Here is a 113,122-nt window from a genome sequence, read left to right on the forward strand (position 1 = left end):
GATGCTCATATCAAAATAGTTATACAGCCAAACAAGTAAAAAGTTGAAGAGCATTGAGGATCCCAAATTCCAAAAACTTAATCAAAATACGGCTAAGGTAATCTATGCCTGGTATAAGAAATCCTTAGTGTTTCGAAAAATTTTAAGTTTTGTAAACAAGAAATTTAGAAAAATAACCACATTATTGATATTCTTGTCAACACAGGAGTGTCCAAACACTATTCTTCTTTCAAAATATTATGATCTTTTTCAAGTGACAACATATTTTTATTTTACAGTTACTATTCGACACAATAAAGATTAAGTTTCAAATATACCATTATACATTTGAATGCTTTCATTATAGATGCAAGATTTTAGATAATCAAATATTTTGTCCACGAACATCACCAAGGAGACATTGTCAAAATGTGAATCTGGTGCATTAAAATTGATACTGTTTATGCATTTTATTATAGTGGTTTTAAGATGATTGACAACACATTTTATGTCTATGATTTACTTTTATACAAGTTGGTTGGCTGACAGGTTTACCAAACACGTTTTGGAATCCAGATACCACATAAAAGATTGTGGACAAGTTAAATTCAATTTAACCTTGTAGTTTCATAGCAAAAACTTTTGTTTGTTAAACCTGGGAACAGTATATATATTTATAAGTTAATATATATGTTCCTGGTTAAACTTAGACAACAACCAAGGATACCAAGTGATAAAAAAAGCTTACTTTGCACTTGGATTTTTTATGCAATTGTTGTATCCTTTAAATGAAGTCTTGGACAACAGACTATTGTCAGACTAAAATTTAAACTATAAGGTCTTGGTTAACAAGGTAGCAATACATGAACAAATTTAAGCATCCCAGCACTTGGTTGAGGCTTGTCAAACATTTTGTTTTGGCTTAGCAAATAAAGGCAACAGTAGTATACCGCTGTTTGCAATTCATAAATCGATAGAGAAAAAACAAATCTGAGTTACAAACTAAAACTGAGGGAAAAGCATCAAATATAAGAGAACTACAACACAACAGAAACACAACACAAAACACTTCTTAAACTTATAAGAGAAACTTGTATGGAAATAATTATAGAAGAAACACTTCCATAGATTTTTATGTTTTATTTGATTTTATATCACATTAATCAGTTGACTGATTCAGTCATAACATTATTAGCAGAAAAATATCAACAAAAAACAATCCAACAAAGTATTAAATCATCTGTTAAGAGTCTAAGGTCTTGTGGGTCTATTTTATCAGTACAATACCCAAAGGTTTTTTATTAATGATATTTTAGAAGTATGCAAATTAAAAAAAAAGACCCATAATCAAACAGATTTTAAAATAGAAATTAAATATATACAAAAATGTCACATTTTTAACAATATGCTTACAATTTACAATGTGCACTAATTAAAAGATGAGAAGCAAAATTAAATATATCTTATGCTTTGTTATGGAAATATGTCTAAAATAAAATTTACTTGAATAAATCCATTTACACAATTTCACTTTTGGTCGCTTGTTATATATTTTTCAATATCAGAATTCATTAATTAGCAACTTTACAAAGTATATAAAAATTACTTATGTGTCAATTCATATCACTGCTTCATTGATTAGCAATTAGCTGCATCTTGAATTAGTAAAATGACATTATCAATACAATATCCTTATTTTATTTTAAGATGAAGTGCTTAGGTAAAAACAAGCAGAGGAAAGACAGATGTAATGTAATATCTATTCCTGTATGCAAAGTTAATACATCAAGTATTGCACCACGATCAAAATTCTTAAACAAAAAAGTAAACAGATTATAGAATACAAGAGATCTATTTCAATGGAGGTACTCAAAATAACTTGAGTAAATCAACCAAAGTCTACTTACAGATTACCCTGATATAACAGAATAAAAAACATAAAAATCAACAATATAACACGTATCCACTCTCCTATGCTATTCAGAATTCTTTAAACATGTCATACAAGTGACCACCTCTTATTGATTTGAATTTAATGATGAACTTAAACAACCATTTATTTTTCAACTACTTTCATACTTGACATTGCTTCTCTCACTGCCAAGATATCAGCGACTAGTTTTTTTAGTTCATTCAAATTTTTGTGAATTTTGACAAATTATAAAGATCAAGCACAAAATAATAATGTTAATAAAAGCAACTGTTTTTCTGCTGCAAAAATGGGTGTAAATTACAGATAGAAATATTCAAATACATTTTTTATAATCTCAATATTTTTCAAACTGTGAAAAAAAGATAAATGAGACTGTAATCTTAACATGTTGTTTCATTGCATTTTCTGTTAAAATATCCTTATACAATATGAGAGTCCAGGCATGAAACCAGAGAAAAAAATACAAAATTCTCATTATTTAATCTACTTATCACAATCATATTTCAGTGTATGAAATTTGAATGGAAAAAAATAGAAAAATACAACAGAATAAAACTGATTAATTCATTCAATGTGTGCATATAAAATAGAAGATGTTGTATGATTGCCAATGAGACAACTCTTTTTGTTTTTTGTTTTTTTGTTGATGCATCATATATAAACATTCCATTAATACCTGTTACCAAACAAAGCTATCATGTTTCTAGCAAGTAGGTAAAAACACCCAACATAATTTTACAAATAATGCTAAAACATTAATGTTGTGTTTGTGTTTGAAGACGGCTCTGTTTAAAAAGTTATATTAATAGCAAGTTAATTCTAAAATAATGCAAGTCTTCTAAATTCTTAAGTTAGCTCCTCAAAGGAGAGGGCTGTTTTTGCACATGTGGGCTGATAATCCGTTTCAACAAACACTTCATAGAAGGCTTATGTCAGCCCATAATATCTGCTTGTTTGATACTGTGGATTTATTTATTTTCATGGGTATCAATTTTTTCGTGTTTTGTTGAAAACTTGCATATTTGTGGATGTTCGATTTCATGGTTTTGCCAATATCTGTATACAAAGCCTATTAAATATATTATTCATTGAACATTTTAATTTGTGGTTCACTTGTTCCCACAAAAATTGGTATCCAACTAATAATAACAAATCCACAGTAATCCTATTCTGTTTTGGGCATATCAGCAATACAAATAAAAGGGTATCACAGAAAATATGTGATAAGAATAATCATCTATTGTAGACTATGGTATTATTTCTACTAATGATAGGCCAGTTCAATATGAAAAAATATATAAACACATGAATGATAATAAATTATTAAACTGGTGTAGCACAGTGAAGTTCTATTTAGCCATACAGGAAGCTGTAAGGTCATTAATTGGCACAACAGATATGTAATTTCAGTCATAATTGATACTTCATCTTAATAAAAAAAACATAAAGATGAGATTCTTTCAAAAAAGATTATCACAGGAATGGAACATACTTTATATCCTAAAAATACAGACATAAATGCAAACTCATAATCTGTCTAAATGCCAAATCCATCTTTTACAAGAGTGATCAAAACTATGTGATAGCCATTGTTGTTTTAGTAGGTTATATCTCTCTTGGCTCAGGAACAAAGGCTTTCCTCTCCTACAAAATCAAATATATATTAGTATTAAACTGTTGACACAGAAATATGTCTTGCCTGCATGAAGCGTTGAAAGTATATTGCAAATATTGAAATTAAGGAGTCAAACCTTATATTAAATTATATTGCTTAATAAATCTAAACTTTGCATATCATTTAAAGTCAATGAATCAAGGATAAAAATACTGTAATATGTGCATTCAAATTTCCTATCAGTTTTGTCTGAGGAAATGTTTCCATGGCTAAGGTACTTACTTTAATTCTCTGTCCTCCTCACCATGATCATCTAGGTAGATAGATCCCCAGTGTGGCCCTTGGACCTCTGATTACTTACTTTAATTCTCTGTCCTCCTCGCCATGATCATCTAGGTAGATAGATCCCCATAGTGTGGCCCTTGGACCTCTGATTACTTACTTTAATTCTCTGTCCTCCTCGCCATGATCATCTAGGTAGATAGATCCCCATAGTGTGGCCCTTGGACCTCTGATTACTTACTTTAATTCTCTGTCCTCCTCGCCATGATCATCTAGGTAGATAGATCCCCATAGGGTGGCCCTTGGACCTCTGATTACTTACTTTAATTCTCTGTCCTCCTCGCCATGATCATCTAGGTAGATAGATCCCCATAGTGTGGCCCTTGGACCTCTGATTACTTACTTTAATTCTCTGTCCTCCTCACCATGATCATCTAGGTAGATAGATCCCCATAGTGTGGCGCTTGGACCTCTGATTACTTACTTTAATTCTCTGTCCTCCTCGCCATGATCATCTAGGTAGATAGACCCCCACAGTGTGGCCCTTGGACCTCTGATAACTACCACTGTACTGGAGTTGATCAGTAGAAACATACCAGTACCAGCTCCACACTGTACAGAATGCTACAAATAGTAATGGGGTAAAACTTAAGTTTTATTGATACAATGTTTGGTATTAAACAACAAAATTCAGGCACCTTTTATTTTTAAACAGTAATTTAGCTCAGCTCAGTAAATTTCATAGGGGTATTATGAAATCACGTCTTCTATTAATGGTGACATACGGGGTAATCTGTTAATGTTAATATATTTCTTGTTCTTTTTTATACATAACTTGGCAGGAAAATACCTATGTGGGATAAATTAATTGATTGATCGATTTTTTGTGTTTTAAAGCCACATTTAAGCACTGCATTTATGCTATTTCCTAGAGGCTAGTTTTTATTGGTGGAGGAAGCCAGAGTGCCTTGAGAAAACCACGGACCTTTGATAGGAAAACTGCCTTGAATAAATTCATTAAAGGGTTCACTGACCCCCTACAAATCCATAAATGGTTAGTAAAATCCATGGCGGATTTACCTTTAGGCCTTCCCTCATTAAATTTTACTAACCAATACGTTTCTATAGGTGGTCAGAAAGAACCTTATAACTTATAAATTGGTATTGCATCTCCTAATTTTGTATTTGCTTGATTTATATTGTTGAGTTATTATTACTCATGGGGTGCATATTATCTTGGATTTCTTTAAATGATATACAAATTTCTCACCAGCTACAGTTGAATTTGTATACAAAACCACTGTGAAATGCAATTTTAACTTCATCTATGAAATTAAATGAATTTACAGTATGTAACTTAACTTGATCTAAGAAAAGATCCTTCTTATCAAATGTCCCTTGTTTACCTTTTTACACAAATTGAATACTACAAATATGTACTTCACTTACATGTACACACTCATAACTACTTTGTTGTTGACAACAAGACTGCCTAAAACAGAGGTACTGTCCACATACAAGACAGAGAGCTGGATCCTTGGGTACACTGCTACACATACCACACTGTCTACTGTTATAACTCTGGAATATCCTATAGTAGTGATGAGGTAATACAATCAACTGTGGGGGATGCCATGTAGGTGTGTACATCAATAAACTCTGAAATAAACAAACATGTTTTTAACTCTTTATTCGGGTTGTTGACACATACCCCATTTCCATTCTCAATTTCAATAATTAAAGGAGACATGTATTGTGTGTAAATTAATTGTGTTAAATCTAGACTAAGAAATGTCATGTTAAAAGTGTACATCAATAGACCACTTACGAGTTCATCCGTCACCGGCAAAAACTCGTCAATTATATACGCCTTTATGATGTCATTTACCAGATAGAGGGGGTCGCCTGTATTCCTGCACTATATACGTTCATCAAGCGTCTTAGTGATCGTCATTGTGCAGGTTAAACTAGAAATAATGGTTGCTCTGTAGGTACTTACTGACAATTCCCTAATGACAGCAGTGTTGATTATCATTTTTGAGAATTCAATTTGCCGAATAATTCGTACAATACAGAACTAAGGTATTCCAACCACTCGCTCAGCGTTGGAACGGAAGTGAAGACGCCCCTAAACACACAAATGATGGTGATAAAGGCACGTATAATTGACGAGTTTTTTCCGGTGACGGATGAACTCAAAAGTGGTCTATTAACACTTTGCTAGACACTAAGTTACACTGCATGCTACTGTAGGATGCCATGTTTAGATCTAAATTAAACATCTTTAGGTTACAGCAGGCCTGATACCTTTTCTGTGAAAAGAAATACTCCTAAACGCAAAACTTTCACACTCACACTATATGATTTTATGAAGAAAGCTGACATATTGATTACTATTTGTTACACATTCTATATCCAGATTCAATGTTGGTTTATAAAGCTGATGAGTTCTAACCTCCAGTTATAATAAATGATATCCTTATCCCATCATGAACTTACTTTAGAATCTGTTGGATGTTTGTTGATAAAGCTGATGAGTTCTAACCGGTAGTGGTACAATGTGTTGAACTAACCTTAGAATCTGTTGGCTGTTCATTGATAAAGTTGACAAGTTCAGAGTACCACAAACGTGTCAATGTCATGGGTTCCTCTATAATGATGGTAGTGTTTACCTTATACTTATACTATGTGATGGACTTACTTGTTTAGGGGCCAGCTGAAGGACGCCTCTGGGTGCAGGAATTTCTCGCTACATTGAAGACCTGTTGGTGACCTTCTACTGTTGTTTTTTTATTTGGTCGGGTTGTTGTCTCTTTGACACATTCCTCACTTCCATTCTCAATTTTATTTTACTTTAGAATCTGTTGGCTGTCCGTTGATAAAGTTAACAAAGTCAGAGCACCACAAACATGTCTTTGTCATGGGTTCCTCTATAGACATGGTAGTATTAACCTTATAGTATGTGTTTAACTTACTTTAGAATCTGTTGGCTGTTCATTAATAAAGTTGACAAGTTCAGAGCACCACAGTCGAGTCAATGTCATGGGTTCCTCTATTAACCAATTCAAACATGTAGCAGAACTACTGTCAAAACCAGTAAATAATCCAAGGTAACTGATAAGAATCTGGAACTCTGTGGCATCCTCCTATAAAAAGACAAAACTTTACTGCAACTTAACGGATTTAAAAAAAGGTTATAGCTATAAATCTTAAATGTGTAATACTGTAAAAAAAAAAATTAATACTGTAAATTCATAAATTTTAGTGTGTTCTATTTAGATTGTTGACATAAACATGAGATTATCTAGGAAATGAAAGAAGAAGTGGTACATAGTATTATATTTAATAAATTTTAAAAAACATTTGTGACATCAATAATATCACAACTTTTGAAATAATAATTTTTTTTACAGCTCATTAATACTATAAAACAAAATGGCTATCTGATAATGCAAACAATAAGTTTAATAAATATAAACTGAAGAAATAAGGAAAAGACAAACCTTAGGTGGTGGGAATTCTTCCTCAAACAAATGGAATCTGATGAGTGATGCTGTCTTCAGGAATGGTAAACAATAGTCCTGTACAGCATAGTCTACACTCTGTGGTGACCATACGCTCTGACAAATCTGTAAAATAACATGTAAAATACAGCATAGTCTACACTCTGTGGTGACCATACGCTCTGACAAATCTGTAAAATAACATGTAAAATACAGCATAGTCTACACTCTGTGGTGACCATACGCTCTGACAAATCTGTAAAATAATATGTAAAATACAGCATAGTCTACACTCTGTGGTGACCATACGCTCTGACAAATCTGTAAAATAATATGTAAAATACAGCATAGTCTTCACTCTGTGGTGATCATACACTTTTACAAATCTATAAAATTTCAAATACAGCATAGTGTACACTTAAGGATGTAGGAACACTGTCTGAGAGTAAAAAATATGTACAGTACATATTATTTATATTATGCTGTCCTGTTAAATTGTGATAAAATTACTAAGTAACATGAAATATACTTACAGCTGGTATATCTTTGTCAATCATATCTATATCATCATATAACCGACTGACCTCTAACCTTGTGATCACATGACTCAACATCCCTTCTAATGTCTGAAAGGGAACCTACAAGGACATAGAAATTTAAAATACATGTATACAAAAAATAAGTTCTTAAAGATATAAAGCATCAAATAATCAGTATGACTTTGAAGAATTTTTAAAAAGACCTCAATTTTCATAACATTTTAAAACAAAAAAAATGAACCACTTACAGGCCTGCCTTTCTTTCTCCATGCCTCTCTTTCCTCAGCTGTGAATTTACAACTTGTAGACACCAGGGCCTGGATAAATATCACATTGTATAACATCTTCACTATCAACTGATAATGTTCTGAAATAAAAATAATAGTAGTTGATAGTTTTCCATAAAAAATATTATACTTTTCTCCTTTTTTTTTTAATCTGGGGAAGGGGTTGCAGATAAGAAAAAAAAAGTATCATTGTGTTTGAAAATTAAAGATGGTGGATAGTAATCCTATATAAACCCCAACAATATAAATTTACTAAAATACTACATTCTTTTTGAAAATATCTCACAAAAATAAAACAACTCACCAATTACTTATTTGAAGAACCCAAGTTTAATAATTTCTGGCACTGTCTTTAACTACACATACCTTTTTCTATAGTAGATGGCAGTGTTAATATCAGCTGAATCAGAATAGCTGTTGGATCTCTTAGCAACAGAGGAACATCTTTCAGATATACAGACACACTGATAAAGAAAACAGTTGAGAGAACACATTAACATTTAAGTATAATTTTGTCTCAGGTACCAATCTTATAAAGTTGGTCTATTTCAAGAGCTAATTGACAGTGCATCATCAATAAAGTGGCTTTCATTTTAGATTATAACAAAAATGTGTCCAAAGTACACCGATGCCCCACTCGCACTATCATTTTCTATGTTCAGTGGACTGTGAAATTGGGGTCAAAACTCTAATTTGGCATTGAAATTAGAAAGATCATATCATAGGGAACATGTGTACTAAGTTCCAAGTTGATTGGATTTCAACTTCATCAGAACTAACTTGACCAACACCTTAACCTGAAGTAGGACAGACGGACGGACGAAGGAACAGACCAACGAATGGGTGGACGAACGAAAATACTCACAGACAAGAAAACATAATGCCCCTCCACTATCGTAGGTTTGGCATAAAAATGAGGGGGCATAAGGTGGGGATATAATTTGGACGAGGTAGAACCATGACTGTCCTACAAATGTATGTACTGTAACAGTTAAGATAATTTAAGTAAAAACACATAACGGTACATATGATGTATAAAATCCTAAATAAGTCACTTTCATTAAACTTGTAAAGTCAATGGAAACAGGTGTAAACAATTCAAATTTATCAACTTTTCCTTGTTTACCTTCCCTAACAAAGAGTTCCATTTCTTGTGTACCTTCCCTAAACGCACATCAATAGCTGCAACTTTACTATTATTAGGGCGTATTCCTATAGAGGGAGAAATTCATAAGAAAATTCTGAAAACATTTGGAAACATAATTAGAAATGATAAGTCTGTTGAAAGAGAAATTGCTTTTAGACAATTGGCTATGAAAGATGAAAAATCTGGAAGTTGGTTTACAAAACTACACAATTTAACTGTAATTTATGGATTGCCATCGCCTTATGATATCATTGAGAATCCACCATCAAAAATAAGCTGGAATAGACTTGTGAATAACTGTATAAATAATCATTTTTTACAAAATTTAAAGAAGGAAGCTAAAGAAAAGTCATCCTTGAAATATATTAATTTTAATGATTCCAACATAGGAACTGTGCATAATATTTGGAAAAGCAGTGGGACTGACCCGTACTCTGTTAATATGGCTGCAATTAAAGTTAAAATTGCCACCGGAATAATGATTCTTCAGTACCAGAGGTCTAGATTTTCAAAAAACTGTATCTCAGCAATCTGTCCATTATGTAACATTGAACCAGAAGATATGACTCACTTTATACTTAAATGTGAAAAACTGTCAAGCATAAGAAATCGCTTTATGCAAGAGTTGAAATCTCTTCTCGTAGATTGTAATAAGCCACCTTTGCTAATTCAAGAACTATTTGATGACAAGGAGAATCTTTTACATCTAATTATAGACTGTACATCATATCATTTTCTTACCTACAAGGAACAGGTCCGTATAGAGACATTAACCAGAGGTCTGTGTTACAAACTATATCACAAACGTTTACTTTTAATGTCTGAGTAAATTTGATTCGCATTTACTGGATTGTGTCAGGATTTATTCTGCAATATTGAGAGATGGATAGTGTTTGAACTGAAAACTCGTATCCAAGGCTTGTAAAATATCAAGTGGTTTTAGATTTTAAATATTTTATTAGCGTGTTTTATATGGAATAATTGCTTACCAAATGAACAGTGAAACGTTTTTTAGATTTTAAAGATACCAAGGACAGTGTTTTGAACAGTAAATGCTATTGCGAGGGCAGGAGTGTTTTAATTATAGTCTATAACACTATGTTATATGGAGATATAATAGTGATCCGGCTATGAACGATTGGACTGTGTAATATATATAGTAAACTACGTTTACATGGTGATGGATTAGTCCGCATGCTGTATATATGTTACTGTTATATAAATCATTATAATAACTACCTACGTATATTGATTTTATGAGTGCCCCGTGTGTAAGGGTTAGGGTGCAAATAAGGGTGCAAATTGGAATTACGCTATAGAAGCGAAGCTCCTGCTAGAGGAGGAAGATAAAGACTAGGTAACAGGTAACAGGTAACAGGTAACAGGTTCCATTTCTTGTTTACCTTCCCTATCAAAGAGTTCCATTTCTTTGGTTAAATTTCAACTGGGTTTCCGTCTGGAGGATACTTAAAAACTTTAAGGATAATAAAAGCTACAAATATAAGTATTCAGGGAGATTTCTGTTTTAAACATCTTGGATATCTATTATTGTAATGAAAAAAGGGGAAAAAAGGATCTTTTGTTTTAAGGCTACATTTCTGAAGTGAGAAAAAGTAGATTATTTTAGTCATTAATTTCGACAAAATGCACATTAATTTTGAAGAAAAAAACTGACTTAAGACATGAAAAGAAAAGAAAAGTTTCAAAGTGGTGACATGTTGTTTATACCTGTTTGTTTGTTCTGTTAGACCTATACCAGTGATATGTGACCAGACAAGTTGTTTTTGTTATATACCTGTTTGATTGTTCTGTTAGACCTATACCAGTGATATGTGACCAGACATGTTGTTTTTGTTATATACCTGTTTGATTGTTCTGTAAGACCTATACCAGTGATATGTGACCAGACATGTTGTTATATACCTGTTTGATTGTTCTGTTAGACCTATACCAGTGATATGTGACCAGACATATTGTTTATACCTGTTTGATTGTTCTGTTAGACCTATACCAGTGATATGTGACCAGACATGTTGTTTATACCTGTTTGACTGTTCTGTTAGACCTATACCAGTGATATGTGACCAGACAAGTTGTTTTTGTTATATACCTGTTTGATTGTTCTGTTAGACCTATACCAGTGATATGTGACCAGACATGTTGTTTTTGTTATATACCTGTTTGACTGTTCTGTTAGACCTATACCAGTGATATGTGACCAGACATCTGTATATGGTTTGGTTGTCAGGATCTTACTGTGCATACTTAACACATGCATCAATGGTACTGAAAAATATCATTTTAATTCTTTCATATAACAAATACAGACGAAACATGTAGACTATAGCAAATAAAATGGCAGACCATTTGAAGTGTTGTTGTCAATTTGGAGTATTATTTAAATAATTAACAAATACAACAGAAATATTTCTTCAATTTAATAAAGTAAAACCAATCTTATAAAATTTTAAAATATTTCATTCAAAGTCAAAAGTGTTATAAATTAAGAGTGTAAAAACAGTGTGACCACAATATATATGATTAAATGATTTTACTTCAAAATTAAAAATTTTCAATTGATATAATTTAAATTTTAATTTTGTTCCCAGCTGAATACTCACAAAATGAGTGTTTCCTTAGAGCTGAGGTGTGTTTACTTAAGTTTCCACATCGCTGTAAGCACTCTACTTCAAGATTTGTCCTGAAATTAAACAAAACTTTAAAAAGTTGCAGCTAATCCATAACTGCCCAGGTCAATATGTGAAAACCCAATTTTGGTTCAAGTTCAAATTGGAACATAGAATGAAACTTAACCATCAAAACCTTTCTGCAACTAAACACATGGTAAATGATGATTGTATGCGTGTTAAACACCCAGTGGAAAATCAAATGTATATTTAGGACAAGAACAATTCAATGCTATATGAATATGAACTCGGCTTTGAACTTTACCAACATGCAGAGCCTGAATTTCAATAGGCTTGTCTACAAGGTACCAGTCCCCAGGTCATCAATTCAAAATTCAGTTTATTAATGAAGTAGTTTTTGCTTACTTTATCTTATCTTTACAAAAAGGTGGCAAAATAAATGTTACACAAAGTAGGTATAGCACAACAAAATAAACTGTGATGTCGTGTATCTAGAGGCTACGAAAAATGTTTTTTGTTGAAAAAAATGCAACAGAAATGAGTAAGATGAAGAGGTAAACCAGTATACCTCTTTTTTTGGATTAGGGTTATTAAATTATAAGTGACTGTTCTTGAAGAAATGAGATATGATAATGGTAAGATCAATGACTAATGTTGACTGTCACAAATATAATAATGAATTCACAGTACAAATAGTGGTTCCCCAAAATGATCTTGTCATAAACTTTAACAAATTGTTGATGCAACAACTCTACTACTGGGAACAAGTTAAGCTTCCCTGATTTTGATAACAGGCAAGACAAAATTAGTATGTTGCTTACCTGGCTACAGAGCACACAAAGAGTAATACACTCTCTGATGTGTGGGAGTTTGTGTAAGTTTTAAACACACTGTATGTTGTGTTGGTTAGATCTTCCATTACACTACCCATCGTCTTGGTTACTGCTGAAGATCTCTGGAAAACAAGTAGGAAGTCTTAGGTAAAAGAAATGCAACATATTAGGAGGATGGTGAATTTTAAAAGAAAAATGGGCATGCTTGAAAAAAGATTATTTACTGCAGGTTTATTTGTTTTTGAAGTACATGTAATAATTGAGGGGATTCAAAGTCTGCATACAAGCCTATAGAAAATTATAGAAAAAATGAATGAACCTCAAAGACAAAGAGTTTATCATTCGAATATAAAATGTCATCAAAAACTGTCTTTTGCATATTGCATTGATATAGATAAGATGTATGTAGTTATCACAAGCTTCAAACATAGTATATAAAGTATATGATGTGTATACTTACAGGTGTTATAGGCCGAGTAACCATCATCTCAGCTATATCCTTCACCATCTGTACTTTATCCTTAGTAACAGGTTTAACTAGCGTGAACCGACTCTCTTCAGGAATTATGGGAATGACAGAGTTAGCTAACTGCCGACACAATGGACACCAATATTCACCTTTGTTTACTGCTAAGTTCTGTGTTAATTGTTGTGTCTAAAATGTTAATTGATAGAATAGAGAGATTCTGGAAAATTATATCTATTTACAGACACTTTTTAATACTCATTAAACTTATTTTCAAATTGTGTGTTCATGCTAACTACCGGTACTTGTAAACTACCAAAGGGCTTTTCACTATAAATGAGATAAAGAGCTCAACATAATTTGTTTTCTTAATACTTTTAAAAAACCATACCAATATGAAGTTAACAAGAGTCTGCATTGGTAAATATCAGATTTATGAATTGCCACATGTTGTAATTGCTTCATGTTTGTTACAGTTCTCATATAAACCTTCCACATACAAAATCTGAATTTAGATACTGTAAATTCAGAAATTAATGCGAGGTTTTTATTATTGCGAAAAATGCGACTGAGTTGTAAACGCAATAATTTAAACTCGCATTTTGAAATATTTTATATGAATTTAACAGGATTTTTCTCAAAATCGTAAAAATTAAAATCGCATTCAAGTCTAAAATGACAAAATCGCAAAAATAAATGCACGCAATAATTTCTGAATTTACAGTACAAGAAGTGGCCACTTGCCACTGACTGTACTCACCCTCCAAGATGCCACATTAGAACTGTGACATTCTATATGGATGTTTTGACTGCATGTACTCCCCTCAGTGATGCCACATAACAACTGTGGCAGTATAGATGTAAAAAGTGGCCACATGAACTCAGCCTCAGTGATGCCACATAACAACTGTGGCAGTATAGATGTAAAAAGTGGCCAGATGAACTCAGCCTCAGTGATGCCACATAACAACTGTGGCAGTATAGATGTAAAAAGTGGTCACATGAACTCAGCCTCAGTGATGTTACATAACAACTGTGGCAGTATAGATGTAAAAAGTGGTCACATGAACTCAGCCTCAGTGATGCCACATAACAACTGTGGCAGTATAGATGTAAAAAGTGGCCACATGAACTCAGCCTCAGTGATGCCACATAACAACTGTGGCAGTATAGATGTAAAAAGTGGCCACATGAACTCAGCCTCAGTGATGTTACATAATAACTTAGGCAGTATAGATTTAAGTAGTCACTTGAACACATAGTCACTAACAGTACTTACTCTATGAGCTGATGCCACATAATAACTATGGAAGTTTAGATATAAGTAGTGGCAACATCCCATTAACTGTAATAACACAGTAATGCAATAGAAGAAGTGATCACATCCCACTAACATTACTTACCCAGTAATGCCACATAAGAACTGTGGCAGTCTAGATGTACGTAGTGGCCACATCCCATTAACAGTACTCACCCTCAGGGATGCCACATAAGAACTGTGGCAGTCCAAATGTAAGTAGTGGCCACATGTCTGTACTAACACTCCTCCCTCCCAGCCAATGTTGATGGACATCTGACAGGAAGTCTGAAAACAAAAATGTGGCTAAATTCAAATTTGTTATCTTAGAAAAGTTATGCTTAATACCTTTTATTGTCTATTGTTGGCAATCATGCCTCATCACCTTATTCTTTGGTTCAGTTAGGGTTTGTTCCAGGTGAGGATACTGTTTAAGGGTTAGACCAGGATAAGAACGAGGGTTAGGGTCAGGGTTAAGTTGGTTTAGCACAACTTTAAATGGGTTCGCATCACTAAGTAAAATAATGTTAGAGAAATTATACATATTGATGTCAGAAATAAATCTTCAAAGACTCCTTCCATGAAATAAAAGGTGATTTATTTATTATACAAACCTCATCAAAATGTTCAAACAATGTCTTCAATCTTTTTCTATGCATTGAAGCACATGTGACGGGATGGAACTTAAACTTCCCTCCATCCACTGGAAGTTCTATAGGTGTGTCTGTCTGTAATCTGTGACCCAGTACTGTAATAAATATTATTGCATTAGATTTATTTTGTAAAACTAAGGCCACACCAATTTAATTTCTTGTTCTACAGATTTTTGGACTCCAAAATTTGGGGCGAGCAAGCGATTTGAAAATTTAAATAAAAAAATATTTATTTTGCAAATTCTTGAGGCTAAGCTTGAAAAGTAAAGGCGAGTGATTATAATTTTTTTTTGTAAACATAAAACAGTAGGTTTCGACAATACTAAAACTTGATTTATCACTTGTACTTTGTTATTTCTTTAATTTCTGAAGTATTTTTTCCCTGTTCACCAAGAAATAATTAAATCTGGTCTATTTATGTGTGACTGAAAATAAGACAATTCTCCATCTAAGTCATATTCAGTTTGGGGGAAACCCCTTAATGTTATAAATATCCCTTTTTTCATGTTTTATGAGTGATCAATATAAGTTATAATATATTTGTTTGTACAAAAGGGCTCATAATTTCTCAAAGAACTATACATCTATCTCGTATTAAATGGTCAAAACAGGTCCAAGAATTTTGTAATATTCCTGGACTTTAACCATGTTAACACATTTACTTTAACAGTTTAATATTATTCAAAATAAGTGAGCCCCTCTTTTAGAAAAAGTTGTTTAAAATATGATGTAACTCTCCTCTTTTTGAGTACAAAATTCTAAGTTTTCAAAGGTTTTGAATAGAAGAACTATACAAATCCTTGGTATTTCTATTTTCTTTTCTACATCAGTAAAATGACCACTTGTCTGAGGGAGGGTTGTTCTTAACCTGATAATAACAAACACTGTTAAAAGTACAACCTTTTACATGGGGCTTTGATACAGACCAAACAACAAGCTATACAGGGCCCCAAAATTATTCGTACACAATTCAAACAGGAAAACCAACGATCTAATTTATATATCCAAACGAGAAAATACCAATGAACAACATCAATAAACGATAACTGCTGAAAGACAGGCCCCTGAATCAATCAGGACAGGTGCATAAACATGCAGCGGCTATGGATAGTTTTGTTTTGCCAGCATACAATATAATTGCTGTTGAAGTCAAATCCTTCAGAAGTTCTTTGTACTTTATTCTAACAACGAACATATTTTGATAGGGAATATAAGTAAGGGGAAAAGAAACCAATGTTTTGTTCTTTACCGGTATATATTTCCACTTTTATAAATTTATATCGGAGCACTCCTTCTTTGGATAAATAGGTTTCATGCTGAAACAAATATTCTCACAGATATTTAAGAAGTGTGGTGGTGTGCTTTTATGTTTAAAATCGTTATATACAGGTTAGACTGTGATTTTAAAAACAAATGTTGATATATTTTATTATATTAACAAAAAAAAACAGTGCGGGAAATGAACATGATTACATTTCAGGATGTGGGAAGCGGGAATATAAAAAAATAAAAAAATATGTTTTGAGAAAAATAGGTGTGGGCGTGTCCGTCGAACAAGGAATCAAGTTGGTGTGGCCTAAAGAAGCAGATAAATTCTAATCTTGTTGCTATAAACATAAGTCATGGCTATCGTAAATTTCTAGTCTAATGAACTAATATTTATGCATTTATATGTAGGATAAACTTAACATAGTCATTTAGTTGTGAAATTATGTTTTCAAAATCATTTCTTAAATAATCATGATGATTTACAATTTGCTTGTAAACTAGCTATTCAAATATTTTTTTTTATACTAAACAAATCTTCAGAAGTTTGAACATCCATGTTCTAAACACTGTCATTTATTTCCAGTTTCTTAATTGAATAATAGAAGACCTTTATTTTAAGGTTATTTACAAAAAGTCAGAAAATAAATTCTCTTATTTACATGAATGATGTTGTTTTCAATTTCAGTTTATTCCAATCATTCCATTCTAAGGTAGCAATACACAGTTAGAAGTTTAGTTTTGCATTATGGCCCCTGTGAATTTTTTAAATATGAAAGTTTTTGTACAATAAAATTGATTTTTAGATAATTGAAGAATAATATAGCCTTCTTAGTGGGTTTATATGACCATTTAGATTGATTTTAACATGTTTTATAGGCCATCTCTATGATTGACAGTCCGTATTTTCCTATCCGTACCGTTCATAGGTCCATAATTTATTGTAGTGTTTATCAACAAAGATTTTGCTTTTCAATTCAATTTTATGGAAAAACGAGCAGGAAAGCATATGATTTTTTTTGGACCACTTGATAGATCTAAACCTATGGATTCAGGAAAGGTATCACTGTAGTTCATTGAAATTTTCCTTTAGACCAAATTTTGGAGACTTTTGTGACATGTTCACCCCCCTTTTTTGCTATATTTTGTATCTAAGAATTGCAGTTTGTTGCCATGGTTACACCCAAAAGGGATTATATTTCACCCTTATGACCATTAAAAATCAAATCTATGGAAGATTTCTTTCTACAAGTATATACATGCATAACACACATATAAAGCCTTCTTTGTTAGACAGGAGGGGAAAGAGGGTGTTTAAAAATTATGAGTGTCAATTTTAATTTTTTTTCCTAACTGTGTATTGCTACCTTATGGCATTTGACAAAGCAAATAATTGCTTTTTTTTTAGACAAAAATACCACAAAACTATTGATATTTATGTTATAGGTACAATTCTAAGGGAGAACTGTGTATTGCTACCTAAACAAATAAATACCTCTCTTTTTTCTATGTTTATACAATAATTTTGGAATGGGTAGACTTAATATGAATAAATAATGATACCCACCACTTGTGGCTTGCATCAACACTACCAAACCAATGGTTTTGTCTTCTGTTGATGGACTACTGTGACCACATATAACACACTCATACTCCTTTTCTTCACCAGGAATATATGAAGCATTCTGAGATTCTGACGACAAACTAGGTTTAGGGTCATCATCTGAAATAGAAAACAGTGTAAAAATGCCTGGGTTCCTAGGCATAGCTTATACAATTTATATCATTTGATTATAAAAACAAATATATTTGAAAATGATTGTTTAAAGGTAAAAAAATATCCTTTTTGTACACATCATTTGCTTTTAAGATATGAGCTATGTTGGATAGAGATAAACCTTATGTTTTTTTTTTTTTCAACCCTATGTTAATGAATATAGGTATACATGCACTTTCAAAAGGTTGATTTCTATCTGTAGTAGCTAATATCTTTTCTAGGACACACAACATCTATCATGTTTGTTGTCAACATGATATAAAATCTCTTTTTCCAATCTCTTTATTATGACTGAGATTAGACATGAAACACCACTTACCAGATGTATCAGCTTCTTTATTCTGTTCCATGAAGGCTTTCTGTTTGTTGGCAAACTGTTCCATAAGTTTCTTCTGTCTTTCTTTGGCCTTCCTCCTCCTGAAACATAACCGATTATTGGTCTAATCCAACGTTATACATTAAATGGGAAACAAAGAAATCATTACTTTAATGAAAAGATATGCTTTTATTTTATGCAAAATGCTCTGAAAGTCATTAAAATTCAAATGGCAGCAAGGTAAGAAAAGTAATTCAGTTAAAAAGTGATATTCCATATAAAAGGATCCAGATTTCAAGATATATTTACAAAACGATCAGTTATGCTTCAAAGTGACAAAATCAAGAAAGGCCACCATAGTATTAGATCAGAGAAGAAAAAACAAAACATATTTCTTACTTACAAACTATGACTTTATTCATACCTAGACATGTTTGTAACATACCTTTCTTCATCTCTTTCTGAGTGTTTCAGGTTGTCTTTCTTAGGACTCGTCACACTGTACAGCTCCTCAATGTTCCTGGCACAAGTGGTACTTTGTTGAGATAACTTATCTAGAACTCGACCAATAAAATAAGGTCCATCCCCAATAGGAGCATCCCCGATAGATCGATTAGACCTTGACAAGGGAATATATTGTTCTTCTTTCCCAGATAACTTAGCATGAAGTTTAAACAGTAAAGATATTATGCTTTCATTAATTGGCACATTTATATATTGAGCTTTATCAGTTTCTACACCCTTATTTTCATACTGTGAAGAGGCATGTTTGGCACTTGTAGGAGAGGGTAACTTATGAATGGGAACCAGTGGGAATGGGTCGTTGTCAAACTCTATTTCTGTAGGAACAGGCACAGGATTAACTGCAGGTATCTGTCCTGAATGTGCTGCAGTGATAGGTCCTCCAGATACTGAAAAAATAATAATAATAATGTTTAATCATCTCTGTTTTAACAGGGCTATTAAAGACTTAAATGACATACTACGATTAAACTTAACAATAATGACATTCATAAAGGTATAAAGTATTTAAGCTGCAGTAGCATATACTTGTATGTTTAGAAAACGAAGATAAAAAACCTTTGTTTAGCCACAGATTAAATAATTGTAACATTCTTTGTTTATTCTCTAATACTACCTTTACATACTTAGACAGAGTTCATATTTCATCTTATTTGAAACAATATAATTTTACAAGAAGAGATAATTTCTGTGGTATGTTTACCAGAAACACAAAATCCAGTTGGTAATGTCAATGTGTTCACTTACTTGATAAAGAACTAGGAGCTAAGTGAAACATTTCTTCCAGACTAGAGAGAAGTGAGAATTGCTTATCTTCAATAGGAATGGGCACCATTACTTCTCGGACAATCTCCTTAGCATTCTGTAGAATATTACTACCAGAAAACCAGTCATTGTATTGTTTATCATGGACTAATCCATTGAAACTTCTAATCTGAAATAAAGTAAGGTTGCAAAATTTCTCATTAAAATATATGAATTTCCTTAAATTCAAAATCTCTTTCAAAAATCAGTCTTAAATTATACATTTTGCTTCAGTAGAATAACATATTTTTATAAAGGGTATTTTTTAAGAGTGAGTCAAGGACTCAGATCCCTAAAATATTTTCTTTTGCCTCACATAATAAATATATTTTTTTTAATATTCAACTAAGACTTTCCACACATGATATGAACCTAGCAAACACAACAGGGGGTTTAAAATATTTACTGCATATATAACAGAACCTTTGTGGATAGAATACTGTATAACTTAATATAGCCTATATCTATATACATTAATGGCATAGTAAATAGATATTTACCTTCCTACTAGTATCTGGCGGTGGTAAACACAACGATAAATCCATCAGGTGAATGGCATGGTATAAAATACTGTCTGGCATACTTGTCGACATTAAAGCCTATCAAACAAAATTAATACATATTAATATTGTTTCTAAGAAAATCATTTCTTTTATTCATCAATAATCCTTTTGTTTTTTAATAACTAATTTTTTAGGAATCGATGATAGAACAAAAATTTTCTTGTGTCAAAATAGTTTCCATGAAGATATTACCTTATAAAATCTTACCTTATGCATAACAGTGAACAAGAAGGAGTGCATAGTTCTGCAGTGCAATATCTTATAAAGATCTTTGTACTCAGGATTTATTTCCCTTGGACATCTGAATGGTGGCCATGGTGACGCTTTCCCTTTGAATTTTCCAGTCTGTTTTACACTGTAAAATAATAATATTGACCATAATTACAACTAGAAAAATTATTCAATAACAAAGGGTCCTTTTAACGTATTGATATAAGCATAAGTTACTGTACAATTGATACTAAGGAATAATGATAGATACAGTAAGTTTTACAAATCAAATAATCAAAGGTTTTATCTTATTCATAATTTTCTCTCAAGTATAATAAATTTTAAATCTTCAACATGAGAAACTATTTAATTGGCAGCAAGATGTTGGACATAGAGAGATAGACACTACTGCATTTGATAAGCAGAAAATCCTTGTTATCACTTTATTTAGAAAAGATAATTTGAGGTTTGTTTATTTTCTATGATTGAAGATGTAATTTTGATGTGGATATGATTGAAGATGGAATTTTGATGTCATATAAACCAAGAAAAGCTTACTATTCTGTATATCTGTCCATAGATGACTGTAAGTCTTTCTTGTATAAAGCTCTCATTGACACATGGACTGGGTCAAAATCTTTCTCCCAAATTTCACCTGACAAATACAATATACATGTATTAGCATTAACATATTATATATTTACTACTGAATATGGTGTCTCATTAAGAAGCAGTCAGTCAGTTTTTCAGTTATATAGACACTGCATCCTGTATATATGTGCTTGTCCCAAGTAAGGAGTCTGTAATTCAGTGGTTGTCGTTTGTTGATGTGTTACATATTTGGTTTTCATTCATTTTTTTGTACATAAATCAGGCCATTAGTTTTCTCATTTTAAACGTTTTACATTTGTAATATCAGGGCCTTTTATAGCTAACTATGCAGTCATTTGGCCTCTTGTGGAGAGTTGTCTCATTGGCAATTATACCACATCTTATCTTTTAAAATCACATACTGTGAACTAAGTAAACTTGTCTAACATTGTAAGGTATTTAACATTTGTAATTTTTTCGTTTATACTTTAAAAAGTTATTATTTGGTAGTAGTATCTCATTACCTGCTTCCTAACAACACTATCATACAGAAGTCTAACCTTTAGGCTTATATGTCCCTTGCTGTAATCCACCACTGGCTTCTAGATTAGGAGCTTTATAATCTGCAACCTGTAAATTACATTTCAATATTGTATTCACGCAGATCAAATGATAATAGAGTTGAAACTCAAATAATCATTTTTACCAGCACATTTTTGCACTTGGAAAATTGTGAAAGGAACTAATAAACTCAAGTGCTAATACCAAAAATAAATTAATGTAATGCTCAAAACTTGAGGTTAAAAGAAATGTACAAAAAAATACTATTGAAGATTATATTAATGTTACCCTTAGAAAGTCTTAAATGACATTACTGTATATTTTATAGTTTTAAGGTATGGTGAGGCATTACATTTTTTCTTATGCCATCCGGACTATGGAAAAGAGCCATCAACTTCATTTTTTTTATATGATTAAACATTGTTCAAAATTTTGCTATTACACATGTGTACAAAAATTTAGGAATAAAATTCGCTTATACTGCATATTTCATTTGAAAGTAATAAAAAATCAAGCAAATAAATTAAGATCTTGCTCAAAACATATGCCAGAAAGAAAGTAAATTTAAAACAAGATCAATTTTGGTAGTTTTCACCTGTAGCTAGATTTGTCTGTGACAAACAGAATTCAAATATATTTCATAAAACATTTTTGTGTGGCACAATTGCCTATATAGGGTTAAATTCTAAAAAAAAATACAACGCATATTCTCATAAACATCATTTAGAACTACATTACCTCTTTTAGAGTAGGTTCAAACAATTCCTTGCCATGACCAGTCATACCAGATTTTTCTGGCATTAAATCCATCAGTTGGCTGTGCTGTCTGTCTGCCATACATAATAATGTAGACATTTCTAGTCTTGTTAAGTTAACTTCTGTAATTCCTACAATAAGTATTGTAAACCATTATTCAAAGCTTGTTTTGAAATGAAATGTGTACACACTGTTACATGTGGCCTTCTACACCATCCATAACTGAACAACTCTGAGTGAAATGTGTACACACTGTTACATGTGGCCTTCTACACCATCCATAACTGAACAACTCTGAGTGAAATATGTACACACTGTTACATGTCCCCTTCTACACCATCCATAACTGAACAACTCTGAGTGAAATGTGTACACACTGTTACATGTCGCCTTCTACACCATCCATAACTGAACAACTCTGAGTGAAATATGTACTAATGTTATATGTCGCCTTCTACACCATCCATAACTGAACAACTCTGAGTGAGATATGTACACACTGTTACATGTCCCCTTCTACACCATCCATAACTGAACAACTCTGAGTGAAATATGTACACACTGTTACATGTCGCCTTCTACACCATCCATAACTGAACAACTCTGAGTGAAATGTGTACACACTGTTACATGTCCCCTTCTACACCATCCATAACTGAACAACTCTGAGTGAAATGTGTACACACTGTTACATGTCCCCTTCTACACCATCCATAACTGAACAACTCTGAGTGAAATGTGTACACACTGTTACATGTCGCCTTCTACACCATCCATAACTGAACAACTCTGAGTGAAATGTGTACACACTGTTACATGTCCCCTTCTACACCATCCATAACTGAACAACTCTGAGTGAAATATGTACCAATGTTACATGTCGCCTTCTACACCATCCATAACTGAACAACTCTGAGTGAAATATATACCAATGTTACATGTCCCCTTCTACACCATCCATAACTGAACAACTCTGAGTGAAATATGTACACACTGTTACATGTTCCCTTCTACACCATCCATAACTGAACAACTCTGAGTGAAATGTGTACACACTGTAACATGTCACCTTCTACACCATCCATAACTGAACAACTCTGAGTGAAATGTGTACACACTGTTACATGTCGCCTTCTACACCATCCATAACTTAACAACTCTGAGTAACAATACTACTATAGTACATAAGTCTATTTAAACAAAACAAGTACAAGGCTTTATGATTTGAAATGCTACTTTTAGTAGTTTGATAGATTTGTCACAAAATAAAAATTGCTAACTCAATGGAGCATGCCAAAGTTGAGTCTGATAGTGACTCCATAGATCAACAGGTTTTTTACAACAGGATAGTTTCTTCTAGTGTAAAAAATTTAAAGCCTCTCTGTTTAGAATACAATTAATTGACTTCATATCCACTCAACTGAAGTAGATATACTACCTAGATATGTCCTGATTCCTAACAATGTACTGAAGTAGGTCAATACAGCATCTACCATAGCTGATTCCTGGTCTCCTTCGAGCTTCACATTCATAGGAGGTGGTGCAGTGGAGTAGGATAACCAATTGTCTATGTGGAACCTGGAACACAAATAACTTATAAACACATGTACATGAATGTTCTACTTAAATATAGTCCAAAAAATAACACAACTACTGGTGTCATTTACTATCTGTTCAAGATAATAGACAACATTCAATAAATAGTTCTTTCCTACAATCAGCTTTCCACTATAAATAAAAGACTCTAATCTTATAAATTATTTTTAACAGGTAGTATATTGGGAAAATTACATTTATACATTAAAGCAATAAAGTGCCAAGTACAATTTATTCAAGTCATTTATCAATAATATATAATGCATTTATTGTACTATTTTAACAGGCAAAATAATGGTTCTTATTGTCTCTTCTCCCTTTAAAATAACTGTCACTAGAAAAAGTTATGTTCTTCCAAGTGTCTCTTAACGTTTCTGATTTTAGTATGAATTTACTCTTTAAAATATATTTAATATGTATATGCAACTGACAAAGTAATATTTTTTAATGACAATATAACAAAGAGTCGTACCGATTATCAGGTTATCCGCATGTTGATATTGTAAAATATCAGCTGCGAGACATAATATGAAGCTTTTTGTCGAGTGAGCGTAGCGAACAAGATCAAAAAGCCTTCATATTATGCCAAGCAGCTGATATTTTACAATATCAATATGCAGATAATCTGATAATCGATTTATCAGGCTATATTTGCGTGTTTCAGAAGTGTTTTCTTTGTTTCAACAGCACACAAAAGATGACTTGATAAGTTCAAACATTATGACGTTGCTGATATGGCCGGGTCAAAGTTATTAAGGCCGGGTCAACGTATTTGACGTCACAAAGACATGATACGGAATAATATTTAGAGCTAAACAGAGTGATATAGACAGTGGAACGACCGATAAAAAGACTTACAGTCCAGTGTAGACAGAAAGTTTATCTAGAGTTATCTAACCTTTCTAAAACTGTTCTAACAAAGTAATCTGGATCAAGTTTATCTAGAGTTATCTCACCTTTCTAAAACTATTCTAACAAAGTAATCTGGATCAAGTTTATCTAGAGTTATCTCACCTTTCTAAAACTGTTCTTACAAAGTAATCTGGATCAAGTTTACAGGCACAAATCTGGAATAGTAAATATTATTTGTATTTACCTTGTAAGATACTGGACCAAGGAAAACAACTTTAAAATAGGCAGCTAAATTATCACATGACTGATTTGAACTGTTAACCAATGACAAAGTATAATTCCTCTATGATTGTAGTTTGGGTAATGTAAATGCTGCTTTTTGTCCTATATTAATTGTATACAATGTATACAAATTTCTCAAATTTGCCGAATTAAATTTAGGATCTGCTTTAATGATGCAATTTGGTCAACGCTTTTACACCCCAATAAAGTTACAAAAAGAAGCATTCAATACTTAAATAAAACATTGTTAACAGTTTTAATCTTGTTGTAATGTGCCATAATCACTGAAGATCTTCCAACAAACTTTCTAGATATAGAACAACAAGAAAAGTGCTATCTTCTTTCTTAGTATATCATGTGTATATAATGCATGTTTATTCCTTATCAATGTATTTAGACAATTGATCAAACTAAAAAACATTTCCAATTACCTGCATTAAATATAGGTCTGCATCTACCATTGAGTAACAGAAATGACATTGTATATAGGTCATAGCTTGACCTTTGATCTGTAATCCATTTCTAACCCACATTTGGCTGTAGATTTCAGCAATCCCAACCTGTATCTGTAGTGGATGTATCAGTAAGGTCTTTAACATCTTCTCTGTTAGAGTTATATCTTTGAGATGGAGTCCCTGAATCTGTATACCTTGCACCATAAAGCAGGCTAGATATCTATGTAAAGGCAGATGGAATGTCAACTGGAATGGATTTGGCTGAAAGTAGAGATTAGATTTTAATACATATTCAATGCTGAAATTAGAGATTTGATTTTAATACATATTCAATCTGCTGGTAAAAATTCTCATATTTCTGTTATAGGTTTAACCTTCATAAGGAAATATTTTCTGTGTTTATTCATCCTTTCACTTCATTATTACACAGTTTTTGTGCTGATTTTTGTTTCGTTTATTTCCCTTATGTTTACACTAGGTACCATCGCAACAATCCTGTGATGGGTTCATGCATTAATTCATGATGTTTTGTTAACTCATTGTATTTACAAAATCTAACAGTTGATAAAATTGAGAATGGAAATGGGGAATGTATCAAAGAGACAACAACCAACCCATAGAAAAAACCACAGCAGAAGGTCACCAACAGGAAATTCCTGCACCCGGAGGCGTCCTTCAGCTGGACTCTTAACAAATATATTCTAGTTCAGTGATAATGAACGCCATACTAATTTCTAAATTGTACACAAAATACTAAAATTAAAATAATACAAGACTATCAAAGGCCAGCGGCATTTTATGACTTTTGTGGATCATTAGGGCATGTCTTTAGAACAGTCTTTGTTAACTATATATCTTTATTTAGGTTTTCCATTGATGCATTGTTGCACTATCATGACTATACATGTAGTGTGTTCTGGCAAGTTTTTATTGCACTTTTTGTTTACTAACCTTTATAGAATCTTTACAGTTAATAGCATCATACCAGTCTTGTAGTGCATTTAGACATGTCTTTATCATAGATTTTGTCAGCTCTGGAGAATCCTTTAATTTACAGTGCGAGATCAGTGACCACATTGGTGAGGACGCCATTTCTAACTCTGCAGAGAATGCTGCATAATATGTTTCTGATTCAAATTCCACGTGCTGACTGAGTTCTCTATTGTTCAGGTTCATCCCCTGAAGGTAGCTCAGTAGATCTAACCACATGGTAACCAGTCTAGTATCTGATAAGAACTTAATTGTAATTGCCTTATGAGAAAACAGATTAATCAGATCACTAACGATTGGCCAGTAGCAATGCTCTTTCATGGCTATGTTTGCACAATCAACAACCATGTGAAAATTGGATTGGGTATCTGAAAGGGAAAAAAAAACAATGAAATGTTACACAATGCAATATTTTCAACATATACCAGTATTTGTTATGCCTTTCAAAAGTTTCCCATGAATTTATTTTTAAAAATAATGCCATAATATCTGTTTTTGTTGGGGCAAATATTCTATACTGTAGATCTGTAATATTTATTCAGTAGAAACGATATTATAGCATATTTCTTCAATATGGGACTCATAATATTTTAAATGATCTTCTTTTTCATGACAGCTTCACCAGAAAAATTGAATTGCCATACCTATTCATAATTGCTTCATACTCTACTTAAAATTCTAAGACTGTAAATTTTAAATCTGGCTAGAAAACAGTGTATTTTTTTTACAAAAAGTCAAAATAGCAGGTAAAATTATTTTGACTTTCCAATGTAAAATATATTTCAAAGGCTTAACAAATTGATATTTCCTGTCTCCTGAACCTGTAAATAACCATAAATATAAGCAGAAATCTAGTGATGTAAACCAAGTAACTAACATCTACACTTCACCATACTAACCTTGTAGAGAACTCTCTGTCAAAATACTCTCCAACATGTTAGTCAAACTAACAATCAGAATGTAGAGTAAGTTATATTCCTCCACCATCTTCACCGCCAGCACCTCGTTGCTGAATAACTGGACACTAATGTGGACTACTCTATTAGATATAGCAGGTCTGTTTAGACCATTAATTAGAACCAAGGTCATTCTACTATAATGTCGGATAAATGCTCTGGTAAATGCTTCCTGAAATAAAGTTGTGAAAATTGTAGTTTTAACATGAATATCAATGTGTGACTTAATTGACTTAAACTGATGAAATTGTACCAATAGTTAGCAGTATTATTGGTATAGAAGTACTAACTAACCGTAACAGAAGCAATCACCAGATACATGTAACTGCTGTAACCTTGACCTTTAACCTATCAACTCAAAGATGACTATGGGTCTTGCCTACCTAATTTGCACCATCAAATGATTGGTAGAAGTTGATCATACAGCTCAAAATATCTTGAAACCAAAATTTTAGCACTATCTTTAGCTGCTGTAATCTTGGTCTTTGACCTATTTACCCCATTTTGTGAAGTTTTAAAATATATGTTATTAAATGTATATAAGAATTTATAATATGAAATAAATATCCATTTTTGATTACAGAATAAATATCAGAGAATTATTCTTACTTTATAATTGTCATCAGGCAGCAGACTCAGAAGTAATGTGACCATTTTCTGTGGGAATTCATACTTCACCATCCAGAATGTAAGTTCATCAAGTAATGTCTTATGTACCATTTCCTGAGAAAGACCTGGCATTGCTACAAAAATAATAAATTGGTATAAGATCAAGATGCATAGAAGACATGTTAGCCTAAATAAAAAATGCTTTTTACTTTTTAAATTGGTAAATGTGTTTCTTTATGTATTCTTTTTGTATTCTTCTCACTGGTTTAACACATATGTAATCATATGGACTCTGGTGCATGGGAATCAAAATAAAATCAAAGAGCTGAATAGCTCTGAGGGGAAAGACGGCCCTTGTTTCTATTTAATTATGTTTTTGGAAAGGGGGGTATCTTTTGATAGTTTTCATATGAAGAATGAAAAAGAGAACAGCTAGAACATGTAGAAAGGTTGACAATATTGAAATCAATTGTTGTTTATGTAATTTCATTTCCTTAGTTTAGGATTCAATTTGGACCAATGGAAGAGATCTGGATCTTCTAAATCTAAACATTTGATTAAAGTTGATAGCTAATTATCTAAAACTCAACTGAATTCTGTCATTTCACAACAACTACAATATTTTTTGAAATCTTGATTGTGTACCACTGAACTGCAGGCTAGGGCCATTTTCCATTTTTTTGTGACAGTACTCTTGGATTTTTAATTTTTTTTTATAGAAAGTGTGGACTGAAAAATCTATTCAGTTTAAATTTCCATTGTTAAAGTTCCGAGTTACAACTCTCATCACAGGGAAACAGGTACTAATAAAAAAACAATATGAGTGATGTAAACTGTGTGAAGCTTGTTTCCAAATCTTAATTTTGAAATATTTGTAAATAATAAATATGTTTAAACTACAAAATGCAAATTTTTATTATTTGTTTTTTTACCATTACAATGATTATGTAGGTACACAAAAATTTAGTTTTAATAGAAGACTACTAATCCAATGAAATGTCACATTTGAAGTGTTTAAATACATTAACTTTTATTATAGTGGATAATTACTCATCAATTGATGTGCTCCTGAATTGGAGGAAGATTCTCAGAATTTTTACAGAAAAAAGTGGTCTCACTAATTAGAGACAAGAAGAATTTTAGCGACAAGAAGCGACAAGAAGAATTATTTTTTCTTGTCGCTAAATTGTCTTCTTGACGCTTCTTGTCGCTTCTTGTCTCTAATTGGTGAGACCCGAAAAAAGTAATAAAATCGTTTCTTTCCCCTGTCTCATGTAACCCCACGATCTTTGTTTATTTTGAAAGTTGTTGACCTACAAATTAAAGTATTGCATGTTGATGTTTAAATCATCTACAGTAAACAATATTATGTTTAGATTTAACAAATACAAATTTGTAATTCGTGCACGATCTCTATAGTCCGTTTGATTTCTATAAATCTTCAGAAATTAATTCTTAAAAATTCATTTTTACTAATAAATAATTTTTTTCTTCATGTGTGTTAATGTATGATATATACGAACTCTGACTATGAAAGTCATAATTTTGAACCTATGATAAAAAAAGTTTCTCATTAGGTCTCTATGTTATTTCTATTTAAATTAATATTAAATACTCAATGGAGTAAGTATGAGTAGTGTAACAGCCTTCCATTCAAAACAAAAACATTAGACATGTGCTTTAAACCTGCTTTTTGTACCATGTGACTTTACTCATTTAAATAACTCTGGTCATGGGATTACTGAGCTTTCTGTATGCAATGAGAAATACACAAGCCAAACAGAAAACTCAGTAATCACATGACCAGAGTTATTTAAATGAGTAAAGTCACATGGTACATTGAAACAGGTTTTAAGCACATGTCTAATGTTTTTGTTTTGATTGGAAGGCTGTTACACTACTAATACTGACTCCATTGATTATTTAATATTAAATTAAAAAGAAATAACATAGAGACCTAATGAGAAACTTTTTTGATTATTGGTTCAAAATTGTGATTTTCATAGTCAGAGTTCGTATATATCATACATTAACACACATGAAGAAAAAAAATATTTATTAGTAAAAATGAATTTTTAAGAATTAATTTTTGAAGATTTATAGAAATCAAACGGACTATAAGAATGATTTAAATAACCAGTGAACTGAGGATATCCCTGCTTCTTCCAAGAATGACGTCACTATAAAATACAATGTAGGTTGGATATATTTAGAATATCTCGTCATACTGATTTTTCCGGATTGTAAAATAAACGTAAATAGTGTAAAGGAGAGTTCAAGATACGATAATTTCGTGTGAAACAGAATGGAAATGTGTAAAAAAGTGTTTAAAGTCAAACTATTCATTTCTGGGTCTCCTTCTCTTCAATCTAAGTAAGATTTGTTGGGGGGTTTTCCACACTATAACATGTATAAAAACAAAATGAATGATGTGAGGGAGTGTCACTCTGGTCAACCCCATAGGGGATTGACGGCTTGAAGCCGTCTTTCCCAAAAAATCTGAAATTTTAATAGTAGTTTCAAGGGAACAGTTACTTTATGGTCCCCCTTATTTAACAATCTATAACTATCATAAAGCTTTATCTAATATTCCTTTGATGTTCTGAAGACACCTATGAGTCAGACAACAGTATCATTTTTTTGATTTTGTAGAACTTTTATTCATTTCTGGGTTTTTAATACTTCTTGCATTTGGGAAAAAGAAGAAAAACCGACCAACACAGACTTGTTTTGAGATATTGTCAATTATACCTTCTAATTTATTTATCAATAAAATCTAAATAATTAAAGAATTTAACTTTGCTTCAAAAGTTATAATACAACCTGACATGGATAGAAAAAAAATCTTGGTAAAACAAGCAAAAACGACAATCAGTGTTGTATGTGTCAAAATGGGGTGTACTTCAGATTATGCATTCATAAACTTAACACATAAAACTACATTAGGAATTCAGGAATTTGTATGCTAAGGAATGGTGTTCACTCTAGCAGAACATGTTTTCTTTTTTTTTTTTATTTATAACTTTAATGTATTAGAGCTAGCATTTTTATGAAAGTCTCAAAATGTTGAAGATACTTGGTAATGGCAGCATATCAATAGTGAAATAACAATATGTTTAAATGGAGGGTAACATATCAATAGTGATATAACAATAATGGTATGTTATAATAAAGGGGAGCAAACTCATGCAAATATTTACCACCAAATCGAAAAGCTGGAAAGTTGAAATCATTTAGATAATGATATTAATCAAATTTAATCTTACTATGAACCTTTGTCATATGTGTGAAATTCAATTTAAGAGTAAGCAGCTTTTTTTCAACAACTTGAGACAGGAGCAACAATGAATAATTTGATTGAATATGCTAGGACAAATCTCTATTAAATCTATAGTTCCAGAATCTCTTTCACTTGGCATGGGTGAGGTTGAGTTTAAATATATTTATGTATAGCGGATTCGGAAAAAAGTTTTGCAACTTATAATAATTCTTTTCCACTTTGCAGGTGCGAGTGCTACCTTGTGGTGGAATGAGCCTGCTCTTTTACGAAATCTACAAGGATGTCTTTAACATGCAAGAGATATGGCTCTCTCTTAACATGGGTCAGACATTTATCTCCCCTTCCAACGGACTATCATCGTTGTTTCTTCAATCAGCTTCCAAATGCTTCAGCTGTTTTTTTACTTTTATTTTTAGTAAGAACCAATACTGTATTTTAGCAAGAGGTGCATTGGATGTTTCATTACTAAATGTCCTTTATAATTCTATTTTAAACCCCTTTACCTCAGCTTTATACTTACTTTCATATTCATCAAACCCTTTTGGTGTAGTCATGTTATCTAATGCAGCATTATATCTTTTCTGGCTGTCAACAAAATAACTATTTGACCCATCTGGTAATAAGGTTACTGAAATATGATAAAAATATAGAAACAAAAGAGTTAAGATGCTATTTTTCTCATTGGCTTAAGTAAGAATGACTGAATATGTTCAAAAATTGTACAGGTAACCATAACTTCTTTTTTCAAAGTTTTCAAAATATTTTTGCATTTTTTTTCAAATTTTCAACAAAAAAAAAGAAAAAAAACGTGATTACTGTGGTATGGTCTTCGATGAACATTAAGTTATATGGAAATATATAACAACCCCAAAAAAATAAGGGTATGGTGATATCTAATCAAAATCATAATAATATGTGTGCAGCCTACATGTATATAGATTTGCAAACATTTTGTGAAGATTCCTAGTTTTTGATTGAAAATCCTCAGGAGGCATTTGTTACACAACATTGATATTGTACTTTGAAAGCTTTGCTGATCATGATGTGATTATGTTCTAAGGTAAGGAAAAAAAGAAAATAGAATTGAAATATATTTGAAATTATGTAAATTTTGGAAATACGGTTTCATGAACAATAAATTACAGCCCTCTAAAGTTCTTTTAAGATGTAATGAAATAATATGTGTCAATTGTTTATTTAATGTATAACTCTGATATATACAAACCTTTTGTTAACTCCTTGTACAAGGCATTGGAGTTTAGTGCCTGCCCAGTGACCCTTCTCATGGCTGACTTTACAGAGTTATCTCCCTGTAGTGTTAGATACCACCTTAATGTATAACTCTGATATATACAAACCTTCTGTTAACTCCTTGTACAAGGCATTAGAGTTTAGTGCCTGCCCAATGACCTTTCTCATGGCTGACTTTACAGAGTTATCTCCCTGTAGTGTTAGATACCACCTTAATGTATAACTCTGATATATACAAACCTTTTGTTAACTTCTTGTAGTTGTACAAGGCATTAGAGTTTAGTGCCTGTCCAATGACCTTTCTCATGGCTGACTTTACAGAGTTATCTCCCTGTAGTGTTAGATACCACCTTTATGTATAACTCTGATATATACAAACCTTCTGTTAACTCCTTGTACAAGGCATTAGAGTTTAGTGCCTGCCCAATGACCTTTCTCATGGCTGACTTTACAGAGTTATCTCCCTGTAGTGTTAGATACCACCTTAATGTATAACTCTGATATATACAAACCTTCTGTTAACTTCTTGTAGTTGTACAAGGCATTAGAGTTTAGTGCCTGTCCAATGACCTTTCTCATGGCTGACTTTACAGAGTTATCTCCCTGTAGTGTTAGATACAACCTTTATGTATAACTCTGATATATACAAACCTTCTGTTAACTCCTTGTACAAGGCATTAGAGTTTAGTGCCTGCCCAATGACCTTTCTCATGGCTGCCCCCATATCACTGAGTGTGTGTAGAAATGTTAAGAACTGGTCAGCATCCGGCATGTCTAACTGATATGTATCCTTCATCTCTGTAAATATACTCATCTAATGTATCCACTGATTAATTGATTAGTGTACAGTTAATGAAGGGTTTCTGGTCTTTTTTAATTTATTTGAACAAAAGAGGTCTCGTAATTTGATGGTTATTAGAAGTTACATGTTGGTTTTTTTCATCTGTTCATGCATTGTAACTTTTAAAACTCTCTTTGGATAATAAATGGACATCTTCTTGAATATTTAGTACAGAAAGTTTTAAGTATTTGTGATGTTATAGTAGCCCACATTTTTAAATGGATGTTTTCCTAATTTTCAATCAATAAGAAATACATCCTAATCAGCATATTTGTATTGAATTGATATTTTTAAGAAACAGAAATCTCATATTTGATTCTCAAAAGAAATATTCAATATATGTAAATACTCCAATGTGTTTGATGTTGTAAAGACCTTTGAACAACACCATACACATTTAGTTATTTTCAAGAATGCATTGTGTATTGTTGTCATTATGTCCTGTCAGGGGCCCTTAATAGGAAAATAAAGAACTTTGAACTTGAATATTTCTTCAAGAATCAAATATGAGATTTTTGTAAACAGGAAGCAGATAAGCCAGGAATCTGATCATATTTCATATAGAAAAGCAAGTTCACAATCAATGTAAAGAATAAGAAGATGTGGTATGATTGCCAATGAGACAATTCCATGAAAAGAGACCAAATAACAAAGAAAAATAACAACTATTCCATTGAGAATGACAACAAAAGGTAAGGAAATTCTTATTTGTAGTTCCCTAGAAAAATGTGACAAATATTTCAAACATGACCATTATGTTTTAATGAATAATATAAGTAGTAGGTGAACAGGAAGTAAATAAGTTATAAACCTAAAAATACATCATCAAGTAAAAGAAGTTCACATTCATAATTGTTACCAACTTCTGGAAGATCTTATTTGTAGTTTCCTAGAAAAATGCTACAAAACATTTATACATGGCCATTATATATATGTAAACCTGATATTGTGATTGATTAGCAGAAAATATGACAATGAATGTAAAACTTCAATACAGGATATAGCATATACATATGATGACTAATAACAGATTCCAGGAAGATAAATCTTATTTGTAGTTCCCTTTAGCCATGATAGCAAGAACTAGAGGGTCTAGAGAGATTGTGTCTCTTAACTAGGTCCATACATATCTCCAACAATGGACACTCTCTAACATTGTGGACTAGAATTAAACATGACAAAAACAAAACATACTTCTTTCCAAGTATGGACACAACATTCAAGCTGAATCCAGCTCTAAATTTGGATTGTGAATAAATAGTTGACACAGCATAGGTTTCTGACACAGAATGAATGTGTTCTAATGAACTTAAAATTTTTGTTTTCTCTTAGAGCAATTCACTATGCTGTTGAATATTAATCCTCTCAAAAAAATGTTTGAAGAAATTTTCTTTTTATTTATGAAATTTCAAATGAGAAAAAATGAACCCAATTTTTTTTTCACATCCCCCTTTCCCTTATTCCAAAACTGATCTCAATTAAAATTTCTAATGGAGTTTGCAACAATAAATACTCATTTTTAAATACATCATAAAATATTAAGATGTAAAAAAACTGCTTGTTATCACTGAATGGTAAAGATTGTTTTAATTTATCAGTTGGTAGTAAAAAGTGAATATACATGGTATATTGTATATAACAAAGATTTAAGTTGATTCTGGACAAAGAAAGATAACTCCAATTAAAAAAAATCTTGCTATTTAGATATTTCTTGCTTACTATTCTGGACAAAGAAAGATAACTCTAATTAAAACAAAATTTGCTATTTCACAATATTGTGCAATTAGATATTTCTTGCTATTGCGCAATACTGTGCAATTGAAAAGACTTGGTATTGCACAATACTGTGCAATTGAAGATTTCTTGCTATTGCGCAATACTGTGCAATGGAAAATTTCTTGCTATTACATATTACTTAATATAATAATTTTAGATCCTGATTTGGACAAACTTGAAAACTTGGCCTATAATCAAAAATCTAAGTACATGTTTGGATTCAGCATATCAAAGAACCCCAAGAATTCAATTTTTGTTAAAATTTTGGACCTTTTTGACTTTAATGTAGACCAATTTGAAAACAGGACCAACCAGATGCTCCGCAGGGCGTAGCTTTATACGACCGCAGAGGTTGAACCCTGAACGGTTGGGGCAAGTATGGACACAACATTCAAGCTGGATTCCGCTCTAAATTTGGATTGTGATTAAATAGTTGACACAGCATAGGTTTCTGACACAGAATGAATGTATTCAAATGAACTTAAAATTTTTGTTTTCTCTTAGAGCAATTCACTATGCTGTTGAATATTAATCCTCTCAAAAAAATGTTTGAAGAAATTTTCTTTTTATTTATGAAATTTTAAATGAGAAAAATTGAACCCAATTTTTTATTCACATCCCCCTTTCCCTTATTCCAAAACTAATTTCAATTAAAATATTCTAATGGAGTTTGCAACAATTACTACTCATTTAAATACATCATAAAATATTAAGATGTAAAAAAACTGCTTGTTATCACTGAATGGTAAAGATTATTTAAATTTATCAGTTGGTAGTAAAAAGTGAATATACATTGTATATTGTATATAACAAAGATTTAAGTTGATTCTGGACAAAGAAAGATAACTCCAATTGAAAAAAATTCTTGCAGATATTTCTTGCTTACTATACTGGACAAAGAAAGATAACTCTTAATTAAAAAAAAAATTGCTATTTCACAATATTGTGAAATTAGATATTTCTTGCCATTGCACAATACTGTGCAATTGAAAAGACTTGCTATTGCACAATACTTAATATAATAATTTTAGATCCTGATTTGGACCAACTTGAAAACTGGGCCCATAATCAAAAATCTAAGTACATGTTTAGATTCAGCATATCAAAGAGGCCCAAGAATTTAATTTTTGTTAAAATCAAACTTAGTTTAATATTGGACCCTTTGCACTTTAATTTAGACCAATTTTAAAACTGGGCCAAAAATTAAGAATCTACATACACAGTTAGATTTGGCATATCAAAGAACCCCAATTATTCAATTTTTGATGAAATCAAACAATGTTTAATTTTGGACCTCGATTTGGGCCAACTTGAAAACTGGGCCAATAATCAAAAATCTAAGTACATTTTTAGATTCAGCATATCAAAGAACCCCAAGGTTTCAATTTTTGTTAAAATCAAACTAAGTTTAATTTTGGACCCTTTGGACCTTAATGTAGACCAATTTGAAAACGGGACCAAATATTAAGAATCTACATACACAGTTAGATTCGGCATATTAAAGAACCCCAATTATTCAATTTTGATGAAATCAAACAAAGTTTAATTTTGGACCCTTTGGGCCCCTTTTTCCTTAACTGTTGGGACCAAAACTCACAAAATCAATACCAACCTTCCTTTTATAGTTATAAACCTAATGTTTAAATTTCATAGATTTCTATTTACTTATACTAACGCTATGGTGCGAAAACCAAGAAAAATGCTTATTTGAGTCCCTTTTTGGCCCCTAATTCCTAAACTGTTGGGACAGAAACTCCCAAAATCAATACCAACCTTCCTTTTGTGGTCATAAACATTGTGTTTAAATTTCATTGATTTCTATTAACTTTAACTAAAGTTATTGTGCGAAAACCAAGAATAATGCTTATTTGGGCCCTTTTTTGGCCCCTAATTCCTAAACTGTTGAAACCAAAACTCCCAAAATCAATCCCAACCTTTCTTTTGTTGTCATAAACCTTGTGTCAAAATTTCATAGATTTCTATTAACTTAAACTAAAGTTATAGTGCGAAAACCAAGAAAATGCTTATTTGGGCCCTTTTTGGCCCCTAATTCCTAAAATGTTGGGACCAAAACTCCCAAAATCAATACCAGCCTTCCTTTTATGGTCATTAACCTTGTGTTAAAATTTCATAGATTTCTATTCACTTTTACTAAAGTTAGAGTGCGAAAACTAAAAGTATTCGGACGACGACGACGACGACGACGACAACGACGACGACGACGACGACGACGCCAACGTGATAGCAATATACGACGAAAATTTTTTCAAAATTTGCGGTCGTATAAAAATTAAGAATCTACATACACAGTTAGATTTGGCATATTAAAGAACCCCATTTATTCAATTTTTTATGAAATCAAACAAAGTTTGATTTTGGACCCCGATTTGGACCAACTTGAAAGCTGGGCCAATAATCAAAAATCTAAGTTCATTTTTAGATTCAGCATATCAAAGAACCCCAAGGATTCAATTTTTTGGCAAAATCAAACTAGTTCAATTTTGGACCCTTTGCACCTTAATGTAGACCAATTTGAAAACGGGACCAAAAATTAAGAATCTACATACACAGTTAGATTCGGCATATCAAAGGACCCCAATTATTCAATTTTTGATGAAATCAAACAAAGTTTAATTTTGGACCCTTTGGACCTTAATGTAGACCAATTTGAAAACGGGACCAAAAATCAAGAATCTAAATACACAGTTAGATTCGGCATATCAAAGAACCCCAATTATTCAATTTTTGAGGAAATCAAACAAAGCTTAATTTTGGACCCTTTGGGCCCCTTATTCCTAAACTGTTAGGACCAAAAATCAATACCAACCTTCCTTTTATGGTCATAAACCTTGTGTTTAAATTTCATAGATTTCTATTTACTTATACTAAAGTTATGGTGCGAAAAGCAAGAAAAATGCTTATTTAGACCCCTTTTTTGCCCCTAATTCCTAAACTGTTAGGACCAAAACTCCCAAAATCAATACCAACCTTCCTTATGTGGTCGTAAACCTTGTGTTTAATTTCATAGATTTCTTTTTACTTATACTAAGGTTATGGTGCGAAAAACAAGAAAAATGCTTATTTGGACTCCTTTTTGGCCCCTTATTCCTAAAATGTTGTGATCAAAACTCCCAAAACAATCCCAACCTTCCTTTTGTGGTCATAAACCTTGTGTTAAAATTTCATAGATTTCTATTCACTTTTACTTAAGTTAGAGTGGGAAAACTAAAAGTATTCGGACAACAACGACGACGCAGACGACGACGACGCCAACGTGATAGCAATATATGACGAACATTTTTCAAATTTTGAGGTCGTATAAAAATGATTATGATACATGTATGTAGTATTGTCATTTTGTTTATTTTCCTTGGTAACATCTTCTGACATCACTCAGACTTCTCTTGAACTGAATTTTAATGTGTATATTGTTATGCATTCACTTTTCTACATTGGCTAGAGGTATAGGGGGAAGGTTGAGATCTCACAAACATATTTAACCCTGACGCATTTCAGCGCCTATCCCAAGTCAGGAGCCTCTGGCCTATGTTAGTCTTGTATTATTTTAATTTTAGTTTCTTGTATACTGAACTAGTATATATTTGATTAGGGGCCAGCTGAAGGATGCCTCCGGGTGCAGGAATTTCTTGCTACATTGAAGACCTGTTGGTGACCTTCTGCTGTTGTTTCTTCTATGGTCGGGTTGTTGTCTCTTTGACACATACCCCATTTCCATTCTCAATTTTATGTAGTATTATAAATATAAGATAATACTTTTGACTTTAACAGGATGGAAGATACCAACCTTCACTAGAATTGTCCCTCAAATGATGAAGTAATCTTAGAATTATCCTGGGCATCATTATCTCTGCTACAACCAACAAATCCTGTGGCGGAGTAAAATTCTGTGTCTGTCTGTCAGGACCATGCCGAGTACAAAACCTAAAACAAAAGGGTATACATAACAAACTAGATCATGTTCCTATCATATTAAAAGCTGGAATAATGACATTGTAAAATAAAAAGCTTAACTTAACTAGACCTCCATTGCTGCATGAAAAGGACTGAGGTAACATGTATACTGAATAGAACTAATCCTTTCCATAGAAACAAAGAAAAGTTTGAAAATATTTTCCTTGTACAATGAGTGTTTTAAAGTTTCAAACAATCTGAAAACAGAAAATAGCTGCATTGCTTACACACCACAAAGTTCTCACTATAATCAAATTCTAGACTAAATACGAAATCATTTCCTTCCATAAAGAAGCCATGAAAATTTGATGAATTTTTACTTCCAAGTCTTTACGACACACAGAAGAAGGGACAGAGAGCAGAGATTACTATATCTGTTTTTGCTGTTGACGATGCAGGCAACAAAGCATAAAGACATCCTTGTAGATTTCGAAAAAGAGCAGGCTAATGCTGCTACAACTACAAGGCAACACTCTCAACTGCAAATATATATGTTGCAATAACTTGTATAATTTGTATTCCAATCCACTAAAATAATATGTTTCAACTAACAAAACATAAAATGATTATAATGTCAACAAAGGAACACTGATTTAATGTCTATTAAAGGCATAAATATTGCATTTCCTTACCCTTCTTTTTTCATGACACTAACATCCCCACAGTCACAGGCACCTCCAGCTTGGCTACGGAACATGTTGAAGTCATGCCCTTCATGATTCCCTGCCTGGAAACAGTCTGCACATAACGACATACATGGTGATATACCACATGTCCTACACCTATAGGCCACAAAATTAGCTGTCCACACTAGACCACATATCACAGCATTGTCATATCTTCTAACTGAAAGTAAATTTGTTATCAATTAAATGTATACTGAGAAAATGCTTCAAAAACAAAAAAAGGGCTCACACTAGCTTGTGACTGGGGCAGTGGTTGCTTTCCTGTCTGTCACTTCAACAGACTATAAAAAGTGATATATAGTCCCCATGTAGTTCCCGATACTAGCTTTCAGTCGCTTTCGTCATCAGCAATTTTCAATGTTTACTAAGAGTCATGAGTGTGAACCCTGCTTTGTTTTTGAAAGCATATGTATTTCCTAATAAAAAAAACAATTTTTATCATTTAATATCTTATGCATAAAAGTTTGAAAACAGATAAAATGCTTACAAAGTTTATATTATGTAAATAAAATTTTACACCCTGTCTGATAACATGGTTAATGTTTATTTTTTTCTGTTATCTTAAAATATCACAATAAAATCATGAAAATATGTCCTGAATTTTGGATTCCTTTCAAACATTTTGTCAAATAACTGGTAATGACTGAGATTTTCTTTGGGAAGTTAGCATGTTTTTTATTTTCAAGAACATATCCATTTTGTAGGTCTTTTATATTTTAGTTATATCATGTATATCAAGGATTTGTATTGTCATACAAATCCATGGTTCTATAAAGTCATGAAAGTTGTGTATTTAAACAAGTCTAAATTGAAAACAATATATCATGTACATTGTACATGTACATATAACATTTGTATAACATGTATAATGCAAATCATTCGTTGTCATTAATTTTCTCTTATCCTGCATAATGTGTCATGTTGTATACATATATGTTATAATTTACACCTGGAATTAACAATACCATGTTTATCATATGTGCCTTATTTATTTAAATAATTCAATTATACATGTTATAAATTTACTAAAATTACATTCATGATGATTTAATGAGCCTTCTTCTTATAAAAGTATTTTTTTTGTCCTAGTTTATGTAAAATACAAGCAAGATTTTTTGCTGTGAGAGAATAACATATACATTGCACATGTATTAATCACATTTATCAGAAACCTAAACTTTAAGAAATACATAACATGCAACAATCATAGTCTTATAGAATGCATTATAAAATAAATAGAAGACAATAATAAAGTCAATATAATAAAACATGTCAAAAAGCTTGTTGAACTGAAGTCTCATGTGAAGAATAGACCAGATTGACTTGGGCCGGATCAAAGTGGGGCCGGATCGACATGAAGCAATTTTTAGAAAATTGTGAGAGTTGGTGAAAAAGTGGGGCGATAATTAGGTGCACTGGTTGGTGCCAGTTGTCATGGACTCAGTTCGATTGATACTTTGCTTGATGATCAAGTTTTGAAAAATTAAGAAAATAGGGTATTACCATTTTTGGAAAATTCATCGAAAGTAACTCCACCAGCTATCAGCCATCTGCACCAATCTAAAACATCAACATCATCAATCGACTTATTTCTGGGATCAAACAAATAGTTCATAAACTCATGAAGACTTTTATTTCCACTCTTCCTGAAACACTCCGACTTGAAGTGAGTGGCAACAGTCCTCTTCCCCCTTTTTAACAATGCATTCACTTCTGGAGCTGCCATTTTGATGTTTCCATGACAGGCTTAAATGTTTCAGAGACTATTTTGCAGTAGAAATGTTGACTTAGACGTTAGAACATTTAAAGGTTACATGCCTTCATTAAATGCCTCAGGTAGCATCAACATATAAAGGTTTACATAGGCATAAAGGTATTGTTTGGCTTTTGTTGACAAAGATTTCTGACGATAAGTAAAGACATTGACAGGTTCCCAAATTACGGAATATGATAGAAAACGAATTAATAGTCTTATTAACTAGCGATCAGAAGAATATTAGCGACAAAAAGACAGAAAGGAAATTTCATGTTCATTCATTTATTTAATCATTCATTTATTCATTCATTCATTCATTCATTCATTCATTCATTCATTCATTCATTCATTCATTCACTCACTCACTCACTCACTCACTCACTCACTCACTCACTCACTCACTCACTCACTCATGTACTCACTCACTCACTCACTCACTCACTCACTCATTCATTCATTCATTCACTCACTCACTCACTCACTCACTCACTCACTCACTCACTCACTCACTCACTCACTCACTCACTCACTCACTCACTCACTCACTCACTCACTCACTCACTCAATCACTCACTAACTCACTCACTCACTCATACTCACTCATTCACTCACTCATACTCACTCATTCCCTCACTCACTCACTCACTCATACTCACTCACTAACTCACTCACTCACTCTCATTCACTCATTCGTTCATTCACTAATTCACTCATTCGTTCATTCACTAATTCACTCATTCCATTCATTCACTCGTTCACTCACCCGTTCGTTCATTCATTCATTCATTCATTCATTCATTCATTCATTCATTCATTCATTCATTCATTAATTCATTCATTCATTCATTCATTCGTTCATTCATGTATCGATTCCATTCATTCATTCATTCATTCACTCATTCATTCATTCATTCATTCTATTATTCACTCACTCACTCACTCACTCATTCCATTCATTCCATTCATTCCATTCATTTCATTCATTCATTCATTCATTCATTCCATTCGTTCATTCATTCATTCATTCATTCATTCTGATACTCCTTGCTATACAAATCATTAGTATAACCATATGAGAATCTATTCGAAAAGTAACTAAACAAATCATTAGTATAACTAAAGGAGAAGAAGATACAGAGAATAATTATGACGTTCGTTCGTTCATTTGTTCGTTTGCGCTCAATGTTAAAGAAAATATCTAAGGATGTTCGTTTCACAACAATTATTCCTAAAAATGAAAATAACGTAAATCTTCAATGTTGAAGGTTCAAATAGTATGCAAGCGGGTTTTCCAAAACAATCTTAATATAGCGGGAAGAGAATATGGGAGAATATTACGTAAATTTTAGTTTGTTTGTAAACTAGAAAGTTACCCTAGGAGTGAAATATTTTCATTTTGGAACTCTGATAAAAACAGACCTACCAAACAGTGAAATTCGAAGACAAAAACAATTATAAGTTTGCGATGTACAAAATATTTGGCATACAATTATCACAGCAGAACATTGAATAAATAGTTCAAAACGTACAGAAAAGACGCAAAATATGGATAAAAAGATCCAGGTTCAAGAGCTGCTGGGTTCAATAACAAAAAATCTGGAATGTTCAATATGGTAATTACTGTTACACAGGTTTGAATGTACCTCAAACAGGTTCTTCTTTGGCAGTGTCTATAGGTTCCCACATGCCGGGATGCATAGCTTAATGTGAATCCCCGTCCGTTCGCTCCCATTTTAGTTTGCACCCACTCATGTTCGCCCCCTCTCACTTTCACACCCTACCTGCATGACATGTTCACACCCAAAGTCTGTTCAGACCATACATGTTCGCGCCCAATTTTAATAGGGCTCTCCACAGTTAGTTCGTCCATATTGGATAGGGGGCAGATTTTTTTAAAGAGGTGGAAATAGTATGAAAGTATGGGAAATCCTATGTGTGTTTCCAAGCAACAGCTCTGTTTTAATGGTGTTTTCTGGTATTTTTCGCACCATTTTAACCTCCATTATGAAAATCTGCCCCTATCCAATATGGCACTCAATGGCATGTATGGCGGAACTCACCGTGAAGAGCCCTATTGGTTTTGTGTTGAATAACTATAGCATTGTAATCAAGTTTTGGCAAGTGTATTCTTATATTTTTTGTCGTTGTCTCAAAATAAAGTGAGACAGCATTATTTTTTTTTGTGTTGAATAAATCTTAATCATGTTTTGGATAGTGTATTGTTACAAAAAATAAATAATCCTCTCTAAATAAAGTGTAGAGTGCGAACAGACCTTGGGTGTGAACTTGTGAGGTGCAAATGTGTAGGGTGCGAAAGTGTATTGAATCGAACGAGAACGAACCTGATACCGCCAAATGTGCCTTAGTAGAATAGGGGTACCCATGCCACCTCTGCTTTTATAATTTTATGTCATTGAATCCCGAACAAAATGTTACAATTTAACCCGGAAATTACCGGAAGTAGTGAAAAAAAAATTATGACGCATGACTGTGTACGGGAAATTACAAAAAGAAAGAGAGAATTGCTAAACTATAAAGTGTATGCATGATATGGCAATCTGACAAAACAGCAAGCGGGAACCAAAACCCCCATGACAGTCATGCCACAGTCATTTCTACTCATGTGACTTAAGTTTTTGACACAGAAATTATTGAGTCAATGAGTGCCAAATAACATTCCTTATCACTTTTAACATAACTTTATGAAAATGATTAATCAGAACATAGATAAATGATATGAAAATGTTTGTCGTGAGAAATATAAATATCAACAGTCAAGGGTCTAACTTAAATAAGTTATTAGAGAAAAAAATAACAAACATGTCATTATTGTGGCAATAACCAAAAGGTGTTATTACAGCTTCTCTACATCTCTTTAAAGCCTTTGCTCATGCATATGGACCATAATTTGGTATTCGGCCTTTGGTTTCTTTTTGTATCCTTTTTTATAAGTTCTAAAATTTTAACTTTTATTTTGTGGGTTGTGTTGGTGTTAGAATAGTATGAATGGAACAATTGAGTTTTTCGAGAAAAAATTAATACATTTTGATTCACCGTTTACGTGACATGAAACCAAACAGGAAACCAATCTTTATTTTCTTTATTTTGCACAATATAATTCAAAAAGGCATAAATAAACACCATTACTAGTGTTACTTGCTTCATGTTAATATTTAAAATCTATTTTCAATGTTATATTAAAGTTTTTTTTAAACCTGACAGGAAACCATAAGAAACCGAAAGCATTTTTTTAGTTTTATTTTATTGAAAAATCTGCATAAAATAATCTGAACAGTATACTTTTTCTTAAAATCCATCTTAAATGTAACAGTATTATAAAACTCCTAAATATGTGCTTGTTTTGAAAACAATTAGTACAATTTATTCAGAATTTTCCATATTTTCTTCATTGATACAGGATACCATAATCGTTGTATCTTGATGTTTAAGCCAAAAAAAAATGTATTTATATTTGGTTTTGATATTCCAGTAATATACAATTTATTCCAAATTATTGGCAATGTAACATTCTTTAAATCCAGTAAAGAAAAAAACTTTTAACTTGGAATTAAAATCTTTAAAATAGGCACAATGTGATACTTGTGACCTGTACACCATCTACATGGTTTCCACATTTTAACCTTCTTTAGTGGGCTAAAATCAATAAAGTACTTCCTTTCAAGTCATGCATGGTAAAAGTTTACTTCTCCTTTGACAAGTTTATTGCGTTTCTGATAAGTGTTTGCAGAACATGAATAAAAAATATTAATTAAAAACTGTGACAAAGATTCCAACTTTGTACATTCCAAGTGTAACGGTATATTAACATGTATTTTTTATTAAATTATATTTATTCAACATATATTTAAATATATATAGATAAATTTATCTACTGCACAAAGTTTCAAGAATTCCCAAGTGCCCACAAAAGATAAAATATTTATGATATATATTTAACTGATAACAAACATATGTTAATACAGATTAAGGGAAAAAGAGTAGACAACTCATAAAAGTGTCTGTAATAACGCATGCATGTTATTTTTCTCTAATAACTTATTCAAGTTAGACCCTTGACTGATCAATAAATCAAGAATACGGAAAAATTGTGTTAACACATACATGTGGGAGAATATCTCAACATGCTCAAGAACATTTTGGAACCCCCAAAAAAAGAAATTGCTTAATGTTAAAATTGACTTCTATTGATGTTCAAGTAATATTGGCAGACTTGTATCCCAGATAATAGATATAGGAAGATGTGGTGTGAGTGCCAATGAGACAACTCTCCATCCAAATAACAATTTAAAAATTAAACCATTATAGGTTAAAGTACGGCCTTCAACACGGAGCCTTGGCTCACACCAAACAACAAGCTATAAAGGGCCCCAAAATTACTAGTGTAAAACCATTCAAACGGGAAAACCAACGGTCTAATCTATATAAACAAAACGAGAAACGAGAAACATGCCTTGATTTGGATGTTGGGTTGTTGTCTCATTGTCATATCCATTACGACTAATTGTATAATCATTGCAAGTTTTGTTTTCATGGCATATCTATTGCTCTTATATTTGTTTTGGACATATGGTGTTATACATGTCTGTTTTTTTCTTTTTCAGTCTTGAACTCTTGAATAATCCAGTGTCAACAAATTGTGACCATCCATTCTGCAGGTAGGTGACCATGTTTATGTACATACCTTTAAATAATACAATATCCATTAAAAGGTGTTTGCCCTCTCTATGGCTATAGTCTTGGCAAAGTGGGGAAGCATATTCTGCAAGTAAAGGTAATTATACCCCACGCAACGAGTTGCGGAGGGTATAATGTTTTTGACCCGTCTGTCAGTCCGTCCGTCCGTCAGTCCTGTTTCTTGTCATCGCAACTCCTCTCAAACCACACAACAGAATTTCACGAAACCTTTTCAGATAATAAGGACATACTATGTAGTTGTGCATATCGACGGGAAATTGCGATTCAATTTTTTTTCTAGGAGTTACGCCCCTTTGAACTTATTTACTTTAATGTACTACTGCTAGAGTTTGTCATCGCAACTCCTCTCAAACCACACAACAGAATTTCACGAAACCTTTTCAGATAATAAGGACATACTATGTAGTTGTGCATATCGACGGGAAATTGCGATTCAATTTTTTTTCTAGGAGTTACGCCCCTTTGAACTTATTTACTTTAATGTACTACTGCAACAGTTTGTCATCGCAACTCCTCTCAAACCACACAACAGAATTTCACGAAACCTTTTCAGATAATAAGGACATACTATGTAGTTGTGCATATCGACGGGAAATTTCGATTCAATTTTTTCTAGGAGTTACGCCCCTTTGTCCTTTGAACTTATTTACTTTAATGTACTACTGCAACAGTTTGTCATCGCAACTCCTCTCAAACCACACAACAGAATTTCAAGAAACCTTTTCAGATAATAAGGACATACTATGTAGTTGTGCATATCGACGGGAAATTGCGATATAATTTTTTTTCTAGGAGTTACGCCCCTTTGAACTTATTTACTTTAATGTACTACTGCAACAGTTTGTCATCGCAACTCCTCTCAAACCACACAACAGAATTTCAAGAAACCTTTTCAGATAATAAGGACATACTATGTAGTTGTGCATATCGACGGGAAATTGCGATATAATTTTTTTTCTAGGAGTTACGCCCCTTTGAACTTATTTACTTTAATGTACTACTGCAACAGTTTGTCATCGCAACTCCTCTCAAACCACACAACAGAATTTCACGAAACCTTTTCAGATAAAAAGGACATACTATGTAGTTGTGCATATCGACCGGAAATTGCGATTCAATTTTTTTTCTAGGAGTTACACCCCTTTGAACTTGTTTACTTCAATGTACTACTGCAACAGTTTGTCATCCCAACTCCTCTGAAACCACACAGCAGAATTTCACGAAACCTTTTCAGATAATGAGGACATACTATGTAGTTGTGCATATCGATGGGAAATTGTGATTCAATTTTTTTTCTAGGAGTTACGTCCCTTTGAACTTATTTGCTTCAATGTTCTTCGGCAACAGTTTGTCATTTCAACTCCTCTGAAACCACACAACAGAATTTCATGAAATTTTGTAGATAATAAGGGCATACTATTTAGATGTGCATATTGGCAGGAAATGAATTTTTCTTATACAATTTTTTTTTCTTACACTTATTTAATTTCTCCAATGACAATGTGGGGACGTGGGGTATGTGAGCGTGCTCACTAAGGTTCTTTAATTACTGATGATGCTTGACTGCTTAGAGTCTCTATAGCTAAAGTGGGACGACACTTTGTTTTGGGGGCAGACATAGTCAAAATAGTAAAATTATAAAGTCATGTACATGTCTTGTCAGAATAAAGAATGCTTTGTGGAGAGATATTATAAGGCTCTCTGCACACTAGAAACCCTTGCAACATATTTTTTAGGGATCTGTAAGTAGTTTTATGTGTAAATTTCTGCACTTGTGAGTGTCTTACATTTCCTTTTAGACATAAAGAGAACACCAGTCAATCAATAATGTTTAATTTAAAAATTGATAATGTACAAATAAAACAATCTTTACCCACCTCAGTGCTATCAAGCATTTATTAAGTCTTAACATGTATTTCAGAAATTATACAAAATGAATTACACATAGACTCATTTCTTCTTAATATCATACTGTATAGTCGGCTATAAAAGGCTTCATACTGAACAATGTACATTTAAAAAAAATCAATTGAGAAAAGTAACTAATTTATAACAAAACAGTTTTCGAAAGAAAAAAAAATCATGTATGACATACATGAACCAATGACAACCACTTAACTACAGACTCCTGACTTAGGACAGCCAAATACAGTATGGTGGGGTTATAAAATACAAAAAACATAATAAAACATGATAATATTTAAACTAAATCTTGGAATATAATATTGAGAGGAAAAAACTGGCAGAAAATTTCAAAGGGAAAGCATGTTGAATTTAACAAAAGAATAAATTTATTCTTTCTTTTAAATAATTATCATTATTGTTTTGCAGATTTTGTATTTTAGAGTTTTTAGAAAAGAAGAGATCAGTACCTTGTCCACTATGTAAAGCTCCTATCACTAAAAGGTAATTGAGAAATAGAACAAAACATAAAAGATGTATCTGGTATAATCAATCAGATTTAAATTAACTTGTATTGTATTGTTAGAAAACTGAAGTCAAATGATGGTATTTTATTGAATAAATTGAAAAGTTTAATCAAATATTACTGACAATTTTTTTCTCCTCACTAGAATTTCCTATTGACCAGAAGGGGTTAATGTTGAAACCTTTACAGAGATGTGCTATCACTTAGATTTCAGTGGTGAGATGGAGTCAAGAAAAGATCTTGACAACCAACTGTTGAAGACAATATAATTGAAAATACTTTTTGTTTGAGATATGACCTCCCTTTCAGGAGACTAATTTTCAGAATAAGATTTCAATTTTGTTATTATGTCAAAAAATTACATTTCTTGATAAAAATAGATAGTTGATTTTTTCCAGGAGCTTAAATGAACGACCACAGTTAAACAGTATGGTGGAGGGTGTGAGAAGCTTGATCCAAGCTTTCCAAGAAGACACAGGTGCTATTTGTAAGTTGTTGTCCAGCCTGCAACATATTTTGCTTAAGCTAAACATTTTGATCCTACATTCTGTCTTAACATTGTAAGAGACATCAACATTTAGGGTCAGTCTGTAGTCAAAGTTTTCTAAATATCATTAAATTTGTCAAATAAATTCCACGAAACCTGGTCAGAAGTTTTTTTATGACCAAAAGACCTCATTATCCCAAGCAAACTTAAAATTATTTTTTTTCATTTTTCATGTTTTTTGGAGGTTTGTTTTGTGCAGTTTTCATTTAAATAAAGTGTTGTGTTACAGTTTTTAGACATCAATAATTTTTTCAATACTCGTTGAATTTAAGAATCATGCCAGTTTTACTATTAAGAGATAATGTTTGATACAAAATAGAAAATATTTTTTTGTTTAATTTTTGTTATTTATGATTTAAAGAATGTACTTATCTTATTGCAGGTAACATAACAGTCTGGGATTAATTTTTATGCCCCACTTATAAAGTAGAGGTGCATTATGTTTTCTGGTCTGTGCGTCTGTCAGTTTGTTTATCCATCTGTTTGTCCCACTTCAGAGTTTTTAGTTAAGGTAGTTTTTGATTAAGTTGCAACTTAGTACACATGTTTACTATAACATGATCTTTTCTAATTTAAATGCCAAATTACATTTTTGGCTTAATTTCAGGGTCCACTGAACATAGAAAATTATAGCCTGGCATCCATGTACAATGGACACATTCTTGTTGAAAATAAAATTTCATGGGAAGTTATGAAACTTTGACAGAAGTCTCTTCAAGGTCAAGAAATAGAATCTGAAGAAAAAGTTTGGATTTATGTAAAATTCTATTATATTTTTCAGGCAAGACTGGTTAAAATTTGAATTAAATTTTCAATTGATAGTCAAACAATGACTAGATAGAAACTATGTCTATATTTCAAAGTTTAAGGATTAGTTTTCTCTTTATGATGTCATAATCATGATAAGTATCAGTTTCACTTTTCTACTATATTCAATGAAAATTCCATTGTTTTTCAATACCATAAACAATTATTAAGCCCGTGTTTCAACAAAAAATAATCTAATATTTAACTTGAATAATAGTATGACTAACACTTTGCTATATGTTTCCTAGACTTAAATTTCAGTAAAATCCATTAGTTATTTCAAATTTCACACAAAAAATACTTTCAGCCTATTTGAGGTGTTAATATTTATATTTCAGTTGTAAATGATAAAGATAGTGTTTTTGAAATAATCTGCTTTTTAATTTTGTGTTTGCAAGTGTATATTTAGGCCTAAAGACCAACTGTCAGAATAGAACTTTTTATGCAATCCTTTAAATGTTGTTTATCTTTTTGTAGTTTCTCCTCCAAGAGGTCATCCATCTATGAACCTGACTCCATGTACACCAGAGCCATTACCATGTAAAGCAGCAAGGGGCACTAAGAGGAAAATAATTGTAGAATCACCTAAGGTATATATATTGGAACATTTTTTAACTTGATTACAGAATGAGACATAATGATAACTATCTGTCAGTGTATGACAGTATAAACCATTTCTGTACAGCTTTATATATCAGGATGCCAACAAACTTGATGCTCCATACTTTTGTTTAAAGAAATGTTTTGTTATGAAGCTTCCATCAGTCATGTATCATCAGTCCTTAAAACATTTCAAAAAAGTTTAAGAGTTGGCAACTTTTGACTGTTGTTTTGCTCTGTACTCATAGTTAAACATTTATACCATTTTTACACAACATACAAATTCATATGTGTTTGATCTTTTGCAGAGAACAGAGGCTAAACAGAATTGCAGGCAAAGCAAGAGGCGAAAGTCTCTCAATATTCCTGAAAATGAAAAGACAATTCCAGAATCAAGCAGCAAGAGTTTGGCCATTGAAGATCAGTGTGATTTATTAAAGTATCTTGACCAGGGGTCATGTGGCGCTGAAAGTAGTCATTCTGATGAAAGAACTAAGAATCTGGAAACATCAACAAAACAGTTAAAACATGAATTGAGAAAAAATAATGTGAAAATAGTCAAACAAAATGTCCTACCAAAAGATATTACTGAATTGAAAAATGATGAAAAGCAGAAAGTAGCAAGGGGTTACAGTTTAAGGAGTCCAAAAAGAATAAATTATAATGTTGATAGTCAAGACAAAGACAGTCTTAGTCCAACAAGCAAAAGTGATCTATATAATTTTAATGATTCACCTGTAACACCTGTGCATTTATTAAGACATCAAAGGGACAAATTAAAGGTAAAACAAGGTTCTCAATTAAAAATGGAGGATAACAGCTCTAAACATATTAACAGTACTAACAATAACTGCTTAAATGACAATCAAATTAGTCATGAAAGAGTTGAGACAGGAAAAGAAAGAGAATTTACAAATGATTCTGCTTTAACAGTTAAAACAAACAACCTGACTGATGCAAGTCAAGATCAGGCATCTCCAGATTTCCAACTTAAGGAAAGACAACTGTTTACAGATAAAACATATAAAAGACAGAAAAATAATTCAAATGCAGATAAAACATATAAAAGGCAGAGGGATAAAGCAAGTGATATCCAAATAAAGTCTAAGGTTAATTCATGGCTAACAGATAATCCTGTTAGCCAAAATAGTGGCAACGGGGAGGAGAAATTAGTTCACGGAATGGACATTGATGTTCCTATTGAAATTGAGGGGGGTGTAAATGAAGCAAATCCTGTATTAGAAGATATTATTGTATTGAGTGAGAAAAGGACTGATAAGAACAATAGTATGAAAGGGGATAAGGAAAATTTCTCTGAGGAAAATAGAGCAGAAGTAAATGGAATCTCTGTCATCCAATCAGAAGACGGAAATAATAGGTGTGACACAATTGAAACAGATGCTACAGATTTTAACAATTTAGGATTCAGACCTTTAGCTTCACAAAAGAGAAGAATTTTCAAATCGAAGCCTTCAACTCAAACCACCTCAGTTTGTCAGAAAAAGGGTGTGCTTGTAATAAAGAAAGTTTCCCCTTCAGAAAACTCTACCTCTATATCAACTCACCAAAATAATGTTTCTGTTGAGAAAGAGGCTATCATTGATCCATTTGAATTCAAATCCAGTCAGAAAACACCTGTTATTCCAGAATCCAAGAAAAGTAAACATGTCAAGAAACAACAAAAAGATAAAATGAAAGGGAAACTAGATTTTATGAGTGGGAATACTACAAATATAAAACAGAAAGAATCTGTTGAAATTAGTGATGACCAGCAAATACATACAATAGATAAAATCACAATAGAAACTAATTCAGCTGATCAACGTAGCCTAATGGAAGACACTGAAAAACACAATGGAAGGAAACAGAGTAATATTGAAAATACAACACTTGTACAAAATCTACAGGAAGTTAACAGCCTGATCTCAGATAAAACTGATAGTGAGTTGAGTGTAATTCCAGGTAGTTTTGACGATTCTACACTTTTAGGAAAAAGCAAAAAAGGAAGAAGATTATCAAATAAATTAAAGAAGGAAAAACAGGAGGAAGAAATTAATAAAAAGAATATGAAAAAATTAATTGAGACAATAAATTCAGCAGAGGATGAAGATTTGTTGACATGCACTCAAGATGTTTTACAACAAAAGAGCTGGAAGGAGGATTCTAACAAAACATCGTCAGAAGATTTAATTCCAGATACGTCAAACGTTCAGATTTCATTGAAGGAAAGAAAATCTGTATCATTTGCATCCAATAATATAGAAATAAGTGGAACCCCTCGTCAGACGAGAAGGTCTGTGCCCATGGTAATGGATAAAAACAAAGGTAGACTGCTTCCAAAGGAGACCAGAGGGAAAAATGTTCAGAATGGCAACCAGAATTTGTCTGCATCAAGTCAATTGATAAAGCAAAATAAACAGCAAACCATGGCTAAGAAAACTAAGATTCCTTTTGTATGGGAGGAAAAAGGTAATGAACTATAGCTACTTAATATATAAATATTATACATGTTAAATATGTTTTATATACCCCATCAATCAATACGTTAAACTTTTACACAAAGCTACAAAGATTTTTTTTGTCATGCATCCGATTTCACCTAGATAGATGCACACGCCCGATGAAGCTAATTTGTTTAGCGAAATATTGCGTGAATAATATAAAATGTAACAACTAATTTTATAACACTCATTAGTGTGTTAAAGTTACATTCTTAGGCACTTATATAATTTAATTTAGTAACTGCATCAGTTTATTTAGATAGATTGAATGTTGATTGTTGCTATTTTTAGACACTATATAAATATACTACATGTTATAAATTATATGTTATCTTTACACATTATCAAATAAGATGATGTACTTCGATTGCAAATGACACACACAACCATTCATTACGAATTGAGGACAAAGCTGTGAACAATTGCAGGTATAAGTACATTCTTTAACAATGACCTATAATGATATAGTAAGTTACAAAATTAAATAATACATCTGTTTCAGAGATACTAATTGTGATGAAAAAATCTGTGGCTGACCAGCATAATAAGATGAAATTAACAAAGACTGGTAGAAATATTTTGCCAGTAACTCCTTATACATTTTGTAGTGAACAGGTTAAACACAACTTTACATCAGCTGTTCATTGCCTGAAATTTTCACAAATGTTTTTCAAGATGTTATCTTTTGACCTGTATGTCCAAACTAAGAAAATAGTGCAGCCATAATGCTCTATTTCCATTTCATTGTACTGAGAGAATTTGATATTTTAAGGATACCATACTTTGGTCATTTGAGTTAAATAAATGAATAAATGTACATTTGATATTGAAATAATTTCTATATTGCGCATGTTTAGATCAAATAAAAATAAATTGTATATTGTACATGTACAGATAAGCCTGAGTAGAATCAGTAGATATAACATTGACATATATTAGTTTTCTTTTTCAGGTAACGAATCTGATGGCAGCACCAGTACAGATGACCTTGACATTCATCCAAGTCAAGAGGAATTTGAACTGCCATCTCAAGGTATTTCATTTTTACTTTTCATTATTCTTTTTTAAAGAGGCTAATTATCTGTACTGTTTTAAATAAATTGAACACTTTTTAATGTACTGGTACAATTTTTAAAAAAAGAACTTGAATAAAAACTTGTGTGCAGGCAAAGATTTTGGCCACTGTAAATTCAGAAATTATTGCGTGCATTTATTATTGCGATTTTGTAATTTTAGACCTAAATGCGATTTTAATTATTAAGATTTTGAGAAAAATCCTGTTTAATTTGTATAAAACATTTCAAAATGCGAGTTTAAATTATTGCGTTTACAACTCTGTCGCATTTTTCGCAATAATAAAAACCTCACAATAATTTCTGAATTTACAGTATTCCCTTTAGGAAAAAAAACATTCTGCATCCCTGTGCATTTATTAAGCACAATATCGAGGTAAAGTAGTTATTCCCACTTTATTTTTTCAAGAAAATACCTAAAATTAGAAAGGTATCAATGCTATTTTTGACATTTTAAAGAATTAGGATGCATAAATAAATCTCACATATGTTCTTGTGCAAATAACATAAGAGTTGTTGATTTTTTTCATTATTATCTTAATCAATTCTATCTATGTATAGGAATCAGGTATAAAATGTTTGTCTTTTCCAGATGTTATGTCACAGGAAACAAATAGTTGTATTATAGAAAATAAAAAAGATTTAACTGGGAAGATTCCTAAACCTCAGGAAGATCCAACACAGGGGATGCTAGAATGTCAGAAAGATTCAACACCGGGAGTTCCCAAACCTCAGAAAGGTCCAACACAGGGGAATCCTGAATTTCAGGAAGATCCAACACAGCAAATTCCTGAACCTCAGGAAAATGTAATAGTGGATGAAAGTAGACATCATTATCAGATTAAAAGTCAGAATCTTACAAAGGATAGAAAGGTTAGAAAAAATAAAGATTTGTCACCAAATAGGTCACAGCTTGTGCAAAATTTATCAGAAAATGCAGATGAAAGTGTTCCAACAAATAATAGCAATATTTATGTTGAGAATACACAAGAAAACATTGATGGAATACAGATTGATGAGACAGAAACAATGGAAGTCCAGGTTGTACCAGAAAGTGTTGATGATATTATAATGGAAGATCAAACTGATCCTGAATCTGCTGAAAGTTTACAACCACGTCAAAATCAAAGCTCACAAAATAATGTGATACAGAGTGAAGATCAGAGACGGAATAATGAAAAAGAATCAACAAAGCAAAAGCAGAAAAAAAATATGATCCAAAATCTCAATGTTACAGAAAGCAATGAATCAGCAGAAATAAGCAGTCAGTCAACTGTATCAACTGTAAATGAAATCCTAGACTCTGATGTTCTAGTGAGGAAGAGTAGGAGTAAATTAAGATCCAGGAAAGTAAGAAGTCAAGATAGTAGTACTTCTAACTGTCCTATAGAAATACAATCTGTTGTGGAGGAGACACCTGGGTCAAATAATTGCCAATCACAATTGAAAAATGTAGATGTTTTAAGTGACACAACATCACAAGAAAGTGTTTCTATACTTCTTCCTCCAGAAAAGGGAGATAATTTCAATCCTTCAGGAAACTCTAAAACAAGAATAGCTGAAAGCGAAGAATTTGTACACCAAGATAACATAAAAAGTCATATTATAAAAAAACCTGAGATAAAGTCAAATTCAGATGAAGTAGAAATTGTAAGCAGTGTTGAAATGATTCCAGCAACAGAATCTGATTCAATGATGAGTTTATCTAACCATACAATCAAATCTGGAAAACACCAATCACAATCAAGTAGCTCAGCGAGTCAAAAAAGAAGGAGTTCAACCAGAAAAAGTCAAGTAAAAATAGGGATGACGCAAGAAATGTTTCCTGATTCTGATGTTGAAATAATAAGCCAACCACATATACATGACCATTTGATGGGAACACCTATAGTCTTATCAGGAACACAGACCTGTAATGAAGAAACTTTGGAAGGTAAAGTTAGCCTTGAGAAAAAGTCTGCAGAAAACAGTTACAGTAATAACGAAAAAGTCACAACAGATTCAAAACAAGACGGCACTCCTTTGGAATGTGAACATGCTGAACATGAAAATAGAAGTGAGGTCAGAGTAAAAGAAAAAGAAAGTCAACCAGGATATTTAAACCTAGATACAGATGATACATTGCCACCAACCCTAGTGTCACAGAAATCTCTCAATATAAGAAATTCTGTTGAGAAGAAGAGAAGATCTGAAGAAAGACAGTTGGCATGTCAAGAGTCAGAAGTACACAGAACAGCTAAAGATAAGTCAGAGACTACAGAACATTGTTCTCCGGAGGATATCTTTATGATGGATTCTGAGATACAGAGCAATTATTCTCAATCCTTACCTCAGAATCAAGAGGGAATTATTTGTTTGGACTTAGAACCATCAGAAGTACTAACCTTGATTGGTGAACCAGCAAGTCAAAATCTTTTGAAAAAGAATCAAGGTACCCAAGAAATAGAAAATATTAACAATACTGATCAGTTTGAAGACAGAATTGGTGCTAAACAAGTAGAAACCATTGATAAAAAGGAAAATGAACCTTTCACACTGCAATCTGAATCTTTACAGAATACAAGTTCTATTGACAAGGAATTGATAGATCAAGCAAATAAGTCACAAAAACCTTTGTCAGACCAAGATAAAGATATCTTAAGTCCTGAAAAAGTGAAAACTGTCAAAGGAAAAAGAACAGTAAGAGGACTTGCTAGAAAGAGGAAAAGCTTAAACCTACAAAATAACACCTGCAGTGAGTCAGCATCAGAAGAATGTGATAAACAAAAAGAAAGAAATAATGAAACAAGTGATAGAATCAAAGATCAAATTCTTACATCAGAGAGTATTAATCAAGTGCATACAACCTGCAGTTCACCAAAAAACTTAGAAATTACCAGTCCTTATAGAAATGTTACAAAGAGTCCTTATAGAAAAATAATTAAGAGTCCTCACAGTCCTCAAACAGACCAGAAAAATACAGAATTAACACCTACCAAAAGTAATACACCGAAATCACAAGCAAACATTCCTAAAGCTCAGAAGATTTCTCCTACCTTTACATTTTCTCCTAAAAAGCCTAAGAAAGCCAAAGATGTGAAACTAAATGTCGGGAAACAAATGTCAAGCCAAAAACCAGAGTTGCAAAGTCAAAATAAAGAGAACCTTGAGGATAGTGATACAGATGTCATAGTACCAATAAAACAAAACAATTTTGAAAGATTATTGAGAGACAACATTGCTGACACAGAAATGTCAGACGAGGAAGATGAAATAATACGTCAGGATAGATTGAATTTCTCAGATGACTTTACTTTAATAGAAGATGATATTGGTGACAAAAGTAAAACTCATTTGGATTTGAAAAACCAAGAATACAAATCTAGAAAATCTAAACCATTTGAAGATCAAGAAACTGCTATTTTGTTGCCAGAGGTTGATAATCTTCCTGATTCTTCAACCCCATTGTCAAGAAAAACTATTTCTAACCAAGTGAAGCTAAATAGATCAGGTCAAAATATAAAAATAAAGAAATTTGTGGTGAAGGAAAGTGTACCAGATAGTTATGATGTTGAGTATATAGAACCCAGTTCACCATTACCAGATCTGATTGGAGGGGACCAGTACAATGATAATCATCAAGATGTAAGTAATACTGTATGTGATCGTCCTTCCCTATGCCTATATCAACTATTTTGAGACCCCTACTCCAGCAATTTTCAATTAATAAGTTATTCAATGTTTAGTTTTCTTCTTAAGTTAAGTTTGATCACTGAGTTTGATAGGAACTTCTTGTGATAGATCAGTGGTATTTTCAATAAAGTTGCATTAATACTATCAGTTCATATTAGTTCAACAACTAGTTAGAGACCCTGTCCTCTAGGTCATGTATCTACAACTGTGAATAGATTAGCAGTGTCCATCAGATTGTCTATTTCTGAAGTTTTATTAACTTATTAATAAATATATCCTCACTTCTAGCTGTCAAGTGACCTTGAAGATGAAGATGCAGTGCTGATAAAATCTTCTCATCATATTGATGGAGAATTTAAACAATCAAAGCCTTTCAGTGATGTTATTGAGAAAGAAAGAATGGACCTAGAGGATGTCCTGGAAATTGACACAGTTGAAGATCCAATGTCTGATGATGATGTTGAAATTGTAAGAGTGAAGAAGAAAAGAAGAAGAATAGTTGAGGATGATAGTGACTCATCAGATGGTATATATTGAATGTAAACATATTTCATGCAAAGATATAAAAGTAAGCAGGAAATAACATTGGAAAGAACAAGTGTTGGCATTCTTGGATCACTTATTGTTTGTAGTATAAATCATGCTGTTGGTTTTCTCTTTTGAATGGCACACATTTTGTCATGCATGAACTTTTTAAATCTTACTATTACTTTTTACTGTATGATATTTTTCATATAGTTGAAAGCCCTACAGTGACCAATAGTTGTGTACATTCTCCTCTTTTAGTCTCTGGTGAATAGTTCAGAATAAAAGTATTGTAAGGTTTGTTGATTAAATTCTTAATGGAAAAATATATTATGATATTTCTGCCAATGTTTAGCATAAAAAAATGGCTGTTTTGCAGTTTGAGCTTTTCCAAAAAGACATTGGCATTGAATTTATACCATCATCATATATTGTGTGGTAGATATCTTTCTAAAAAAATATGTAGCGCATTTTCTCTCTGTCTTCTGATTAGTTAACAACCATTGAAGCTATGGTCACAAACATTTACTTTATAGAATAAATAACAGTAAAAAAATTTTATTTACAGCTTCAGAAGATAGTGTCACAAGTCGTCATCTTAATAACACCTCCTCGTCAGCATTCTCGAGTCAAAGTGAGCCTATCAATACACAGGTAGGTCATTTGCATAAGATCTCATCATCATCCACCTATCATATATAAATAGATTAAATAAACAATTCTTTTTTCATTCTCATACTATATTTCACATATGTAACTTGTAAACATCTCTGACATCGAAGATGTACCATCAACAAAAAGTATTGAAAGGGAAAAAATTCTTAAGTGATAAATAAAGACATTTGAAAGTTGCCTCACATTGGATAAACATATTAGCTATTTTTTAAACATTCAATATCCAATGGATTTGATTTAAAGACAACATCAACAGTCAGAGAAAAATATGACCATGTTCAAAACTAATATATAGAAAGATAAGATAAACAGATATACAGAGTACAGAGTAGTCTTGGCTGAATTTATATATCTTTGAATGTATTATCTTTATAGCAAAGATACAAATTGGAGAGTGATTTAGAAAGAATGCGGAGAGAAATGCAAGAAATTGAAGCACAGTTGGCTGCTGATACTGCTAATAACAGGTTAGACTCAAAGTTTTGTGCAATCTTCAATTTACACACATACTATTAAATCAAAGAAGACTTGACATTAATGGAAACTGACATCAACAGAACAATTTCTTTGTTCTCTGCTGTAAAATACACACAGTGCAACATTTCATGGCCATCATAAAAAATAACCAAAGGTGACTGGAGAAAAGAAGATGGTCTCTACAAGTCTTATTCCTAACTGCAGTAAAACCCTTTTCAAAGCACTTTGAGGTGTCTTTAGGTGGTATGTTGCAAGGTAAAATTTCTGTCTAAATACAACTTAAAACATTATCCAATGGCTGTCTAAATTAATCTGATCTTTTTCTTGGATGGTCTCTTTTACATACTATTTTTGCTGATGTATGTTTGAACAGATTGGCTTTAGACACTATCAAATTACATGAATTTTTCTAAAAAAAAATCTAACTTTCAAAGTAGGGAGGGCACACATATACTGCTAGATTTTGTAGGAAAAGCAAAATTCATTTAAGTTTTACATTATTCATATAATTTTACTAAATTCACTTCATTTTAGCTCAAGAATACAAAGAGCAGGTGAAGGAGATGGAGGCACAGGTTTGTATGAAATAGGGTAACAGTTTGTGTAGATCTCCTTCAGCTTATACTTTAAATTCTTATTTCAGTTTGTGTAGATCCTCTCCAGCTTATACTTTAAATTCTTATTTCATATAAAAAAGAAGATGTGGTATGATTGCCAATAAGACAACTATCCACAAAAGACCAAAATGACACAAACATTAACAACTATAGGTCATCGTACAGCCTTCAACAATGAGCAAAGCCCATACCACATAGTAAGCTATATAAGGCCCCGATAAGACAATGTAAAACAATTCAAACGAGAAAACTAACGGCCTTATTTATGTTAAGAAATGAATGAAAAACAAATATGTAACACATAAACAAACGACAACCACAGTTTATTTAAAATCATCATTGTAAAATCACATATGATTGCTCTAGAGTAAGATTTGGAACTAAAATAAAATATTGCTTTTTACAGTTTTGTTTTGATTTAATAAATTAAATTATTTTTAGGCCTAGAAATGTTATCAGCAAAAGATGCTAGTTTAAATCTTAATTTGTTTCTTTTGTTTTTCAGAGAATACAAATAAGTTGAATTTTAGTAATAATGATGAGCCAAATGGACGACCAGATTCTCGGACCAGTGATGTGATTCTGGAATACCAATCAGATGAGGAACTATTCCTTAGTCCCAACCCACCATCTCCCCCTCCTATGTCACCCCAACAAATTGAAATTACTGAAGAAACTGACTTAACAACAGAGTTCAGGAAACATGGCCTTGAACTCTTACCTGTAGAAGCGAGCCAAGAGAGTAGGGAAAGATCTAAAACAGAGATAGATGGTGGAGAAAAAGAAGAGCTAATATCACCAAGACGAAGTACGAGATCTGATATTGACCAAAAACATTTATCTGTAATAGACCAAGTTAATAATGAGAATATACCTTCTCAAATGAAGTCATCGCCATGGAGAAATAAGTTAACAGATAATATTACATCAAAGCCGTCTAAACTGTTATATTCTCCCTTAGATCAGAGATCTCCACAACTATCACCTGCCATGGAGAGAAAAAGACAGAAGATTTTGTCTCCATTGGTTACAAATACAGCTGAAACAAAAAGGCTACAGAGATGTTTTGTTTCAACTGGATTAATTTTACCTCAGATGGTAAGTAGAATTACTATTTATAAAGTACACCAAAAATGTATGTGTCAACTGTCACGGGAAAACGAAAAGTATATTTGTAGGTAGGGAATATTATATGTTCTGCCTACATTAATAGAAGAGGGATACATTATTTTCCAGTCTGTTTTCCTGTCAGTCCCATATCAGGTCCAAGTTTTTTGTTGAAGAAATCCTTGAAGATTATAGCTGTTACTTTTCCTACAAAGAATTAGCATTGCATGGGGATTATTTTAGAAAGGTCAATTTAAGAATGAGTCTTGTATGATACAAAATTGAAATTTGTTATTCAGTTTTATAGTATAAACATGCATCCTTCATTGTGTATATATGGTTAACTTCACAACCATGTTGTGGTGACTTATTAGTTAAAGGTTTATTTTTCTATTTTGAAGTGTTAAGGACATACGATACAGTTTTGATCCTGTATTTACAAGTTCATGAAAATTTGCATATATGCTATTTTTTACCTGATTAAATCAAATATGTCATAAAAAATATACCTTCATGTGCTACTTTTTGAGTAAAATGAGGTCGAAATTTTGTATATTTGCTCAAAATTCAGATTTGTGGCCGTAATTTCATTTTCGGAAAAAAGACATAACTTTTTTGTTATAAAAGATAAACACAAATTGTTTTTTGTTAAATAATCGGTAATTTCTTTTTTTTATAAATATCCTAAAAAATATGCAATTTTTTATTCAGAAATAACTCATATTTATCAAATGTTCATGAATTGAGGAAAAAACGTCATTTTTTACTGCATGTTTATCAAAATTAAAAAAAAATCTCTATTTACAGTTTTATAAAATTTGGGTCACATAATCTCCCTGCAAAATGAAACAAAATGCTGTTTTGAAAAATAGGGGTCCATGAACTCGTTTTCAAATTAAATCAGTTTGAATGATAAAATTGGGCGAAAAATGCATCTTTTCCCGATATGTCACAGTTTGACGTCGTGAAAATAACAAATTACGTTAGCAACGTCATTACCTTCCCTGTAACTGTATCGTATGCCCTTAATGAAAATGTGTTTACGGTCAGGTTGTTGTCGCTTTGGCACATTCCCCATTTCCTTTCTCAATTTTATTATAATGATATAATGAGCAATTGATAAATTTTGAAGGGACGTATTATGGTTTACCAATGTCCAGTGTCCGTCTATCTGTCCGGCATAAACATGTCGCACTGTAACTTGAGAACAACTTATCTAAATTTCATGAAACTTAATATAGTCGTTTCTTATGATGGTCATTTGTATACTTTTTGGTGAAAATAAGTTTTAAACTTTTTGAGTTATGGCACTTTACACACTTCTTTGTTATATTAATCTAAAGATCTGTATACTTTTTGTTGATGACTCAAAGTTAAAATTTTTGAGTTATAGAGTATTTTGTAAAAAAAGGGGAGTTTTTTTTTAACATGTCCAGCCATATATGAAAAACAATTTATGATTATTGCTTGAAACTGTACACACTACTTTGTTATATTAATCTAAAGATCTGTATACTTTTTGGTTTGATTCAAAATTTTATTTTAGCAATATTTAGTTTTTTGTAAAAAAAAAAAAACAGGGTGAGGGGGTTTCACATGTCCCCTTGTGTCTCAAAAACAGTAAATGGTTTTATTGCTTAAAACTTTCTCAGAAACTTTTTATGATTATTGCATATAACTTCCACACCAGATGTTGGGTGTATCATGCGCTCATGGCGCAGCTGTTTATTAGTATTCTAAGGGCTCAAGAGTTTTTTTGTAGTGCCTTCATTTGATTTTGATTTGCTTTAGAAATTTGTCACTGAGCTTTTACGGTGGTGAAATGTGTTAAGGATGTATTCTTCTGACTTTTCAGTCTCGTTCAGTCTCGTTGAAATCTCGTTCTTAATTATTTCCAAAACATATGATAGAAGTGGAAAATATTAATGAATTTTAAAAATATTATAATCAAACATAACTCTGTGAAAAAATTGTGTATTTACCATGAACGGTTTTTGAATAATCCAGTTTTCAAATTTTACGACCATTCAAGTCAGTATTCTTAGTCAAAATTTTAAGAAAATGGGTGAGGGATACAAAAAATTATTTTACAAGAATAATATACATCCCATCTCATTTTGGTCTTTTCAAATTTCTTAGATATGTATTTTTTCAATCATTTATAACAAAAAAGTTGAATTAATATGCATTTTGTTCTTTAAAATGAGAAAAATCATAAAAATACAAAATTGGCAGTATGGTAAATTTTACACAAAAAAGCATTAAAATATGATAAAACTTTCTTATATTAACACCTACCTATAGTTTTTGTAAGTTAAATTTATTCAGATTGGTCCACCTCATCTTTATGGAAAGTATGAAAAAAAGTTTAATTGTGGAACTGTGATTTTTTTCACGATAATAGCCCAAAAATAGGAAAAAATCGATGAAAAGTGAGAAAATCATCAAAATTGGGCATTTTCAAAGGGCCGTAGCAAAAAAAGAAGCACACCATCATATGATTTTTTCTTCACCAATTGTTTTGTTACAGTCTTATAAACCTAAAAATCGGGTTAAGAAAAAAAGTTTAATTCTAGAAATTTTTAGCTCCTCAGAGGTGTACATCCTTAATAGCTGTCATTTGATATTTTGAACAGAAATATCATGTTATGGAGGGGTATTTGCAAAAAATACAAGTCGAGGGACTTATTAAATTTCCTGAGCCACTAGGCAAGGGAAATTTTGTCCCAAGACTTGTATTTTTTTGCAAATACCCCTCCATAACATGATATATCTGTTTAATTGCACCGAATAAATTTAAATTTTAACTCTCTGTACTAGGAAAAGGAAATGTTTATTTGAGGACAAGTACTATCATAAAACATAACGCAGGAACTATACATGTACATATATGTGTTCACGCTGTCTTTATGTAACATCATATCCGAGAAAAAAATTCGCGGGAAGATGATCGCAAGGGTAAAAAAGGAATATCCAAAATGGCAAATACCATGGTATTTGAGGCATATTCACCGGCAGTGGTGAAAAACAGTCAGATTCGTTTGAAATGAAGAAAAAATGTTAGAATATGCGAAAAATACACTGGCTATCAGCCAATCAAAAGCTGGCATTGTTATATAAGGTGTAATTAAGTATGATAATGTTTGAACATCTGCCTTCTAGCTGCAATGAGGATCTGTCCTCTTAGACTAAGGATATGAAGTCTGTGTCAGCTTAGTAGGCAATCAGCCTAACATTATGACTTATTCATGCCTTGTAAAGATACAATTACTTCCCCTTTGCAAACTCAAAGATTCCCATCAATAAAATTGAACATTGTATTTCAGAAAGAACTACAAAAGCTAGCAGTTTTGAATCAGTGTCAGTTCTGTACAAAGTTTAGTAAAGATGTAACACATGTCATAGTTAAGACTGGTAAGTAATTCTTATACGTTTCAGCTGTCAAAGGAAATTCTTCAGTCTTGCCTTTTTGATTTAGATTGGGTATTTACTAATTCTTTTTGGTCATAACTATAACTTATTTCTTATTGTACTGCAAGGTCTGTATATATTTAAGATCAGCGTATACTGTCTCATAAAAAGTTATTTTGAGAGCGAAAAACAATTTGCCTAAAAAATCTTTGAATCTAATAAAAGAAATAGCTTGAACATATAATTATACAACTACAAATTCATATTTTTTAACTAAGTTTAAAAATGTGGCACACATGTTCACCTTGTTTGCGCATATGTTCCCATTTAAACCTTATGGAAAAATGCATTTTCATATTCTGTGAAAATCCTTTTCATGAATGATGTATGGAAGCTCTTCTCCAAACAATTTTAGCTTTTTTGCTTATTAAGTAAACTACAGGCAACATGATTTAAAAAGATTGATGAAAAAAACAAAATTTGTAGCTAAAAATGTTAGAACTTATATTCCTTGAGTAAGTAAGGGGTATATTTGCTTGTTAATCAATTCCTCTAGTTACTGTGCCTATCCAATAAGCTTTGTGGTAGAGAATTACCTATTGCCTGACCAGTTTAAAAAATTGTCAATACAATTTGTCCATTTAAATTGTACAATAGGTATTGTGAGAGCTATTATCAACAGGTGGTCATTTAACTACCTGTAGATTTATTTACCTGGTTTGTTTTTGACAGCTAATTTAAATGAATGATACATGTAGCTAGCTTGCTTTCCTCATGTTTAATGTCCTGAATGAACTATTATATTTAGGTATGGGACATTTTACATTAAATACAATATTTGTTCTTTTTAATCAAGATATTTATTGTAAATTTATTTATTTTGCTTACAATCACAAATAAATCATTGCTGGTATATCCCACTTTCATAATGAAGAATAAAGCACTGAAATTTCTATTCACTATAAGCCATTTGTACTTTTTTTGATATATTGAAAATAAATTTTTAACAGTAATTCCAATTGACGTAGATCCTGAATATTAAATGAAACTCAGCATCACTACTATTCCATTTCAGGAATCTTAATATAACATGAAAATATATCCCATTAGAAAACACTACGCCACACATAATTCATCTTGTAGAATTATTCACATATCCAAAAAATTCCATTTCACAAACACTTTAATTCCATTCAGGAATCAAAAACTTAAAATACATCCCACATTAAAAACACCATGAAGCAAACATATATCTCCTTTTTTATAAACTAAATCCACTGATTGAAATTTCCATCTTGAGTATTTAGAGACACAAAAAGAAATGGCTTAAAATGTCCCATATCTCATTCAGGACATTGGTCATGATGCATGAGGAAAGCAAGCTAGCTATCGGTCATATAAATTTTACCTTTTAGAAATAGTGAATATTTTTTTACTGGGTAGTTAAATGACCACCTGTTGATGAGCTCTCACAATACTTAATGTACAATTTAAATGGACAAATTGTGTTGACAATTTTTTATTCTGGTCAGGCAATAGGTATTTAAATACCCCAAAGGTGATGAGATAATGACAGTAATGAATTGTGGGTAGTTGACCCTAACCTAAGCTGCCACACTCTAACTTACACATAAAGTAATGCTCATTTATTCACACTTAATTTTTATTACTACCGTAGATCCACACTTTGCTTATAGCAATTTTGAGAGAATTTTGTTTGTACATGATTTAGTTTTAATATTTTACATCAAAACAGATTGTTTGAAATGCATATTGTAAAATGAACCAAAGTTAAAAGAACATGTTAATAATATAAATCAATATTAAAAATATTTACTAATGAACAATATACTAGAGAAATGATGAATGATAGATTATTTATTTCATTCCTTCTTTTACAGAACCAATTGGCAGTCGTGTATGTGACAGAACATTAAAGTTTTTTAAGGGGATATCTCATGGTTGTTGGATTTTAGATTATGAATGGGTTGTTGACTCCAGAGCTGCTGGTAGTCTGTTGCCAGAGGTATATTTATTTAATGTTAATCATTTATATATTGGCATCAGTTTATAACAACTTGTATGATGCATATCATATAAATAAAATTAGTAACTTTTTATTACTTTTAGAAACAAGATGATTTTTCAAAATTCAACAAATTTAACAAGATGTGATGTAAAATTTGGTACATTATCTGTTTAATCATAACAGATCTTCATCCTAAGTTTGGTTTGAAGCTTCATTAAAACCCCATTTTGATGATATCCTTTACCTTTTAGGCTGATTATGAAATCAAAGGTGATACTGTGACAGACGACCTCCACTATGGACCAATGAAATCAAGACAGAGTACAACTGCTCCCTTGTTTGATAACATACAGTTTTTGGTTCTAGGAGATAGTAAAGGTTTACAAAAAGGTACTTGTTATAAACTTTCAGGTAAAGAATGATTACTGTAAGGATTTATACAATAGGTGTTATAGATTTACACTAGACTCATAAGCATATCTACAAACTGTCTTTGTTTTAGATTTGTCTAAATAAAATACAAAAGGATAAACTTTCTAAATTATTTCATACTTCACTGATTCCCTATCAACATCTCCAATACACTGAATTCAAATCACGGATAAAATATTAAGTTTTCCACACAAATTTGGTCAAACAGCCTTTCAATTTTAATCATTTTATCATACAAGCACAATTTGCAACATTTGCTGTAGTTCCACAGCAAAATCATAATTAATTGGAAGATTAGAACTGTAAAGAACTCTCAAGAAAACATCATTTATCTTGAAATTTGTTTAAATTTTGAAACCAGACTTCGTGTGTCTGTTGATTTAAAATCGACACCATTTTGTATACACTTCTACAGTGTTACTGTATAAACATCCGCCGGTAAGAGCACCTCTGGATACAAAGAAAGATAACTCAAATTTTATCCATTTTCTCATTGATACTGATAAGACCATGAGTAAGACTAAATCAAAATCTTTCTTCATCCTTCTTTCTTTAGGACATGTAGTTATAGGTGTTTTGAGTCAAGGGTCATAGATGAGAAGGTCTTTGGAGGGGGGAAAGGGGGGTCTCTACTTTGAATACTTTATTTTGAATGCCATTTTCTCTATTCCTCAGTTATTTTGTCAATTTTATAATTTAATAGTACAAGAATCATGCAAATAAAAGAAATCAAGGCCTACAAGCTCATCATTAGTATACCAAAGAAAAAAAAAGAGAACTTATACTATTTTAGGAGTAAAAAACAATGCTCACAGAAAAGTCGCTAAAATTGTAACCCTTAAAAATCTTGTCTCGCGCTAAATCCCCCATGGAGATTTTCAAAAGTTGGCAGGTCTGGTTTTCTCACTTAATTAGAAAGTGTAGAATGTCTTTAACTGAAAAATATACATTTATCACTAAAGTCATATGAAATGAGTGACTGGTGGAAAAAAAAATGTGTATCCAATACTTGAACCAATGTGTGTATGTTCCGGACCATATGAGTACTCGGACCATATGGGTATAATACTTGTTTGGTTATTAACGGACCAGGCTATATGAGTTTATTTGACCATATAGGTATTTTTTTTTATCTAAAAACAAAATGATGGTTACATGACATGTACAGAATATTATTGTTATAATTCAAATTCTACGTAAAAATTAAATATTGATGCCATAGTTAGCTTTCATCTTCAATTACATTCTTGTATGTAGGCTTGGTAGATATGTCTACGGTGTTTTTAAAAAGCTAAGAATCTTAAATATCGTAACATGACTGCAATACATAATATTCACAAAACTTTCCAGTGTCATCAAATCTTGTGTGACAGTTCAAGAAATTTTTATTTTTTTAAGTCACTCATAATAAAAAAAAATCGGTAATGACCATCGGTATAAAATGTGTTTATCTTAGTTTTCGCATAGTATATAAAAATAAAATAAACTATGTGTAACATCTAATTCTTATTATACCCCCGCTTTGAAAAAAGGGGGGTATACTGTTTTACCTCTGTCTGTCAGTCCGTCCCATGAAACTTTCGTCACTTTTTTCTCAGGAACTACAATACAAGGATTTCTGAAATTTGATTTCAGGATTTATATAAGTCAGCTGTACCGTGTGATGCGTTTTCAGATTCATCACTCAACAACTTCCTGTTTACCGAAAACACTTGCATATTTTTACACTATTAATATTATCCACTTGCAGCAGTGGTATCATCAGAGAGCAGTAGCTCGCAGTTTCACTTGTTTAGCTATTTTTTATCATAATTTAACATTATATATTATATACTCCTATTACGAACTGTAATAACATATGAATAGTCTATAAGTTTAAAAAGTACATTTTTGTAAGTTGTAATAGAGTGTTACAGAGTGTTAATTACTCCGACCATATGCGTATGGTCCGATCGTACCGCATGGTCAGACCGTACGTGTATGGTCGGACCATATGAGTATATACCCATATGGTCATGACCATATGCGTATGGTCCAAATACTCATTATGGTCCGGAACATGTATATATCATAAACTTAGTCTTCTGTGCACGATCATATAATTTTTTACACAAACATTGTCAATTTATTTTTTTCCTCTATGTCTGCTATTTTGTGAAAATATGTAGCTTATTATTTGTTGTATTTTGAAGCCGTAGGTTAAAGATTGTCACCTTTTAGTAAATAATCAACAAAGAAGCATGGATATTGAGCATGTGTTCAACATTTACAATCAGATAATAGTTTATTTCAATGACAGTTCCATGCTTATTGTGATCACTGGATTTTTACAAGAGGGTCACACTAAGGTCACTTGCATATGGAACATATGCTGGATAAAACACTAAGTTTTCCCACTTAATTAGAAAGTGTAGAATGTCTTTAACTGAAAAATATACATTTATTTTATATTTATTTATATGTAAATATGCAGACAAAGCTTATGTCTGTCGTCAAATTGTTAACTGAAAGCAAGCAATTAAAAAAAAGTAAACCCTAACCCTAATTAAAGAATTTTCTTCAGAAAAAAGTATATGTACATAAGTTTTATAATGAAAACTATCCATTTAGTTATAAAAAGCATCTGCATCATATTTTTTTTATTTTGAGGTTTCATAATAATGACTTTAAGCCATCAACTAACAAAAATTTCATCAAAATTTTTTGAGGAATTAGTTTCTGATGATCAATTTGGCTTATGAATACATTATTTTTCTCAAATTATTAAGTTTTTAGCAAAATGATTTTAACAAGAGTGAGCAAACGTATTAATGTTATCTTGTTCTTAAAGTATAAACATATTTTTTCAGATGAATTGAAGAGTTTATTGATATCATGTGGAGGCCAGGTTAAGTCTAACATAGAAGATATAACAGATCAACAACACTCTGTTGTAATCACATGTTCTGATTATGATAATGATTCTGATGATGATGATAGTCCTTCTCCAGATGAACTCAAACTTTTTAAAGGTATGTATAGTTTAATAGAACCTTAAATACTTTGACACTATAGGACAGTCTTAAACAAAGCTTGAAACAATGAAAGAATATAAATGAGTGAACAGCTAATGGTAAGATTCTTGGAAGGGTCTTGTTATTTCATTTGAGCATTAACATTTTTCACTTTTTGTTGATAGATATATTCAAAAAGGAGATATGGTATGCTTGCAAAAAAAACAATAACCTGAAAGACAACAAGTACAGGTCACTATATGGCTTTTAACAATGAGCTAAGCCATCTGGAGATTGAATTATAGTCTTCAACTATAAACCAGTGTCTATGCATACATGTCAAACTTTAAATCACAATATTGATGGGGGTATTCCATTCTTATTTTGTAATGCTGCTGAGTTACTGTCATATTAGTATATGCCCTATATCTCCTTGTACTCACGTCCATAATTCTGCAACACATTCTGAATTGTCTATGCCCTCACTGTAGGCAATGGGGGCATTTAGTGTTACCCTTGACTGTCTATCCCATTTTCCATTTCTAAAAATATAAACTTAATGAAACTCATACACAGTACTGGGAACCAAATCTTGAAAACAAAGTTTGAATTCTGAGCAGTAAGTCACCTACCGTTTTATATCTTTGAAAATAGCAAATGTTTTTCTTTCCACCTTCTCTATCTTAAGTTTCCTCATCCTTATTGCTTAGAACCACAACACACAGACAAGAGTTTGTATTTGGTTAGTGAGTTAATTACCATTCTAGAATGAGACCCCTTTTTTGTGCCCCTTGTGGGGACATGGAAAAACCAGGTGTCTGTCCGTCCAGTCTTATTAGTGCTCATACAGGTCTATGTCAGATTTATATGAAATTTATACTATAGGTTAATATCATCATTATCTCGGACAACTTCTAGAATTGTGGTGGATTGACTTTTTGTAATGAGTTATGCCCCTTAGAAATATTAAATTGAAGAAAAATGGCCTTGTAAGCACTCTCACAGGTACAGTTTTTGCCAGATTTTAAAAAAATTACACTTAAGGTTAATATCAGCAATATTTCATAAGTTCTACAATGGTGGATTATCGACTTTTTAAAAAGAGTTATGTCCCTTGGAAATATAAAATATATGTAGCATGGGGACATTTCAGCTCTGTTCTTTTAATAACTTTTCAGGGCTTAAGCATAATTGCATGACTCTGGTATAATATACTTTGGATTAATGTTTCTTGTTCCTAATTAAGTATTTTGTAATCATTTATTTCAGAATTTTATGTTCACCATGGTTTAGTGTCTGTTTCTAGAGAGTGGGCCTTGGACAGTCTTACTGTGTATAACCTGCAGCCACTGACAGACTATATATTGACTCCTGGTAAAATTAGTAAAATTGCTATACCAAACTTTGTAAGAGAATGAATTTAATTTGCATGATTGGTGTATTACAATGTAGTAAGACATTATTGTATCAGATTATATATACTAAGTACTATCTTTGAAATTCAAATATATATTTGAACAAAAGAAAGTCTGATGTTATTTTAAATGTTAATTCTATTATTTGGTGTAATCAATTGAGGTTTTATCTGCTTTATAGACTTTGCCTGTTGTGTTATATACTGACCTGGACAATGTCGTTTATGTGCTTTATGTTAAGGAATACATATCGGGTAAAATTTATTATTTTTTATGAACAGATTTACCATATCAAATGCATTGTAGGTGCATGTTGATACACACACACTGCATGACTATGATAAGATCATAAAACCATAGAAGTAATTTATTGACAGGGATTACAACTATATACAGCAGAGGAGATTAGTAAATATGTTATGTACTAGTTATTGTTTATGTCTGTTTATGTATGTCTTTATATTAATCTGTATAAAACTGTAATTTCTAGCATCAGATGTCTAGTGAGCTTTATATATATGTATACTGTTATCTCCCCTGATACAAAGGTCAACTGATCTATTCTCTTCACCTTTTGTCTTTTGTTGTTGACTTGTTACTCTCGCAAAATTTTTGTTTGTTTTTTAAAACCTCCCTGGTTAGTGACACAAGCTGGTTAATGGGTAAATTCAGTATATTCATGTTGTACATCAGGGACTACCCATTTGGGGTAGAGCTTTCTGCATAACACTGAAGTCCTGCATTTTTAGCTCACCTGGCCTGAAGGGCCAAGTGAGCTTATGCCATCACTGGGGCGTCCGTTGTCTGCCGTCTGTCGTAGTAAACTATTTCAAGAATCTTCTCCTCTGAAACTACTAGGCCAAATACTTCCAAACTTTAACTGAATGTTCCTTAGGGTATCTAGTTTATAAATTGTATCTGAAGTTTTGATCTATCAACAAACATGATCGCCATTGCTAAAAATAGAACATAGGGGTCAAATGCAGTTTTTGGCTTATATCTGAAAAAAAAAGCATTTAGAGCAAATCTGACATGAGGAAAATGTTCATTAGGTCAAGATCCATCTAATTTTCAGATGAATCAAACAACCCATTGTTGGGTTGCTGCCACTTAATTGGTAATTTTAAAGAAATTTTCCAGTTTTTGGTTATTATCTTAAATATTATTATAGATACAGATAAACAAACTGTTAATAGCAAAAATGTTAAGCAAAGTAAGATCTACAAATAAGTTAACTTGACCAAAATTATCAATTGACCCCTTAAGGAGTTATTGCCCTTTAAAGACTTTTTTCACAATTTGTTCATCATGTTGACTTACTTTAAAAAAACCTTCTCATTTGAAACTGCTGTATCAATTTCAGCCAAACTTAGGCTAAATGAGTTTCAGAGTATCTAGTATAAATTTTATGTTTTATTTCCTTGTATGTCAAGAAACATAGCTCATATGGCTAAAATAGAACATAGGAGAAAATGATTATTTTTTTTTGCTTTTGAAGAAAATAGGACAATTCAAAGAACATTTAAATAAATTGAAAAGCCAAAATAATCATTGATGAGAGATTTAACCAAAAAATTAAGGTGAGTGATTCAGGCTCTTGAGAGTCTCTTGTTTTCTGTTTGAAGGTAATGTTGTAATAAATATTTTTTGCAAGATGGATCAAAACTAAAGTTAAAATAAATGAAAAAACGAATGCTGGGGCTACTTGCATACTTGAAAAAATGATATATGAAAGCTTTGTATTTCTGAAGGTAAATCCGGTATAAAATTTAATTCAAATCAAAGATTTCCTTCATGTCAATGGGACATTTTTTACTGAATTTATACCTTCAGTGATATTAAAAAAATATGGATTGTTATAACAATAACAAGATGTACAGAAAATATTGATAAATTATCTATTTTTTATGTGTTTTTTTTATATAACAGTATTCAGATATCCTTGTATTGACAAATATGTTTTAATTTATAATTAATAGACGTATCTTTAGTGCTTACATAAAATAAGATTGCAAATTCAATAATTGTTAGTTTCTTTACCAATTGATGAAATTAATTGAGTTCTCCTATGTGTCTTTACCTTGTGAACTGTTACAATCCTAGTCAATTGTTGTTATTTATTATTTTTATCTTACCTGTTGAAACCACTGCATGAGTTTCAACCAAATTGTGGTCTAGGATACTTAGGTATTGTCAACCGACTTCCTTCATGAGTGAATGCATCTGAATGACCATTTTACTCTATTAATTTACTGGTCAGTTCATCCATTTGTCTGTATTTATGTCCTGCTTCAGGTTACAGTTTTTGGTCAAAGTACTTTGTGATGAAGTTGAAGTCAAATCAACTTGAAACTTATTACACATGTTCCCTATGATGAGTTTTGACCCCAATTTCATGGTCCACTGAACATAGCAAATGATAGTGTGATTGGGGCACCCCTGTACTATGGACACATTCTTGTTTTACTGAAAAAGGATAGTGTGCAACAATATTTAGCAAACATGTTCAGCAAAATAAGATCTTCCAGAAGTCAACATGGTTTAAATTGTCACTTGACCACAAATAATTATTGTCCTTCAAAGATGATTTTTATGCCCCACCTACGATAGTAGAGGGGCATTATATTTTCTGGTCTGTGGCTTCGTTCGTTTGTCCGTCCGTCCGTTCGTTCCTCAGCAGGTTAAAGTTTTTGGTCAAGGTAGTTTATGATGAAGCCGAAGTACAATCAACTTGATACTTAGTAAACTTGTTGCTTATGATATAATCTTTCTAATTTTAAAGCCATATTAGACTTTTAACCCCATTTTCATGGTCAACTGAACATAAAAAATGAAAGTGGGAGTTTCAGGTTAAAGTTTTTGGTCAAGGTAGTTTTTGATGAAGCTGAAGTCCAATCAACTTGAAACTTAGTACACTTGATGTTTTTGATATAATCTTTCTAATTTTAAAGCCAAATCGGACTTTTGACCTCAATTTTAAGGTCCACTGAACATAAAAAATGAAAGTGGGAGTTTCAGGTTAAAATTTTTTGGTCAAGGTAGTTTTTAATGAAGCTGAAGTCCAATCAACTTGAAACTTAGTACACTTGATGCTTATGATATGACCTTTTAAATTTTAAAGCCAAATTAGACTTTTGACCCATTTTAAAGGTCCAAGAAACATGGAAAATGAAAGTGCCAGTGGGGCATCTGTGTTCTTTGGACACATTCTTGTTTGTTCTGCTTCTATATCTGCAGTATTTTCACAATCTATAATCGGCCATCATGTCAGAAATTTTTAACCAACTCTTCATTGAATATTTTTTACTGATTGATGCATTTTATCCATATTAGCATTCTTTGTCAAAACTATAGAAGTTTAAGAGAAACTAAAATTAAAAAAAAAACAAATATCAGCAAAATGAGGTCTACAGGTCATCAAACTATGTATGGATTTATTGCCATTAAATAATGTTGGGTTTTTTATCTCCAAAAAATTAATAGAATCGGTTGGTATGAGAGTAGTAAAAACGGTTATCACTACAAGACTAACACAAATGCTACTGAAAAAGATCTCCATATAAGCAAATATAACTGTTTTCGGTGAAAGTAACAGTAAATATAAAAATGGCAATTTGGCAAATTGGGATCTTCTTGTTAGCAATTTCTCTAAAAACAAACAACAGATTGAAAGAAATTTCAAAACTCGAGATGATCAATTGGTAGACATAACCCTGAAGAATGACCACATACCTGGCAATGTTAGAGAAATGATTCAGCAGTATTTCCCAAAAATTGTAATTAGGTTAACTATACAACAGCATGACAAAGGCATGAAGTGGAATCTTTGCAGTTCTATTTTCAGCAGCAATGAACCTAATAGTAAAATCAGGAGAGCATTGGACAAATTGTTTAGAGACTCATTGAATCACAGATCAAGTGTAGATGAGATGGTATCACAGACAGGAAAATTGATGGACATTATTGACAAGTCTTGTTAGATCTTGTTTACCTAGGAAGTACAAGACATGGTGCTGTCATAATGGAACATGGCCTCTTTTGATGTACAAAGTAGCTCTCACCAAAGTTGAAAGTTAAAACAGGATGTTCAACAGACGCTTATGCAAATTGCTTGGGGTTTCAAATAGCTTTATAGCAGCATTGGTTTGTACAACACCAGTTCAAAACTTCGACTACCATTATCTTCTATGGTAGAGGAGTTTGAAGTCACCAGAACCAGATAAGTTAGTGTGTAAAGATACAGGAAAGGTGACAAGGCGAACAAAGCAAATGTTGATGTCAAGACAGGAAGAAAATAGGTGGCCAATACCACCGTTGAAGATGCACAGAGCCGATGAAGACACATATATATATATATAGTGGGAGTGGCAGTATCAGGACTTCTTGGTTTGGGCATCATTCAGCAACCATTATGGCAGGCAGCTGATACAAGACTTTTTCAGCAAGGAGTTCGTCGTGGGGCAGAAGAAAATCGACAAGAAACAAGGGCAATATATGAAATGGGAGATGGCAAGACCATGAAAGATCAGTTGGCATGCGATGTGGAGAATGGAGGGACAAAAGATAAGCTTCATATTATGATGATTATACCACATAGAAACAAAACCTACAAATGTTGCAATGTGGAAACTGATTGAAGATCTTAGTTGTGCGGTAAGCCAGTAGAATATATTTTGTCATCTTGCAGGACAACTCTAAAGGATGGCAGATATACATGTACATGTCACCATGACCAAGTCCGAGGGAGATATCAGTCTTGGAAAAAACAGAGGGGGGGGGGAGAAAAATTAAATAGAAAAGGAGCCAAAGTTCATCAAATTCACCAAAGGAGGTGGAACATCCTCCAGAAACACATACACCAAAGCCAGTAGTGTCATAGCAACATCAATGACTCGGTGATGCAAGCCGACGTTTTGGGAAAGACCATCTTTCCAAGAGAGGACAACAATCCTCCATGCAGACATTGTGCTGTGGTTCAGAATCAGCAGACATGTCATTCTTGTAGAGCTAACTGTGCCATCGAAAACAGGACTAGAAGAAGTTCTTGAAAGAAAGCTTGCAAAGAACCAGGAATTGGTAACAGACATCCAAGAAAATTGAAGGACATGGTATTGTCCAGTGAATGCCGGCTGTAGAGGCTTTGTTTCTCAAACTGTTCGGAGCCTCTTGGGGACTCTAGGACTAGTTGGACCAGTAAGAAAAAGGTTGGGAGACAGGTAGATGAAGCTTCTGGTTTGGTATGGAGGAAGAGGGAAGAGCAGTTTAAGTACTAGCTGGTTCCTGGCTGAACATTTTCAACTAAGTCGTTGCACCCCTGGAGATTGTCGTGTACAACCCGGAAACGATATAGGAATAGGGATTCACCTGATGATGGAACCAGCTGAGCAGTGGGAATACTGTATTCAAGGTATATATTTCAAATGTCAATATGATCGAAATTGTAAAATAATACCCTTTAATGACACTTTTTACAAGTTTTTCGTGTTTCCAGATTTAAATAATCGGCAAGATAAAGAAATATTGTACACAGAAAAAAATATCAACAAGATACAATATTTGAGACTACTATGTGTTGTAGAAGATATCATTGTCAAACAATTTATTATAGGGTTATTGCTCTTTGGTTGTTCAACAATGTTTTAGCATTATAAACATGCGGCATTCTCCATTGCGATTTTGGCTAATAACCGAACGTATTTGGTATAGATACGCGGATATTATCGAGTGTGAAGTAACATTCCTTAACGCTTGTTGAGGGGGGATAGGACCTTTATCGGGACTCCGGGATCGGGTGTTTTTAAGCTCGGGATTTCGGGATTTACTCCTTCGGGATCCGGGAATTCTTTTTTCGACTTTCGGGATCCGGGATTTTTATTCATTTAAATTCGGGACCTGGAAATTTCGTGTTTTTAAGCCCGGGATTTCGGGATCATGACCCCTCCTATCCCCCCTCCTTGTTATACATTCATTTCTTCAATGAATACTCATTACTTCATGGAACAAAAAAATAAATAATATGAAAATGTTTTGTCGTGAAAATTTAATGTAAGTAACAAAACAATAATATCTCTGCACACGTACCGAAAAATTGTGTTTACGGGTAATTATATCGGAAACGTTTTCCAACAACAGAGGGATGTACAACATAATATCATATTACCGCCTGTCATTTATTCACCATTCAACTAAATTTGCGGTTATCCGATGGTCAGTACTTGAGTACTTTTTAGCAACTGTCTTGAAAAATATCAGATAAAATCGAGAGAATTAAGCTGTTCCCTCTACAACTGGTCAGCAAAACAAGATCCTCAAAGAGGTCAACAGTAAAAAAAAATATCAATCTTCTCCTTCCAGGAGTTTATAACCTTAAATTGCGAGTTAAGAATTTGGTTTGAATATTTGCTATTCTCTTGATAAAAATCGGGTTTCAAGCAAACCATCAATGCAATTTGTATAAAATTGAGAATGGAAATGGGGAATGTGTCAAAGAGACAACAACCCGACCAAAATAAAAAAAACACAACAGCAGAAGGTCACCAACAGGTCTTCAATGTAGCGAGAAATTCCCGCACCCGGAGGCGTCCTTCAGTATACTCCTTATAAGTGTCTTTAAAAGAGGATCAAATGGCTGAAATTCAAATTATATCCAAGAAGTTTCTGTCTGTAATTGACAATTTTAACCCATTTATTTATATTTTGATATTGTGTTTTAAAAAATATTAAAAAAAGAAAAGAAAACAGTTAAAATTATCAACAAGAAAGATTGTATGTACAATCATAACCTCTTAAAATAAGGGCGGACAAATATTGAAATGGAATACTTTTAACAGGTTAGTGATTCGTTTCGAAAATCAGCGTTTTTATCAATAAATTCCCGTAGAAATGAAAATGAAATGAAAAATCTGTATACTACTGCATCACAAGAGCTCTCAAGTGTACAATTATTGGGTTATACAAGTAATGTGTTGGACAACTCTAAGAATAACTTTTTACACCTCACCATGTTGAGTTTGAATCACCGTAATAGTTTGACCCCTAACCAAAATGCCCTTCAAATCGTTTGACGAAACGCGCGTCTGGCGTACTAAATTATAATCCTGGTACCTTTGATAACTATTTACGTCTGTCTTGATGTGCCATCTTTTGCAAAAAAAATATCTAATCTATATTAAAAAGTGTAAAGTTAATGCTGATGTACTTTCTATAAATGAAGGGTGTTCCTTATCCACGACTCTGTTGGAGAAAAATACTGCCTCAGATCAAGACGAGTTCGTTGTTTCTTCAGTTTCATTGAGTGGACTTTTGTCGAATCAGTTGTATTGTGCATCTCAGTAAATAGTTATCAAAGGTACCAAGATTATAATTTAATACGCCAGACGCTCGTTTTGTCTAGATAAGACTCATCAGTGACGCTCAGATCAAAATAGTTATAAAGCCAACAATACAAAGTTGAAGAGCAGTAATGACCCCAAATTCCCAAAAGTTATGGCAAATAATAAATTACATGCTGAGATCACATGTTACTCTTTTAATGTGGGATCCTGTCAATAGCTTACATACTTCTCGCAACCGTTAGAAAGGAGAGGCGGTCTCTCATAATTAGCAACAGTTTGGTCGCTCACTTTTGCACATTTTCAATACTTCGTGTAGGGTGACCATACGCTGTTTGCCTACTCCCAATTCGGTCTTGCAAGTGTCGTAAATACTAAAGTTATTTGTGATCGTCTAAGAGGACAATGTAACAACGAGTGAGGCCTGTAATCTGATAAACCTCATTAACTTGATTTTTATATCTGAAAGCTGAAGACGCAACAAAAATGAAATTGCGAAAGACTGGAATCCTTGTCCTTTTATGGTCCATGATTTGATCCATGTACGCGCTTAGTTACTAACTCAATCGGACTTGTTATCGGAAGGTCCTTATCTGAAACACATGATAACTGATTCCTTGCACAAGCTAATTGTGTAAATGATGCATAAAAACGTCCTTTTTCATGGTCAAACGATAAGACTTTTGATACTATACTTTGACATCAGGTTTCAGTTGTATTTTATGTTTAACTAAATTCGTAAATCCTACAGAAGAAAGCAGCCTTTGTCACGAAAATGTCTGAAAATGTTTCAAAACATGTGTAGATCGTTTAGCAGAACTTTGTCAAAATTAGATTTTTCAATGACTTCAATAGCAGATTGGCAATAAAATCCGTGACTGCGCTGTCAAATGTACTGCTATTTTCAGATTATACTGTAGAATCAAGCTTAATCGGGTACACATCTACATCTATGTCAAGAGTTGTTTTAATAAAACCACTGCTATCAAAAATTTAGCGTCCCTTCTCTCTTTTCACGAGTGTCTAAAGTCTCTACTACTAGAAATAAACGAACAAGACTTGTACCGAGTTACCTCCTACATTACACATTTTACACTAATTCATACAGACGATCTATACAATTGTTTTTACATAATTATGTACATATATTAATATTGCACGATATGATTGTACTCATCATTCTACTGAACAAAAATGGCATAACAAAGGAGGTAGTGTAGAGGTCTTGCTTTGAGATGAGAGCATTCTGAACTATGAAAACAAAAATCGTTGAAGGCAATTTGAAATGTAAATGAAAGTATGAAATACATACGGTATGGACAATTTTTCTTTAAAAAATAGAATACTTCTTTGATATTTTTAAGACATACTGTAGACACAAACAAGGATTAACTTAGTATATAAAAAACTCTAGTCTATTAATAAAATCCAATTTTAAAAGACGAAACCGTCTTTTGGGTGCTTTTATATATAGATTCTATCGGAATACCACATGCAGTTCGATAATACAGGCAGAATATACCAACTACAGGAATAATCAGAGCACAAGACGATGGAAAACTGATAACGTCATGGAATAAAACGAAAAACTACTAAAGAGAAACAACTACAGGGGGATCCAGCCATTTTAAAAAGGGGGTTCCAACAATGAAGCTCCTGCATGATGAAATAACAGAACAATAGATATAGGAAGATGTGGTGTGAGTGCCAATGAGACAACTCTCCATCCAAACAACAATTTAAAAAAAAGTAAACCATTATAGGTCAAAGTACGGCAAGTCTGCAAGAACAGCAGATTGGTTTCTGTTTTTTATGTTGTAAAATATGTCCTCCAAACGTAACAAATATGTTGTTGTCAACCATTTTGTCAACCAAGAAATCAAGCATATTTATCATGCCAGTAATAGTGTTAAGTGACTTAGTCTGTAAAGTTTTGTTGACCTACTGTTGAATATTTTATTGATCTAACTGCGTTTATTATTCGAATATGGTCGTAAAACCAAAATGGCCAGTTCTACAATGTAATTAAAATTTCGTGCAAGCAATACGTCACTACTTTCATTATATCCATTTGAATTTCCAGTTTATTTTTAGCTATATGAAAAGTCTCTTGATAACGGAAGTGAATTAGAGGTACATTTGGTTTAACAATATGGCGCTATCCAGACAAGCTCAGAGACAAGATCAGACAGAATTAATCACTTGTCAAATATGTTATGAAACCTTCAAAATACCGAAAATATTACCATGCTTACATACCTTCTGTGAACAATGCATACACGAGTTCATAATATCAACTGGACGCAATAAAGAACCACTTTCAAGAAAAGAGTTTAGTTGTCCTACTTGCAAAACTCTTGTGAAGCCAACAGATGCAAAATCGGATATTGATAAATGGGCTGCTAACCTGCCCCATAATGTAAGCATACAAGAAATGCTTGATATATCCAACGGAGAAAAGAAAAAGTGTAGTGCTTGCAAACGACATGATGAAATATCAGAAGCAAAGTTCTGGTGCGAAATTTGTGAAGAAGCTCTCTGTGAAAAATGTAATGATATGCATAGTCGTATGAAACTTTCTGCTTCGCATAATGTAATTCCTGTTGACGAAGTTGCTTCCTTTACCTACGGAATGGTTGTTAATGCGATATCTGAACATTGCTCTGTTCATCCGTCCAATTTAGTAGATGTGTTTTGTTGTGATCATAAAATTATTTGTTGCGGTTCATGCGTATCCACAAAGCACAGAAAATGTAAAAGAGTAATGACTATTTCCAGCCTTATGACAAGTGGCAAATATATGTCTCTCCCATTGAAGATAAACGAAATTAAGCAAGCGATAGAAAGTCTTATGAAGGAAAAGGATCAAGAAAAAGCTGATATCAAACTCGCAACAGAAGACACAGAAGAAGAAGCTAAAGAATTTCTCGAACAACTTAAATGTAAGCTTGATAACTTGTTTGATACATTTGTGAAACAACTACACATGTTCCGCGATGAAAAATATACGAGTTTTAATGTACGAATGCGACTATTAGAACAGTTTGTTAAGAATCTAGATCATTGGATCCGTTCGATTGAAGTTGTTGAAAAATTTGGAACCAAGACACAGTTGTTCATTCTTGTGGAGAATATAAAGCATCATATTGCATCGCAAGTAAGCGAAATCTCGGGGGTTATCCAGAGCGACACATTGGTTGATTTAAGCTTTCAAAAGAAAGGCATCTTCAGCCAGCTTGAGACATGTGAGACCATGTTAGAAATTGGAACGTTTAAAACATTCGAGAGTCCTATATTTGGTAGGATGATTGGTATTTACAAGTGCTGTGCAGGCTTAGGCTTAAACTGTTATCCCAAATTTGAAAATGCGTATGTAACGTTCGTTGGAAGTATTTATGTCACAGGTTCAAAGTTTTCTTGTGGTGTATGTATAGATGAAAAATATATGGTAGTTGGAGATGCTGGACCCCAAAAAAAATTGTACATCGTTGAAAAACATTCAGGTTATATCGTCAGCACCACAGATATCCATGGAGATGTCAAACGTTTATGCTATGATAAAAAGTCGAATCAGCTATTTATTTCATGTTATAGTGAAGAGTTATACAAAGCAGACGTTAAAGCTGAAGAAATAATTAAAGTTACAAAAATGCCTTTCAATGAAGATCATGTTGGTGCATTGTTTAGTGTAAACAACGACGTGTATGTCGTTGTCAACAGAGCAATTAAGAAATTCAGTATAAATGCTGATTCAGACGATATGACTACATGTTTTTACACTAACACAGAATGTGGTCTAAACGGAATGAACGTGATAGGGAAATATATTGTCTTCACAACAGCAGACAACGAGATCAAATGTTCAACATTACAGGGAAAGAGAAAATTTTGCTATAAAAACGATGAACTGGAAAGTCCTAAATGTATTGCTGTATTGTCTTCCGGATTGACTTTAGTGGTTGACAGAGCAAATGACGGGTCATTACATATGATTTCAGAAGATGGATCAAAACACCGAAGATTACTTGAAAAGTTTGAAAATGTTAACAATCCTACTGATATTTGGTGTACATTGCAGGAGGAAAGTACATTGATACATACAGAATAGTCGCTAATCAACAAAATGATAGTACGGTAGCCTAGTTTTTAACTCAGACATGTATAAATGAACCTCAGTTGAGGAATAAAAAAAGTAACTACGGTTGGGATATAGAAATTTCTGTTTCTTAAACGTTCTAATTACCATTTCATTTTTTTGTTGCACACTACTACCTTTCTTTAACAAACTGCAGGATAATACAATTATCACAAAAACGACATCTTCAGAAAAGACACGAATGACATGTGTCTTTTCTGGTCATCTGAGTGAATTGCCATTTCATATATATGGGGTAGAAAAGAAAGATGCCAAATGCACATTCAAACTTATAACTCAAAGATAAACTGACGTCATGTCTAAAAAAAAAAGGGGAAAAAATCGACAAACAGAAACAACGCAACAGTACACAATACACAACATAGAAACTAACGACCAAGAAGAAAGAAACCCGGCAAAAAAGTGGAAGTCTTCTTAGGTACATCGGAAAGGTAAGTAGATCCTGCTTCACATGTGCAACCCGGTCGTTATGTTGCTCATGTTAGTACGACCCGGTAACTTTACTTTACCTTTACTTCGGTAGGTCACCTTCGAGGATAATGATGGGGTTGTAGCTTCGACTATTCTAACATATTCGCGATCATCTGTGATACGGGTATTCCATGGCGACCAAACAACTCGTGATGGTGTATGTCAAATTAATTAACTTCACCATATGCACTGCCTTTGTTTTTTTAAAGCTTCCTTGTGCGCAACAACCCTATATCTAAGAAATTCAAGCCATGGAATTTCGTATCAACATGGAGATATGTCTTCTGTATTAAGGCGCTGCTGGAATGTTGGGATGGCGCAGCATAGAAATTGAAAGTTCACAATTAGGAAGCTGAAATAACAAAATTGCGTTTAGTTTAGTTTTGTTTTCAACCGACCTTCATTATCAGTTTCTTTTAAGAGTCAAAATATGAGACAGACCTAACTGTATCTGTTGTATTTTTTTTTATCTCAAGTTCGATGGGATGGATGCGTTCAACGCATAGGCACCAAATGTTGAATTAAATAGTGAGAGAACATCATCTGCATGGCGGAAGGTAAAGTTAAACGATACTGCTAATGTCTTTTCTTTCTTTCTGTGAAGTTCCTGTATGACGAATAGCACATTTTGTCAATCAAGAAGTCAAGCATATTGATGTCAGGTTCAGAGATTATTTTGTTTGCTTGTATCTGTTTGCAAGTCTTGTTCATGAAACAAAGCAGGACTATTTTTTTTAATGTGTCTTTTAGTTTGGAATGGGGAATACTTGTGAAAATTGTAGAAGAGTCAAATGTTTTAATGCTATTGCAAGATGGAATAGTATTCGATTGTATGTACTCTCTTAAATTGGTATCCACATCTAACCACGCCACCTCTAGAATAGGTAGTTTCACAATATCTTCAAACCCCGGCTTTGATTGCTGATGAAATTTATGTTAATAATTTAGAAAGAGGTTTCGTGAAGCACTTAGAAAACCAAGCAACATAAGTTTGTGTGTAGGGAAACTTATGTAGTTTAAGTATTCAATACAAAGATGAAATATCAAGTACTTCATCTTGGGTTGAAATTCCAAAGGAACATATCATAGAACAGATAGAACAGACCAATGATTATCCAGGATTTCCTCTTTGGTAATTGTCGTTGGGTATATGTTGTTTTTGTTTTGTTTTCTAAGTGAACTGACACTGTACATAATTCATTTATCAAGCAGTTTATGTAATGTGATTCATTTACACACAAACACGAAAATGTTTGGGGATTTATCTTAGGGGACGGCAACATATATTTGTCATAGGGGTAGGACAAGTGTTTTGCAATATTTTGATCTTTAAAGATTGATGCAGCATGGGTATGTCTGGGTATTCATTTACCCATTCAGTTTTTAATTCTAATTAGTATCGACGACGTCAATGCATTCGGAAAGAGTATCTACGTGTTTTCTCTTGTGATCAGCACATTGCCTGGCATAATCCTCGACTGAATCTATCAGTATTTTAAAGTTGATTTTCCAATAGATGGATTTATGCTCACGATATGTCAGACCTTTTGATAAAATATTTCGCAGAGAGAGTTATAGAAAATGTTTTTTAAGTCTTACAAATTTAGAAGTCAGAAATGACTGTCCATTTAATGTTTCAGATCATTATCCTATTTTGATTTTCTTAGATATGAATTTGCTATGTAATACATCAAATAAATTTCATCTTTATCGTAAAGTTCTAATGTGGTCGAGATGTGATGAATGGGAGAAGAAATATTATCAAACAGAACTAGACAAATTACTAAATTTTGAAGTTTTACCTTTGAACTCGTGTGAAATAAACGAAAATTACATAGAACATATAAACTCAAATATTGTAAATGTTGTGCATATCGCTGCAAATTCTAGTATTCCCACTGGAAAATTTAGACACTATCTAAAACCGTACTGGAAAAGTAACAGCTTAGATTATTACCATAATAAGCAACGACAAGCTCGTAAAACGTGGCTGTCAATGGGACAAACACGAAACAACGACAATATTTTTTATAAACAGTATAAAGATCAGAAAAGAGAATTTCGAAAGCATAAACGTAATGCAGAGCGATTGTGGGAATCTGAAAAATTTGCTGATGTGCAAAAAGCAGCCGAAATGGACATAGGACAATTTTATCGTGTAGTGCGAAAGCATAGACAACAAAAATCGCCTGCAACTTGTTTGAACTATGATGGAAATACAGCTACTAATAACGGGGATATTTGCAAGTTGTGGAGTACTTATTTTAGCGATTTGTATACTCCTAATGAACACGAAAATGACAATTTTGATCAATCTTTTTATATGGATGTCACAGAAAAAATTCGTGAATATAGCAGTCAAATTAGCAAACCGTTTAATGTTTTTTTCGATGTGCCCTACACTGAAGATGAAATATATGAGCAAATTAAAACTTTAAAATGTGGTAAGGCTCCAGGACCGGACTATGTATGCAACGAACATATAATATACGGTGGTAATACCTTGTTGAAATGGATTTGTTATATTTTTAATATTATACTTAAATGCGAATACATTCCATTACTATATCGACATGGCATAATTATTCCGTTATATAAAGGAAATAACAAAGACAAGAGTAATCCGAATAGTTACAGAGCTATTGTCCTAACATCCGTATTTGGAAAATTACATGACAAAACAGTCCTTCATCGAATAAATAAAATGCTTACTGCACTTGATAAGACTTTTCCTGATCCTTTACAGTTTGGATTTGTTCCTGAACATGGTTCTATCCCCGCTTTATACACACTCAAAGAATGTATTAACGTGTTTATGAAAAGTAAATCTAAACTTTATGTTGGTTTTCTAGATAACGAGAAAGCGTTTGATAAGATCTGGCACGACGGACTTTTTCTGAAATTGAAAGAAATCGGTGTAACTGGTAAATTATGGAACATACTTTTTATGTCTTACAAATCTGCTAGTGCACATGTGCAATATAATGGACTCACTAGTGACAATTTCTCCATTTCGCAGGGTGTAGGGCAAGGGAGAGTACTCTCATCTTGGCTATTCTCCTTATATATAAATGACTTAATATTACAGCTGATTTCGACAAACTGTGGAATACGAATTGGTTATTTGAACATTCCTGCCATTCTTCTTGCGGACGACACAACCCTTCTTAGTGCTTCGCCAAAAGGTCTACAAGGTCTTCTTGACTGTGTACAAACTTATGCTTGTAAATGGAGACTTAAATATAACGGAACAAAAAGTTGTGTCTTGGCTTTTAATAATAATACAGATATTGACATTAAGCTTGGAAATACAAAAATAGCGTGTAAAACTGATACAATTTATGCTGGTACATTGATAACTAACAATAACAAAACGTTTGAAAGGACAAAAAATGCGACTAAGAAGTTAAAGAAAAATCTACACTCATTGTATAGTGCTGGAGTTAACCCGAAAGGCCTTACACCGATTACAAACACGTTAATATGGAAGCGTTTTGTTCTGCCTACAGCATTGTACTCTTGCGAAGTATGGGGACAACTCTCAAATTCTGAAATAGAACTTTTAGAAAGAACACAACGATATGCTGCGCGATATATACAGTGTATGGACAAATATTCACCAACGGACTCAACTATAAGCAACCTTGGTTTATGGTCATTGGAAGCTGTAATTGACAAATTCAAACTTTTATTTTTTGGGCGATTATGTAGGAGTAAATCTACCACAACTCATAAAAAATTATTCAACATGTGCATTAGTCAATTTATTCTGGATGAAAATGCCGAACACTCTATAACCTATAATCTTATTACAACTCTTGTTAAATACGATCTATTTTCTTTCCTTGAAACCTATGTAAAAGAGGATTACATACCAGAAAAAGTGCTGTGGTCGAAAATTGTCCGTCAGTCTATTGAAATTTATGAAGAGAACATATGGAAAAGTAATTTAGAAAATAGAAACGAACTCAAAAGGTATTCCAAAATTCATCCTACCCTCTGTGAACATAGATTAATTCGGTTGACAGTTTTATATCCCGATGCAAAACTCGAACTGCTAGTACTTGTGGCTTTAGGATCGGCAGCCATTAAGAAAGCTACATGTACTCTATGTAACAAACAATCTTTCGATATCGTTAAACATTTAATAATGGAGTGTCATGTTCTATTGACAGAGAGAAATGTTATGTTTTATAAAATTGTAGATGAACTTCCCATTCAAAAATCTGTGGACATTTTCAATTTAGACGACGATGACCTTCTTGAAGTACTACTAGGATCTGTTAATGATATAGTATACGATCTCGATCCTATAGATTGGTCTAGAATGATGTATTACATAGCAAAACATGTTTACCCCATGTTTAAGAAATTCAGACATGTATTATTTGAAAACCGATTTAATTTTGAATTTTGAATAGACTTTGATAGAAAAACATTGTGTTTTTGTTGTGTATACAAGAATATGTCATTATATGAATTGTGTGTTTATCTAAATATGGATGTTGTTTTTTTTGGGTTTTTTTCATTGGGTATTTATCTCGAAATGTATGATATTTTGTTTATTGTGTAAATAATTATTAATTTCTGTTTGTATGCAAAATCTTCATATACATGGAGGAAATAAAGATTCATTCATTCATTCATTCAACATAGAAACTAACGACCAAGAAGAAAGAAACCCGGCAAAAAAGTGGAAGTCTTCTCAGGTACATCGGAAAGGTAAGTAGATCCTGCTTCACATGTGCAACCCGGTCGTTATGTTGCTCATGTTAGTACGACCCGGTAACTTTACTTTACCTTTACTTCGGTAGGTCACCTTCGAGGATAATGATGGGGTTGTAGCTTCGACTATTCTAACATATTCGCGATCATCTGTGATACGGGTATTCCATGGCGACCAAACAACTCGTGATGGTGTATGTCAAATTAATTAACTTCACCATATGCACTGCCTTTGTTTTTTTAAAGCTTCCTTGTGCGCAACAACCCTATATCTAAGAAATTCAAGCCATGGAATTTCGTATCAACATGGAGATATGTCTTCTGTATTAAGGCGCTGCTGGAATGTTGGGATGGCGCAGCATAGAAATTTAAAGTTCACAATTAGGAAGCTGAAATAAAAACAAAATTGCGTTTAGTTTAGTTTTGTTTTCAACCGACCTTCATTATCAGTTTCTTTTAAGAGTCAAAATATGAGACAGACCTAACTGTATCTGTTGTATTTTTTTTTATCTCAAGTTCGATGGGATGGATGCGTTCAACGCATAGGCACCAAATGTTGAATTAAATAGTGAGAGAACATCATCTGCATGGCGGAAGGTAAAGTTAAACGATACTGCTAATGTCTTTTCTTTCTTTCTGTGAAGTTCCTGTATGACGAAAAGCACATTTTGTCAATCAAGAAGTCAAGCATATTGATGTCAGGTTCAGAGATTATTTTGTTTGCTTGTATCTGTTTGCAAGTCTTGTTCATGAAACAAAGCAGGACTATTTTTTTTAATGTGTCTTTTAGTTTGGAATGGGGAATACTTGTGAAAATTGTAGAAGAGTCAAATGTTTTAATGCTATTGCAAGATGGAATAGTATTCGATTGTATGTACTCTTAAATTGGTATCCACATCTAACCACGCCACCTCTAGAATAGGTAGTTTCACAATATCTTCAAACCCCGGCTTTGATTGCTGATGAAATTTATGTTAATAATTTAGAAAGAGGTTTCGTGAAGCACTTAGAAAACCAAGCAACATAAGTTTGTGTGTAGGGAAACTTATGTAGTTTAAGTATTCAATACAAAGATGAAATATCAAGTACTTCATCTTGGGTTGAAATTCCAAAGGAACATATCATAGAACAGATAGAACAGACCTATGATTATCCAGGATTTCCTCTTTGGTAATTGTCGTTGGGTATATGTTGTTTTTGTTTTGTTTTCTAAGTGAACTGACACTGTACATAATTCATTTATCAAGCAGTTTATGTAATGTGATTCATTTACACACAAACACGAAAATGTTTGGGGATTTATCTTAGGGGACGGCAACATATATTTGTCATAGGGGTAGGACAAGTGTTTTGCAATATTTTGATCTTTAAAGATTGATGCAGCATGGGTATGTCTGGGTATTCATTTACCCATTCAGTTTTTAATTCTAATTAGTATCGACGACGTCAATGCATTCGGAAAGAGTATCTACGTGTTTTCTCTTGTGATCAGCACATTGCCTGGCATAATCCTCGACTGAATCTATCAGTATTTTAAAGTTGATTTTCCAATAGATGGATTTATGCTCACGATATGTCAGACCTTTTGATAAAATATTTCGCAGAGAGAGTTATTGAAAATGTTTTTTAAGTCTACGGTAATAACGCAAACAACCGGATTATATATGCATGGGAAATCTTGCACAGGTGCATTCAGGTTTTTTTTTAAATTGTCAAGATTGAGATCCTGCAGCAAGTCTTTGTAATTGAAAATTTTAGTCGGTCTGATGTTGTTATAAGAGATGATATGTACAAACTGATTTTTTTCAAATAGGAAGGTATTTTTAAATGAACTGATTTATGATGAGGGATATGAGGTGATGGCATCGAGATCAATGTTGGTAAATGAAGGGTTAAGAAAGAATCTTTTCTCCTTTGCATATTAAACAGCACGTATTCATTTTGATATCATCTTTGTTGTACGAGTTGTCATTGTGGCTGATTAAGATGAACAAATACTTATCCAAATACGGGAGTATATACAAATTAATTTTGAGTACTTTTATAAATTTTCATACTATTGTCATCGTGCTGATATCTTTATAAGAAAACAAGACTAATTCACAATTGAAATTATTACAGGATGATTAATCTAGTTGGAGGAGATGGGACGAGGAAGATGAGTAAATACTTCAAAATAAATAATTGATCTTTGCACTGAAAAAAATATAATTCATTGGTTATGTTTTCATTGGAAACTTTGTCCATATAAGTAAAATTTAATTTTGGATGTAACACGTCTTCTGATTGGCTGACGTTATTTTGTTATCATCCCATAGACATAATTGAGTCATGTGACAGTGACGTCATCAACGTCTTTTCGTGGTTTTATACGGTTTAAAATGAAATAAGAATTAAATTATAAGAAATGACTAATATTTGTTTCTGTCTATTCAAAATAACATAAAAAAATTTGGTGTACACTGTTAAAAAACCCGCTACGCGCGTTATTCAGTGTGCACCAAATTGTTTGTTATTTTGAATAGACAGAAAAAATATTACAGTCATTCCTTAAATATAAATAACGTTTCCGAAAATAAAATCTTGATAGCCAAACAAAGGTTTAAATAATATCAAATATTGACATTTTTGTCAGATGAACGATTAAAGATCCGCAGAACCTATAAGCGAGGATTACAATATAGATGATCAGTGATATAGCGAGAGGTTAACTATTTGTCCATCATCAAGCTCATGTATATTGTGGGTAGTAAATGTAAAACGATGTTTGGTGTTCTCTCTTTTTCGTCTAATTTATTGAAAAAATCTAAGGTTCGATTTTATTGTTAAATGTTCTCTTACACTTTATTGAAGTTGTAAATGTTTAATATAGATAAACACATTCTTCCAATTCTTATTCTGATATAATGAACATTTTGCCAAGTATCCTTTATTCCTACTTCGGTTTATTGATCAATAAAATTGAATTATTTGTTATGTATACACTTCTACAAAATATTTGGCATGATTTTGTACCTAACAGCTGTTTCTGAATACATAGAAGTATAATGTGTTGTATGTATTTATATATATGTAGTGGCAGCTGTATATGTGTTGCTAGTAGTAATTCAGTGTGATATTGTCGTCTCGTCAAAAGACCGACCCGGGATCTCCTTGAGTGTATGCGTTCCCAGATGAACAAAGAGTCCTGTCGAGATGAAAACTAACTGAACGTTTTCAAACGCATCTTACTTCCTCATTTGAACGCCAATCTCGCAAATATTTTCCGTTATTTATACTTTCTAAATGTCTTTGATGAGTTGTATAGATAACAACCCCATGTAAAATTATGTTCTATAGGCAGATCCGGCCATTTTTATACGACCGCAAATTTTGAAAAAAATTTCGTCGTATATTGCTATCACGTTGGCGTCGTCGTCGTCGTCGTCGTCGTCGTCGTCGTCTGTCGTCGTCGTCGTCGTCGTCGTCGTCCGAATACTTTTAGTTTTCGCACTCTAACTTTAGTAAAAGTGAATAGAAATCTATGAAATTTTAACACAAGGTTTATGACCATAAAAGGAAGGCTGGTATTGATTTTGGGAGTTTTGGTCCCAACATTTTAGGAATTAGGGGCCAAAAAGGGCCCAAATAAGCATTTTCTTGGTTTTCGCACTATAACTTTAGTTTAAGTTAATTGAAATCTATGAAATTTTGACACAAGGTTTATGACCACAAAAGAAAGGTTGGGATTGATTTTGGGAGTTTTGGTTTCAACAGTTTAGGAATTAGGGGCCAAAAAAGGGCCCAAATAAGCATTATTCTTGGTTTTCGCACAATAACTTTAGTTAAAGTAAATAGAAATCAATGAAATTTAAACACAATGTTTATGACCACAAAAGGAAGGTTGGTATTGATTTTGGGAGTTTCGGTCCCAACAGTTTAGGAATTAGGGGCCAAAAAGGGACCCAAATAAGCATTTTTCTTGGTTTTCGCACCATAGCTTTAGTATAAGTAAATAGAAATCTATGAAATTTTAACACAAGGTTTATGACTATTAAAGGAAGGTTGGTATTGATTTTGGGAGTTTTGGTCCCAACAGTTAAGGAAAAGGGGCCCAAAGGGTCCAAAATTAAATTTTGTTTGATTTCATCAAAATTGAATAATTGGGTTTTTTAATATGCCGAATCTAACTGTGTATGTAGATTCTTAATTTTTGGTCCCGTTTTCAAATTGGTCTACATTAAGGTCCAAAGGGTCCAAAATTAAACTTAGTTTGATTTTAACAAAAATTGAAACCTTTGGGTTCTTTGATATGCTGAATCTAAAAATGTACTTAGATTTTTTATTATTGGCCCAGTTTTCAAGTTGGCCCAAATCGAGGTCCAAAATTAAACATTGTTTGATTTCATCAAAAATTGAATAATTGGGGTTCTTTGATATGCCAAATCTAACTGTGTATGTAGATTCTTAATTTTTGGTCCAGTTTTAAAATTGGTCTAAATTAAAGTGCAAAGGGTCCAAAATTAAACTTAGTTAGATTTTAACAAAAATTAAATTCTTGGGCCTCTTTGATATGCTGAATCTAAACATGTACTTAGATTTTTGATTATGGGCCCATTTTTCAAGTTGGTCCAAATCAGGATCTAAAATTATTATATTAAGTATTGTTCAATAGCAAGTCTTTTCAATTGCACAGTATTGTGCAATGGCAAGAAATATCTAATTTCACAATATTGTGAAATAGCAATTTTTTTTTTTAATTAAGAGTTATCTTTCTTTGTCCAGTATAGTAAGCAAGAAATATCTGCAAGAATTTTTTTTAATTGGAGTTATCTTTCTTTGTCCAGAATCAACTTAAATCTTTGTTATATACAATATACAATGTATATTCACTTTTTACTACCAACTGATAAATTTAAATAATCTTTACCATTCAGTGATAACAAGCAGTTTTTTTACATCTTAATATTTTATGATGTATTTAAATGAGTAGTAATTGTTGCAAACTCCATTAGAATATTTTAATTGAAATTAGTTTTGGAATAAGGGAAAGGAGGATGTGATTAAAAAATTGGGTTCAATTTTTCTCAATTGAAATTTCATAAATAAAAAGAATTTCTTCAAACATTTTTTTTAGAGGATTAATATTCAACAGCATAGTGAACTGCTCTAAGAGAAAACAAAAATTTTAAGTTCATTTGAATACATTCATTCTGTGTCAGAAACCTATGCTGTGTCAACTATTTAATCACAATCCAAATTTAGAGCGGAATCCAGCTTGAATGTTGTGTCCATACTTGCCCCAACCGTTCAGGGTTCAACCTCTGCGGTCGTATAAAGCTACGCCCTGCGGAGCATCTGGTTATAAGGTGATTTCAAACATGTCCCCAATCGAAAGCATTGATCGCCTAAAGGTTGATATATACTGTGTCAGATGTTCCCAGGTTCTATCGTCTCGGAGACTCCATGTACAATAAGTCATTTTTTCTTAAAATGTCCCGTATCCACTCAGGGAAATGGCAGTTGTTATCTTATAGTTCGTGTTACATTGTCGTTTGGTTTTTTTATGCATGTTAGTGTTTTTGTTGTTTCGTTGTTTTCCTCTTATATTTGATATTTTTCCCACGGTTTACTTTATAACTCGAATTTGTTTTTTTCTCAATCGATTTATGACTTTCGAACAGCAGTATACTAATGTTGCCTTTAATTGTATAATAACACCATGAACACGAAACAACTAGTTAGGTTCGCAATTTTTATTGCAAAAAAATAACAATGTACTCTTCACAGATCACTCATAAATATATCACTCAGACAAACTCATGTCAATTGAACTGTATGAAAGACTTTGCACTAAATATATTTGTGTTGTTTTGCAAAATTCTGATCATTTAAAGAATTAGATGTTTCTCTATATGATCAGAACTTTGCATTTTGAACAACATCACCAACATACCCGTTGAACATGAGACAGATACGAACTTTGACTCAATATTTGACTTTCACCAATCTACAACTCTCACCAATACATAATTGTGTTTTACACTCACATTAATCTCGCACATACAATTAATAAACGTTCAGACATATGATTGCACTTTAAATGGATAAGATTCTTAAACTCCTACGAATAAGGAAGACTTCAAATCGTCCTTGTCATCATCTATTTAGCAAAGAAAAAATAACAATCCACTTCCATCATGCAGTCGCTTTTAAAAAAAGTGTGAAAAATATAAATATCTAAAACAGGGTGTCTCCCCCTCCACCATTCAACAGTGCAAAATTTGCTTTAATGATCTATTATTTGTTAACATGAAACCTTCCTGGTCAATTGTTATATAGATTGGAGGTAAAACTTGAACATATATATGCATTAAAGCGTGCAATAACAAATAAAACTTTTTGTAAAGGCGAATCTGCAACAATGGATGGGTGTTGTTTTGTCAAACTTGTCTTCTATAATACTACTAATCATATATATTTATCTTATAGAACAAACTATAGCAGATCATATCAAAACATTCTCTCTTAAAATCGTAAGGCATTCCTATTTTAACATAGAAAATGTTCATTCATTGCACATGGAAAGTCCATCCACCCATTTACTGAGATCATTAATGTTCAGTCGTGTATCACAGACATCAAATATTGTGTAATACAACATACTATTTTGTTTTTATATAACATCTACTAAAGATATAATCATATAAAAGCACAAATAATAAACAATGGTTTTCATGACAGCACCTATTACATCTTCCACTTAAAAACTTCTGGTTACATTTTCGGTACTCTGTGTGTGATTTAAATAAATAATATGAAATCAAGAAAATAAATAATGAATGAGCATGTTGTCTCTTTGGTATGACTAGGAATTCGTGTATGAATGGCCTCATACACCAGTTTACATCACAACACAGCTTTTCGCTGCTTCTTTCCGAAGATGCATTTTGGCCTCTCCCATTCCACTGAATCTTTTACGTCTTATGAAAGATCTCTGGCGACGTAAACTAGGACTTTCTGCTGATGTTTTATTTCCAGCAGATGATAATGCTGCTACTTCTATAACGTCACTAACACTACGCTGAGAGGTCTTTGAAGAAATTTCAGAATACACTAATGCTCCTATATGCTTTGCTGTTTTCAGACCCTACAACAACAAAAACATACATATCATTTGTTAATTATAAATTTTGGTGATTATAACAAAAATATGTTTGAACAAGATGTAAAAGTATACAGGCATCCTTATAAAAGCAATGAAAATTAACTTTTTTGGATTCGAGCGTCACTGATGAGTCTTTTGTAGACGCAACGCGCATGTGGCGAATATACTAAATTTAGTCCTGGTATCTATGATGAGTTTATTCATGTGGCCTATATACTAAATTTAGTCCTGGTATCTATGATGAGTTTATTCATATCTAAAATAAAACAGACAGCAAAACTTTACAAATGAAATGTGATAAATTGCATAAAGAAATTGAGTTTAGTAACAACTAGATAAATGAATTACCTGATCATAATTAACTATTTTTGATCCTTCCTCTTGTTTTGGTATGTCTGGACGGACATCTGTTTTGCAACCCACTAATATAACAGGTTGTTTGGGACAATGTTCTCGTACCTCGATTATCCACTGTAATGATAAAACACTTCAATAAGTACAGGCTTAAAATTAAAATGTTAATGATTTTTTTTGTTAAATTTCAAATAAATGTATGTGACATCTTAATTTACCATAACTAGACCAACCAAACTCTAGCAGAGTCTGGCAGACGGTCCAAAGTAAACTTTCTATATCTATCATGACGGCAACAAGGTTTTTGCATTCCTTTCTATTTCAAAATTTAAATCATTTATGGTGCAAATTCTATTTATTTTTTTAGAATGATATTCTTTAATACAGTAAATATATCTACCTTTGAGACAACGTTGGCCATGGATTCTGGATCTCCAACAGAAAAACATATTATGACTAAATCTGCATCACTATACGACAACGGTCTAACTCTATTGTACCCGGCATCTCCTGCAAAATAAAACAATAACTTTAAGATTGTGTATCATATAAGATTGTAATACTTTCAACTCATATATCAGACCCCATGTTGAAGACAAAGGTCGTAAATAAGAAGTCGGAAGCTCTAGCATCAATTTGATAATGTTCAATAAAATTGTGAATGGAAATGGGGAATGTGTCAAAGAGACAACAGAAGAAGGTCACCAACAGGTCTTCAGTGCAGCGAAAAGAGCCCACTTGACGAAAAAAAAGTTATAAGAAGGATTGTTAATATTTCAACACAAAATGACGATATTATATGATGCTACAAGTATATATTTTTTGCTGATGTAAGTTCATGTAAGCAGATCACAATTTATCTGTGTACTGGGGCAGAAAATTAGCTGTAGTTATTGGGTGTAACCGTTATCGTCTGAGTAGGTAAAAATATCATTATCAGCTGAACATCATAAATATCCTAAAGGAAGGCACCTGTTTCTGTCAGACAGAAAACCTATTATACAACCTGTCGGATTTACGAGGTCAAAAAACAGATAAAGGTGAAATTTTAGATCTTTATCATTCACCTTACTCAACATTTTGTTAATCCAAAATTTATACTGTATTCTAAAATCCTGTAAGATTTAATCAGAAGAATAAAAAGACAAATATTTATTGATACAATCGATACCAGCTACTTTTTCCTTGTTTTGAATTTCAAGCAATGGTATGTTTGAGTTTAAAACACAAAGTCATTCTACAAAATAGGTCTCTGGAGATAAACCTTTGAACTCCCGGAAGTTCTCGACACGAGTCTGAAACCCAATCGTATTATCTGTAAAGTTTATCTTGTACATGTTTTGTGAATAGCCAGTCAATGGATGTTTCCGTCGCCAATTGACCAAGCCATCTGTTAGCCTGGGCACCCTTAAACAGTTTTGCTTTTCTGTAATATATGTAACTTTTTTACCCTTATCTTCGGTTTATTGTTTGAAAGACTACATTATTTATAAATGTTTAATGTTTTAATTTTTTAGTCCTGTTTAAACCTTTGAGCTCGTGGGTTTTATTTTGACACCAATCGCTTTCGTACTGTTGTATACCAACCCGATTCGGAGAATAAACGGTTTAATGATTTTAAGGATTGTCAGATTTTTTTCGCATACCATAGGGATTTACTATGATCTGAATGACCTGGTTTAAAATAAACCAGATTAGCATATTTGCTGGATTAACCTAATAGGATTATCAAGGTTTACTGTACATAGTTGTGTCCTACGCAAATTTGTCATGGAAAGAAAAATTTGGTTTGGACCTTTATAAGCAGTCATTTTCTATTTATAACAACTTATTCATTTTAAGGCTTTACACATGGTTATTTTTTTATTTCTACTTTATTCATATATTTAAAAAAAAATTAAAGTACCTGAATGGTTTTTGTTGATTCTTAAAAAGTAGAGTTCTTTGATCACCGTCTGTATAAGTTCATGCACTTACTTAAGCATCTCACGTTCACAAGCAAATTTCAATCACAAAGTTGTGTCTTTACTTAAATATTTTTTTCCAAACAGGGCAATTTTGGCGTAAAATTTATTTATTGAAATTCGATGATTTTGTTTTAATCTAATTGATGTCACGGTCTGGTGGGAAACACAAGAATCTATCCTAACCTGAGATCCTAACATATAAACCTTCCTGTTTATATTTTTCTACGCCTTAAACTACTTATCATCCCCTATTCTCTTATGTTTGCATGTAATTTAATTCTATGCTCTGCAGATTTTAATAAATTACATAAAGGATAGAAGTTTTTAAGGCGTTTTAGCTAACAACACTGTGATTTTTATATACAGAAATAAAACCACAAGTTATATGAGATTTATTATCAACCGTCTGCTTAAGGGGTGGAATGCGGATAGGTTTCAACTTGACAAATATTTATTCAACATTGTATGTAGTGGGAGTGTGTAAATAGATGTATTAAATTTCATTGAGAAATCAAGCTTTTTGTGTTTTATGAGTTCCCATAGCAGACGATAACGATTAAAGGTATGGATGAAATACGAAGACCTCGTCTGCTTATAAATTTAAGTGTGAAAAGATATATAATTCATAGATACATGCCGATATTAAAATACAAAACATTTGAAATATTAATAAACTGTCATGAACTGGAATGAAATTAGCAAATTCTAAGTACTAGATGGTCTTTGACGCTTTACAAAATGTCAAGCTCTAAATCGTTTTGAGTCAAGAAAACTTGTTACCAATAGTTTTACACAGGCTACAAACAAAACTCAGCAAAACAAAAACTATTTAACTGAGACCCCCCCCCCCCCCCCCCAAACAAAATAGTTACCACTTACTTACACTTGTATGATTTTTTATTGAAGTTTAGTTGTTGCTTCGCCATTAACCTAATTATCATTTTTTTTCAGTCACGTGTCCTCTGTGGTACTTTTTTTTCCAGTGCACAAATGGTACAGAACTAAATTCTAATGGTTTCACTTAGTTTCACATTACTCGGTGGGAATAAGGATGGGAAACTAGTGTTTATTATTGATATGGAATTTTTAGATACGGATAGTGAATAATGTTCTGCATTATGGCATAAACAATGCATGTGAAAAAGTCTTGTCAAGTAGGCAGGGATTGAGAAAATTTCAAACAGGGTTAAGGTTTGGAAATTCTGCAAGGAAAAGATTATGGTTTCTTACTTAATTTTCATCGATTTTTAAGTGATTATAGAATAAATTCCGGAGAAGGGAGGATCCACACTTGTACACCATTAATATACTTGCAAATGCTTGTTATAAAGTCATTTAGGGACAGACAATAAACGACATTTAGTTATAATGACGACATACGGAGATGCATGATTACTATTGTGTCTATCATATAATGCCAAATTAACACAATTTTCTTTTGGATAACAGTAATTTTGTTTTAAATAGGAAATAATTGATGGATAGTCAAGTAGAACTATATGACTAATGTAAGGAGAGATCAAAGTCGTTAATAGTTAATGGGTCGAGTACCATCAAAGTGGTACTTATAAATCAGAAACATATGTAATAGTTGTGTAATGGCAAGGATAGGCTAAGAATACCACTACGTTCTGCACAAAATTCTTTACGAATTCCATCGTTTGTCGTTATAGTAAAGTGGGTAACCTTGATAAAGGAATTGTAATCAAATGTCTGGCAGACAAGCACACCGACTGGCATGAATCATGGTGGTATTCAAATCACAAAACATATGTTGAAAAACAATCCTCAATAAAGTACGAATTTGTTTATGTATTGCTTGAAAAAATTTTGAAAAATTCAGACTTGCATTTTATTAACCTGTTTTATATTCCTAGAAATAATGCTAGAATAAAGTGCATTTGTTTCGGCAGATGAAATGATGTATGAATATATTATTATCTTTTCTTTATTTTTTACAATATTGAAACAACTTACCCGACGTATCCCATATTGACATGTGTATCTTGTATGTGTCTGATACATGATAAGTTGATGTGTATGTATCAAAACCAGTTGGTGTGTATGTCTGAAAAGAAGAAGAAAAATAAGTAAGTATGTGGTCAATGCTTAATGTTTTAATCACATATGATGAATGAGCACAAAGAAGATAGCGGCCAAATGACAATGATATTGATCAACAATAGTTGGATGCTTGATCAGTACGGATATCAGTGGCGGATCCAGAGGGGGGTTCCGGGGGTGCGAACCCCCCTTTTATTTGGGCCGATCAATGCATTTGTATCGGACATATGTTTTGCACCCCTCCTTTGCCCTGGGTTAGCACCCCCCGTTCGAAAATTCCTGCATCCGCCCCTGGATATACTCAAATTTTCAAATAATTCGTGGATCTATACAGCTTGAAAAAAGTGCAAAGACATAGCAAAAATAACAAGACTACAAAGAAGCACACTCTCCCCAAAGTAAAGGTGAAAACAATAGACAAAGGAACCACAACAGACAAAGACTTGAACCCGACAATGCAAGGTTTCTAAAGTTTATCTATATTACTTATTTCTTTCGAATAAATTGTTTACAAAACAAATGTTTCCCACAATTTGGAAAGGATCAAGCTATCAGGGCTTATGAAACATGTCAGAGGTATGCCTAACTGAGGATTGATTGCTGGCACATGTTAAATATTCCTACAACCTGCACAAATTATATTGATATCGCAGACATAATCAAGATAATATACCGCCGTATCATCAATAAACATTAATCTTTACCTTCTCCAAAGAATAGCTTTCATTTTCGGCAAACGTTATATATATATATATCAAAATACCGTAAATAGTTATGTTTACCACTGAATACCCCTAGAGGACAAGGGTTGCATTTCATATCAACTATTAGCGCAAAGATTTTGCAAAATCGCCTTTGCGCTTTTGCTTTTAAAATTGTTTGTACAGAATTACTCCATTTCCTGTCTAAATTGCTTTAAAACTTCCTCATTTGACGTTTTAGGAATAGCGTACAATGTAAAATATCGGAACACAATATTTACCGATTCATGTTTTTTTGTGTCGGAAATTCGTTGATTTCGTGTAATGTTTCCTCGAACTAATTTATTAGTACTCGGAGGCACAACATTGAGATGTTTAGGGCATCCATCAAAATGATAACGAATAGATTACAGAAAAGAATATTCAAGTGCAATCGTTTATTTATTCTCAGTTGATGGAGTACTACAAATGCCTGTATATTTAAAGTGGCATTCTGACAAAACATCTATTCTGAGATAACAAAACACTTTTCTTATCAATTGTATAGATAGGTATTGTCGGTCATGTTACACATGTTAAGGAAACTGTTTCTCATAAAACCAGAACAACCTGATTGTATCCTTCGAACCATTTACTTCTAATCGGGGTCACTACAGGGAAAAAATTACAGGCACTTTTTGAACTTTTCTGGTTTATAATTTTTTTTTCATTCATTTTTGGATAGGATTAGAGAACAACTAATACGATTTCTATCCTTATTAATATCATAATGTGAAAAAAATAATACTAAATTACTGAAGTGTGTTAAAAATCAATTCCCGTGACAGTGTACCAATGAAATTCATTATGCGACACATTCATTCATAAGGGACATACCAATAAATAACTATTATGAAATCTGCGGTATTAATTAGTTGTGGTTTTTAGGATTGGCCCGTAGAAACAGACAAGTGGAATAGTGTGGTCTTCGTTAAATCTCATCTTTGGTGAACTATGATATTTATAGGTGTGAAATCATGTGGTTTTTAAAAGCGACGAGCCTGTACTAAACATTAAATCAAAGGAAGAATTTTCGGGTGTTTTTTTTTTAATTCTATTCACCAAAACCGTCTAATGCCCAACTAATACTGACCCAAAACTAACCTAACAGTTTAAGTTTCAAATTTGGAACTTATCCATTATCTTCTGTTCTCCGGAATTTGACAAGAGTTTACATGTAGAAAATGCATGCCAAAACCAGCTGATTGTTCATTCATAAAACTAGTTCGAATAAATGTTAAGAAAAGACTAACTGATCCGCTCAGTGATTTTTTTCTCCATTGTATTTTTTTTTTACAGTCTGATGAATACCCAACTCCGCTCTTTATCATATACTGACAATCATTCTACGAGAGACATATAATACATGTATTATGTGTCTCTGATTCTACCATTTATATTAAATAATATTTCAAACATTTTTCTCAAGTCAATTTGAACTTCCCATTAAATTTTCAAACTTATCCTTAATAGTTACTCGACTCAAAAGTATTGCTTAGCTTCTGAGAAAAAATAATCATTCTATATATCTAAACTGCATAAGAATTCCCTTTCTGTTATCAAATATGTTGTACATGCGTGTGTGATTAACGTCAGTATGAGAGAAATCATTTGGTTATTTGTACAAGGGTAACTAACATAGTTCTCATGGAATGAGAGAAGGAAGAGGAACTCTTCACCATATCAATCTATTTACATGTATATTTATTTTGTAGATTACGGTTAATTGGAATCATGATAAAACAAACTTCCTCTGAATGTGGAACGAAGTAGTATATACCATGTTAATTAACAATTGTAAAATGAATCAGCACACTAGGGTATCCTTGTTAAATATATGTGAAGTATAATGAATTACACCTTCATCTACGAAAGGCCGTAATTTAAGGTTAAATTCAGTTTTATATATTTTATTTAAATGTAACAGCCCCAACATATGAAATAAATTTGTACGAAAAAGTTGAAAAACACGCTTACAGTATACTAATAGGTCGTTTCCATAGCTTTTCATCGGAATTTTCATTGCGTGCGAACGAAACTTGGGAGGGTAAACATTATTTTATAAGTTAGACAAAACATAATCAAAAGATCTGCTTAACGCACAAAGTTTGCGCCTTTTAACCGGTGCCAAAAGCTGAGATGGGAGGTTTCTTTAATATAGATTCTGCAATTCTTAAACGTATGCAATCTTTAGGAATTTTAGGATCGCTATCAGATTTTACCTGTTCTTATTTTTGACACTTAAATACTCGACGTGCTACTTGTCAATTTTGTGAATGTAATTTCGTGAACAGATATTGAAGGTTTAATCTATTATTATCTAAAATTATCCTATAGACGACATCCCCTACCAAGCATTGTCCAAATTTAGGTCAATTTCAGCGATCTTATATTTAATTTAAATGGAATCAAATGAAATCATTTTAAATCGAAGATATATGCTAACATCAAGAATTCAATGTTAAATAACAAAATAAGCTTTTTATCTTTTCGTTTTTAATAATCAGACTCAATTTTATTCTTGTGGCATTATAAGTTATGTTGTATTTTTTTTAGTTGTAAAATATTATGCAAAACTACATTTAAGTAAAGCCAAAGTGACTTATATAATAACATAACAGATTAGAAACATTCTTTCATGTCGAAAACTTTATATTTTTTACAATTCCATGAATATCATGAACATATCTAAACCATGCGCAATATAATTTCATTATAATCAAACCTACGATGCAAAATAAGTGCTACATAGAGTAAACATGCTGTCAGAATGTATATAATTTCAACTGCATGGTAAACAAACAGCTGTCATTGAGTTTGATTTTCTACACCAAAAATCTCAGAAACTGAGGATAAAGGTTTTTATGACCAACCCGGTGTTATTATTTATTGTCCATAAATAAGGTTAGCCGGAGAATGGATAACCGAGTTGATCCCACTTTGAAAATGATGTTACATCAAACAGATATATAACTTCCTTGATTTACATGAAAAGTCCTAAACTCATTGACTATTAATTTCTTTTTCTATATACAAGCAGTCACGTTGGTACTTATTTTTTTACACGATCGATGTCTCGAAAATGAAATATTAACATTTAAATTTCATAGTTAGGAGTTCAACATACGTACGGTCTTATGACAATGGACATGCCTGGACATCAAATTATCTTTGCAAAATGGTGTTACTTGAATAATTCAAATTGCCCTTACAGTTTCAGGTTCTATTAGCGAGAGCTATATAAAGACTGGATTATTAGTATTGGTAGATTTTGACTGAGTTGGCAAATTTTACCCTATATATTATATCTATGTATCTTGCATTCCATCTGTCACCCTTGACATATCAAATTTAGAGCAGACGATATTCTGTCGGCTATAAAACAATGATTACATTATCACCTGTTGTGGGGATTTACTGTAGTTTAAGTATACATCTGATGTAACGTTTTGACATTCATTATACTCAGGTAAACGATCAGGTGTGTTATCAGCATACCTGTGGCTCATTCATTTAAATCATATCAGTCTCAAAATCTCAACTACCCAAAATATCAAATATTTGATTTTGATAAGCTTTTCATGAAATCGAGAGAAACTATGGTCTCTTTCTATTTTCATATTCATAAAAAAAGAACGTTTCTTTTATAATTTTAATGTATAAAACAGTATTAAAAACAAGCAAAGATGAATTATAAAGAATGTTAATTAAATTAAAACAAAATTAAAACAAAAAAGCGTTAGCATCTACAATGAATCACATGAAAAGACGAAGATATAGTGGATTTTATAGGAACAAATTTAGGGTTTCCTCCTAGCAAAAAGTTTCAATCTAAATTAAAATCATCAAAACCAATCAAATATTGTTGAAGTTTAATTTACTGTCGCTTATTTACCACTTGGTTACCAACTTATCATATAAGAGTATAAACATGTAAAGTATCAAGTTAGCAAGTGACTCTCTATAATAGTATAGAAAGTCCCTGAGTTAGCAAAGCAGGAAAAATAGGAAACAGCTTACCTCTGAAAAGTTTCCCTTCACATATCTATTGATCATAGAAGTTTTGCCGCACCCACAGTCTCCGACTACCACTAATTTAGATTTTACAGTTGTCACCTCTGGTTCTTCGTTCCTCTGTCCCATGATATCATTTGAATCTATTTTTTCTCACTTTTAATATGTTTATCTTTCACAAATAAATAACTTTTAGCACATGTGAATTTAATAAATTTCTCTATTTTCCTTGTTAAAAGAATCGTCCAGCAACACAGAACGGGTGTAAAAAAATTAATTAATGCTAGAAAAATTCCGAGTCAGGAGTTATAGATTAAGCTTTCACGAAAATCGACTATTTCTTTACGTTTCCGTCGCTTTCACAACACTACGGACATTACTTGCATGCTTTCTCACGAGTCATTCATAAACATAGATATTCAACAGAGCATATCGCGCATGTGTAGTATAAATTACATATCCAGCCAACCAGAGTATCCAGAAATATGACGTTGCTGTCTCCACCTGAAAGTTTGAGAGGTTCGATACAGGATAATCAATAAAAATTAAACATTGTTTCAACTTTAAATTGGATAATCTTTGTAAAAAACTCATCTACCATTGTTTTATAAGTACGCTTTGTGAACTTTCAATTTTTAAACATCAGCTGATCTCGTATTTGTTTTAACAGTATGGGGTTCCCTTATTTGGGACATATCTATATTGACATTCTGTCCGTATACTATTCCCAGCTTAAAAGTAAATAATTCATATCCGGTGTTCATTCATGTTTAGAGATTTTGTGATGAATAGGTACAATACAGGTGTGTCAAATCGGATAATAACTTAAACAATTAAAAGAAAGATAACTTAAGATCACTTAAGGCCACTAACCTAACCCATGTAAACTTGAAGAATGTATAATGTATTCTTACTAAACAAATCTTTGGTTTAATTTTCATTTTCTAGCATTGCAGGTGGACTACTACATTTATTAGTATTGCCAGTAGTTGTAACTTCTGAACTAACAAGATTTATTCGTTAAATTGCTTGTTGATAAATTTAGAATTGTGAAACACTTGATTAAATTTAGCATTTGGTTATTATTTTTTTTAGAAGTATCTAGGACGTATATTAGATTAGTATCTATAAAATTATTAGTATACTATTATAAATCATATCAGTCTAAAACATTATTACAAAAAAACAACATGATTTATTGCAGAACCAACAAAAAAGGACTGCTTCATTAAAAATATTTCGATATTATAATAAAGTCAAGCAACATTGAAATAACATATACGAAAGCTAGCACGAAAAAATACCCTAATTTCTTGTGAATGATTCCTCATTTCTAATTCTTGTCGCTTTTGAATTGTGGATATTTTCTTATAACAGATTAATTCACGTATGCTAACAATATCAGATTTGTTTTCTCACTATTTTATTCATTTAAAAACGTTTCGGTATTTTGTTAGACATTCTTTATCTAGAGATGTTTTGTTGATATAACATTGACCGTTTCAATATTTATATATATATAACATATTAAGCTATTAAGCTATATATATATTATAAAATAATATTTCATAAATCAGTACAATTTAAGTCTCCCACAAAGTTTTATGTGCAACCTGACTAAAATTGTTTCTTTTCATGAATGATATCTTTTATATATATTTTAAATCAAAGTCCGCTTTCTTCTTGATCACCGACCTAAATATTATAAAGTCATAGACGACTGGGAACGATGCTATTCAATTATTTATCAAGGTTAAACAATAATAACTTGCATCAAAGTTACTAGTATGAATTCCATGGTATCTTCCTAAAGGCAGTACCACAACTGAAAGCGATAGTGGACATTCGAAATATTACCAATCTATTCAAGGTATAAATAATCTGAATATACGTCACGTTACATTATTGGTAAATATTCTACACACATTTCGAATTTGAAAAACATATCTGTTATTTAATGTTAAAGATGGAATCTAAGTTAACAAAAATATATCTAACCCAAACTGAAGAAGAGGAAAAAGCTAAACACGAATTGTATACTATAAGGACATTTAATCGTTTATCTGACCATCACCCACTGTGATATTTACCCCTGAAAAACCCTTCGTCTTCCAAGAGAAAATTCCTTTCTGGACACTTCTATTGAAATATGCATTTTCAGCTTATTTGCTATAAATATACCTATGAAATATGAAACACCAAAACAATATTCAGCTAATTATTTTATATTTATTTTTCTTGTAGATAGTTGCATGTTTCTTTTCTGAAGATATTTTTTTGACGGCTTATCTTTCCTCATCGCTGTTGATCTCTGCTGATGCTTTGGTGAATTCAGATGGTTCCAACCTTCACCAGATATTTCGACACTGTACCATTAAATCTTCCGGTTAGCGGGTCAGTAGAGGTGGCTAAACCTCTACTCATCATCTCTCAGCTTCCAGCTCAAATCATCTCTGCGATGACATGACCAACAAGATGAACATTCTGCTGCATCCATTAGCTGTCTGTTTTCCTTGCTTTAACAAATACAATGTTTTTCCATTGATTGTAGCATTTCCCATTACTGCAGGTAATCTGATACAGGCCTATTCTACTGGGAACAGCCACGCTTTCCAACATCTCTCTCTTCATGTTGTCATCAGATATCTGGATACGTCTCCTTCTTCCGCTGGTATTCTTCGCATGTCTCTTCTAAAGGATCTGTTAGTTTTGCTGCTACTGTCATCTTTGACTTCTGTAGTGATCAAACTACAATATCTAGGCGTAAGATTTGTCTATAAACATTCAGGAATCAAAAACGTCTTCCCAATGTCAGCCCTCATGTTTTATTTACTGTCCTTGTCCAAGATACAGTGCTGTTGTGACTTTGTTGCATGACCACTATCTTCCGCTCTAACTAATCTGATCTGTTTAGCCTCTGTTGTTGTTGGTCTCATTCCTTCTATCAATAAAGGCAGCAGTATACCGCTGTTCGAAATACATACATCGATTGTGAGAAAAAATAACAAATGTGAGGGAAACACATCAAATATATATAAGAGGAGAACTAGACACAACAGAAACACAACATCAAGGATCTCTGTCAGATATTTTAGAGCCTTGTCACGCCATCGATATATTTTGTTCATCGCAACCTTACAGCCTGAAAGTAAGTGCGACATCGTACCTCCTTCTCAACATAACTCGTAGCCTGGCTCTTTTATCAGTCACAACTGATGTAAGTTTGAAAAGAAAGGTAGTGTATCGTAGTCTGATATAATCATGACTGAAATCATGAATGGTTCAATCCTCAATAACTCTGCCCATGTGATCTTCCTTTCTGGCAAATTCCGCTCCATCCATGCTCCTTAGCGACTGAACTCTTTTGCTTTTGTCCTTCTTTGTTCTTTTTTTACTTTTCTTTTTTCTGACTGTACCATGCTGTTCTTTTTTGTGCTGCCTTTGACCACTGTTGGAATTAGTTATTAAAGGTACCAGAATTAAAATTTAATACGCCAGACGCGCGTTTCGTCTACATAAGACTCATCAGTGACGCTCATATCAAAATATTTATAAGGTCAAACAAGTACAAAGTTGAAGAGCATTGAGGACCTGAAATTCCAAAAAGTTGTGCCAAATACAGCTAAGGTAATCTATTCCTGTGATAGGAAAAGCCGTAGTTTAAAAAAGAATGAGGTTTTGTCAACGGAAAATTTATTAAAATTACCATATGATTGATATTCATGTCAACACCGAAGTGTTGACTACTAGGCTGGTGATACCCTCGGAGAAAATGTGTCATTCCTAAGCCCTGTCTACCAGTACAGGTGTAGCTCACTATGTTTTTATGATGAAGAATGCTTTCTGCCTAGTCAACTGCAGTTTTTGTTGACCATTTTCGCCCAGTACGCGTCTGGATTCCAGTCTTACTGATCTTGCTATCCTTTGAGTCAATGCGAGTTATAACAAATCTGCTTTTTGATACCTTGTATTCCTTCAAAGTTGTGTTAAAGGTATCTGATTTTTTTAATGATCGACTGTTAAGACCTATATATGGCTGCAAAACTTGCTGGAATTCCTAGCCATCTTCTGAGTTGACTGTTTATCTATCCTGTCTAGCTTCGATTGTTGCTGTTTTTCCATAGATCACGGAGCCATGCTAGTTTTGGTAGCAAATCATGTTGGTATATCAAAACCCTAAACTTTCCACACAATTCGCTCTTGTCTTCCTTCTTAAGCCATTCTGCAACCTGTGTTTGTACTGTCTTAAATTGATATCGTCTTTTAGGGTTTCATCAAATCAATTTCCAAGACATATTATAGGTATTTCTGGTATTTTTATCCCCTTGGATCGTACGCTTGAACGGTGTAGTAGTCTGACCCTTTCTGAGTATCATTGATCTTAACTTCCTTGGCTTACATTTCATCCTGACCCACAAGACTACTAGTACCTTTTCCAGTGTTAAAAGTATCCATCTTGCCTGAATATGTGTTTACTTTATACCTGTAAGATCATTCATTCTCATCCAGCTGCCTTCATGATGATATTTATGCTCATAATGAATAGAATAACAGTGTTATCCATTCGTTTGATGTGTTTGAGCTTTCAATTTTGCCCCAGCTAACTGTGATTTACGTGTCCAACTTATTTGATGTGTTCTCTAAATTTTGAGATTTTATATATTTATATATAATGCTGTTTTGTTTTTCATGAATGTTGACTTGTTTAAAAAAGAAATGATATTGTCCTATGTGTATTTTATTTCATTATACATTATTCATTGTATATATACTCTTAGACGCATTTGTAGAAACATTGCCTGCGAGTGTCCCCGTTGTAAAGGGGTAGTTTCTTTATAAATATAAAATATATATATTGGGGACTTTTCGTTTTGAAATTTCCTTGAAGTTCATTATTTTTGTTATTTCACTTTTATGGTACAACCCGTAACTATTTCCTTTTCTAGCTTCTGCTCTGCCATAATGTTGTCATTTTATCTACAGTAAATGGCAGCTGTTTTCCACCAAAGTAATTTTGAACTGTCTTTCTGATATGATCTGGAATGTGGTAGTGACCCATTGGATACCAATTGCCATCTCTATCAATTTATATGGTTCTGAACCATGTGCATTTGCCAGGTCTAACTTTACAACTGCCAAATTATTTTTTCCAATCATCGCTTCATGTATTAGTTTTCTCAGTTTAGCCCCTGAAAACCCTACAATGCCTCATTTCTGCATAGCTGGATCGATGTGACCATTATCTACCATATACCTTGTCATCCTGTTCGCCACTACCAAGAAGTATATTCTCCCCTCTATGCTCAACAGTGAGATTGTATTTTGAATCTTTTTCCTTTGGCAAAAAGCACCCTTCTGCCTTCTGTCAGCTTTCTGGAATTGTACCCTTTTCCATTTTGTCCGGAACAGCTGCCCTAGTTTCGACTCTTATTGTAGACTTTGTATCGTACACCACTGTATCCGGGTGCTAATCCTGTTCTTGCCGTTTTGGTTGTTCTTTTTTCTCCACTCGTAGGCAATATCACAAAGTTACCCCCCTCTCTCTCTCTCTTTGGCTGAGTGTGTTTCATGCAGACACGTTTCTACTTCTTTCTTACTACAATGCAGAAATCCTGTTCTTTTCACTCAATAGTTTTTTTTTTAGTATCTATGTGGATTCTTGATGATATTTTTCTATTCTTATGACTGGTTGTTCTGCAGCAAAGCCCACACTGCATACTAGCAGTCAGCTATACTTGTTAAAAGAGGAGACAGTTGTCATTTTCAGTGCTTTGCTACTAGTAATTGTTTATGAACTTTACAAGCCAGCGTGGATCGCTTTATTGAAATACACTTAATCACTGGTCAGTTTCGAATTGATAAAATTGTTTGTCCCCTTTTATTTGAGATTTTAGACAACTTCGTTGGTACCTTCAATTCTCAATCTTAAAAAATCGTGTATCGTTGTATCGATGGCAAAAGTTTGCAATCTGATGTGTTTTCTCTTTGCAAATCCTGTCTCCTCTAATATTGGTGCACAAGGTAAGATTATGGTTGCAATTTGTAGCCTATATCTACCAGCGTTGTCTATGATTTTGGGCATTATCTGTAGTATATGTTCATTCCCGGTCCAATAATCTGCCTATAAATATATTTTGACATTGCACAAGGTCATGGTTTTTCTCTGTCTGTAAATAACGTAATCACAATAAATGCATTGGATGTTGGATGTGTGTACTGATTGTTACTTTACTCTTTAGATTTTTTTATTAGTTGTTAATTGGCTTTGAACTAGCTTTCAAATTGCGAGTCCTCTCTGGTCTGAATTTTGTGTAATTTGTATTTTTTTTTAGTGTGTCGATCTGATACGATAAGCCATTTTCAACTGATTTTAATAGTTCGTTCTGATGTTGTACCGCTGCACCACTGACTCAAAGAAAAGTGTTCACATTTCATCATATTTCTTAGTTGATTTAGCATATATAATTCCAAACGTTTAGTATTGTCGTGTTTAAACGTGACTGAGAAGGCAACTTCAAATCGGATCTAACACTAGTATAACTGCGGAATTTTCATAATTCTTAAAAAGCTCTTATTAAAAAAAACACCGCTCACACTCAAGAGAGACGAAGTCTAGTTCAAAGATAGATGATTATATACAGAGAAGGAGAAACCAGACAAGCAAAGACAGTATAATAAGGGAACAAAGGCGCTTGATAAAGAAGGGAATAAGAAAAACGACCCCTTCCATGGTCAGAAATAAGACCATATCCTCAATTACAAACTTCAATTTCTTCAGTGTATGATGCGTTATCAACACCTTCAAATCTGCATAGTTTAAAACTTTCAGAAACACAAGATTGTTCCCTGTGCGGAAAAAGAGTACAATATGTACTTTCAGGCTGCAATAATGCTAACACAGGGGAAATATAATTAGCGACTAAATTAAGTACCCCGGGAATTTGCTGAAGGGATAGTGGATTATAGGAAAGAAGCAAAACACATACGAAATAAACGCTAGGTCGAGACACATGATGATGGATGTATGGTTATGGCCTCGGATGATTGATGGTGGTTCCAGTAATTCCACCAGTACTGTGGGTAAGTAGCTATATAAGAAATAAAAATAGTACGTCTCGGATCTAATTGACTGAATCTTTTGGCAAACGTTCATACAAGTTATAAGGCAATGTTATATACGTACTTGAATGTTATCCGTTTTGAAATTTCAACTGAGTTATTTTACTTTTTATTAGTTTGAACCGTGCAATATCGCTTTAACAAGAACTGAGATTAAGTAAAATGTAACGATGGCAATATCATCAAGTTGTAAAATCTACAAAGAACTGAGTTGTCGATCTAACGATGGCAATACCGTCAGGTTGTAAGATCTACAAAGAACTTGGTTGTCGATCTAACGATTTCATATCAGCGCACAAATCAAATGTCACCTATAGTCTGGGATTGAGCCTGATTTCATTCTCTTCAATTGTTAATGCGTCATCTACCATTCAGAATTCTCCTTAAACGATTGTAAGTTTATAAACTCCATTCACTATATACACTAAAGCTTTAACTTGTCATGGTATAAAAGGTATATCGTTCCTAGGTCTAAGTTTTTAGACAAAGTTTAAATATTTGTTTAACAGATTTAATTAACCAAACATAAAAAAAATGATAAAGTAAAAATTTTAATCTAGCTTTAATGGACATGAATAATGGGCATATCTATATATATTGGTATCCTATCAATATGAAAATATTTGACAAATACTACATTTATATATATATTGTATACATGTAATAATTGATATGCGGACCAACGTGAGAGAGAGAAAAATAAGTCGTCTGAACAAATAAAATTTAGAAAGGAAATGGTGAATATGTCAAAGCGACAACCACCCGACCATAGAGCAAACAACAGCCGAAGGCAACCAATGGGTCTTCAATGTAGCGAGAATTCGCCGCACCCGTAGGTGTCCTTCAGCTGGCCCCTAAAATATGCATAATAGTACAGTGACAATGGACGTCATACTAAACTCCGAATTATACACAAGAAACTAAAATTTAAAATCATACAAGACTATTAAACAAAGGCCAGAGGCTCCTGACTTGGGACAGGCGCAAAATTGCGGCGGGGTTAAACATGTTTATGAGATCTCAACCCTCCCCCTATACCTCTAGCCAATGTAGAAAAGTAAAAGAATAACAATACGCACATTAAAATTCAGTTCAAGAGAAGTCCGAGTCCGATGTCAAAAGATGTAACAAAAGAAAATAAATAAAATGACAATAATAC

At 32.5% G+C, this 113,122-nt stretch overlaps 4 protein-coding genes across 9 annotated transcripts; 2 read left to right on the forward strand and 2 right to left on the reverse strand.

Annotated features, from left to right (window-relative positions):
- Positions 1-1,104: 1,104 nt before the first annotated feature.
- LOC134706291 (E3 ubiquitin-protein ligase ubr3-like) lies at positions 1,105-42,024 on the reverse strand. 6 transcript variants are annotated; one of them, XM_063565082.1, is made up of 36 exons: positions 41,598-42,024; positions 40,041-40,254; positions 39,242-39,378; positions 33,471-33,617; positions 32,089-32,196; positions 28,289-28,422; positions 27,623-27,851; positions 26,685-27,091; positions 25,710-25,994; positions 25,159-25,211; positions 23,987-24,126; positions 22,531-22,679; positions 21,792-21,861; positions 21,199-21,295; positions 20,638-20,785; positions 20,368-20,466; positions 19,811-19,997; positions 18,987-19,452; positions 18,545-18,642; positions 18,016-18,171; positions 15,144-15,277; positions 14,707-14,817; positions 13,227-13,421; positions 12,755-12,888; positions 11,907-11,986; positions 11,485-11,571; positions 11,209-11,230; positions 8,505-8,602; positions 8,100-8,218; positions 7,846-7,950; positions 7,313-7,438; positions 6,785-6,955; positions 5,259-5,468; positions 4,361-4,433; positions 4,132-4,198; positions 1,105-3,556 (listed from the first exon to the last, which is right to left on the reverse strand). In XM_063565082.1, the coding sequence occupies exons 1-36, from the start codon at positions 41,818-41,820 to the stop codon at positions 3,439-3,441; spliced, it is 5,397 nt and encodes a 1,798-aa protein (XP_063421152.1). In that variant the 5' UTR covers positions 41,821-42,024; the 3' UTR covers positions 1,105-3,438. The 6 variants fall into 6 exon arrangements, with proteins under 6 accessions (XP_063421152.1, XP_063421153.1, XP_063421151.1 ...); XM_063565083.1 differs by lacking the exon at positions 11,209-11,230 and adding an exon at positions 11,269-11,290; XM_063565081.1 differs by lacking the exons at positions 4,132-4,198; positions 11,209-11,230 and adding an exon at positions 3,970-4,036 and having other exon boundaries at positions 11,463-11,571.
- A 1,159-nt stretch (positions 42,025-43,183) lies between these two features.
- On the forward strand, positions 43,184-72,270 carry LOC134708661 (breast cancer type 1 susceptibility protein homolog). The gene is made up of 18 exons (XM_063569308.1): positions 43,184-43,463; positions 46,473-46,526; positions 48,898-48,972; positions 49,393-49,481; positions 50,826-50,938; positions 51,257-53,417; positions 54,402-54,482; positions 55,115-58,146; positions 58,483-58,720; positions 59,288-59,373; positions 59,770-59,861; positions 60,406-60,446; positions 60,994-61,586; positions 64,922-65,009; positions 66,908-67,032; positions 67,287-67,425; positions 70,317-70,478; positions 71,730-72,270. The coding sequence occupies exons 1-18, from the start codon at positions 43,396-43,398 to the stop codon at positions 71,876-71,878; spliced, it is 7,386 nt and encodes a 2,461-aa protein (XP_063425378.1). The 5' UTR covers positions 43,184-43,395; the 3' UTR covers positions 71,879-72,270.
- A 9,088-nt stretch (positions 72,271-81,358) lies between these two features.
- Positions 81,359-83,314, forward strand: LOC134708662 (uncharacterized). The gene has a single exon (XM_063569310.1). It carries the CDS (start codon positions 81,359-81,361, stop codon positions 83,312-83,314), a length of 1,956 nt encoding a protein of 651 aa, XP_063425380.1.
- Positions 83,315-94,278: 10,964 nt separating this feature from the next.
- LOC134706293 (rho-related GTP-binding protein RhoE-like) lies at positions 94,279-105,287 on the reverse strand. The gene is made up of 5 exons (XM_063565086.1): positions 104,851-105,287; positions 100,004-100,094; positions 96,460-96,569; positions 96,054-96,176; positions 94,279-95,687 (listed from the first exon to the last, which is right to left on the reverse strand). The coding sequence occupies exons 1-5, from the start codon at positions 104,971-104,973 to the stop codon at positions 95,442-95,444; spliced, it is 693 nt and encodes a 230-aa protein (XP_063421156.1). The 5' UTR covers positions 104,974-105,287; the 3' UTR covers positions 94,279-95,441.
- Between the last annotated feature and the right edge of the window lie 7,835 nt (positions 105,288-113,122).

Source organism: Mytilus trossulus, chromosome 2, assembly GCF_036588685.1.
Source record: "Mytilus trossulus isolate FHL-02 chromosome 2, PNRI_Mtr1.1.1.hap1, whole genome shotgun sequence".
Taxonomy (NCBI): domain Eukaryota; kingdom Metazoa; phylum Mollusca; class Bivalvia; order Mytilida; family Mytilidae; genus Mytilus; species Mytilus trossulus.

Bases quoted from the DNA above. Each gene is read 5' to 3' on its own strand.
- LOC134706291 (XM_063565082.1), bottom strand. From the start codon at position 41,820: ATGGCAGCTCCAGAAGTGAATGCATTGTTAAAAAGGGGGAAGAGGACT. The intron at 7,439-7,845 runs GTAAGTATATTT...GTTATTTTACAG, and splicing joins TTGACAAAGATATACCAGCT to ATTTGTCAGAGCGTATGGTC. The intron at 4,434-5,258 runs GTAAGTGAAGTA...TACTATTTGTAG, and splicing joins GTAGTTATGAGTGTGTACAT to CATTCTGTACAGTGTGGAGC.
- LOC134708661 (XM_063569308.1), top strand. From the start codon at position 43,396: ATGGATAAAAAGATCCAGGTTCAAGAGCTGCTGGGTTCAATAACAAAA. The intron at 58,147-58,482 runs GTAAGTAATACT...CCTCACTTCTAG, and splicing joins ACAATGATAATCATCAAGAT to CTGTCAAGTGACCTTGAAGA. The intron at 61,587-64,921 runs GTAAGTAGAATT...ATTGTATTTCAG, and splicing joins GATTAATTTTACCTCAGATG to AAAGAACTACAAAAGCTAGC.
- LOC134708662 (XM_063569310.1), top strand. From the start codon at position 81,359: ATGGCGCTATCCAGACAAGCTCAGAGACAAGATCAGACAGAATTAATC.
- LOC134706293 (XM_063565086.1), bottom strand. From the start codon at position 104,973: ATGGGACAGAGGAACGAAGAACCAGAGGTGACAACTGTAAAATCTAAA. The intron at 100,095-104,850 runs GTAAGCTGTTTC...TCTTCTTTTCAG, and splicing joins TGAAGGGAAACTTTTCAGAG to ACATACACACCAACTGGTTT. The intron at 95,688-96,053 runs GTAATTCATTTA...TTGTTGTTGTAG, and splicing joins AAATAGTTAATTATGATCAG to GGTCTGAAAACAGCAAAGCA.